The sequence below is a fragment of the Alexandromys fortis genome, unplaced genomic scaffold (genome assembly GCF_014885135.2).
Source record: "Alexandromys fortis isolate MF-2015 unplaced genomic scaffold, M_Fortis_MF-2015_v1.1 scaffold_29, whole genome shotgun sequence".
NCBI lineage: Eukaryota > Metazoa > Chordata > Mammalia > Rodentia > Cricetidae > Alexandromys > Alexandromys fortis.
The window spans coordinates 12,228,128-12,370,369 of NW_026067891.1; the positions used below are offsets into that span (position 1 = coordinate 12,228,128).

The 142,242-nt window shown below is 48.5% G+C and overlaps 4 protein-coding genes and 2 long non-coding RNA genes across 8 annotated transcripts in view; 4 read left to right on the top strand and 2 right to left on the bottom strand.

The window, feature by feature from the left end:
• Positions 1 to 8,169: 8,169 nt before the first annotated feature.
• LOC126498581 (uncharacterized) lies at positions 8,170 to 13,554 on the top strand. Its single transcript, XR_007590847.1, has 3 exons — positions 8,170 to 8,401; positions 9,018 to 10,079; positions 13,419 to 13,554. It is a non-coding gene; the product is annotated as an uncharacterized lncRNA (long non-coding RNA).
• Tekt5 (tektin 5) lies at positions 13,440 to 47,311 on the bottom strand. Its single transcript, XM_050137348.1, has 7 exons — positions 46,745 to 47,311; positions 38,655 to 38,738; positions 37,430 to 37,500; positions 34,440 to 34,583; positions 29,628 to 29,850; positions 16,668 to 16,822; positions 13,440 to 13,875 (listed from the first exon to the last, which is right to left on the bottom strand). The coding sequence occupies exons 1-7, from the start codon at positions 47,309 to 47,311 to the stop codon at positions 13,440 to 13,442; spliced, it is 1,680 nt and encodes a 559-aa protein (XP_049993305.1).
• On the top strand, positions 13,599 to 14,569 carry LOC126498584 (uncharacterized). Its single transcript, XR_007590849.1, has 2 exons — positions 13,599 to 13,737; positions 13,821 to 14,569. It is a non-coding gene; the product is annotated as an uncharacterized lncRNA (long non-coding RNA).
• Positions 47,312 to 57,805: 10,494 nt separating the features above from the next.
• Nubp1 (NUBP iron-sulfur cluster assembly factor 1, cytosolic) lies at positions 57,806 to 70,518 on the top strand. Its single transcript, XM_050134442.1, has 11 exons — positions 57,806 to 57,964; positions 58,041 to 58,145; positions 60,164 to 60,297; positions 63,703 to 63,771; positions 65,706 to 65,738; positions 66,282 to 66,372; positions 66,985 to 67,139; positions 67,278 to 67,388; positions 67,615 to 67,717; positions 68,849 to 68,932; positions 69,204 to 70,518. The coding sequence occupies exons 1-11, from the start codon at positions 57,946 to 57,948 to the stop codon at positions 69,260 to 69,262; spliced, it is 963 nt and encodes a 320-aa protein (XP_049990399.1). The 5' UTR covers positions 57,806 to 57,945; the 3' UTR covers positions 69,263 to 70,518.
• A 138-nt stretch (positions 70,519 to 70,656) lies between these two features.
• Tvp23a (trans-golgi network vesicle protein 23 homolog A) lies at positions 70,657 to 99,462 on the bottom strand. 2 transcript variants are annotated; one of them, XM_050134451.1, is made up of 5 exons: positions 99,325 to 99,462; positions 98,998 to 99,077; positions 73,173 to 73,262; positions 72,767 to 72,895; positions 70,657 to 71,652 (listed from the first exon to the last, which is right to left on the bottom strand). In XM_050134451.1, exons 3-5 carry the CDS (start codon positions 73,242 to 73,244, stop codon positions 71,500 to 71,502), a joined length of 354 nt encoding a protein of 117 aa, XP_049990408.1. In that variant the 5' UTR covers positions 73,245 to 73,262; positions 98,998 to 99,077; positions 99,325 to 99,462; the 3' UTR covers positions 70,657 to 71,499. The 2 variants fall into 2 exon arrangements, with proteins under 2 accessions (XP_049990408.1, XP_049990415.1); XM_050134458.1 differs by lacking the exons at positions 98,998 to 99,077; positions 99,325 to 99,462 and adding an exon at positions 74,446 to 75,955.
• A 40,272-nt stretch (positions 99,463 to 139,734) lies between these two features.
• The window catches only part of Ciita (class II major histocompatibility complex transactivator), a 47,236-nt gene continuing 44,728 nt past the window's right edge, over positions 139,735 to 142,242 (top strand). For both annotated transcript variants that reach the window (XM_050137129.1, XM_050137138.1), the window contains exon 1: positions 139,735 to 140,093. In XM_050137129.1, the coding sequence (XP_049993086.1) occupies positions 139,811 to 140,093 (283 nt within the window). In that variant the 5' untranslated portion in view covers positions 139,735 to 139,810. The remainder of the gene's footprint in view (positions 140,094 to 142,242) is intronic.

The window sequence follows — 142,242 nt, forward strand, 5'->3', positions numbered from 1 at the left end:
TGAAAGAAAATGGTCCCCAAAGGGAAAGACACTCTTAGGAAGTGTGGCCTTATTGGAGGAAGTGTTTCACTGTGAGGGTGGGCTCCCAGGTCTCATATATGCTCAAGCCGTGCCCAGGGTCCTACACCACTTCCTGTTGCCTGAGGATCAAGATGTAGCTCCTTCTCCAGCACATGTCTGCCTGCATGCCACTACATCGCACCATGATGACAATGTGCTAAACCTCTGAACTGTAAGCCAGCCCCAATTAAATGTTTTCCTTTATAAAAGTTGCTGTGGTCATGAGGTCTCTTCAACAGCAATAGACCTTAACTAAGACAAAAATCTTTAACTTTAAGCTTTATGTAAAGAGCCTGGAGGTGCTGGTATACTATATTAATTTATATAATATATAATAAGTATATATGACGTATCTTAATTTGCATATGTGTGACTGTGCATGTGAGTTCAGGTTACCACAGAGGTCAGAAGGCTCAGATCTCCTGGAACTAGAGTTATAAGTGGTTGTGAGCTGTTGAAAGTGGGTGCCAGAAATGAAACCCCAGGCCTCTGGCAGAGCCATGGGCATTCTAAACAATGATCCAAACCCAGACCTCACATCCTTACGAGGTGACTGACTCAGACCTGATGGGGTGACTACCTCCAAACGCAGGGAGGTTCCCTTTGCTCCTCCTTGACACGCTCCCTTGGCTTCTGAGGAGTTGGACCGTGACTCGGGTAAGTGACTCAGACATTTGGAGCCTTATTTCCTCATCTGTAAAAGAGAAGTAGTAATTCCGACCTTAAAGGGCTGCTATGAAGACTGAGTTGAGAACTAAAGAGACAATTTAGCCGGTAGAGTGTTTGCCAGACAAACATGGGGGCCTGGTGTGGGAAGTCCTTCTATGTGTTGCTTTTATTGGTTAATGAATAAACCTGTTTCAGCCGGTGGCTTAGCAGAGTAGGGAAAGGTGGGAGTTCTAAACAGATAGAGGAGGAGAGAGGAGGCGGGGTTAGGAAGAAGTCATGTAGCCATCACCGCAGACAGGCAGACAGATGCACTGGAACCTTGCCGGCAAGCCACAGCCACATGACAATACACAGATTAATAGAAATGGGTTAACCAAAGATATAAGAGCTAGCTAGCAATATACTTAAGTGATTGGCCAAGCGGTGTTTTAAATAATACAGTTTCAATGTGGTTATTTTGAGAGTCTGGGTGGCTGGGAAATGAACAAGCAGCCTCCAGCTACAGGGGCCTGAGTTCAGATCACCAGCACCTACTTTAAAAACGCACGTGACTACATACACCTATAATCACAGCACTGGTGGGTAGAGACAGGGGGATTCCTAGGGATCACTAGCCAGTCAGCCTAGCTGACCCAGAGACAGACAAGGTGAAGAGTGATTGAAGTGGAATATTCTATACTGTTATGATTTATGGCAGCGCGAATGACCCTGGAGGGTCCCATGGTGGGTGGGAGACTGTGGTATGTGGGAAGCAGACAGATACATCAGACAGAGAGAGCCTGGTTGGGTATGGAGAGTTTATTTAACGGGTGTGGGAGGGTATAGGAGGGTAGGAGGTATGGAGAGATAGGACGGGGAAGAGAGGCAGAGACTGCCTGTTCAGAAGAAGAATGGACAGAGAGAGAGAAAGGAAGAGAGGAGGCACTTTAAGATTGGGAGTGGGCAGAGCTTGTCTCTTAAAGGGACAGGGTACCCAGGTGGCAGGGCAGGCCAGCACAATTATAATACACATAAGATACATTCAGTGCAGTCCCTTTGAGTCCCTTGTGCCCCTCTTTCTGTACTCCAGGTCTCCCCTCCCTCTGCAGGCTCAGTCAGAGGCGACTTCAGCCCTCCAGCAAATGGGTTCAGCCAGGCCTGGTCCTGCACTGCTCTGCTGGGTTCACAATCCTCATGCAGTCACAGCATCCTGCTCTTGGTGTGGCCAGGATGCAGCCTTCGCAAAACTCAGCTCCACACCACATGAGTTCCAGACCCACATTTGCCCCAGCAATTGTTCCAAGCTAAGAGTCCTAAGGTCAAAGGGTTCAGGGTCTCTACTGAACAATAGATGGGGGGAGGGGAAGGCTTCCCAAGGAAGGGGAAGAAAGGGCCCTGGGTAAGTTGGAGGTATGGCAGAGACTGACAGCAAGCTGGTTGGACACCAGCCTTCCAGTGGCCCACCCCACCCCGATAGGTCAGCTCTCCTCACAGTAAATCTCAGGGCTTTTCTTGGTCACCATCCTCTCACTCCATTGGATGAAAGGAGGCTCTCCTGAGCTTCCTGGGCGCCTCTGCCAAGACAGTGCCTGGAGCTGCCTTCAAGAGAAACTGTCTCATCTCCAGCCACCTAACCCTCATCTGCTACTCTCTCTGCATGGCGCCCTCCTGCCCATCCTGGGGCTGCAGTGACACTTCAGTCGGCAAATATGAGGACTTTAGTTAGGTCCCCTGTGTGCTCTACTGCACCTCTTCAAAGACTACCTAGTGCTGTATTTATCTGAAAGCAGCCCAGCAGACTTGGGGGTGCTGCCTTGCTTTGGGGCCTGGGGACCCTTGCCCAGGTTGCTTTGTTCTACCAAAGGGGACAGAATTCAAGAGGGTGGGAGAAGGGAAGTGTGTCAACAGTGAGGGGACATTGTTTATAGACAGCAGACAGTGACTCCCAGTGTGGAGGGTTGTCTTGCGGTGCTCCTGCCAGGAGGGTCTCCAGAACACTGTACTGGACTCCCATCAAAGACCCACGGCCAAGCCCTGGGCCACTAGGGCATCCTGACGATGCAGAGGGTTTGAAGCTCAGGCCAATGGCATTTCTCAGAAACCTGGCCTGGCAGAGCAGATTTCTGCCCTCAGCCTGTCATACTACTAGGTGGGCACTGTGGGTCCTCCTGGAAAGCGAACAATGGATTAGGAGGGAAGTAGTGGACAGGTCAGAACCCCAACAGTTTCTGTAGTGTGCCTCATCTCCATCCGACTCCAGGAAGACCCCCACACACAGTAAATAAAAGCACCATATAAAGTCAGACTAAGCCAAGCATGGTGGGCCACGCGTGCAATCTGAGTGCTCAAGAGGCTGGGGCAACAGAATTACCATGAGTTCAAAGCTAGATTGGACTGTACAGTGAGACCCTGTCTCAAAGTAGTAAAAAACAAGGGCTGGGAATGTAACACAGTTGGTAGGACGCTTGCCTATCAGGCACAAGACTCTATCTTATGCCCAGAATACCACAACCAGCATGGTGGTTCATACCTGTAAACCAGCATGGTGGTTCACACCCATAATCCAGCATGGTGGTTCATACCCGTAATCCAGCATGGTGGTTCACACCCATAATCCAGCATGGTGGTTCACACCCGTAATCCAGCATGGTGGTTCATACCAGTAAACCAGCATGGTGGTTCACACCCATAATCCAGCATGGTGGTTCAAACCCGTAATCCAGCATGGTGGTTCACACCCATAATCCAGCATGGTGGTTCAAACCTGTAATCCAGCATGGTGGTTCACACCCATAATCCAGCATGGTGGTTCACACCCATAATCCAGCATGGTGGTCACACCTGTAATTCAGCATGGTGGTTCACACCTTTAATCCAGCATGGTGGTATGCACTTACAATCTAGCATGTTTGGACATGCCTCTAAACCAGCATGGTGGTGCACACTTGTAATCCAGCATGTTTGATATGCCTCAGAACATGGTGGTATACACCTGTGATCTAGCATGTTTGGACACACTTGTAATCTATCACGTTGGAACATATTTATAATCCTGAATGGTGGTACATCCTTATAAACCAGCATTATGGTACACACCTGTAATCCAGCATGACAGTTCACACCTGTAATCCAGCATGTTTGGACAACATGGCTGAGGGCAGTCCCAGCTCACACAACCCTAATCGTTGGGGAAAGAATGGCCACAATGAGTAAACAGTATCTGCACCAGTGTGATGTGCTGGTGTGTGGGCAGCACCCGGCTGTGCCAAACAGAGCAGCAGAAGAACCCCACCTGCTGACTGCTGCCCACCACCTGCTTTCTCTTGGTCTTGGAGCAGATTTTCCAGAACCTCTCAGAAGCAGAATGGACTGAGAACTTCTGCACTCTCGGAGGATATGTTTGGGCCTGCCCATACCCTCATCCCCTTGCCACCTCAAGTCACCCACTTGGCCAGCACCCTGCTTCTAGGGGGTGGGTCTGGCAGAGCCTCAGCCTTCCTTACCTTGAAGGCACTCTATTTACCAGGCCTGGCAAAGTCCAGGCATTCTAGTTCTTGCTGATCCCTCCCCACCTGCCCCTAAAGGTCACTACCCAGGGACACATTTCCTTGGGGGCATGCGTACAGTGGCCACAGGGATGTGCGGGGAGGTGCCCGGCATAGGCATTTGCGTAAGGGAGTAGCCTCAGGGTGCTCAGCGGCCCAGGCCCGTGGGTGTCAAACAAACCATCAGTGTCCAGGGCAGCCCACCCAGCAGAAAACAGTCCTTTCTGTCCCCTGGGGGTGGAGCCTGACAGTAACCCTGTGGTAATGGGGCAAGGGACACAGGGCCATCCTCCCACCCTAGCCCTCCTTGTAAACCTAGCCCCCTACACCCCAGGATGAGGAACCCTGGTGGCTCCAAGTGTCTGAGTGTTGGCTGGATGGCTTTCGATGACAAAGACAGTATCCACTCAGGCAGGCAGGGCACCGGGAACCCTTGGTCTTTCTCTCCCTCTCTGTCCATTCCTGACCCCTGCATAGTAAACTCCAGGAAGGCGAGCAGGCAGGCTTGCAGCCAAGATCCAAAGAGGCAAGCAGCACTCTTGTCGGTGCCAAGCCTGGGGGAAAGGTGTCAGGGGAGAGGAGAGCTAGGTTAGAGGCCTGTGTTCCCTTTGTTGCCCCCTCCCCTTGCTTGTGCCCTCTATAGAGTAGCAGAGGAGTCTCTGCCACTCCACTCCTGACTTCCAGGGCATTTACAGTGTTTGCAGAAGTCTGGGGTGGGGAAGTGCCTCTGTGGAGAGGTGAGCTGTTAGCAAACCATAGGGCTGGAAAGAGCCAGAGCACCCTGCTGTACACACCCAGAGCAGCTAGGGGAGGGCAGGGGTGCAGACAGAGGGTGGGTTATGCGGGAGGGAAGTGCTCAGGGCTACTGTTTGCTGCACTAATGTATACAGGCTTCCAGTGGTACCTAGGATGATGGGATGTCTCCATAGTGAACAGAGGGGGATGAGGAGGGTGTTCACTTTGGTCTCTGTGAGCTTGGTTCCTCTGACTGTAAGTAGTCTCCCACCCTCCACAGAATTGGGGGCTATTTGTTTTTCTAGGAGAGGAGGCCCATTTGGATTTAATACAGTGCCCACCACCTAAGGACCTTTGCCTCTAGCCTCAGGTTGGGTTTTGTTAATGTTATGGTACCTCTCCCAGCTTCAGTTCTCTCCATCCCGCATTCTTGTGGGATGCTTGTCTCCTGTGGGCAAGGCAATTAACCCACCCGGAACTACTGTTAAATCACCTAGCACATGTCATTCACCCTGGACATCCTTCATCGAACAAGAATGTCCTTGACTACCTGGCTGGAGTACATGGCTGTAATGCCAGCATGTGGAACTTGAGGCAGGAGGATTGCTCCAAGTCCAAGGCTATCCTGGGCTATATAGTGAGTTCAAGTTTTGCCTGAGCTACAAAGTGCATGAAGGACAGCCTAGGTTTTGGGCTGTAGGGTGAGACCCATCTCCTTTCCCCTTGCAGATCCGCACTGTGTACCAGAAGTTGTATAGGAGGTGAGGTTGCAAAGTGAAAGAAAAAGATGGTCCGGTCTCAAGGCATTTCAGGGCAGATTAACTCAGTCTGGCCTCTGTCCTGGAGTTTCTGACTCTACAGATGAGGAAAGCTCAGGAACTTTGCCTGTGTTTGAGTCTGGCCAGGTTGGCCTCAAGCTCACTATGTAGCCGAGGCAGGTCATATATGTATTTCAAGTATTTCACATGATTCTATTGTCAAGGCAGCTGCAAAAAAAAAAAAAAATGGCCATAAGGAATTATACTAGGGTGCACACTGGGAAGGAAAGGACGTGGAGGAGACTCCAGAGTTAGAACAGGTAACGTGGTGCTGGAGTGCCTGGCCGGGAGCTACCAGGCAGCTGTGGGCAGGCCTGAAGAAAAGAGCATGCGCAGAGGGTGTGGGCAAGGTAGAGCCCAAACACTGGAGTCAAAGGAGCCTTCAGAACTAAAGCCTGCTGCACAAGAAATCGCTGTGACTGCCATGTGAAAGGGTCTTACGTTGAGCACAGACCAGCTTTGAACCTCAGGCTCCTGACCAGGTTGGGCAGACTCAAGCCTCTCTCCCAACTCCCCGCTCCAGCTCTGGGCCCAGACACTTGGGAGGGGAATTCCGTGACAGGCTTGCGTCTGCCCAACTTCATCTGCTGGGAAGCTTTACCATGCCTATGGCTTCTACCTGCTGTGTATCTCAGCTTCCCATAGCTCCTGGTCGTCAGTGGGAACCTGTTATCAGATGCCATGACCAAGACGCATCTGCTAGCAGGCAGAATCCGAACCTCAGGTGCCCTCCGCAAACCCCCTCTCACTCAGGCTTTGTTTGCCCAGACGCTGACAGAGAAAGCACGGGTTTTGAGAGCCTAAGAGTCACAGGTCCTCTACCCATCCAATTACGTGGCTCAGCCAAGATCCCCATCCCTACCACCTCACACACCCTGCAGCTTCCTCCTCCTGAGGCTGGAGTGCAGTAAGAGGCCGCACAGGGATCCATGCCCAGTGCCCATGGGGCTGGGTTTGGTTGGCATGGTGCTGGCAAGTGCTTAAGTCCTACTCTAGGACATGTCAGGGTGTGTGTGGTGCAGGGGCCACAGGAAGAGGGCACAGGAAGAGGAGGACCTAGAGACTGATATCATTCTTTTTTAAGGTGGTATATTTGTGTGTGTGTGTGTGTGTGTGTGTGTGTGTGTGTGAGAGAGAGAGAGAGAGAGAGAGAGAGAGAGAGAGAGAGAGAGAAGGTCCTCTCTTTAAACCTTTATGTAGGATCCAGGGATTGAACTCAGGTCTCCAGGCTTTCTCGGCACGCACCTCTACCTGCTGATCTATTCCACCAACCCCAAAAGAACCATTTAAAAGTGTGTTGTTCAGCACTCGGGAGGCAGAGGCAGGCAGATCTCTGTGAGTTCGAGGCCAGCCTGATCTACAGACTGAGTTCCTGCATAGCCAGGGCTACACAGTGAAACCCTGTCTTGAAAAACAAAAAACAAACAAAAAAGTGCATTGTTGAGTCACACCTACAATGTCATGTGAGCCTCACCACGAGCTAGCAGCAAACCACTCATCACCCAAATATGACCCGGTACGTGTACCTGGGAGGCAGCTGCCTCCACCTCCCCAGAGAAGTTTAAGAGCACATGAGGTTTGGGCCACCAAGTTGGAGTGTCTGCTACAGAAGCAGTGATCTGAGTTCAGTTCCCAGAGCCTGTGTAAAGATGGAGAGACGCTCCACAGCGCTGTCCTCTGACCTCCACAAGGAGGCCACGAACTTGCGTTCTCCCCATTAGTAAATAAAACAAACATTTAAAAATGAGCTGGGTGAACCTGACCCTATGGACAGCAAGGTTCATTGTGTGAACTAACCTCCCTACCTAGTTGTACCAGGTCTGTTCCTCCATGGTAGGCAAGGACAACCCCAAATGTGGAAAAGGGACCATCACTCAAGACAGTAATTTTCTCTCACCCGTATTCTCAGCTAATGGGGTCTCCATCATTAGACGTCACCAAACCCAAGCCCAGTAAGGACGTATGTGACATCCTGTGAAAACATACATGCCACCAGCTGCAACCCCACTAGCTGTATGGTGATGAAGGGATGGGGCCAGCAGCTCCTTGCATGCCCATCTCAGCTGTCCTGGGTACCCACACCCCAAGCTTGCCCTCGGAGGAGTGCCAAGAATGCCAAGTAGTACTACTGGGTGGGGAGGAGGGAGAGTTGGCCATATCTCAGGGACACAGAGAATTCCATCCCTGGGCACGTCCGTCTGAGGTCACATGGTATCAAGAAGGTGCAACCAGAGACTGGAAACCCAGCCCCCTCCCATATCAGACTAGGAATGTTCTGTATGTCTTCAGGGGAGGAACCGGAGTCTGCAGCAGTCTTAGGAATTTCAATTGTGTTCTGAACCCTCCACCCAGCCTGCATGAGGGGGGCACTTGTCTAGAGCACTTTTGGACCAGCAGGAGCGAACAGCTGAGACTTTGTATGATGGTGACTCACTGACATTTCTGGGCCAGGCTAAACAACGCAGACACTTTACTCTAAGCTGGAAGCGGGGTGGATATGTGGAGTACCAAGGGGAGCCAAGGGCCATCATCCTCACTGTTGCAGTGAGCAAGTAGCCTCACCTCCCTGTGCCTGTTTTCTCAACTGTAAAGCGGGTGAGTGTGGGGTTACCTGGCCGAGTCCAGCCCTTGGCATCCTCCTCACAGTCTGGATGTTAGCACTGCTCCTGACTAACGCCGGGTGGGGGTGGGGGGGGGATGGAGAACCACTTTCTCAGGTCAGTGGGTAGATAGGCCTGTGGTACCTGATCCTTCACAGAGCCTAAGTATAGGTTGTAACTGTGTAACAAACTGTAACTAAAACCCAGCCACTGGCTTGCAAAGGTTGTAACTGTGTAACAAACTCTAACTACAACCCTGCCACTGGCCTGGCAAACAATAGCCTTCTTTTATTTGGGAAGCTGAAGTCTGCGGTTTATACTCTGGACAGGTGAATCTAAGCTGAACTCTTATCTCGCTCATCTGTTTATTGTGACTATTGGTGCTATTTCTGTACTTTAATTTCTGTAGTTTTGTTTCTTAATCACATTTATCAATGTGCTTGTGTGCGTGTATCTGTGCGTGACAGAGCACACATGTGTGGTGGTCAGAGGGCAACTGCTACCAGGTGGGTCCAGGAATTGAACTTGGGTCATCAGGCTTGGCAGCAAGCACCTCTGCCAGCTTAACCATTTTGCCAGCCCTCATTTTTTTTTTTCTGTTTTACAACCAGCCTTACCAGTGTTCACTGACTCTCTTCCATGGTACTACCGAGAGGTCAGCTCTTCCTGCAGGTCCAAGAGCCAGGGCTTTAAGAAGAGCACAAACGCCTTCTGTCGACAGAATCTCCGCCCACTGATTTCCTTCTCATGGCTTAATTGTCCCAGGAACTTGTTTTGCTTTTAGACTTCAGGTTCTTGATATGGCTGTGTGAAATACTGGACTTGGGCCCTCTTAATCTGTCTTTGGCCATTGATGAAAGGACACCTACATACACACAGTTCCACAGAGGCACACCTTGTTGGCATGCTGGAGGCCACAGTCGGATTGGCTCACTTTCCCCCTTCATGCCCATCGACCCAGTGAGAGAGAACGAGTGTTTGTCTAGATGGGCAATGGAAGAGAGAGTGTGGCCAAGTCCAGGAAAGACAAGAAGGGGACACCGATGGGACTTGTGACTGATTCCACTCGGGATGAGAGAGAACCACAGAGCTCCCCAGCACTGGATAGAGCGACCAGGCTGTGGTGGGTTATTGTCACTGCTGGGATAGTTTCAGTCTGAAGTGTCCCCTCCAGGCTCAGGTTTTGAATGCTTGATTCCCCAGTTGGTGACAATATCTTGGGAGGCTCTAAAACTGTGGGAAGTGACACCTGGTTGGCAGAAGTCAGGATGAGGCCTTCCAATCTGGCTGGCTCCCTCTTCCCAGGTCCACCATGACGTGCTCCACACGTTCCAGACAGAGCCACTCCGCCATCTCTTCCCTGCTACAATGGATATGTCCTCCCTTGAGTCACCTTCTCAGGTGTTTTAGTCACGATGACGTAAAGGAACTGATGCACGATGCACAGGAGGGGACTTTGGCTCGGTGACCAGACATGAGGGCTGAGGCCTTGTTCACACTGGGTCTGCTGAGGCTTCCCTGGAGAAGAGCAGGCTGCATAGTGAGTTTCAGATCTGATGTCTCTCCTCTGACTCAGTCATCGGTAGAAGAAAACCCACATCTTCAGGAAGTGTGTGACACTCACCTGCCAGGAGAGCCAGGGCTGGAGAGGGAGCTCAGCACATCCTCAGGAGGTATGTATGTGACTCCCATCTGCCAGGAGAGCCAGTGCTGGAGAGGGGGCTCAGCAGGTAATGGCACTTGCTGCCTAGTCTGACTACTTCTAAGTTTGAGTCCCAGGACATACGTGCTAGAAGGAGAGAACTGACATGCTGTGCCATGTGTGCCCATGTGCGTGCACACGCATGCAAACACACACACGTAAAAAAAAATATGCTTTTGTAAAAGAGCCACTGGACTCCGCAGCTACACAGAGCTGATTTGCTCCTCAGGAGGGGAAGGCCTGTGAAAATACAGCAATCACATTTGGAGTCCGGCACAGAAAACACCATGAGCAGCTCACACGGGGAAGTGTGGTGCCATTGGAGAGCCAGCATGCCTGTTCTCCACCCAAGTCCTGAGTCTCTCCAGCTCAGAGCCCTTGGCACTCGCCCTTTGCATAATGACCCACCCAGTGGGCCAGGGAACCAGTGTTGTAATCTGAAAAAAGTGATGCATGACAGAAAGACGCCATGCAACAGAGCTCAGGTGGAGGTTTGTTTTTTTTTCTCCCCCAGGTGGAAGGAAAGTGAAGAGGAGAGGAGAGGAGAGGAGGGGAGGGGAGAGGAGAGGAGGGGAGGGGAGGGGAGGGGAGGGGAGGGGAGAAGAGAGGAGAGGAGAGGAGAGGAGAGGAGAGGAGAGAGAGGGGGGGAAGTGGGCAGGGTCCTTTTAAAGGGGAATGCAATGAAGGTGCACAGGTGGTACTCTTCCTGGCTACAGCAGAGGTCAAACACCCCGAGGTCAGGCCAGTACAGATGCCCTAATACTAACACCGAGGGCACTACATTTAAGTCCCTTCTTTAAAAACAAATGTGGTGCATGTATGTGCACCACATGTGTGCCTGGTGCCTGATGAACAGGGCATCAGCTCCCCTAGAACTGGAGTTATAAATGGTTGTGAACCACCACATGGATGCTGGGAATCAAACCCAGGTCCTCTGGGAAGACAAGTGCTCTTGTCTGCCAGGCAGTCCCTTCAAGCCCCTTAAAGTGTTTTCTGTCTCAGCCTTCAGGACTTGAATTTTCCAGAGGCACCAGGCTTTTTCCCATGCTTCTTCTCCCTGCCCCTCTTTAAGACAAGAGCTCATATAAACCAAGCTGGTGCCAGATGCCATGTGAGGTGATGACTTTGAACTTCTGATCACCCTGCTCCTGAGGGCTGGGATTGAAGCGTGCTTCCCCACACCAGGCCACTTTGTGTTTCTTTTTGTTTGTTTGTTTGTTTGTTTGTTTCTGTGCGTGCTTTTGCTTGCAGGAGTTGATGAACACCGCATGCCCTCAGGCAGAAGAGGAGACCTCCACTCCCTTGGACCTGGAGTGGCAGGCCCTTGAAGCCCTGTGCTCTGCAAGAGCAGTATGCTCCCCTAACTGCTGAGCCATCTCTCCAGGCCCACCGTACCCAGTTCCGTGTGGTGCTGGAGGGTGGAGCCCAGGGCTTCATGCATGGTGCGAAGGCATGTCAGCCAGTGAGACCTTTGAAACAGTACAAGAAGAAGGCAGGCCTGTGGCAAGAGCAATACCCAACTCTGTGTCATCCGTACCAAAGAGTATGGGTGGAAGGTAGACATATAAACCGTTTCTGCCCTTGAGGCAGGACTGTCCAGCCCTGGGTAGCCTGGAATTTGCTCTGTAAACCAGGCTGACCTCAAACTCACAAAAACCTACCTGCCTACCTCTGCCTTCTGAGATTAAAAAGTGTGGGTCACCACAACCAGCTCTCCCGCTTTTTTACAAAGTCAAATGTGCATATATGCATATAAATTCAGCCTTCATTTTCAAATGCCAGCAAGGGGTGCTATGGATTCTTAAAAGCTTCTAGATATAGGGCCTGGGCCCATACCCCTCAGCCACCTCAGTCCCCATACCATGGACTTCATCTCTTTCCTCATGGCTCTTTACTTTTCTCTCTCTCTCCAAGATCTCCTAGAGTTATAACACCAGTTCTTGTCTTCAAGAAAATGCTAAAATGCTGGGCTCAGGCGCGCACGCACACGCGCGCGCGCGCGCGCGCGCACACACACACACACACACGTGTACTTCCTAGCACTCAGATGGCAGAGACTAGATCAACAAAGTTTGAGTCTAGCAAGGGCCACTTATCAAGACCCCTGTCTTAAAGAACAAAATAATAAAAAATGTGTAAAGATCATGAAAAACAAGGGAAGAAAAGATACTAGCAGATAGATAAATAAACAGACAAATGAGATTCATTCTAACCCAGTAGAATGTGCATCGGATTCTGGACCAGAAGGAGGAAGTGGATGAAGAAACCAGTGTGATCTAATAAACTCTGGAATTTAGTAGACTGAAATGTGTAGATATTAACTTCTGAGTTTGGTAGACTCTCTATAACATCTAAGATGCCAGTCATCAGAGGTTGAATGTGGTGACAAAGCCTTTAATCTCAGCACTGGGAGGCACAGGCAGGAGAGTCTGAGTTAAAGAACAGCCTGGGCTACACAGTGACACTCTGTAGCAAGAAGACAGACAGACAGACAGACAGATGACAGACAGACGACCGACAGACAGACAGACGGAAGGAAGGAAGGAAGGAAGGAAGGAAAGAAAGAAAGAAAGAAAGAAAGAAAGAAAGAAAGAAAGAAAGAAAGAAAATTCAGGTACACTGGGTGAAATTCGGAGTTATGGGTGGAGCCACCACATGGACGCTGGGAATCCAACCGGGATCCTCTACAAGAACAAAAAGTGCTCTTCTCTGCTGAGACAGCTCTTCAGTCCTGAGTCTTTGTTCCACCGCACAGCCTACTCCAGGCTAGCTGGCCAGGGCACTTCCTGGCAGCAGTCCGGTTTCTGCCTCCCTTCCAGCTGTGAGAGGCTGGTTATAGACATGCGTACCACCTCACCTAGCTTGTTGAAGTAGGTCCTGGCTATTTTGCTTGTGCAGCAAGGGCTCATCATCTGAACCACCTCCTCTGCCCAGTTCTGTTACTGTTGCACTTATCTATATAATCTGAAACTACTGGGAAAGGAACCCGGTATCTTAAGCATGCTGGGCAAGTAAGTCATCAAGTCTGATCGATCCCCAGATGATATTCTGAATATTTAAATAGTGAGGAGAGGAAGGACAGAGAAGAGAACATAGGCGAGAAGAGGCGGGAGGAAGAAAGCCTCTGGCATCCCTGGGGATGCCCCAGGGCTCCAGGCTCCGCCCATGAGTAAACCCGTCTCAGGACCTCCCACCGATCCATCAGCCCCAGGAACTAGCTCAAAGAGCTGTGATTTACTTCGGTTCTGTAGCTTCACATTTTCATGAAGATAGGAAAGGGAGAAAATGACTCTTTTATTTTCTTTTTCAGCTTTTTCCAGCGTTATGCCATTTAGCAAACCGGCGCAAAGCAGGAGCCTGAGCAGGAACAAGACGCAGAGCCAGCACAGCCCGAAGAGTTTCCACAAGGGGCGGATCCCCCACAAGGGGCGGAACCCCCGCAAGGGGCGGGGCCTCCACAAAGTGAGGAGCCTCCGCCAGGGGGCCTGCCGCAGGGGGCGGGGCTGACACAAGGGACGAGGCTGGCGCAATGGCCTGGGCAGACCCCAGAGCTGGTATAACCCACCAGGCGGGGCGTGCTGGGGAAGACCTTGCGCATGCGCATGCACTTCTCCTTGTCGATGCATAAGGTATTGGCTTTGATGGCCAGCTCGTGCTCCAGCCGAGACTTGGTCATCACCAGCATCTGTAGCGTGTCTTGTGTCTCCCGCAGCCTCAGCCTGAGCGTCTGTAGGGTGTCGTCTATAGTGAAAACTTCGTTCACGAGCCTGCGGTGGGGCGGAGAGAAACCTCAGAGACATTCCTTTCAGCACAGCCACCCCGTGTGCAGCAGGGAAGGTGCCTCGGGTGGCCACAGCACTGCAGTCCTCAGCCCTGGAAGGAAGGACAGGTGGACGCGCCCCTCTGGGAGGGTCACCCAGGCTGACAAAGCACTGAGGCAACAGATGGGACAAAGGGCAGAATCTGACAATAATTTAAACATAGGTTTGCCCCCAGAACCTGCAATCCGTCTCTTGCTTCTCCAACCTAAACTGAAGACAGATCTTCACACCAAGTGTCCACAGCAGCGCTGTCCACCATGGCCCAGAAGAGGGAAAGACAAACGGTGGTATGGCCACACTGTGAAACTATTCAGTGTAACAGAAGCCACGGTTCACTCTGTTTTTGTCTCTGAGAAGGTGTCATTGTGCTGGCCATAGTGACATTGTCTCCAACTCCAGTGCTCAAGCTGCCCTCCTGTCTAAGCCACTCAAGCATACCTGACCTATTATGTGACTTGTTTTGCCTTGCTTTTGCCCCCTCCCCCCACCTTCTCCTTCCCTTTCCTGTCCTGGTCTCACATAGTCCAGGCTGACCTCAGATTCTCTACACAGCTAAAGGGTGACCACCTGGAACACCTCCTCCTTTTTCCTTCACCTCCCAAGAGTTGAGATTATAGGCATGAGTCCTTTTTTGAATGTGTATTGTTTTTGTTTTGTGTTTTCAAGAAAGGGTTTCTATGGGTAGTCCAGGCTATCCTGGAACTTGCTCTGTAGACCAGGCTGGCCTTGAACTCAGAGATCTGCCTACTTCCTCCTGCTTCTGCCTCCCAAATGCTAGGATTAAAGGCATGTGCCACCATCACCTGACCATGTCAGGTATATTTTAAATAAGGACTGGCTACTTGGAAAACATGGTCTCTGCCAGTAAAACACAAGGGCTAGCCTCATTTACATATGAGACCAGGTGCATGGTGGCTTCTGCTCAGGTCCCTTTTCCAGCTGGAACACACATCCATGCTGCCTTAATTCCTCTTGGATCATAGGTTCACATCTCAGAGAATTGTGGCTCCTAACCAGTGGGAGCCACTGCCCTGGAATAGAGCCCCTCCCAGCAACCCACAGACATGGGCCAACTGACTCAGCTCAGGCACAGTGAAAAGACCCCTAGAGACACGGGGGAGGTGGTCAGAGGCCAGTCCCCACGTTGTCTCATGCCTCTCCCCGTCTCCCCAGGCTCTCTGAAAGTACTGACAAGACCCTGAAGAGGGAGTTCAGATTACAGAGGGGGAAAAGATGAGAATGAATGGGCGTGTGGGGGCCGAAGAGGAGCGGCTCCATAACGGTACTGCCATAGGGACTATGGGTTGGTCATGCTGTCCATGCGTGACAAGCCCAGGAGCCATATGGGCTGAAGAACACCTGAAACATGACTTCCTGATTCAGAAGCTGATAAAAAATAATAAATAAAATAAGCCCTCTATTCATTCAATTCATAGTCTACATCTTAAATTAAGCTTTAAAAACTTTTAAAGACAAGATCTCATGTAGCCTAGGCTGGCCTCAACTCTATGTAGCTAAGGTCCTCCTGCCTCAGCCTCCTGAGCATTCTGTGCATAGTTTCTGCGGTGCTGGGGACCAAACTCAGTGTCTCATGCATGCTAGGCAAGCGCTCTACCCATTGGACTACATCTTCAGCCCATTTCATTTCAAATAAGTTCAATTTAGGGGGATGGGGTTCCGTTGGCAGAGTGCTTGCCTGGCATGTGTAAGGTCCTGAGTTCAATCCCCCATTCCACATAAAAAGAAAAGCAAGCAACCAACCAAGCAAGCAGGAAACAAGAAGAGACCAACAATAGGCTCCAGGAGTGTGGCAGCCACCAGAAGACAGAGGGAGGCTTGACACCCCTCCTGATGCTCCTGAGCCCCCTTTCTGGAGACTCGCGCCCCTCTCCTGTTGTCCACGGAAGCAAGTCACTTAGCTAGCAGGTAGGTGGGATCTAGCCACGCAGAAAGGACTTGTGCTCTTTGCAAAGGAGGGGTTGGAGATAAAGAGGGCTGCAAGCAGGCACCTCTCCCATCACATGTTAGAGATGCCAGAGCTGTCTGTCTCTGCTGCCAATGTCTTCTTGGCCTCACAGAGGAAGCAGGAGGGTTTCCTGAGCAGAGAAGCAGTGCTGGCGGTTGAGGGAGCTTCAGAGAGAGACTGCCAGGGTGCAACTCAGAATGCAGACCTCCATCCAGCTCACAGCTGAGATCTGAGACTGGGAGTCCTGATTCCTGCAGGGTCTGTTCCCAGCCCCGGGGTTAGTACCTTCTGCAGCCGTCCAGGCAGGACTGAAGATAGTTCAAGGAGAGGCTGCACCTCTCACTTTGGAAAGCATGATTGAAGCTATAGTTCCCAAGAAACTGAGGTTCCCTCCCCCCAGGAGTTCAGACAGAGAAGGAGCACAGGAGATTTTACACAGCTCTAATAATCTTATCAGACCATTAGCCAGAGAGACAGGGGCTCCATGATGGGTGAGACCTCGCCGTGACTAGGGCTGCTATACAGTCCTCTTTCCTCTGTTTAAACCTGAGCTCATTTCAGGACAATGAAGATGGGCTGGGGTGGGGGATGGAAATGGGCCACACCTTATAAATCTCCCATCTAACTGGCCTGTTAGATGAGCAGATAAACCCAGCATGTTAGAACTGTCGGGGAGAGCCCAGGCTCTGATGCTTTCAACAGTAACAGTGCCATCTCTGCGACCCCACTCTTCTCTTCCTGGACCCCAGGAGCCCCACCCACCTCCACTCACTTGAACTGTGGGATGTCCCTGCAGAGCTCCACGTTAGGCCGTCGGGTCCTGCACGCCAGCCTGGTCTGCGCCACCTTCAGTGGGCACTCCTTGGCCATGATGGCCCTCTCCAGCAACATGATGGTGTTCTCTGCCTGGAAGATCTCCTGTAGTGTCTGTGGGGACCAGGAGACTGTCACACACCCCTCAGAATTCTCTCACCTCCTCCTCTTGGGGAAGGCAGGGAGCTGAGGTCACTTCAGGGGCCTCTAAGCCTTTAAAATCCTCCTTCCCAAACCTGAACCCCTTAGGGACAGGGACTGTGACTGGGATGACCTTGAGAAGTTGTTGCCACTACTGTAGGTCACTGGATGCTGGTCAGTACCAAGACAAATTTTGGTTTTAAAACTCTGCTGGAGTGAACCACTGTGGGAAGAGAGGGAGGGGAAATGACAGCAGGAAGAAGGGAGGCGTGGGAGGCCCTTCTGTCTATGTGTTGCTTTTATTGGTTAATGAATAAAGCTGTTTCAGCCAGTGGCTTAGCAGAATAGGACAAGGCAGGAGTTCCAAGCAGATAGAGGAGAGAGTAGGCAGAGTCAGGAAGAAGCCATGCAGCTCTGCCAAAGACAGATGCTGGATGGAACTTTACCCAGTAAGCCACAGCCACGTGGCAATATACAGATTAATAATAAAAATGGGTTAATTTAAGATACAAGAGTAAGCTAGAAATACGCTTAAGCTATTGGTCAAGCAGTAATGCAAATAATATAGTTTCTGTGTGAGTATTTCATGGTCTGTGCAGGTGGGAACAAACAAGTGGCCTCCTACTACAGCCTGATTTCAAGATGACCACACCTCCTGTCCTTCCTCAGTTCTAGAATGGAGCCCATGGTTACTCATTTCTCCACATGCTTCCCCACCCCCACCCCAACTGCCTGTCTTGAACAGACCTGTCTGTGGGTTTTCCAGAACACTGGGGTTTTCCAGAAACTTCTGCTACGGCTCACTGATGATTCATGCCCAGGGCACATCTGCCCAGGCCCAGGTGGGTGCTCCTGCTGCCAAAAATTGTTTTCACAGCCTCTTATCTAGCCTGCTACTCAGCCGGACTGTCTTCATCCAAAGGGAGAATAAAAGTCCCACAAGTTCCACTGAGGTGCAACTCCTGCCCAAGCTCTGGAAGCCTGTGTGCCTCCAAAAGTCTGTGGAAGACTGTGACCACCACCCCCCCGCAAAGGCTGGAGGGTAGCAGCAATGTGGGCTGGCCAGTGGCTGGACTTTTCTGCTGAAGGGGAAGCCATCAGGGCCCTCAGGGAGGGCAGGAGAGAGTCCTGATGTGGCCTTCCTAGTGAGCGAGCTACTTCTGCCAGGCAGTTGTCAAAGGTGATGAATGACAACAGCACAATCCTGCTTTGAGACCATCTCTGATCCAAGCATGTAAATACCACATATATTTGTAATGACACATTAAATGAAGACTCGATATCTATATCTAATCAAAATGGGCCTCCTGGAACGTAGAGAGAGCAGCTAGTGCTACAACAAAGTCAGCGAAGAAGTGAGCAAGGCACTTCACATGAGCAAGGCATGCCAAGAGCACGTGCAAATAATAAACACACCAGGAGAGGAAGGAGGAGGGGGAGGGGAGGAGGAGAAGAAGAAGGAGGAGAAGGAGGAGGGGGAGGGGAGGAGGAGGGGGAGCAGGAGAGGGGAAGAGGGAGGAGGGGGAGGGGATTAGGAGAAGAAGGAGGAGAAGGAGAAGGAGAAGGAGAAGGAGAAGGAGAAGGAGAAGGAGAAGGAGAAGGAGAAGAAGAAGAAGAAGAAGAAGAAGAAGAAGAAGAAGAAGAAGAAGAAGAAGAAGAAGAAGAAGAAGAAGAAGAGGGGGAGGAGGAGAAGGAGAGGAGGAGAAGGGGGGAGGAGGAGGAACAGCTCCCACAGTCTCAAGAGTAAGCTAAGGGGCCCAGCAGGCTAAGGGCTGTGTTAATTGCTTGCTGCAGGTGGGGATGTGGTAGTTAGGTGTTTGTCCCAGCAAGGAGTCCCAAGCAGGGTAGAGTGAGCCATGGTTTGTTTCTTTGTTTTTAGATTTTTGAATGGAGATCAAGAGGGGGTCCTACAAGAGAACCAGCCCAAGGGAGCTAGCCCTACCCAGGGCTTGCAGATTTCTGGGAGAAATGTACAGACAACTTTGGAAACGGATGTCCAGCGTTGGGCTCTTTCTCCAATGGCTCAGACTCTGCAGACACCCCAGGCACCCACGGGAATCCAGGAGGCCTCTAGAGAGGAGAGCCTGGGCAAGTTGGCACATGCTCCCCAGTGCAGAGCCTCAAATCCCAGGTACTTACCAAACATATGTAACGTGCACACGTACACATAGAGTGTCTCAAAACCTACGTCCTCTGAAGCCACCCACCCACCTGTCCCCAGAGCTGTTACATCCCCCACATTCATAGCAAACGCAGCAGGCTGCAAAACATGGATTGCCCATCTATAGCCCCAGCATTCCAGAGCCCTGCCTGGGCTGTTCTGAAAGCTGGTCTCGGCAGGAACAAAGAAGAAAACTCTAGGCATTCATCACAGGGCTTTGCTGGAGCTGTCCCTTCAGCCTGAGGGAGTGCTCTCAGATACACACATGCTCACCTCATCACCCCCTTCAGACTGTGGCTGATATGCCCAGGAGACTTCCTCTGCACCCCTTAAACAAAGCATCAGAATTTTAACAAATGTGTCAGTTCCTTTCTTTCAAACACAGATGCGGCAAGGCCCACTCAAGTTTACAGTCACACTCAGAGCAGAGGAGGACGCCCAGCAGTTCCCACCCCGACCTGGTTACACTACACTACACACACACACACACACACACACACACACACACACGCTTGGTTGCCTGGCATCTTGGCCCCACGGCTGGTATACACACACACACACACACACACACACACACACACACACACGCACGCGCGCGCGCCTGGTTGTCTGGCATCTTAGCCCCAGGCTCTGAGGGGCTTCCCTGGAATGTTCATCTTTCTGTTCCCACAAAGCTGGGGAAAAAGCCTCCAGGGCACAGTTTGACTCATCCCAGAGACTGGGCGGGGCCTCTGGGGATTGGGCCCAGGGGGTCACCCCATGGGAGGAGTCTTGGCTTACTGGGTCAGGCAGCTGCTTGGCCTTGCTGACTATGGCTGGGAGCGGGAATTCAGTTGGGAAAGGGTGTGAGGGAAAAAGGGCCCCTGCTTCACTCCTCTGCATCCCCGCAAGGCAGGGTGCCTGCGATGCCAAACAAGGAGGCCAGGAAAGGAGTCTCCTGAGCCGTAGCAAAGGGCGGATCACTCCGTCCCAACACACAGCTTTTAGCCCAGACGCTGTTCTTACTTGCTGTGTGACCCTGTGAGGTTCACAGCCTCTCTGAGCCTAATGCGACCTGCACACAACATCTGGCAACATCTGCAGAGTCCTTCCTAGTTGCCAGATCCTTCAGGGCACGGTTTCTTTTGTACTCTGGCAGAATTACAACCCACTCAGGTTAGTGGGCTAAATGAGATAGTTTGTGGGGTGGTTAATCCTTTTGTTGATGGATCTGGACTGAGGGTGCTCAGAGAGCTGGTAAAAACATCAATGGATATATCTGTGAGTGAGCCCTAAAAGACCGTTCTGTCAGGCTCAGTGGGTCCAGTGGGCATGCCCATCCAAACCTAAACTGCATAAAAGTACAAAGAAAGGAGGGGTTCTTCCTCCTCTTGAGCTCCGAGGCCAGTGCCTGCCTGCACCACAGGACCTTGCCTTGAGACTCCTATTTCTTACTTGTAGGGGAATAAGAGATGGTTTACTCTGAGGTAAGTATCAAAGCTGCTGTCTCTTACGCTTCTGAGATTCAGAGAACAGTTGTTCTAGACCAGTGGTTCTCAACCTTTGTAATGCAGCCCTTAACACAGTTCCTCATGTTGTGGTGACCCCAACCATAGAATTATTTTCGCTGCTACTTCCTAACTGTAGTTTTGCTGCTATTACAAATTGTAATGTAAATATTTTTGGAGATAAAGGTTTGCCAGAGGGGTCACGACCCACAGGTTGAGAACTGCTGCTCTAGATCGTTGTAACTCAGAGTGAGGGCCAGTGACCACTGAACTCTGAAAGCTTGCTGGAGAGGACACATCTGGCCCCAGCCTAGACCTGCTGCCAGGATCCGCACACTAACAAGGCCCTAAGGTGATTTGCCTGCATGTTCAAGGACACAGCTTGGTCTGGCGTGTGTGGTTTGAGGTAGCACATCTGCTATGTGTGGTCTTGGCGAAACCTGAATTTCTCCTAGCCTCAGTTTCTCCGTTTGCACCATGGCAACAGTAACAAGGCTGGGAGGGGGTCTTTGTTTTCTCCCCATTCACAACAGGACCCTCTAGGAGACCAGCTGTTGGCAAGCTCCACCCAAGTGGGATTGGTGGAATAGAAAGCTGTAGTTCAAGGCAGAGTGCTTGAGGAGCGCACACCAGGCAGAGCGCACACCAGGCAGAGCGCACACCAGGCAGAGCGCACATCAGGCAGAGTGCACACAAGGCAGAGCACACACCAGGCAGAGTGCACACCAGGCTCCAGGTTCTCTCTTGGCACTGGGAACACTGTCGGGCCCTGTGCAGCGTGGAAGGTAGAAATCCTGACAGCCTTAGATGAAGCCGACCTTGCGGGGCAGAAAAGTGTGCTGCTCTTCCCGCTGGAATCTAAACCACGTGCTGGCTGGGATGGGTGTGGGGTGCATGTGGCAGAGCTGCTGCCTCGTAGAGCTCTCTGTCTGCATCTTGTCTTGTGACAGCAGAACAAGCCTCCAAGGCTAGGCACTGAGTTTTAAAGTGGAGAGAGAGCTGGGTTTAGCTCCAGCTGGCTTTTGACCCGCGCCAGCTTTGTGCAACCTTGCAAAAGTATTGTTTGCCAATTTGCATGAAGTCAGGGGTTCCCAGGGAGATGCCTGGCTTGACCCAGACAGACTCCCCAGCTTCAGAAAGGGGAAAGAAACCTGGCAGAGTGGGGGGGGGGTCAAATAGTGGGACATTTATAAGTTCACCCAAGCCTGGGAGCAAAAAGTAGAGAGAGAAAAGGGCTCAGGAACACTGCCAGGAACTCATGGCATGGATGGTCCTGTACCAGGGTCCTCCAACTTGAGTTCTTAAGTGTGAGCGTCCAGGGGCGGGGACGAAGGTGCTCAGTGGCACCTGCTGCATGAGCCCAAGGACCTGAGTTCAGATCTTCAACGCCCCCAGAAAATCGTGTATCCTATGCCTCCTGTAACCCTGTGCTGAGGGGCAGAGGCAGGAGGATCTGTGGGGCTTTCTGGCTGGCATCCCAGTGTCACGTTCAGTGGGAGACTGTCTCAGGGGAATAAGGCAGACAGTGATAGAGCAGGATGTGACGGCAGTTGTGACTAGACAAATGTATGCAAACTTTGACAGACACTATCAGGAGTAAATTTGGGTTTTAAATGACTGGTCAAGTGGGCACATCCGAGAAAGCCCTGATCACAGCAATGCCAGAGAAGCACAAATGCCCGCTGTTACAGACAGTCTCCGGTAGGAGTCCTGAAATTCCTGGTGGATTTGGAAAATGAATTGGGGTGGGGCCTACAAGACAGTTTAGCAGGTAAAGGTGCTTGTAGCCAAGCCTGGGGGCCTGTGTAATGGGGGGAGGGCGCTGATTCCCACAGCTTTTCTCTGCCCTCCATAGACGTGCTGTGGTCTGCTCTCCAATAAACAAATAGAAAACCAAAAAGAAATCGGGTGGGGGTACTCTCTACTGCTCTGGAGAAAATTCATGGAAACCCACCATCTCAAGCCTTTGAGAGAATCTCCTTAACACAACTTTCCTTCTCTCTCATCTCTCTCCCTCCTCTCTGACACTCTCTCTCATCTATCTTCAGAATGTCCGTCCGTCAGTCCGTCGGTCCGCCCATCCATCCATCCATCCATCCATCCATCCATCCATCCATCATCTATTTCTCCAGGGTCCCACACAACCTAAGATGGTCTCAAACTTATACAAAATGGAGAATGACCTTGATCCTCCCAAGTGCTGGGATTACAGGTATGGAAACGCCACCACCACCCCCCCCCCCCCCCCACACACACACACACTTGTCTAAGTTATTTGTAGCACTGAGAATCAAACCCAGGGTTTCATGCACACTAGGCAAACATGCTACCAACTGAGCTACATCCCTGGAAATGTTTGAAAGGACTGTAGCAGGCCACACCTGCCAGCTGTGGAGGTTTGAATGAGAAAGGCCTCCATAGGCTCATATTAGAATGTTTGGTTCCCAGCTGGTGTACTGTTCAGGAAGGATTAAGTAGGGCCTTGTTGGAGGAGGTGTGTCACTGAAAAGTTCCTGCCAGGTCCAACCCTGTCCTCTCTTCCTCTCCCTTTCCCTCCCCGCCCCCTCCACCTCCAACTTGCAGATCAGGATGTAAGCTCTTAGCTACTGTTCCAGAGCCATGTCTACCCGCTGCCACCGTGCTCTCCGCCCAATTAAATGCCTTCGTATAAGTTGCCTTAGTTACAGTGTCTCTTCACAGACTAGAAAGGTAACTAAGACGCCAACTCAAAGAGACTCCTGGATGTATGGCTGGCCATTTTTATTCTTCCAACATACAGCTAGGAGGACACATGCCGTCTGTCACCTGCCTGCTTGTCATCTGCCTCCTGAATCTTCTCTTGCCTTCCTATTCTGCACAGTGGTAAGATTATTCCTTCCTTCTCAGCCTCCACCTCTCCCTCCTATATATGTGCCTATAGAGTGTGCTTACATGTATGGACGCTCATTCGCATCTGTGGGGCATGTGGGTGTGTGGTGCATGTGTGAAGTTCATGCTAGGTGCCTTCCTTGATTGCTCTGCACTTCATTCATCCAAGTGGGGTCTCTTATGAAAGCCGGGTTCTCCAGCTCCAGCTCGTCTAGACAGCCAGCTTGCTTTGGTGATCCTGTCTCTGATTACAGGGGTCCACCATGCCTGCCACACCGTTCTGTGGTGCTGCAGATCCAGACTAGTCCTCATGCTTGTCCAGTAAAATTTATCCTCTGAGCCACCTCCCCAGTCCTGCAATTCACAGGAACTGATTTCCAAAACTCCCCTAGCTGGACCCAGATGGAGGCAAATGCTGCCTGCTTTAGTCATTCTGCTTGTCCCCTCACAGGTTTGCTTTGCTATGCTTTTATTTATTTTTTTAAACTGTGTGTGCACTGGTATTTTGCCTGAACAGATGTCTGTGCACCACGTGTGCAGTGCCTGAAGAAGTCAGAAGAGGGCACCATGATTCGTTAAGACTGGGGGTACAGATGTTTGTGAACCTCCAGTGCGGGTGCTGGGACTTGAACCCAAGTTCTCTACCATTCAGCACCTCTCCAGTCCCTTCCCACAGTGTTTAGAGACTCTTATCTCATATTGAGTGTGGTGTTTAGAGGCCAGGCAGGGCCAGCCCAGCAGCTCTGCTTCCCGGGATGTGGCCAGATTTAGAAACCAGCCCTCAGTAGCTTGGCCCTTCCCTGCAGCGCTGGAAGGGATCCAGCTGCTTGTGGAGCTGGGCCTTAGCTCCCTACTGTCAGCCCTCAGACTCCCCACTTCCCAACCCAGTCCCCCCCCCCCCCCCCCCCCCCCCCCCCCCCCCCCCCCCCCCCCCCCCCGCAAAGAGGTTTTGCTGATGCTAATAGCAGTTTGAAAGTCAAAATGCCAAGGACTTCAACGGAAAGGAAGCCTTTTAGGGTTTAAACTCACAACTCTCTGCGGTCTGGTTAAACTCTTTCCATGACTAGTAACTTTCATTTCATTTCCCTCTGGCCCTCCCTCCCTTCTACCTTGTGAGTGCTGGAATTATGCCACTGTGCCCAGTTTATACAGTGCTGGTGACTGAACCCAGAACTTCACACACAGTAGGCAGGCCTTGCACCAACTGAACTACACCCCCAGTCCTCCCTCAGAATCTAGCACAGCTGAACATTCTCTCTCTGCTATTATAGCCATCTACTCAAGGCTCCAAACTAGTGGCCAATCAATCAGTGGACTTTAAGGTTTGAAACACAAAGGGGGCGATCTCAGAGGTACACAGAGGAGGTATGAGAGCACAGCAACAACCCAAACAACTCAAGAGGTGGTCCTCTCTGTCGGGGTGGGGCGAGAGGACTGTGTGAGCCAGAGAGAGGTGGGGTCTGGCAGTGGAGAGCACGTAGGGTGGGAGACAGAGGCATCCAGGAGGCCTCTAAAGTTTGCAACTGAGCCCTTGGAAGTTGAAGGCCCAGGAAATTCCTGGAACCGTCTGGAAGTTAGAGCTACTCCACTGAGATAGGGAAGGCTCTCAGTGGAGCAAGCGAGAGAGTGAACGTCCTGGACATGGGTTTGGATATTGTTAGATAGAAAAGGCCTCTTAGAAATCCAAGTGAGGCTTGGGGTGGCCTGATGGGTAAGGTGCTTGCCCACAAGCTTGAGGACCTGGGTTTGGACCCCCAGCACCTAAGCAAAAAGATAGAAATGACCGTAATCCCAGCGCTGGGGAAACAGAGAGGGAGGACCCCCAGGGCTAGCTAACTGGTCTACAGAAATAAGGGAGCTCCAGGTTTGACGCCTCAAACGATAAGGTGGAGAGTGATCAAGGAAGACAGCTGACAATGACCCGCAGCTTACACATGCATGCATGCATGTTCATATGCACACACACATGCATGCACACACATACAGATATCACACAAACACATGGTCACACTATACACTACACACACATACACATATCACACAAACACATGCAGACTACACACTACACACACACACCACACAGACACATGCACACACACCACACAAACACGTAAGACACTGCACACACAAGCCATTAAGATACCCATATTCACATACACATGCATGTACACACAATATACATACATATACATACCACACACACTACATACACACTACACAGACACACCACACACACACAAGTCACATAGACACACACATGCTCACAGCACACACATTACCATACACACATACACACACACACACACATAGAAAAAGGACATCCATGTGTAGGTGTGGGCATGCAGCTGTGTGTGGGGCTGTGCAAAGCAAGGTGGCTGGAGCAGGGACTCAGCAGCCAGGGCTGTAATGGCTATGGAAAATAATCACCTTAGGGAGGGGAGAGAAAGATACAGAATGCTTAGATTGAAATTCTCAAAAATAAAGGAAAAAGGAAAGAATCAGGCAAGCCTGTCTGTGGTGTATGTCTGGAATTCTAGATTTTGGGAATCTGAAACAGGAAGATCATAGTTTTAAAGCCAGCCTGGGCTACATAGCAAGTTCTAGGCAGTCTGGGCTATACAATGTATCTCAAAAAGAAAAGAAAAAAATCATTTCCCTTTCCCCTGCCATCACAGTGCTCCCCTCGCTAATGGTCACACCCATCTGTGTCTCCCCTGTCCCCTGACTATAGGCAGTCCACAGCGTTGTCTGCAGGGAGGGAGCCTTACGAGCCAGCAGAGAAACAGCCTGTTCTCGGGCAGCTCGATGGTGGCTGAGCTGCTGGCGTGCCTGCATCTTTGTGCCCACCTCCCGATGCCAAGCCTCTGACCACAGCGAGGGGGAAGTGATGTTCAGATCTAAAGGCTGCAATGTTCCCGGGCAGCAGAACCCCACAGTCTGTGTGACGGGATGGCCTGGCCTGGTCCCTCAAGGAAGAGAGAAGGTAAAGGAGGGAGGAAGACAGCAGCTTTGAGTTCATCCAGGTCAGCACGCATTGCTCTTGGTCCTCCCAGCCAGAGCAGCTCCAGCTCACGTGGGACCTGGAGAGGGAACTTGGGTCAGCAGGCTAGATGGCCTTTACTCGCTGGCCATTTCCTTAGCCCGAGTGTTCTGGTTTTTGTGGGTTTTGTTGTTTTGAAAAAGGGTCTCATGCTGTATCCCAAGCTGAGTTTGAACTCACAGCAATCCACCTGCCTCAGCCTCCTGTGCACTGGGGTTACAGGTGTGAGTCTCCACATCCAGCTCAATTCACTTTAGAAAGGAAAAAAACTTTATTTTAAACTGAAACTTCCTATCGCTATCCTTGGTATAAATCAAACGATGTTGATGAATGTAGAAAGAATATTAACAATGCGTAAAATGAGACAAAGGCTGTGTGCTACTGGAACTCTAGTTGGGTGCTGCAGCCCACCTGCACCCAGACAGGGCTACTGATAATAATGGTCCCTTGGCAGAACACATCAAAGGTCATCCCGCTTGCCAGAATCTGCCTCCCACGCCTTCAAAATAAGTACTCTTTGTTTTTGTTGTGAAGACAGAGCCTCATTAGCCCAGGCTAGCCTCCAACTTCCTGTGTTACCCAGGAATGACCTTGAATCTTTGATACAGTGACTCCACTGCCTGAGTGCTGGGATCACTCATACATCACAATGGAGTGTGCCATCATGCCCGGTTTCAGGCAGGCACTTTTGATAACAGGGTCCCTGCCCCCAAACATCCTCCTCGTGGGGAGATGTTCTGTGAGACTGGACAGTGGGGCTGTGCCAACTCTGCCTTCTCAAGCATCTGAGCCTCCCCTTCCCCAGTTGTCTCCCATGTCACCCTTGTGTGTGGACAGTCATTCTCTCTCACCAATGCCTTCCAGAGTCTCCTGATCCTCCTATGTCCGTTCTTGATTTCCTCTGCCAGAGCGAGTCTGCACCCAACATCTTCCCCTCAATGCCCCCTGCAGGCTCCCTCTGCCTCAGGGGGAAGCCACAGCCTTACTTGGGTCCTTCTAGGACTTGAGTGCTCCAAGTCTATTCCTCCAACATTACCCCATGCATCTTCTGAAATTCTTTCTTCTCACCTGTCCAGCCTTGGCCTGCCTGACTCCGTGTGTGTGTGTGTGTGTGTGTGTGTGTGTGTGTGTGTGTGTGTGTGTGTGACGTGTTTGCAGGCAGGGAACTGGGTGTCCTGTTCCATCACTCTCAACTTTATCCCCCGAAACAGTCTCCGCTGAACCCGGCACTAGGGTGACAGACAGAAAACCAGACTAGGAGAATTCTGGAAAGAGGAAAGTCAGAGATGCAGTCACCAGCCAGATGCAGTGGAAGCCTGATACGAATGCCTCACTGATAAAAGGTACCAGGCCATAAGGGTAAACATAGACAAGAATTATGGATTAATTTAAGTTGTAAGAGCTAGTTAGTAATAAGCCTGAACAATAGATCAAACAGTTTATAATTAATATAAACCTCTGTGTGTTTCTGGGGGACTGAATGGTTGTGGGACTGGGCAGGACAGGAACTTCTGTCTACACCCCTCAGCATGGGGTTAGAGCAGGGAGCGACTTGTATGACTTGGGATATTCAGGGTAGGCTTTGATGATAAGTGATATTTGAAGCAAGAGTTAAAGGACATTTTAAGCTGTTGGTCAAGAGGATTCCTGAGGAAGAGTACTCCTGGCAGAGGAGAGAACATGCAAAGGTCCTGATGCAGGCGGTGAGCAGATGCATCTGGGGACACTGGGGACATGGGGGGGGGGCTAAGTAGACAACAGCAGAGATTGAGGCCAGAGAGGTGATGAGAGCCAGAATGTGGCATCTCATCTGTGCTATCGTCCAGATTTTACTCAGCAACACAGAGCCATGCAGTGTCAGGACAGTGGAGGGCCTAGATCCTTCCCAAGTGAGCACAAATCCGAAACCAGTGACTTCCCTTTTACAATGTCCTGTCTAAGGCAGCCACATGTGGAGGCCAAAATAGATGTCAGGTCTCGTCCCCAATTGCTCCCCACCTTAACTTTTGAGGCAGGGTCTCTCGCTTAATCTAGAACTCAGCAATTTGGCTACACTGGCTGGTATGAGACCCCAGATCCCCTGCCACTGCTTTCCTAGTGTTCGTGTTGCAGGTACTCACTGTTGAATCTGTCTCTTCACGTGGAGATTAAACTCCGACCTTCACATATACAGCAAATGCTTTGCTGACTAAACCATCCCCCAGACCCATCCCTTGTTCTGTTTTTGCTGTAAACACCCATATCTGTCTGTTGCATCCATGGAGGGCCCCACTTCTGACTCATTCCCTGATGCTTCCCTCATTACAACTTGCAATTATTTTCTAGAAACTTGTTTTGTCTGCACACCTGGGCCGAATGCACTCAGACGTGGGTGGCGTAAATTGCGCCAGTAGCTCCCATCAGCCCGTCTGCAGCCCACTACACCACCAGCTAAGAGGAACACAGCAAAGGGGCTGCTTTGCAAACAGAAACTTAGGGCTCGTCCCTCCAACTTCCTCACACCCTACAATAAAGTGTGTACCTCTAAGTCACTCAGTGTAAATTCCATACCCACCACTGCTCCCCAAACTGACTGTAAGCTACCTGCAGATACGCAGCATGTTTGAAAGCCAGCACACACACACACACACACACACACACACACACACACACACACTTTACTCCTAATGCCCAGTGTGGCCTCCAGCAGCCAGGGTGCAATCTACATTTGTGTTGAGCAAGGGAAATCAAGTCCATGCAGGAAGGATACCCCAGAGGTGTGAACTGATATGTTTTGCCCCAGTTAGAGTAAAGAGAGGGTGTGTTGTCTTGGAAGAAAAGGAGGTAGTGGACAAAACTGAGCAATCCTCTAACTCAGAAAGCATCCCACCCTTCTACAGGGGAGCACCATGCTACAGAAAGCCTTTGAAAGCCAGAAGTTTTCTTTTCAAAGGTGCCACTATGGCCAACAGGGTGTGCTGGGCCTCTCAGGCAAAGTGGTCAAACTCAGCTATGTGGCCTTCAGACAGAGAAGGAAGGATGCCAGGAGCCATAGCGGTGTCCTGGGTACTGTGTCAACTGCCAAGTCAAACTCCGGTTTTCACCATCAGTGACCAAGGATGCTACAATCACCTAAAAAGCCCTCCGCTCACTCCTGGATTAGACAGGCCGCAGCCCACAAGAGGGATCGGACCATTTCAGCACTGTGAGTGGACAGTGCACCCGAATACAGCATCTGCTCACCTTAGCCAGCTGCGTCTGGAGTTTGTTCTTCACATCTGTCTCCTCCGAGATGCGAGCACTGAAGGCTAGGTTGGTGTTGGTGAATTGCTTCCACATCTGGTCTGACAAGGTCTCGAACAGGTGTTCTGCCTCCTCTCGCAGCCGGATAGAGTTGGCCCGCATGTTCTGAGAGTGTCTAATGTTGTCATTACTGAACTTGGCCCAGGTTTCAGGAACAGAGACCCTGAAAAGTCCAAAGGCAGCTGAAGTCAGGTGGGGAACTGGGGAGCTGATATCAGGCAGGTCTTGGAGACCTCAGCATTCAGGGGATCCCCAGCCTTGGCGTGTGGGTCTTTGTTTTTCCTATGCACTGAGGGTAAACCTAACACTGACTCTTACCCTTCCAGGAGCCCCCACACACAGCCTCAATGACCACAAATGGCCCCAAGGCCAGAGGAACACGTCTATTTCCTGTTGAGGACAGCTGCCCAAATCCATCCCTCATTTTACAGGGACACCAATAGGAGCCAGGAGGGGTTCCAGCATTTTCAATAAGGCACTCAAAAGTGGATGGGACAGGTGGTGGTCCTGTTAGGAGCTTTTGCCCTCCTGCCTCCACTAAAGAAGTAACCAGGCCAAGAAGCAGTCAGTAGAGCCCAGACTGGCTCAGGGGTCCCCAGCTCAATGATAGGCCACTAACTCACCTGTTCACTCAACATGCGTGGGGTTTAGCTGGTGGGTTTTTTGTTTTGTTTATTTGTGTTGCTTTCTGGTTTTTGTTTTAGCAGTAGCAGTACAGAGTACAGAGCATCACACATGCTAGGCAGGCATTTTGCTGCTGAGTCACACCCCTGTCCTAAGCATCATGCTGTTAGAGTCCACCATGGGCCACACCTTATTCTAAGTACCAGCAGTGAAGCTCTAAGAATGAGAGCATCCAGGTCCTTGGGGCAACTCCTAGGGGCGCTCACACACTCAGGTGTGAGCCTGGGAGGAAGTTAGAACCAGTTGATAGTGAGACAGCCAGGTCTGAATCAGCTACTGAGATATAAAACATCACATAAAAACTTCAAGAAATAAGCAATTCCTAAATTTTATTTTATTTATAAACACTTTTTAATTGCATTCCATTTGTGGGTTGGTTCAGTGTGGGCATGTGCGTGTGGTCAGAGGACAGTCCGCAGACACTGGTTCTCTCCTTCCACAGTGGGATCCCAGAGCTCAGATTCAGGTCATCGAGCTTACTGGCAGGAGTGTCACCTCAGTGGCCCCAATTCATAAGCTTTAAGTGACTTTCACTACAAAATATTGTGATTATTCTATTCTATTAGTGGGTGTTGCTAACCTTTGCCTGTGCCTCGCTTACACGCCAACACTTATCATAAGTATGTATGAATGTATTGAAAAACAGCTGTTTAGCCGGGTGTGCTGGTGCACACCTTTGACCCCAGTACTTCAGAGGCAGAAGCAGGCAGATCTCTGTGAATTCAAGGCCAGCCAGGTCTACAAAGTGAGTTCCAGGACATTGGGGCTGTTACAGAAAAAAATACTGTTTTGGAAAAACAAAAGAAAAAAGAAAGAAAAACAGCCGTCGTGGTGGTACATCTGGAATCCTAAGAGGCTGTGAAGGAAAAATTGTGAGTTGTCTCAAAAAGACCAAAATCAAAAACTGAACAAGAACCTATCATACGTAGCACGTGGTCTCCCTGCATTTCCAGGTGTGAGGAGGTGTGTGAGAGAACATGACCCATGACTCTTTGAGGGCTGGACTGGGAGACCCCGTCTCCATAAACCAACCAAACTACAAAACTCCCCATGAGCATTTGCTAAGAGAATGCCCTCCTGCCCAATGAGACTGAATCACTGTCTCCACCAGCAGATGCTATGCCCCTGCCTTCCCCTGGAGCAGGCAGTTAAGAGATCCCCAAAGAAAACAGTAGCCTCATCTCCCTCTCCCTGGGGTAAGCCATCAAACGTGACTTGTCTCCCCATAGGTGGTGCACCTCACTATCAGGGGTGTACTTCCCTGGGGCCCATTTCTCTTAGGGCAGAAGGGAGGGCAGGCTTCGATGCAGAGGCAGGAAATTGTCATTGGCAAAACACCTAGACTCCGTGTCCAGTGTAGACTTACAGCTCAGGTGTGCCGACTGCTGTGTGAGTTTAGGCCAATTGCTTTATTGCTCTGGGCGCTGGTTTCATAAAATGGGGACAATTATAGCACCTGTGCCTAGACACACACCTTGTCAAGTGATTGTTATTCATAAGATGCTGCATGCTAAGTTCTAAACACAAAGTCTAACATAGCAACTGTCACCATCACCGTCCCCACCAGCAGCACTGTGATTATCACCACCGTCATCATCATAACCGTCGTCATCACCTCTGTTAACCCAAACTGCTGAGAGCTGCACTGACCCTACAATTCATCAGTCACTGGATGCCCTCTCTTTACTTGGCCTCAAGCCTGGAAAACAGAGTCCCGAGTTCGCACATTGGGGAGTAATTGTCGGCCACAAAGAGCAACTCTTGAGAGTGCAGTAGGACGAAGGTAAAGCAGCCGTTCCCAGTATGAGCGGATTGACAGCCAGGCTTAGGGGAGGCGTTTGTAGGGGTGCAGGGACCCCTTGGTGTCCCTGTGCAGATGGGCAACTGTGCCTACAGGAGCAAAGCCAAAATTCCTGCCTCACTATCCCAAGGCCTCAACCCAGCTGGAAAGAGGAGGGAAGTCCCCAGAAAGTGGCATTCCAGAAATCCCAAAACGGTTCCTTACTATTTGACTAAAATCCAGCTGATGACGCTAGGCATAGTCCACAGAGCCTATCCAGGGGCTTCTTCCCTTCCTCTCTTTCTTTTCTCTTCCTTCCCTCCCTTCCCCCCTCCCCTTTGTTCTTTCATTCCGTAAATACCTATGGTGAACATAATGCCCAATACAATTCTGTCTGCTAGAGATGAAACACAGTGTAAAGCAGAAACCAGGATGGACCCCACCCTCTTGCCTGCACCCAGAGCATCTCTCTCCCACCCTTTCTCCTCAGACCACAGCCCGTGGACAAAGAAAGCATGTATCATTCCATCTGACCTTCCATGATATGGTGGCATGCCCTCCAGAGTGCCATGCATACAAGAGGCCTCGGTGCTACTCACAGCTGCCAGGGTGAAAAAATTATGCTGCACAATTGCACGCAATCAGCATCAGGCATTCCTGTCGAATGCTGTGTTCTGTGTCCCCACATCCTGTGTCCATCTTTTCTTCCTCACAGTAACCCAAGAAAGTACACACTATTTCCCCCCGTGGTGCTGATACAGAAATGTGGCCCCAGAGAGTTTAACCTGCTTTAACTCACCCACAGTGTGCACACAGAGGCTGGAACACAGCAAGCCCAGGCAGCCTGGCTGTACATGCATGTGTGTGTGTGTGTAGTGCAGAGAACTAAAGTTGGGTTTTATACCTGCTAGGCAAGTTCTGAGACTTATTTCCAGCCCTGAAGAACCTATTCTCTCCCGCAAACCCAAGTGCTGGTGGACCCTGCTGTGTTGGGAGCTATTTGGCCTAGTTTCAGGCTGGTATATGACTGCTGTTCTAACAGGTATCCAGATGAGGCAAAGCTCACAGGACAGTCTCACTCGGTGAGGACCAGCAGACGTCAGGACAGCGCAGGAGACCGCTGGGACCGCGTGGCCTGCGCGCTCTCTTGTCTCCCACCATCGTGATGATTCTCTTGGTGATTTTAGTGTTATTTTGTCAATCATGCATGGGACAGGCATGCTCATTCCTGGAAATCCCATTTTTCCTTGAATACTTCCCCCTAAAATTCTTTGGGGGCTGATGCTTCTCAGTTTTCTCGTCTGGGGATGTCAGCCGCCACTGCAGCCCCCAGGAACTGTTCTGATTCGGCGCTGACAAAATGAAAGGCAGATCACCCCTATTTCTATGTTTTGGACGAGATCATTGGTCTTGAAAATATGTGCTTAATATATCACCTCTAGTTTTGTAAAGACAGGATGGATCCGGCTCGGTATGTGGCCTACCTAGCATGATGATAAGTGTTGTTTTGGACTTAAAGATGTTTCTATGTAGAAGTTGGGGAAAAACATATTTGACTTTTTTTGTTGTTTGCTGCGGTTAACGTTGGAGAAAGAAAAACTTGTTTGTTAGTATGGAAAAACGTGTTTGTTTTGATGTATCAGTAAAGACAGCTGGAGCAATTCGGGGACAGTCGCTTGTGTGAAACTCATCTGGTGGTCGACACTTCACTTCTTCATGCTGAGGCCCCTTTCCCATCTCAAGTCCTGCAGCTGGACCGTGGCACTACTGAACGGAACTCCTGCTCCTACTGGTGACAGCTATTACATTTTACGCTTTGGCGTAACTGCCAATGGAAGCATTTCCAGCATGCCCTACCACTGTGGCAGTGGCCCTGCGACTCTCAGCTGAGCCAATCACATGATTTGTACCTTAGGAAGGGTGGAACAAGGATGCAAAGATGGCAATGTAGACGTGTACCCAGTGCCTCCCACCCAAGGCCACACACACAGCAAGTGGGTGCAGAGCCAGGGCCGCAGGGCAGGCACACAGATCCCCAGGACACACACCCGGATCTCCCCTCCCTTGTTCCTTCTGACTGCCAGAACCTTCCCCTGCAGCCTTCTGCTTGACTCTGGTGCTCCCTTACAGACTTCCAGTAAATTCTTATCTTAACCACTAGCCAGACTAAGATCCCGCCCCTTGCAACAGAGGATTCCATTGAAAGGCCACTTGACTGGCACGCAACACCCTTCCCTTAACTCCCATTGGACCTGGTCAGAGACAAGGAGAGAGAGCTGGGTACGTACGTTCCGTCAAACTTCTCCATGCCATGGAAGAAGCTGATGGCGTCGGATGTGTTTCTCAGGTTAAAACACCCCTCATCAATACACTGGGCCGAGGTCTTGTCCTCGATGTCCCGCTCTAGGGCATGCTGAGCATCCCGGTTATCTCTGTAAGAAGAAGCACTGTGTGGTCACCCAGCATCCTCCATCCACAGCCGCCATCGTGCATCAGGTGCAAACCCAGTCCTCGGACTCGCAGGAAAGAGCTGCCCAGAGGCTGCTCAGCTCTGTTCCCCCTTGGTGTCAACACCTCCTACTCAGAGCCACTAGGGCTCGCTCCAGGACGAACACACCTGCTGCCTGAAAACAGAGATGGCCAGACCCACAGGACGGCTCCGGAGGAAAAAGAGCTGCTACTCAAGCATGTTGGCCTAAGTCTGATCCGCGAAGTCACAATGGAAGAGAGAACTGATTCCTGAAGCTGTCCTCTGGTTTCCAAATGACACGCAAGTATATGAGTGTACACACACACACACACAAATAAAATACAAATTGGGGGGGGGGGGAATGAGCCAGCATTTACTATAAATGGCCAGGCAATGTGGTGCATGCCTTTAATCCCAGCGCTGGGGAGGCAGAGGCAGGAGGATCTCTGTGAGTTCAAGGCCAGTCTGGTCAACAGAGCAAGTTCCAGGACAACTGGGGCTACCCAGAGAAATCCTGTCTTGGAAAACAAAAACAAACAGAAAGGCCAAGTAGTCAATGCCTCAGGCTCTGAGTGGTGTGGTATCTCAGTTGCATCCACTCAACCAGCCACAAAGAATATGTAGGTTCCTGGCATGGCTTTGTTTTGGTAGTAAAAACACTCACCAGAGAACGTGAGTTCAGTTCCCAGCACCCACAGGCAGCTCACATCATCTGTAGCTCCAGTTCCATGAGATCCGATGCCTTCTCGGGCCTCTGAAGACACCAGGCACACACCTGGTGCACATATGTACACACAGGCAAACACTCATGCACACAGAATAAAAATTAGTCTTAAAACATCCCTGTATTTCTAAGAACAGATGGCAGGCCAGATTTAGTAGATTCCGAGCCATCTTTGGACAAAGTCTGTGTGGAGCCACTTCTATCACAAACATACCACTGTGAAATGGAAGACGGTTCTGAACACCAGCGTTAGTGCGTAGAGAAAGCCCTGCCTTCAAGTTGCTCGAATTGTATAACTAAATGTAGCCATCATGGTAAAGGGAACTGTGGGGACTCTAAAAAGACAGGACACAGTACAGTGGAGGAGTCATCAACGCAGGCAGAGGGAGCAAAACCTGAGGCTGCCCGAGTCTGAGCTGCTGTCTGAGCCAGGCGCTCATATCAAGCAGGAATCGGCACTACGGACAAAGCTGCGCAGATGGGCTCCAGTTAACACGAAAGAAAAGCTAGAAATAACCAGGTGTTCAGGGACTGGGACCAGCTGAGATCAGGGCCGGGGGGGGGGGGGGGGGGGGGGGGGGGGGGGGGGGGGGGGGGGGGGGGGGGGGGGGGGGGGGGGGGGGGGGGGGGGGGGGGGAGGAGGGGCTGCTGGGTGTAGAGGGGTGGGGGCAGGGACTTGAGCCTGGACTGTTGGAATCGGAGCTAAGCTTGGCCAAGGCTCCAAACTGCCGGCAACCACTTTCACAATTCTCACCAAGTACCAAGTACCTGCTCCTTTGCTTACTCTTTCCGTCTTTTCAAATGACATATAAAATAGCAATGAATGCATTTGAAAGGGGAATTCAGATTCGGGTCCTTAAAGGAAAACAGTAACTCTCGGCTATTAATAGAAGGTTGTTTCAGACCTAAATAAACCAAGTAGATACTCCTAGCTCGCATCTAAGAAACCTCTAAACCTGAACCTCTCCCTGTGTTCTGTGTTGAGAGAAGGTGAGTTCTTGCTAATAACATGCAGACACCCACCAAGACCCACCCTGGGACCTTGCATATTGAGCCAGGATAGCGAAGTAGGGCTTGTCTTAGCTGGTGAACTGTGGTGTAACAAAAGCCAGAAGGTAACAGGGCAGAGCACGGAGGTCAGCGGAACCTCAGAGCAGCTGGTACCAGTGCTTGCTGCTGCCGAGGACGAGGGAGCGGCCTCTGTTGGCCTTTATGGCAAACCTCACCCTGCTGTCAGCCCACCAGAAAGGGCCTAAGCTTGGCTCCTCCCCAGTCAAGAGGAACCTTTTCTATTCTTTTGGGGTGCCCATACCATGAGAACACCCCTCTTCCTGGAAGCAAATCTCAGTCCTGGCCCAGAAAGTCACAAGCCCTCATCTGTGACCACCTGAGCAGGTCAACGTTGGAGCCTCTCAGCAAGCTAGGTCTGAGTATCCCCACGCCATAGGCTACCCTGCTGGCCATCTCAAGAAGGGCAGCCCTGGCTGTGCCTTCTGCGACAAGAACAAGCAAAGAAGAAAAACCAGCCGAGCGGCGTGCCCCTGGACAGGGAAGGGTAAATGCCAAGCGCCAGCACCATGGGAAGAAGCCGTCTCATCGGAGCCGAGGGGCCCCAAACCTGGCAAAGCGCAGAGCTCCCTTTAATTACACAAGAGGCCCCTGGCTTGGCACGATGCCAGTTTACATCATGATCTAAGAACAAAAGCTGGTGCCTTTTGAAGACTCCCTGCTCAAGCGTCCACCAACACCCTTCCAGAGCTGTCCCATTCCCTTGCCCTATTGCCTAATGTCACCAGGTGCTTCTCGTCCCAAGTTCAGACCTGGCCTGGGGAAGCCAAAGCTAAGTCAGGTGTTGGGAGGTTGGTGCCTTCTGTCGGGCCAACACAGTTGGGGGATGAGCTAGCTCGGCGAGCAGATGAGCGTCCCAGGACACACCCCCACTCTTCCCAGCCCACAGAGCTGGTGTTAAACATCTGACAGAATGCAAGGACCTCAATAGTTACTCAGAGACACGTGGATCCATCTGGCTGTTCCCCAGAAATCTGGGGAACCCACAAGCGATTCTGAAGGAGAGAATCTCTTACCGCATCTGGAAATCGACTCGTTTAGCTAATTTTCTCATCTGATCTTGGCAACATTTTAGTAAATCTACTTCCTGAAATAAAAAAAGGAATGTCAGAAAGACCTGGCATGGTTGGAAATTCACCGGTCCGAGCTCTCATGCAGGAGCCCCGTGGCGGGAAACACCAGAGTGGGGATCCCAGGACCACTGAAGCTAAGAGTGGATGGCAGTGGCCTTGAGTTCAAAATCTTCCTGCCTCAACCTCCCTAGTGTTGGGGTTGTAGGCATGTGCCACCATACCTAGGTTTCTTAGTTTTCCTTCTCCTTTCCTCCCTTCCCCCTCCCTCCCTTCCTTCCTTCAATCCTTCCTTCCTTCCTTTTTCTTTTCTTTCCTTTCTCCCCCTCCATTCCTCTTTCCTTCCTCTCTCTTTTCTCTCTTCCACTCCCCTCTCTCGTGAGCTAGGCAGGCAATTCTACCACTGAGCTATCTTATCCCCTCTTCTTATTTTGAAACAGGAGCTCAGTGATTTGCCCAGTCTAGCCTTAAAGTCATGTTATAGCCCATGTAGGCCTTGGCTTAGTGATCCTCCAGCCTCAACTGCCTGAGTAGCTGATATTACAGGCATGTGACACTATATCTGGCTTATTTTTTATATACTTAAAAATTAAAATAAAATTTAGCACCAACTATGTGTAGAGTGCTCACAGATTATTTTTCATTAAATTAAAATCACATATCTGAATTGGTATACATTTACAGTATACAGTATATGCTTAATAAATACTATCTTTATGAGTACCATTTGTCTAGCATATATGAAGCCTTCAGTTATATTCCCAGCACTATATAAATTAGATGTGATTGTACATGTATGTAATCTCAGCACTCAGAAGGTGGAAGCAGGAGGATCAAGGGTTCAAGGTCATTTTCAGCTACACAGTGAACTTGAGGATAGCCTGGGGTACCTGAGACCCTGCTTAAATGAGCAAAAATAAATATACATGGGTCTTCACTATCATTATCATGGTGCCGTCCTCATGTCACTTTGAGAATAATAAGATTGAAATCAAATACTCCCAATCTAGTTCTGCTTCTCCCCATCCTACACGAGGACACCAGTGCCCACTAGTGTTCTCTGAGCTGTAACTCCATGGGGACATCACATGTGACTTCTGCTCCAGACAGGCCACTCAGAACCTTTTGACTAGCCAGCTGTCATCTCACCCACTCCCAGGTGGCACCTTACCCGGATAAGGTTTTTCTCAACGTTGTCGTGGACAAGGTCTATTCCGATCCTTTTCTCCCGATTGTACAGACATTCCAGGGCTACCTATTAAAGCAATGGGAAAGAGTGTGTCCTGTGGAGGCCTGAATAGAACCTGAGTGTAGGTGAGTCAGAACCTATGCCTTGTCTGCTCTGTTCTGTGAGGTACCTGGGTGTCCCATGGGGCCTCATCATTGTGTTTGTGTGCCAGGACCACTGAGAGCCCATGTATTCAAATCAGGACAAGGATGTGTCCTAGGAATCGGTATAATTGGGAGAGAGCCTATGATGCTTCACCTTGAACTCACCCTGATAGAGCTAAGAAACACCTAAAAATCAGGTGTGGTGTCATAGATAGATAGATAGATAGATAGATAGATAGATAGATAGATAGAGGATAGATGATAGATTATAGATAAATGATAGATGTATAAGATAGATATTGATGATGTAGATAGATAGATAATAGATAAATGATAGACATATAAGATAGATATTGATGATGAAGATAGATAGATAGATAGATAGATAGATAGATAGATAGATAGATAGAGGATAGATGATAGATTATAGATAAATGATAGACATATAAGATAGATATTGATGATGAAGATAGATAGATAGATAGATAGATAGATAGATAGATAGATAGATAGACAGACAGACAAACAGAGGAGATCACCTCTCGATGTGCCCATGAAGATAATTCCAAAGGTGACTGGCTCAAGAGGACATGGATCATCAATGGATTCAGGTCAGATGTGAGGTCTAGGGGGAGGAAGTAGGTCACGGGGAGTGTCTTAGGGTTTCTATTGCTGAAAAGAGACACCATGACCACAGCAACTTTTATAAAGGAAAACATTTAATTGAGGCAGCAACTTACAATTTCAGAGGTTAAGTCCATTATCATCGTGGCAGGGAGAATGGTGACTGGGAGTATAGCAGCGTGCAATCAGCCGTGGTGCTGGAGAAGGAGCTGAGAGTTCTACGTCTTTCACAGGCAACAGGAAGTGAGCTCAGACACTGTATGGTATCTTGAGCATATATAAGACCTCAGAGCCCACCTCCACAGTGACACACTTCCTCCAACAAGATTACACCTGCTCCAACAAGGCCATACCTCCTAAAGTGCCACTCCCTTTGAGGGCCATTTTCTTTCATACCACCACAAGGAATACCTCTCACAAGCCCTTGTCTCTTCCTGTGTTTTGTCTTTGCTTCCTGTCGGCCAGGAAGTGACCAACCTCTGCCATACATTCCCAGTGCCATGGTATTTGGACCAGGTGCACAGGGTCAATCAATCATGATTAAAACCCTCTGACATTGTGAGCTGTTACTGATGGGTCTTTGATCACAGGGATAACACCCCTTCCCATTCTCTGCAAGTTGTCCCTAAGCTTTCCCAAACCACGATAAAGCCAAGCTATCATTTCAGATAGCTGCGGTCCTCCTGTTTCTTGGGTTCAAACTCAGGCTTAGCCACTTCCTACTGTGTGCACTTGGACACGTTGGGTGACCTCTCAGCCCCACTATGTCTTCATCCATACACAGGCTCAGGGTTGGAGCACTATCTCACCAGTCAGGTTTGTGAGCAGATTATGTCCACCTACACGAGTGAAGACCTCATGTAGAACCCTGTCTGGGATGGGACATCTTCACTGGTACCATCTCCTGAGCACCAGCACTGTTCTCTCTGCTTCCTGGCTGCAGACACCGTGTGACCAGCTGCCTCACACTCCTGCCACCATGCCCTCCCCACCATGATGGACCATTCCCTCAAACTGTGAGTCAAAATAAACCCTTTCCTCAGCTGCTCTTGAAGGAATTTGTTATAGCTTGAGAAAAGTCAATGGATCCTGTGGTGGTGGTTTGAATGAGAATGCCCCCCCACCCATAAATTCATATACATGAATTTACACACACACATACACACACACACACACACACACACACACACACACACACGCACACACACGCTTAGTCCCCAGTTGGTAAATTAGGAAGTGTGGCCTTGGTGGAGAGCCACTGGGGGTGTTTCTCCCTGCCTGCTGCCTGTGGTCCGGATGTGCAGCCCTCAGTAACTGCTCTAGTGCCATGCCTGTCTGCTTCTCACCATGATGATCAGGCACTACTCCTGTAAACCTGTAAGCAAGCTCCCAATTAAATTCTTCCTTTTATAAGAGTTGCCTTGGTCATGGTGTCTGTACACAACAGTAACTAAGACAGTCTCTATGGCTATCCTTGTACACCTTTTTTTTGGTGCTGTTCAAGTAGAAGGCAAGCTACGGAAAGGGGGCAGGGCCCTGTGAGACCAAGGCAGCATTGCCACAGTCCCTGAACTCCACTCCAGGGGTCTTGGGGACCTGAGCACAGCTGCAGGTCAGACAATGAGCTGTTTGTCTAAGGAAGTTCTCAAGGGACTGAGGAACAATGGTGATCAGCCACTTGCCTGTCTGTGACATCATAAAGGCAAACAGGCCCAAGAAGGGAGCAGAGGGTTCTAGGAGCAAAGGCACCAAAGAGCTCAGAAAGGAGGGGGATCCAGTGACTTGCTGTCCAGGAGCTTGGAGGGCCTGCTCTGAGCTCTGCTCGATCGAGAGGCTGGAGAAGAACACGTGACCACACAGACAGCCCTGCTTCAACAGGCTGCGTTCCATAGAGCAAAGAGAATACCTTGAGAAATTAGAGATGGGTCGTCAGGTAAAGGCAGTTACTGCCAAGCCTAATGACCAGATTTAGTCCCCAGGAACTATGTCATGGAGAAAGAGAGGCCACCTTGCAAGTTGTCCTTTGACCTCCACATGTTTATCATGGTGCACATTCATGAACACACACACACACTAAAATACTTAAAAGATGATAAGATTTTGATAAGGGATGCAATGAAAATAAGGTGACATTGTGGGTAGGGAGTACCCAGTGGTGGTCAAGAAGGAAAAGATTGGTACTGACACGAGACATGAGAAGAACAGGCAAAGGCGAACAGGAATGAGGACGAGGCTGCTGCAGGCACAAAGGCCCTGAGGTCAGAGGAACAAGAAAATTGGAGCGGAATGGAGAGGGGCAGACCAGAGCTTTAGTACAGGTTATGGAGGAAGGGGATTCAGGAGTTAAGATGTTAAAATGGGTCTGGGGCTATAGCTTCATTGGTAGAGTGCTTATTTCACAGTTCCCAAGTACAGATAGACCCAGTATGGTGGTAAATATAATCCCAGTGCCTGAGAGGCAGAGGCAGGAGAACCAAGAGTTCAAGGTCATCCTGGGATACAAAGTAATTTTGAGGTCAGCCTAGGCTACATGAAGTAACACCTGTTGTGCTTTGAATAGGAATGACCTCCATAGACTCATGTGTTTGAATGCTTGGTTTATAGGAAGTGACAAAATTAGGAGGTGTGGCCTTGTTGGAGGAAGTGTGTCACTGTGGGGGTGGGCTTTAAAGGTTTCAGATGCTCAAGTCCAAGATCAGTGACTTGCTGTGGAATATTATTTTAAAATGTATTACAATTGTTTATGCTGTGAAACATTTGTTTAATGATGCAAAGATGTGTTGCATTCTTTTATGCTGCATTTGTTTTACTCTGAAAAGATGTGTTACTTTGGCTGTCTGAAACACCAGATGGTCTAATAAGGAGCTGACCAACCAATAGTGAAGCAGGAGAAAGAATAGGTGGGGCTGGCAGGCAGAGAGAATACAGAGAAGGAGAAATCTAGGAGGAGGAATAGGAGCAATATAGAACAAGGAGAGGAGGACACCAGGGGTCAGCCACCCAACTACACAGCAAGCCACCGAGAAAGAAGAAAGGTACACAGAAATAGAGAAAGATAAAAGCTCAGAGGCAAAAGATAGGTGAGATAATTAAAGATAAGAAAATCTGGTTACAAACAAGCCAAGCTAAGGCTTATTTATAAGAAACAATAAGACTCCATGTGGGATTTGTTTGGGAGGTGGGTGGCGGGCCCCCAAAGGGTAAAGAATTAAAAACAACCAACTACAGTGACTGACAGCTCTTTTCCCGCTGCCCACAGATCTAGATGACAGCTCTCAGCTCCTTCCTCAGCACCGTGTCTGCCTGCATGCTGCCGTGCTTCCTGCCATGGTGATCACGGGGACTAAACTCTGAACTATAAGCTGGCCTAATTAAATGTTTTCCTTTATAAGAGTTTCTGTGGTCATGATTCTTGTCACAGCAATAGAACACTAAGACAGAAGTTGGCACCAGGGACTGGGGTATTGCTGTGAGAGGCCTGACCATGCTTTTGTTTGAAGGAATATAGACCTTGGGACTGTGGATTAGAAAAGCAGTTCAATGTTTTAAGTCCTACTTAATGGGCCACCCTGGTAGGATCATAGAAGACAGGGGTGCTGAGGGTGATTCGGCCTGTGTGGGGCCTGACTCAGTTCCAAAGGAGAAGAATATTAGTATGTAGCCTAGAGACTGATCTTGTGATATTTTGGTTAAGAATGTGGCTGCTTTCTGCCCTTGTTCAAAAGAGTCTGCCCGAGGCTAAATTTAAGGATTAATTGCTTTGGCAGAGGAAATCTCCAAACAGCCTAGTATAGACTCTGTCGTGGGGTTATTAGTGTTAACTCTAATGAAGATCTTTAATGAAAAGGAGCAAACTGAGACAGTAAAAATACAAAATGTACAAGATGAGGAGAAAAGGGAAGTGGACTAGAAGTACGTCCTGTATTCAAGGAAATAAATGGATATTTTTTTTAAAAAAAATCCTATGTTAAATGAAATAAAGGGAGTGGTGACCTCAGGGCAAGACCCCACCCAGCAAAACTTCCAACCTGTGAAAAGGGATTAAAGAGTGGTTTAGGTCCAAGCGTGGTGGCGCTGCCTTTAATCCCAGCACTCTGGAGACAGAGGCAGGCGGATCTCTGAGTTAAAGACCAGCCTGGTCTACAGAGCAAGAGCAGACTTAGGTGGTGATGAAAAACAGAAAGCTGATGAAGATGTAAGTGAACAAGGGAGCGATGTTCCAGCCCCAGCAAGAAGCAGAACTTGGCAGCTTCGGCCTTAGGGTCCTGGCTTTGGAGTCAAGGACAAAAGAAAGGGATTATGTATGGGATCTTCCTCTGTGACTAAGGAAAGCTGCTGAGGCCAGGCTTGTGTCAGGAGTGGCCCTGAATAGAGGCCTAAAAAGCCAATGCATGAAGCTATGAAAAAAGGTGAAGCCTGGGTTGCCTTGGAGACCCCAAGATGTTGGCAATGTCAGAGTCATGGGATTCCTGCCAAGGAAAGATGCTAACAGGGAGTGGAGCCAACCCAAGAGAAGTGTGTTGCACTAACAGCTGAAAGAGGTCGGGATCTGAAGAGCGCTGTGACAGCAGACATGGAGACGCAGAGTGTGGAGTTTGCACAGCTGGTTTCAGTCTTGCTTTGGTCCAGTATTTCCTCCTGTTTGGAACAATAGTGTATTGTATGTTGAAAGTATATGATCTGATTTTTTATTTTGTTTTTATAGGGGATTACAGTTAAGAGATTGCCATGAGTCTCAGGAGAGACTTTGGACTTTTAAATATGGTTGAGACTGTGGTAGTTGGACTGAATGCATTTTTGCTTTATGATATGACTACAAGCCTTTGGGGGCCAGGGAGTGGAATGTGGTGGTTTGAATAGGAATGGCCCTCCTACACTCACACACTATTGGGAGGTGTGGACTTGTGGGAGGAAGTGTGTCGCTGTGGGGTTGGGCTTTGAGGGCTCAGTGGCCAACAGCTCTCTTCCTGCTGCCTGTGGATAAAGGTACAGCACTCTCAGCTCTTTCTCCAGCACGGTGTCTGCCTGCACTCTACCACACTTCCCACCATGGTGACAATGGAGTAAATCTCTGAACTGTAAGCCGGCCCTAAGGTTTCCCTTATAAGAGTTGCCATGGTCATGTTGTCTCTTCACAGTTATAGAAAATCTAACTAAACAACACCCCACAAAACACTTCCCCTCCAAAAGACATTAAATTTAAGGAAGCCTTCTAGGAGCCAGTGGGAGAAGGGTGCAATCTAGTTTGATATTTGGTTCCTGGGGTGGAGCCTGGAAAAAGATCATTGTTCCTGCTGCTGAGAAGCATCCTGGACTGTGGTAGCCAGGAGACAGGGAGAAGCAGATAGAATTCAGGTGTGTCTGGTTCCTGCCCCACCTGTGCACAGGCAGAGCCGGGCTTCCAGACCATTGGAGAGAATAAAGAGGGGAAGAGAGAACAATAGACTTCCCTCAGCTGCCAGTCTCTGTCCAGCTCCTTGGTAAGGAACAAGCCAGGGGAGGGAGGGAACAGCAGAGCACTCCCCAGATGGATTTGGGAGTTCCAGAGTGTTAAAGCTTTGCTGTGAGCGTTCCTGCCACTGTCCCAGCCTGGTGCAGACACAACTGTCAGGTGTGGCGGGTTTCCAGGTGGCAGGCCCTGTATGCTCTAGTGAGCCCCAGGACTAATTTCCACAGCAGGAAGCAGACACTGTCCCTACCCAACAACCTCTTAATCCCTTCTGAACTTTCTCCTGGGTGTAGAGAAAAACATTCCCTTACCCAGACTCCTCTGTAGCCAGGAGGCCCCTATGAGTTCTCTCAAATAGGCTAACAGGAAGACATGATTCTGGAAATACGGCTATTCCTTGCTAGTGTGAGACAGAGCCGACTGTCCTTTGCCCTAGCCCCACTTCCTGCCTCCAATGAAAATATCAAATACTCCTTCCTTTTAGTATTAGGGCAAAAGCCACATGCTGAGAGAGAGAGAGAGAGAGAGAGAGAGAGAGAGAGAGAAGCCTTGTCCTGGCAGAGCATTGGGTCTACATTTGACTCTGAAATCCTCATCATGACAGAAACAAACTGTGTGGCTAAGTCACATGCAGCCCAAAGGCATCCTAACTGACTCAGGGGTAGGAGTCTCGGAGGCCAAGGGAGGGTCAGGAATGTCCACGTGAAGATATATATTCACTTATTCAAAAGTGTTCATTGACTCCTGCGGCCACCATGGAAAGCTGTATTCTCTCACCCTTTCTCCCCCCCCCCACAGCATAAAAACAAAAAACAAAACAAAAACCTGGAAATGGAACTAGCTTATGATCCAACTATACCACACATAGTATGTACTTGAAGGACTTTATAGCTATATTATTCACAAGAGCTAAGAAATGGAGCCAGCCTAGATAAAGCATCTTGCTGGGGCCCCTCACTCGATGGCTGAGGCTGGTTGTCAGCTGCTCTGGCATCAGCACAGAGGCTCTGGGAAGGTCTGTGAGAATACTGACTGGAAGAGGAAGCTCCCCAAGAATGGGCAGCACCTGCTGAAAGCCCACATACGCAGAGGGTTGGAAAGAAACAGGGCAGCTTTTGCCTGCCTTCCTTCGTTCCTTGCTGGTGAATCCATCTACATCATCACAGCTGCTGTTGCTCAGCTTCTTCAGCTTTCCAACATGGAGGCCCGCAACTCTCCAGAACCCCGCCGGCCAGGCACCCATCACCAGACCGGGAACGATAAGGTATCGAACCTATTGCACAAAGCAGCTGCAGGGCTCTAAGCACCTTCAGGCGGCCATTGCTTCAGTACCCAGCATGAATTGCCCAAGTCAATCCCATAAATTCCTCCGTGGTCTATATTCATCCTACTGGCTCCGCTCCACTAGAGAACCCTGACGAACACGCCAAAGAAAAAGAGAAATTGAACCACTATGGAAAACTCCCGTCTGACTGAGGCTATTCTGAGTTGGCTGAGGTTTTTTTTTTTTTTTAAAGATTTATTTCTATTATGTGTGTGTATTTTGCTTGCTTCCATGTCTGTATGCCACGTGCATGCAGTGCCCTAGGAGGCCAGAAGAGGGTGTCTGATCCCCTGGAACTAGTTACAAGTCACTGCCACTGTGAGTTGCTGCCATGTGGGTGCTAGGAACTGAAGCCATAGGTCCTCTACAGGAATAACCAATGCTCTTGAGCCACCTCTCTCTCCAGGTTCCGATCATTTTCACCTTAAAATGTGATCATAAAAGACAAGGCAGTTCAACCCACCTGCAAGGTGCCTGTCACCTTGACTCAACAACAGCAGAGGCAGCAGCAGTGTCTCCTTCCCCTACTCACCTGCAGAGGACAGTTCACCTCCTGGGCTGCGCACTCCAAGCGCCTCTTGATGGTGTCCATGCTGTTGTTCTCTGTCCGAAGCCTGTCCAGCTCATAGCACAACTCGGACTTCCAGAAGCCGATGTCGGATAGCCTCTGGCCCAGGTTCCGGGAGGTCCCTTCCTGCATCTGGCGCGTTAGCTGGTCCTTATCCTGCATGATCCGCAGGGAGTCGCCAGTCAGCCGGCTGGCCCAGAGTCGTGAGGCTTCTGCGCCCCTGATCTGCAGCTCGTTGGAGCGGTCCCAGTCGCGTGGGGTGTAGCGACAGAAGAGCGCGGAGCGGAGTGAGGGCAGGATGGTGGGCGGACGCCGGGCGCCTTGGCATTCCTCTGGGCATGACTGGGTGGTGGCAATCTTGTAGAAGACGCTGGGTTTCCACGCATTCAGGTAGCGGTAACCGGGCAAATGATAGGGTTGGTAGCACTCCTGTATTATAGGGCCCTGCCCAGCAGGGGGCAGCATCTGCATGCCACAGTCTTTCTTGGGGCCACAGTAACTGGCTGTCTGAGTGGTTCCTAGAAACTCCATCTTTCCCCATCAGCCCCACGCGGGCAAAATTCTGCCCTAAGAGCCAGGGCATCCCAGGAACCAGGAGCCGCAGCGCCTCTGTGAGTCAGCGCTGGTGTCATAAAGCGCGGAGAGGGTCTCTGTGCTAAATCCTGTTCCCCAAGTTATTGGAGGCCCTATGAGCCAAATAATAAGCAATCAAAAAGCCAGGCGGTGGTGGTGCACACCTTTAAACCCAGCATTCGGAAGGCAGAAGCAGACAGATCTCTGAGAGTTCGAGGTCAGCCTGGTCTACAAGAGCTAGTTCCAGGGCAGGCTCCAAAAAGGCAATCAATAAAGAGAAGTGCGCTTAGTGGCTAAAGAGACTGGGTGATTGTTAAGAGCAAAGGACCCGAGTTCCCAGTACCCACATCACAACTTCCTGATTCCTCTGGCCGCATGCACAAATGCACATAATGTAAAAGAAAATAAAAATAAGGTTTTTAATTCTTTCTTTCTTTCTTTCTTTCTTTCTTTCTTTCTTCTTTTCTTTTTTCCAGTTTGACAACCCATGGGTTTGGGGCTGAAAGAAACAACAGGTGTCTGTCATTCTGAAACAACAAAGTCTGCCTTTCTAGAGCTGAATCAGCAGTGTGTGTGTGTGTGTGTGTGTGTGTGTGTGTGTGTGTGTGATCTAATGTGGTCCACATTTCTCCCCTTGGGATCGGCTGAACTGCATAAGCTGCCTGTCTTTCCTTGTGCCTGCAATTTCAGCACTTGGGGAGGTGGAGGCAGGAAGGAGGTGAATGCAAAGCCATCCTCAGCTATATGTGTTTTTGTTTGGTTTTGAGACAAGGTTCCATGTACCTGGGCTAGCCTCAAACTGGCCACGTGTCTGAGGATGACCTTGAACTTCTGATTCTCCTCTGTGACTGTTCTAATGTTGACATTACAAGTCTTACCAGCCTATGCCACTGCTCAGTTGGAGCCTGGGGCTTCATGCATGCTAGGCAAACATTCTACCAAGCTCTTGGTTCATGGGTTTAAGGATAGCCTGGGTTACTTGTGACTGATTTCAAACATCAGCTATTTTAAAATGACCCTCGCACAGCACAGAGTGGCGTTCAGCGGTAGTGTTCGCACCAGCAGGAAGTGTCTTGGTGATCCTAGACTAAGGGTGAACATTTAGATTGCAAAGCCTAACAACGCAGAGTCACTGCTTTTGCATGACATTCCAGGCAAGTAAAATGGGTCACCAAAGACAAATCAGTTTGGGGAATGCAAAACCGGCCCTTTGATCAGTCTTCCTGGCATAGTGAATGGGTGAAGGAAAGTTAAGAATTTGGGAGAGGGTGGGAAAGTGGAGATGGAGCGACTCTGTTTCTGATCATGGAGGAGAGCACACAGCTGTTTATACTTGTCAAACCCCAGAGAACGTTCTAGTAAAGCTGAATCAGGGCCAGTGAGGTGGCTCAGTGGATAAAGACACCAAGCCTAACGACCCAGTTTCCGTTCCTGGGGCCCATGCCATGGAAAGTGGGAAGCAACTTCTGCAAGTTGTCCTCTGACCTCTGCACAAGTTTTGTGACATGTGTACGCATTCCCTACACACACACACTATACATAAATTATACTTCAATGCCCTTGAATTTTAAATATGGAGGGAGGACTTTGAGCCCTGAGAGGCTGAAGCTATGCTTGCTTTCTTTATAATTAAATCCCAGCATCCTGCATGCTATCAAACATCTAAAACAAAGACCCTCACTTCTCTGGGAATTTTGTCACACTAAGGACCCTCCTCCATGCTTAACTGTTGCATTGAACCTAGAATGGGAAGATGCTGGCGGGTGGGCCTTACCCTCTCTGGGAATGTAGAAGAGGACCATGGACCCTGTGGTCGACGGGTGTATCACTCAGCTTCCAGGGACTACACCAAAACACCCGAGACTGCGAACGGATCATAAAAGGCTTTTTTTGGGCGCACAGCTCTGTGGCTGCCAGTAGATAATTAAGTAATTGCTTTTGGCCCCTGACAAATGGTCCCCCAAGAAGACCACACACCCTGGCTACAGTGAGTGGAGAGAGAAGGAATACTGCCTATACCAAGAGCAGGGGATCAAAGAGGAAGAAGATGGCAGGAGCACGTAACCCTCTTCAGGTACAGCCCCTGTCCCTAGGTACCTTTCGTTAGGCTCCACCTCCATCTCTAACAGTGACATGGGGGACACTCAATATCTGAAATACAGCAAGAGTGTTGGGAGCTTGATGGTGCTTTTCTCCCCAGTTCCCTACAAGGAGTGCACGTGAGCAGCCAGGGGTGTAGGAGATGACATTTATGAGGCACTTGGGGTGGAGTGCTGTTTTACATTTGCCAATATATCCTTTCCTTGGTTAACTACAAGGAATGCTCAATAGGATGGGCCAGCAAGGGCTGGCCTGCAGCATCTACAGTGTGGGATCCCCTCAGGCAATTGTTTTCAACCTATGGGTCATGACCCCTTTGAGGGATCTAACAACCCTTTCCCAGGGGTCACCTAAGACCACCAGAAAACAAAAACATTTGCATTATGATTCACAACAGTAGCAAAGTGACAATTATGAAGTAGCAATGGAATTTATGGTTGGGTCAGCACAGCAGGAGCATCAGGAGGTTGAGAACCACTGCTCTAAGGGGAGATGCCACTTATGATAGGTGCCTCGCAAGGGCCAGGAGCCCAACAAATACACTGCAAAGATTCTGTGCATCTGTGCACAGTGTGAGCCCAGGCCTGGGGGGACACTAGGGACAGAGACAGAAGAGGCACTTTGTGGCCTCCACGGAGCAGCAGGGCCAGATTCCCAGAGCTGAGGCCGACGACCCTTCCAGAGTGGGGCAGGGTTTTCTGTCACCCTGGGCTGCCGTGGTTCTTAGCATTGTGCGGGCACTTCCAGGGATCAGCACAGAGTGGGCAGTGACTGCAGCGACCACTGTAGCTTGACCTCTGCAAACCTGTCCTGGAGGCACCTGAGGGATAATATGAGATCAAAGCAAGGAGAGCCACGCTAGCCGATCAGGACCTGGGAAAGGTGCCACAGCTGTGTGCTGTCTGCTCAGAAGCTGGAAATGTTAACACACTGAGAGCACTTTTTCTTTTCAAAATCCAAAAGGAAAGGATAGAAAATTCTCTACCCACTTTGATTCTGTTTTCTGATTACTTTGATGATAGGCTGGGAAGCATCTCCACCTACTGGCTGATTTTAGTATTCTCTCCTCTCTCTCTCTCTCTCTCTCTCTCTCTCTCTCTCTCTCTCTCTCTCTCTTTTCTTCTTTTAATGTATACACACACCGGCTCTTCTCCTTCCTCCCCCTACCATATCGCCTTTCTCTTTCATTTCTTCTTCTTTTTGAAAAAAGATTTATATATTTTTATTCTGTGTCTGACTGTTTCACCTGCATGTATGTCTGTCTGCTGCCCTTGGAGGCCAGAAGAGGCTGTTGGGTCCCCTGCAACTAGAGTTACAGAGGGTTGCGAGCTGCCACGTGGGTGCTGGGAATCAAACCCGGGTCCTCTGCAAGAGAAGCCGGTGCTCTTGGGTGTGGAACCATCTCTCCAGCCCCAAGAGCAGCGCTTCTTAGCCACGCCTGCCCTGCTGAACGAGGAGCTGAGCTTGCTTCTCTCTGCCGGCTTCTAGCCTCGTTTCGTCCACTCATTCACCGTGTGACGGGTGTAGCTCTCCTGTTACTGTCCCAGTCTCCCGTCCGTAAATCAGACTTCAGGACTTGATCTCTCCACAGCTCTCCTTACAAGCTCTGGCTTGATGTCCTTTTAAATTTTTAAAATAATTTATTTATTTTTATTTTATGTGCATTGGTGTTTTGCCTGCATGTATGTCTCTATGTGTGAGGGTGTCAGATCTTGGAGTTACAGACAGTTGTGAGCTGCCATGTGGCTTCTGAGAATTGAATCTTGGTCCTCTGGAAGAGCAATCAATACTCAACTGCTGAACCATCTCTCCAGTCCTCCTTTTAAATCTTAAAATAATAAAAATACAAATAAAAGTTCTTAAGTTGTATTTACTGAGTGTCTGGGGGCATGGTGGCTCTTTTCCTTCCACCATGCTCGTCCCAGGGACAGAGCTCAGGGCACGACACTAGGTGGCAAGCACCTTTATCCAAACTTTATCCATCTTGCCAAACAAACCCCCAGGGTCTGATAATCCCTGGCTGACTTCCAAAGCAAAAACCTTTATTCTTCCCATTTTGCAGATGAGAAAACTGAGACTTAGGGACGGGAAGTCATTTATGCTATTCCACCTTAGAGAGTTGGGAGTCAGTCTTGTATATATGTCTGACACCTAGCGAGAACCCACAACCCTGAATAATCTTCCTTCATCCTCTTAACCTATCTTCACCCAGAAGTCTTCAATGTCACTGCCCCAAACCCTTAAAAGTTTTGTGGTTATGCCCAGACTCTACCCCAAGACTCTGGCTGACAGGTTATCCAGGAGGAAGACCCAGGGCTTAGCAGAGAACTTGTACTATTACCCAAGGGACTAGAGTGTCTGTCTGGGTGGGGAAGCCCTGCCTACAGATGGTAGACCCAGGTCTTCTAAACCCTTGAACACAAATGAAAGCCTTAGCAATTTCAAAACATAGGGCTGGGGCATAGCTCAGAGGTAGAATCCTTGCCTAGCGTGCAGGAAGCCCTGGATTCAATCCCCTGCACCACAACCAAATGTGGTTGTACATGTCTGAATCCCAACATTGGGCTGGTGGAGGCAGGAGGATCAGGGGTTTAAGGTCATCCTTGGCTGCATCCTTGGCTCAAGGACATCTGAGAGAGCCTATCTCCAAACGAAACTACCTATCAGGTTAATTTGTTACATAGCACCTGGTGACAGCTACCTTGGAGAAACAGAAATCAGCTGCTCAGATCGACAATCGGCTTGCCATCCTAGTACAGGAGTGCCGTTTTCAGAGATAAGAATCCAGGAGCAGGATGCAGCTTGAGAGTCTGTGAGCACTGGTTATGCTTGCAGGTCACAAAACAAAGGATGCACAGCGGGGAGATGAATGGAGCTGGAGCCGAGGCCAAGACACATTCCACCAAGGACACACAGGCTCACCCAAACAGGACAGGACAAGTGCCTAGCAGTGACCCAAGAACAGAGCCTCCAGTGGGCACAGGCCTTTGGACAGCCCTGTGGATCTGGGAGGATGGTTCAGTTGGCGAGGAGGTTGCTACCTGAGCAGAGGGAACTGAGTTAGAATAACCACATTCGCCTGTAATCCCAGCCCTACGGTGGGTAGAGACAGGATCTCCCGGGCTTACTAGTCAGCAATCCAGCCAGTCCAGTGAGAGACTCTGCTTTAAAAAATAAGATGACAGGCTAGTGAGGTGGCTCAGAGAGTAAGGGTGCCTGCCACCAAACCTGACAGCCTGAGCTCAATCCCGGGAATTGTGGAGGAAGAAGAACATTCATTTCTGAGAGCTGTGCTCTGAATATGCAGCACACACCAAATAAATAAACACAAAACCTTGAAATAAAACAAGGTGGAATGTGAGTGACAGCACCTGATGTCGACCTCAGGTCCACACACACACACACACACACACACACACACACACACACACTCAACTCTACCCTGCCTAATAGAGTAAGATGATGGGGGATTTCCTCTGTATGCTGTGAATACCATTGGTTAATAAAGAAACTGGCTTGGCCTGATAGGGTAGAACAGAACTAGGGAGGAAAAACTAAACTGGATGCTGGGAGAAAGGAGTCAGAGTCAGAGAGAAGCCTTGGAGCCCCACCAGAGACAAATGCTGAATGAACTTTATTCGGTAAGCCACAGCCACGTGGTGATACACAGATTAATAGAGATGGGTTAAATTAAATATAAGAACTAGCCAGAAATACACTTAAGTTATTGGCCAAACAGTATTGCAAATAATATGGTTTCTGAATAGCCGGGAACAAGCAAGCAGCCTCCTACAGCAGTAAGACACAGACTTGGCTCCTCCACTTACTTTTTTTGACTTGCACAATCTGCTTTGAAACCTAGGTTCTGTCTGCCCTTCTGCTTAAGTAAGAAAGAATGGAAAATTCCATCTCGGAAATCACTTGTATTCGGTGGGAAGAGGAAACTTTATTTTCTGCTACTTTCTAGTGTATCACGCTTGCTCACTTTTCCAGTCTTCTAGGATTCGCTGATTGTTGAATTTGATGGAACATGATGTGTCCTTTGACTTCACTGAAAACAGCCAGTTAGGCAGAGCCCTGCTGGTCTGGTGCCCAGGGACATCAGTGAGGAACAACCCAAGGGGGCCTGTGTCTGGGCTCTGCAGTGTGGCGGAGTGAAAATCATCCCATGGTCTGGAAAGTTCCAGAAGAACCTGCTGTGTGACAAGCCACTGAACCTTTCCAAGTCTTGTAGTAAAGAGAGAACAGTTTGCTTCTTGCTCTGCAATAAAGCAGAGTTAAGAGCTCACAGCCTCTGTCAGATGTAATCAGAATCCTGGGGTCTTGTCACTTCTCTTGATGACAGATGAGTCCCTCTCTGGCCTCCTATCTGTCCCTACTGGCGCCTGTTGTTCATTTTGAGAAGCCACTGTCTCTTGCTTGTCCCATGCAGAGAATGATCTGAGACAGCTATGCCTTTGGTTTTGAGTGAGTTTACTAAGTATACAGCAACAGGAGTTAAAGAACAAAGCAACAACCAGCACGAAGATAAGAAAGCATGGGATCAGACCTGGCAGCAGATGCCACTGGAGAGGCCCTGTAAACCGAGGCAGTCAGCTGGAATTTACAGTCCTGGTTGACAAAGAGGGTCCCAGGCAGAAGGTCTTCTCTTGAGTGAGATTTCCAATCAGCAGTGTCCCCATGCAGGGGAATGTTTACAGCTGTGGAGTTGCAGAGATATCCTGACTACAGCCAGCTCTGCAGGGCTGGAGCTGCAACAAAATAGCCAGCTCTGCAGGAGTGGAGCCTCAATAGGACAGCCAGCTCTGCAGGGGTGGAGCCGCAATAGGACAGCTCAGCCCTGGAGGGAAGGTGTCCTGACTTATGGGGAAGCCAGGCTACCTAAAGCTGACTTGTGGTGGCGGGGGATGATCTCCCCGCAGGATGTAGCAATCCTGCTCTTCTCCCGGAGAGCGGCCAAAGCTGAAATCTGCTCTGTTCTCCTAAGGGGACATCCCAGAAGTGCTCCCTACTTCTCCAGCCCAAGATGTTACTTCTTTTGCTAAAAAGGAAGCCCCTGCAGAAATGTAGCAGCTGCTGCAGATCTGGCTTCTGCTCCAGCTAAAAGTTGTTACTTCTTTGCTCAGCCACCCTTTGGGAGTGGCCAAGTAAAGTTCTCCCATTCTGTTCTGCTCCACCTTGCTCAGCCCCCCCCCCAAGGGAATGTCTCAACAAGTTTTTTGTTTTTTGTTTTTTTTTTTTAGCTCAGTACCCTAAGAGTTGTCCCAGCTAGGTTCTTTTATTCTGCACAGGGAAAAGAAGATAGTTACCCAAGACTCTTGAGAAAGATTTATTTGGGAAAGAGGAGTCCAGGAGAGTTGGCTGCCCTACCAGGGAGAGATAAATGGACAGACAGCAACCTCTAGTGAAATAGGCAGAGAGGCTTATATAGGGCTTCTTAGGGGTGGAGTTTTCCCAGGGAGAAAAGGGATTGGTTAGTTTTCCCTGCTCAGGGATTGATTAGTTTAGTTGGTCAGGGACAGAGATGGCTCTGATTTCATGGCCAAACTGTGTTTCTTTCACTGGTTCTTCTTAGCTTTTTGACTCTTATTTTAGGACCAGGGCGTGTTTCTTTCACTGGTTCTATTTCTAGGGACAAAGTGTGTTTCTTTGACACTGGTTTCAAAGTCAGGGAGTATTTCTTTGGCCCTGGGTTCAGGGATAAAGATGTTTCTTTTCCTGGGTCAGGTCTTAGATCCAGGGTATGTTTCTTCCACTGGCTCTGGGTTCAGAGTCAGGGTGCTCAGTGATTGGTTGGTTTCCTGCTCCAGTTGTCCCTTTTACCCTGCACCCCACAGATATGTTTGTTAATGTCATACAGCTGAGTCAAGAAGGCACTGGGAATGATTTGCTGTGTTTTTACACTATTTTTTGTTTTGTTTTTCGAGACAGGGTTTCTCTGTGTAGTTCTAGCTGTCCTGGAACTTGCTCTATAGACCATGCTGGTCTCAAACTCACAGAGATATGTCTGCCTCTGCCTCCTGAATGCTAGGATTAAAGGCGCCTGCCACCACCCCCACAGTGACCTACTCCAACAAGGCCACACCTTCTGATAGTGCCACTCCCTTTGGGGGCCATTTTCTTTCAAACTACCACACAGATGGAACAGGTTGTGTGTGTAACATATATATGTGTGTGTATATGCAGATATAGATAAAATATGTAATAACGGTGAAAAACGGTGTCATAACTTTGACAGCAAGGAGAGATAAATGGGAAAATTCGGAGGGAGGAAAGGGAAGGGAGAAATGATGTAATTATTGAATATCTTCAGTGGCACAACCTTGGTAAGTCCCCTGGCAGGTGGGAGACAGACAGATACACCCTATGTAGAGAGCTTGGGTAAAGTGTTTATTTAGTGAGTACTGGGAATGGCATAAGAGTAAGGGGTTATGAAGGAGAGGGAAGGAGGGGGAACAGAGAGAGGGGAGAGTGGGGAAAGAGAAAAAAGAAGGGGGAAGGGGAGAAGGGAGAGAGGCAGTGGTTATCTCTTCAGAAGAAGGATGAGCAAAGAGAGAGTTTGGAGGAGAGAAAGCCCGAGATCAGCTTGCCTTGGCGGGAAGGGGGTGGTGTCAGCAAAATGATAACATTTATAACTTCAAAGATAAATGAGAGTTTAGAATTCCTCAACTAAAACAACAAACTGCATATAGTAGTGCCCCCATGGGCACCCATGGCTGTGAAGCAGCCAGGCTCCCAGAGAGAGGGCTGCAGCAACAGCAGTGGGGGCGTGGGCATGAGAGAAAGCTGGAGAAAGCTCCCAGAAACTGGGTTAGCAACCAAAGGACACAGGAGTGGGTCTGAAGAGGTTCCACTGAACAAATTTGAAGAGAAAGTAACTAAACACTGAACAAATTATTATTAACAGCATAGAGATTTTAAGAGTGTCTTTTTATTTTTTTAGCCTAGGAGCCAGGAGTGGTGGTGTTGGACCCTGGTGTCTAATCACCAAGGAGAAGGAGTTGCCCCAAGAGACCATCTCTCATATCACAGCTGATGTAAAAGCATGAGGATTTTATTAATTCTGTCATGTCAGGGTCTTCCAGCAGTCGGGAGGCTAGAAGACCCTGAATGTCTGGTACAGGCTATTTTTAAAGGGAAAAACCACAGAAGGAAGGGGTGTCTGGGGGTTGGTCTTTAACTATTATGATTGGCTTATTCAAAAAGGCTATTACCAATAATTGGCTGGAAAGTGGTTGCCAGATCAGATGAGGTAAGGGGAAACTTCTGAGGGTCACTTTGCCCCTTCCCAGGGACTAAGTCAAAACATCAGTCACCGAGTCAACACCTAAGGGTTATCTTGCCCCTATTCAGGCAGATGGAAAGTTCCCAACATCTCAGTACATGCATGCATAGTTGTTGCGTCCTTGGTTCCCAGGGGAGGTGGGGAAGTACTGCGAGTTGTCAGAAATGGCTTCAGAATTGTCTTAAAGTTCTACAGTGGTGCACATCTGTAACCCCAGCAGCTAGTAGAGGCAGGAGGATGGATGAGACCTTGCCCTGCTGAGGATGAGACCTTGCCCTGCTTCTCACTTGCTAGACAGGTTCTCTACCACTGCGCTATACTGCTTTGTAAATAAAGTCTCGCCTCTTGACCAAGAGTGGCAAGAAAATCTTTAATTCAAAGTCAGCCTGGGCTACAAAGGAGAGAAAGAGAGGGATGAGGAGGAGGAAGTGTTTTGTTTTTATAGAGCTGGAGACGGAATAAAGGCTCTCAAGTATGATAGATTAAGCACTCTGGCGATTGAGCCACGGTCCCAGCCTGCCTGCAAGGGAATCTAGGAAGGGCAGATTATTTGAAAATAAATATCGAGACGTAATTGTAGTGGTTTTTGTTTGTTTGTTTTAAAGATTTATTATGTATACAGTATTCTACCTGTACGCCAGAAGAGGGCACCAGATCTCATTATAGATGGCTGCGAGCCACCATGCAATTGTTGGGAATTGTACTTTGGACCTCTGGAAGAGCAAGCAACCAATGTTCTTAACCTCTGAACCATCGATCCAGCCTTTTTTTTTTTTTTAAAGATTTATAGATTGTACTTTTACTAGCCTCAACACTGAGGTCATAGAGCGTAAGATTCTTTGACAGAAGACATTTTAAAAAAACAACTTATTTTTGTGCATTTGTCAGAGGACCGCTTTCAAGAGCCCATTCCCTGTCCACCACGTGAGTTCTGGGAAGCGAACGCAGGCCGTCAGACTTGCTCCACAAGCGTCTTTACTCGTAGAGCCACCTCACCTGCTCAGACCCCTTACTATTCGTACGACCTTCTCAGCTCAGCTTTGAAGGAAACCGAAATCGGAGCCCCACCCACTGCGCAGAGGGGTTTGCGCGTGCGCAGTCCCAGTCTGGCGAGACAGTTCACGCGGCCGAAGGGTCAGATTGGACCCGAGAGGCGGAAGCACGCTCCTGGACTTCCGGCGAGCGCAGCCCCGGCAAGAGTGGCAGCATGGAGGAAGCGCCCCACGGTGAGCTAGCGCGGGACGCGTGGGCGGCGGGCCGCTGGGACCGAGCCGCTCTGACTGTGCCCTTGTCCCCGCGCAGGCTGCCCCGGAGCCGACAGCGCCCAGGCGGGCCGAGGAGCCTCGTGCCAGGGATGCCCCAACCAGAGGCTCTGTGCGTCGGGCGCCGGCGCCGCTCCGGACCCGGGTGAGGAGGCGGACGGAGCAGGAAGTGGAAGGGGCGGGACTTGAAGGATAAATGACAGAGACTAGTTGACCGAATTGTCTGTGGTGGGGGCGGGAGGGGGCTTAGCATGGTAGGCGGAGCTTGAGGAGCGAGGGGCGGCTTTAACAGTCAAATTGCGGAGGAAAGTGGTGGAAGTGGAGGCTGAGTCTGATCTGTGATAGTCAGGGGACCAAACGGGGCCTCAAGTCAGCTCGGTTCCTCCGGCTTTTCCCCCAGCACCCTGGGGGAAGAAGCAGAATGGCCACAAGTTAGAAGCAAGCCTGGGCTACACAGTAAGACCCTGAGTGAACATTAGGCCGAGGGTGTTGGCACATGCTTGTTAACCACTTTAACATGTTTTCTCTATTAGAAGAGGATCAGGCGTTCAAAATCACTCTTGATGAGGGGCGCGGAGAAAAATATATGGCTCAATAAAAACAAAAAGATAGTTTATTTCGGCACAGTGTATACGAAAAACAAAGTCACCCTCGATTATCTAGCGAGTTAGAGGCTAGCCTGTGCTTAGATGAGACCCTATCTCAGAAAAACAAAACCCAGTAACTAAATAGGACTTTAAGGAAGGATAGACTAGAAAAAAGTGATATAGGACAGGGCAAGGGTTTGAGTGACAGCCACTGACCTCAGTATACACAAGGCCAGGCACAGAGGGAGAGTGGATAAATGTTGGAGTCTTTCGAGGCTACGTCCTGGCACGTGTCTGTCACAAGTCTCTGTGCGGAGATGAGTCCACCCCTCAGCAGAAATGAATGTGCAATGTCTGAGTGGAGGGGCAGCTGTGAGAATGAGACCACAGACGGGGAGAGAAGCGGGAGCAGACAGATTAAACCCTTCAGGGATAAGTGCCCGGCAGGACCCGCTCCAGGCCGAGGAGGACTGAGGTCCTGCCTAGAAGGGGCCCAGAAAACAGGAAGCTGGGAGAAGGCAAACTGACCTTGAGCAAGATTTCTGATTGCCTTATCGTGAAGAGTAGGTAGCCCACCTGTAGTTTTTAAGGGTTTGGAAAAGATGAGGTGTTGGAAGCACAGTGAGGTGTTGGGATGGCTCCAACGGTGAGCCTGTCGGTCAGGATTTCTCGTCCTTGGCACTGGTGACGTCTGGGCTGTCCTGTGCTTCAGACACCCAGCATCATCCTACAAGCCACCAGTAGTCCCTCCTTGTGACATCCAGAGAATTTCTGCAGATGGTGACAGATGCTCCCTTGATGGTTGTTTTTGCTCGTTAGCTCTTTAGACTCTGTGGGTTCGCCACCCAGCTCCCGAATGAATCACATACGGAGGCTTATTCTTAGATATGAATGTCTGACCTTAGCTTGGCTTGATTCTTGCCAGATTTTCTTAAACTAAATTATCCCATCTATCTTTGGCCTTGGGGCTTTTATCTTTCTCTATTCTTGTATACCTTTTCTTTCCTTCTTACTTCATTTCTGGCTGTGTGGCTGGGTGACTAGCCCCTGAAGAAATTCTCTTCCTTCCTCTTTCATTCCCAGACTCTCTTTCTCCCAGATTTCTCCTCATATTTATCCTTTCTGCCTGCCAGCCCCACCCATTTCTCTCTCCGGCCTCGCTATTGGCCGTTCGTCTCTTTATTAGACCATCAGGTGTTTTAGACAGGCAAAGAATCACAGCTTCACAGAGTTAAACAAATGCAACATAAACAAAAGTAACACACCTTAAAATAATATTCCCCAACATCTCCTAGGTTGTCTCTCTGCAAGGTTGTGCTCAGGAGCTGGGAGTTTGGACACCATACCCTCCTGGGAGCCCATGTTCTAGTAGATGAGGCAATGCATAAATGAAACAAGACCATTTCAGATGTGGTAGTGGCCATATTTTCTTCCCAACATTTATTAGTATTTTGCTGAAGTGATATCTCACAAGGAGCCTTAGAAACGGCTTAAAGAGTGTGATTCTTCCAGCCTTTGGAAGATGGACACTCAGAACCAAGGCAGGGATGGCATTACCTCATCTGCTTCTTTGCAGCCGTGGAGGAGATCAAAGAGAAAATGAAGACGGTGAAACACAGAATCTTGGTGCTGTCTGGGAAAGGTGGTGTTGGGAAAAGCACGTTCAGCGCCCACCTCGCCCACGGCCTGGCAGAGGATGGAGACACACAGGTGGGACCCTGGGCTGTGCTGGGAGTATGCTTGTGCCAGAGGTCCTGATAGCTTTAGGGGGTGATTCTCAGTCTCCAGGGAGCCAACCTTTCTGACTGTCTTGACCCAGCCGAGAGATTGAGGACTTGCCTGACCACTGCAGGTGTTTCACTGGGTGCTCTAACCCAGAGGCAACTGGCAGCATGGCTTCTCACATTCCGGTCATGTCACACTGGGCCCTTGTACACCTGCCCCTCTGAAGCTCCTTCTGTGCCCTTCAAGTCCAGATGCTGAGCTGTAGTTTGGTTCATCCCCTGTGAGCTAAGAGTGGTATTTACATATTTAGATGGGTACTTCTCAAGTCACGTAAGCACCTAAATATTACTCTTGTTTTTGTCCATAAAGCAGAAAACATTTTTTGTTTGCTTCTTGTAAAAATGACCCTTGTGCTCGGTCCCTCGTCTCAAGTGTACAGACAGGCATGGAATTGGAGTCACCTCACCACCCATGTGACACACGCTTGTAAGTCCCACCATTTTGGAGCCTGGGGCAGGAGAATTTTGAATTCAAGGCTAGTCATGGTTACAGAGTGAGACCCTGTCTCAAAACAGACAACTAACTCAAATCCCCAGTACCTTGCTGGATGCTGGCTTTAATAAAGGGTGCTCACTCTGCCTCCATTTTCCCTTCTGTGAGACAGGCACAGAGGCCTGGGTGAGAGGTTGCACCAGTCCTCCCAGAGTCAGTGTCCTGGAAATGTCCCACAGCATCCTCGTCATCGCACACCTGGCTGCCATCCAGGGCAGGTTGAATGTTCTGTTAGGGGATAGTCTCTTGCCACCAAAGGGTCAGATTTTCTTGACCTGTACAGGGCACTCTTTCGATCCCATTGTTGGTGTTTTCCACAAGGGGCTGGGGCTGGAGCACAGTGATGGAGTGTTTGTCTGAGAGGCAGAAAGGGTTCTAACGACCACAGGAATTGAGGTGTATTGGCCGGATAGGCTTCGGCTCTTGAGCTGTTGAAATGTTCTCAGGCCACTGTGTGTTCTCACTACATCCTGGTCAAGACTTCAGTCTGAGGCCCAGTGTGGAGACAGAACTGGCAAGCTGGATTTCTTTATGCTGTTATAGTTATTAAAAAAGATGGTGATCTGGGCACGCTGGCTCACACCTGTAATCTTGGCACTTGAGAGGATTGTCAAGAGTTCCAGGCCAGCCTGTGCTACAAAGTGAGACTGTCTCAAAACTGAAGGCAGCTGGTGGGAAAGCCTGCGTTCTCTGGGCAGCGTCATGGCAGTGACCACAGGGCACGTGTAGATGTGGTCAGCACTGGATGGAGCTGCTGGTGAGCATCAGCAGTGCAGTTTCTCCAGCCGTCAGGTTGCCTCTGTGGCCCAGTCTGCTCCAAGCTGCTGTTCGCCATCTTGTTTGGGAAAGACCCAGGGTAAAGACAACAGAAGTGGAGTTGAGCCCTGACGTGTATGAGTGCTTCTATGCCGAATGCACACACTGCCCCCAGGCAGAGGAAAGAAGGTGTATGTAAATTAGGGAGGGGCCTCCAGGATCACAGGCTACCTTCCTTTGCCTGTGCTCAACTCCTGTAAAGTCCCGTGGATGAACTTGAGCACCATGGACAAAGGTGAGCAGCATCAGTGCTGCCAGCTCGGAGTGTGTCGAGGAAGCACCTGAGGCCCCTCCCTGAGGTTATAGCTCCCGGCCAGAGGTGCCTTGACTCTCAACCTCTTCATCTCCCAGGCCAGAAGCTCTGGCGGGCAAGACTGTAGGAAAGCCTTCTTGTGAAGTGAGCCGGGACCCTGTGAGGGATGAAAGTTGACATTTTAAGGGGGGCAGAGTTGACACTGCACAGCACCTCCACTCCACACTTATTGTGGGAGGGACTCCTGGGAGGTCCTGAGTGGGGAGAGAGCCCTCGTTTTCAGCAGGCACTCACTAGCCTGACCTAGGCAGGAGAGGGATGGTGACTCAGGTACCATCTACCATAAGGAGCACCCTAGGGAGACCTGGACACAGAGCTTGTCACAGCCTTCCTGGACAATGGGGTGACCGTCAGTCTGGGAATTGCATCCTGGTGTCTCTTGGCTGAGTTCCTTCTCTTGACTTGTGGGGCAATTCTTTCCTCAGAAGGAGCAGGTGAGACAGGTAGCTGGAGGCCTGCTAGGGCGGCGGAGGTTCTCTGCTTTCCATGTCCTTTCTCATGTCACACACCCAGGTCCCATCCTCGGTGGCAGATGTCCCTCTGCTGCACTTTTGGGCAGGGATCTTAGTGGTGAGGCTCTCTTCCTCCTCTCCATCACCAGCACCACAGTTAGCCAGCTGCAGAGGAAGTAGGACTGGAGAAGGAAGAAAGAAGCAAGCACGGGGCAAATTCCAAAGTTCCCAGACCACCAGTTCTCAAGATGAACGGCCGCCCTTCACAGGGTCAGCGAGTGATGCCACAGGCCAGTTGTCAGACTTAGGGACAGTCTCTTCTGAGATTCCCTAAGTCCCCATCAAGAACTTCCTAGATTCCTTTCATATCTTTTAAAGATTATTCTTGTGTGTATGTGTATCTGTGTCAGTGCCATGTGTGCATGTGCCTAGAGAGGCCAGGAAAAGGTGTTGGATAGCCTTGGAACTGGAGTGACAGGCTGCCCAGTGTGGGTTCAATTCTCATCTCCCATATGGCAACTCACAACCATCTATAACTCCAGCCCCAGGGGATCTGATGCCCTCTTTGGCCTGCATGGATCAGGCATGCATGTGGTGCACAGACATACACAAAGGCAAGATACCCACACAAAATAAAAGGATGTGTTTAGAGGTGTGTACATGAGTGCAGTACCTGTGGAGGCCAGAAGGGGACTCCAGATCTCCCTGAAACTGGAGTTGGAGATCTTGAGCCACTCGGCATGGATGCTCTGTTGAAGACCAGCTGGTCTCTCAGTGTCCAAGCTATCTCCCCAGGATCTCTCTTCTCATTTTAAGGCTCTTTGGAAAGTTTGTTTTCTGCTTGGTCCCAGGAAAACAGGGCTTGCCTAGAGATCAGCCAGAATCCACTCAGTCCTCCTCTTGTCCTCTGTAGGCCTGAGAGTCACGGGAAGAGCACTGGCTTTGGAAACTTTGATTCTGTCCAGTCTCTGTTCCTTACTCATTGAACAAGTTCCCAGACCTCTCTGAATCTCAGCGTCATCTGAGTGGCTTAATGACCTGCTGTGAGATCACCCTGTTCCACACTGGGGACTGCATGGATGCCGTACCCTGGGAGTTATACTGCATCAGTGGCCTGGAAGTCCACGTTATACCTTTCCCATGAGAGAGTGGGCACTCGGCCATCTGTTTTGGTGTGTCGCCCATGTCTGTGTCCTGTGTGGTATACATAACTCCAGGGTCTAAGCAGTCAGTGATGCTGTCTCTTCTCATTCCCAGGTCGCCCTGCTGGACATCGATATCTGTGGGCCATCAATTCCCAAGATCATGGGCTTAGAAGGAGAGCAGGTGATGGCTGTCAGAGAACCAGACTGGTTCTCTTTGGACGAGCATGTGCAGTAGCCCCTCTGTTCTTCCTCAGTAGCTGTGGATTTGGGGGTTTGGGATTACATACAAAGTACATCCACATATATGAGAAGCCTTGGTTTTTGAGCCTTTCATGAAAGGCAGAAGTGAGAGGTGGAAATTCAGCTCTGAGCAGGAACTAGGGGCTAGTGTTTGCTTGGGTTCACTCTGGAAGCTAGAGAATCTCTCAGAGCCATGGTCTCCTCTTGGGAGCTCAGACCCTGATTGCGAGATTGGTGAGAAACATGCCAGTAGGGATGCCTGCTGCTGCCCTCGTTCAGGAAGGACCCTGGTGGTGTGCAGAGCCAGGCCCTGCAGGGCTCAGGCTGCAGTGCTGTTCCCTCAACTGCAGGTTCTCTATTCTAGACATACAGTGTCAGGCAAGGCAAACAATGCACATGGGGGAGGGCAGAGGACAGGGGGCTAAAGCAGGAGAGGGGTTGGCTTCAGCAGAGAGGGGAGGGGTTCCCAGTGTGGAGAGCTAGAGGGGCAAGAACAGGAGCCTTGAGCCTCAGTAAATAGGAAGCTTACCCGGACTAGGCTTGGTCGCGCTGCCAAGGCCTTGGCTGTGCATCTGAAGACTGCATATGTGCAGTGTCAGCCATGCTGAAGTAAAAGCAGGATTCTTCCCTAGTCAGTGAGCCCTTGAACGGTACATATCCCAGCCTGGGTCTGACCTGGGCTACTTAGAGTACAAGCATGACTTACAAAGTAGAGATCCAGCCAGGCATGGTGCTACACATGTAGTCCAGTTACTTGGGAGGGTGAGTCAGAGGGGTCACTCAGTTTATGGGGCCAGGGGTGTGGCAAGATCCTGTCTGGAAAATGGAAAGAGTTCACAGTCTGATGTGGAGGTGGAAGTTGCTTATGTTCCAGTTTCATAATAAATAGGGCAGAGTACAGCCCTTGGGGTCCAGGCCTAGAAGTAGCCCCATGGGACTTCCTGGGGACTCTGGGCCCTTGCCCTCTGCCAGTAGCATTCTGGAGTCAGGGCTCGGGCCACTGACTGGGCCAGGTTTTCTTTTAAACAAACTCTCACTGCGTAGCCCTGGCTGACCTGGAACTCACAAAGATCCACTTGTCACTACCTCCTAAGTCCTAGGATTAAAGGTCTGCACCACTGTGCCTGCCCTATAGGCAGCTTTAAAAATTGTATTTCATTTTATGTGTGTGGGTGTTTTGCCTGCATGTGTGTCTGTACATCACATGATCACATTGTCCAAAGAGTCCAGAAGAGGCTGTCAGATTGCCAGGAACTGGACTTACAGACAGATGTGAGTCACCAACATTTGGGTGCTGGGAATTGAACCCAGGTCCTTTGGAATCCTAGCCAGTGCTTTTAACTGCTGAGCCATCACTGCTGCCCCCTTAGGGTAGCCTTGATCAGCTGTCACTAAAGTTCACAGTAGTAGAGTCTCTTCTGTACATAGTGACCTGGCTGCCTTACATGTGCCTGCAGAAGCAGCAGCTGGCCAGCTTCTCTCATTCTTTCTAATACCTCAGAATTGTGCCTGAACTTGGATAGTTTTGGTTCCTTGACAGGGACAGGGAGAGAGAGTTTGTACCAAATAAGGTCTTCATCTCTCAACTCTCCACTAAGAGCTAACCGAGCAGCCAGCAGGTAAAAGTGCTTATTGCCAAACCTGATGACTGAATTCTATTCCTGGGATCCACATATTGGAAGGAGATTCCTGAAGGATGTTCTTTGACCTCTGCATGTGCAGTCATGAAACACAGGCACACACACACACTAAATAAATGTAATTACAAAACCTTTTTTTATTGAGTGGTGGAGTACAAGGTGGTGGACTCACTGTGTGAAACCATCCTCTTTGGACCAGAGTGTAGTGGTAAGAATGACTGCCATGTTCCCACAGGTTCACCAGAGTGGCTCCGGCTGGTCTCCAGTGGTGAGTTAGTCTTCCTGGGGAGGCGGATTGTGTGAGTGAGGTATATCTGATGGGCTGGTGGAGATGGGGCTGGTAAAATATTGCTCAACTTGCATGTTTACTGAGGCTGTTTTCCAAGCATGCAGGTAAGATCAAGGACTGCTGGACTCTGTCTATAATGGGCCCGATGGACCGGTGCCTCTGGTTCCATGGCTCTGAAGTGGTATTGTGCACTGAATGATAGTGTGTCCCAGTCAAACCTCACCTCCAAGACCAGATTGTGAGGTCTCTACTCATTCAGTTAGACACCTGAGGAGATGGTGTTTGTTTTGGTTTCATTGGCCTTTCGTTGAGGCACAGGCCATACATGGCCTCTTGTGGATCTCACCATGGCTTACCTAGGCTGCAAAGAGCAAGTGTAGGTGTGAGACACATGACACCTTTACTCTTTGTTCTTTTCAACCAGATTCCCTGGGAAGTACCGACATATGGTTTATGTAGATGTGTTGTGCTCTTGTTCCCCACATGCAAATGTTTCTTCCCATTATCCCCATTCCTCTGCAGTACGTGGAGGACAACCTGGGGGTGATGTCTGTGGGTTTCCTGCTCAGCAGCCCTGATGATGCTGTCATCTGGAGGGGACCAAAAAAAAATGGTTTGTCACTCTGCTCTTGTGGCTCAAAATCTTGGTTCTGTCTTTAGCCAGACTATCAGGGAGACTGCAGCACCTGATGCATGGGCTTTTTGGTGTTTGATGCTATTACTTTGATAGTGGGGCTGGAACTCAGGACATCTTACTTATGAGTGCTCTGATCAGGTATGAGAAATACCAGTTTTTAGTGTAGACACTGTAGTACCTACTACGAGTTTTTCTGCTCTTGAGACTTGCAGGACCCTGAAGTTATTTGTAGTGTGGTATCACGTGGCTGCTTTGTGTCAAGGAGGAAAATGTGAAGAAAACCCTTGGTGGATCAGTGTGGGGGAAACAAGGTCATGCAGAAAGCATGGCTGGGGGATAAGCACCTTCTCTCACTATTGACACATCAGTCACACGAGTCTGTTGGGGCAGCGTATCTGTGCCATACGTAATGATAGTAGCACCCCTGACTTCATCATTTCCATCCAACATGTCCTCAGAGCTCACCTCCTGCCTGGGGACAACAGTATCACTTGTTGAGGGCCCCTGCTATGGAGTGTAGGAATGCTCATGCAGACTGATAGATACTTCTGGAGATGTGTGCATACACTCAGCCCTGCTCCCTTCCAGGCATGATCAAGCAGTTCCTCCGAGATGTAGACTGGGGAGATGTTGACTACCTCATCGTAGACACTCCACCGGGCACATCCGATGAACACCTCTCTGTCGTCCAGTATCTGGCTGCGGCGCACATTGATGGGGCCGTGATCCTCACCACCCCTCAGGTGAGTGAGCACCAAGCCATGGTCATGCTCCCCAGCACTCTAGTGGTGTACCTACAGCATCCCGGCCATCCCCTGGACCACACACGTGTCTTTCAGTGCCCTGAGGCCGTGGGATAACTTGTCTGTGAACTTTGTCAGGAGGTGGCCCTCCAGGATGTCCGGAAAGAGATCAGCTTCTGCCACAAGGTGAAGCTGCCCGTTATCGGTGTGGTGGAGAACATGAGTGGCTTCATCTGCCCCAGATGCAAGGTGAGGCCCAGGGGCCCGCGCATACCCTTGGCCTAGTCGGGAAACAGCAGGGGTGGGCTCTAGGTTTCGGCTTTCTCTGCTGTGTCACGAAGGGAGGGGTCTCCATCAAGCCCTTGTCTGCCTGAGTTTCACATCCAAAATAAACCACTCTTTTGCAACATCTGGAAACTAGAGTGTCCTAGGAGACAGAAGCAGAATAACACCGTGTCCTCTTTCTGCCTCACAGAAGGAGTCTCAGATCTTCCCTCCCACAACCGGGGGTGCAGAGGCCATGTGCCAGGATCTGAAGATCCCTCTCCTGGGCAAGGTGCCGCTGGATCCACTCATAGGTGAGTCTGGGACCCACGCTGCTTGTGCAGCCGTCTTAGCAGCTTGAAGTGTGGTTTGCAGGAGCAGGAGTGGTGGCTCAGAGCTGGACCCGCAGAAGAGAAGCAGTGAGGCCTGGGGCAGGTTCCTCAGATCCACCTCCATGAAATCCCAGCCACAGGCCCCTAGGACTGCAGGGTGCAAGCGCACCGAGACAGCCCTCTCTGCGCCACTTCAGTGGGCACTGACATGCTATTGGGGACCATGCTGAGTATTTTGGATCCTGATATTTGCACTCTGAGAACTGAGGAAGAGGTGTACACCTGTCTCCATCCCAGGCTCACCCAGGATATCAGCTTGTGTGGGCAAGAGGAGACAGTCAGGGGCTCAGCTTCCCCAAGGTCAGAGTTGAGCTTGTCTGAGTGGTGTGTGCCTATGAAGACTCACCTGTCAGTGGAGCAGTGTGGGGTGCCTGAGTCTGAGAGGGAGGAGCCGGACCAGATTGGGCTCAGCTGCAGGTGGCTATGCACCCAAGTTTGGGAGCTGTCTTTCCTGTCAGGGAAGATGGGACTGGGATGTTTGAGCAGGGCCTGGTGTATGCCAGGTAGCAACATGGGAACCTGGGCACAAGGGAGGTTCACAGCCAGAGAGCCATATCTCCCTTGGGTTACATATGGTCCTGGGATGGTGTGTGTGTGCATGCGCACATGCCTGCCTGCATATACATGGGAAGGACCAGCCGACTGATGCACCCCAGTGTGGGTGGCCATAAAGATGAGATGATATGGGGAGAGAGCAGAGGGCAGGGTGTGTACACTGCCAGCATTTCCTTCTTAGTCCTTGAGGTTTTGCCCACACACTCGCTGTCTCTATTGAAAGCCCTCATTCCCTTCCCTGTATTCTCATTTTCCTGGACTGCTCGTTAGTGGATCTCCTATGCAGACGACTGGCCCACCCAGAGCAGCAGAGATAGTTCTTCGGGCCTGGAATCTGCCTTTGCCACATGCAGCAACAAAGAGAAGCAGGGTTTCTGGGGGTGGGGACAAGCTGAGGCCTCCGTTGTGTTCCCCAGCGTTGTTCTCCTTGGGTGGGGAGCCACAGCCAGCATAAAGAGTGAGGCTTTCACAGGGTCTCATTTTCTCTGTCTCTTTAAGGTAAGAGCTGTGACAAAGGCCAGTCTTTTTTCATTGAAGCCCCAGATTCACCAGCCACAGCAGCCTACAAAAGTATAATTCAAAGTAAGTGTTTGGGACATCTGCTGACAGGAAGTCACCTAGAGGAGAAGTGGGCAGGTTACTGGCAACAGCAGGGGTGCTGGTGACCTGAATGGTCAGCATAGCTCCTCAGGAGACTCCACCCGTGTGTCCATGTTGTGAGCTAATGCTTAGTTTGAGAAACAGGGAGGGTGAAGTTCATAGCATGGGAAATACAAGCCATAAAGGCCAGTAAAACGGATTGAAATCCTGGGTCCTGCAGAGGTGACAGGCTCACTGCTCACTTGTTTTCTAGGGATCCAAGAGTTTTGTAGTTCTCGTCAGTCACATAATGAGAACCTCATCAGTTCCTGAAGGGGACAGAGCCAATGCCACCTGCTCCTAGCCACAGAACCTGCAGGCACAGGTCCAGCCACATCTGGTCAGCGGGGGACAGACAGGATTTGAAGTCACATCCATAGGACCCTTTGATCACCTGTCTGCCCGTTTCCTCCAGGTCAGAGGTACAGGTGCTCTGCGTACAGACGCACTCATCGCAAAATAAAACTCTCCCTGAACCCGTCCCTAGGGCCTGCTCTCTGGAGTCCACCGGACTGGCAGTCTTCTGGGTCACAGGACTCCCAGGAGCTGCTTTTGACTCAGAATACAAGCCTAGGGAGGGACAGAGGGAGGACTGGAAGTGACAGCAGCCTCAGCCCACACTGGAGTCTCCAGCCTGGGATCCTGCTTTGGCTAGGGGCCATCAACATCCCCCAGAAAAGCCCATAAGTCATCCACAGGGTAATAGGTACCCTCAGGACATCAATAATCTTCAGGGTCCCAGGAAAACTGTTTCCTAGTGCTTTTGAGAGACTGATGTGACTATCCTCGTGACCGGAGACTAAGACACAGGAACTGAGAGCTGCTGAGGGAAGGTATTCCAATTTCTACACCATTGTGGTGTGACAGTGGAAGGTGGCAGCCCCCTCCCCTGTCCTTCCTGTCCTCTCCTTCCCCTTTACACACGTACTCTTGGAATGTGCTGGAGTCCCTGTGGGGAAGATGTGACCTTTCTGAAGGTCGACGGTTCTGGTCAGGCCCTAAACTTGGGCACTCCATCTTGGACCTACTCAGGTCAGCTTGGAGGACCTGGGAGAGTCTGCCAAGACCTCAGGCACAGCTGCTCAGGAGCTGCATGCCTCACCTAACGCTGGTGGATGTCCAGTCCTTCAAGCCTGGGCTGCTCAAAGTCACCTGGGGAAGCCTGCAAGGCAAGAAGAACCATGACTATCCCAGCAAAGAGCAGCGCATTGCCAGAGACCCAGTGCCCCAGCAGCAGCATTTGACCTCTGCACAATGAACCTGTCAGACCAAAAACTCCTTCATCCTTCACTTCAAGAAATATTTCCATGGCTAGAGAGATGGCTCAGCAGTTAGGAGCACTGACTGCTCTTCCTGGTAACCTGGGTTCAATTCCCAGGTCCCACATGGCAGCTCACAACTGTCTGACACCCTCACACAGACATACATGCAGGTGAAACACCAATGGACATAAAATAAAAATAACTTATTTTTTAAAAAGGAAATGTTTCCTGGCTTCAAAATAAAACAGAAGACTTTGTCATTCTTAATTCTGTGTGGTTTTTGTTTTGTTTTGGTATGTGCGTCTGTTATGTAGTTATGTGCAGGCATGCACATTCCATGATACACCTGTGGAGTTAGTTTTCTCTGTCCACCTTGTTTTTGAGGCAGGGTCTCTCACCTGTCTGCAGTATGTACTCCAGGCTAGTTGCCCATGACCTTCTGTATCTCCTTTTCGTCTGACTCCGTGGTAATAGATGCACACCACCACACCTGGCTTATGTGGATTCTTGGGATTGAATTTAGGTAGTCAGGTCTACACATTCAGTTCTTTCATCCACTGAGCCATCTCCCTGGCCAATTCTGTAGGTTTAGTTTAATTTTATGGGTATGGGTGTGAGTGTTTTTTTTTTTAATGAATGCATGCATATTGTTAATGTGTGTGCTGGGAACCCAGTCTGGGTCCTCTGCAGAAACTTTATGCTTGGAACTGAGCCATCTCTAGCCCCCAATTCTGAAGTTTTAAATATCACTTAAAACTACACAGTAGTCACACAGTGTCAAACCCTGACTCTGCTGATAGAAGCTGTCAGTCCCTTACAGACAGGATGGTGGGTGCCAGCAGCTGGGGACGATGGGGAGCTGGTGTCTAAAGGACAGGGCTACTGTGGGAGCTAGACTGTGGCATCTGCACAGTGCTGTCCCTAGAACTAATTAACCCAATGTGCTTTTTATTTCTTTACTTACCTATTGAGACAGGATCTCACTATGATCTCACAGCCCTGGCTGTGCTGGAACTCATGTAGACTAGGCTGGCCTCAAACTCAGAGATTCATTTTCCTCTGCTTCCAGAGTACTATGATTAAAGGTGTGCACCATCATGCCCAGTTATAACTACACTGGAAATAGTCAACATGGTAGATTTTAGATATACACGATAGAAAATAATGGTTAGCCTACTGGTAGGAAGACTGTTAGGAACTGAAGTTGTCAACCAGTGCCCTTTACTCTGAGCACCTGGGAGGAAGGATTCAGGGAGGAACTTGGCCACTCACCGTCTGGAACACTGTCTGGGACAGAAAGCTGGCTGCAACTGTGCTGATGTCACCCTCGCCCCCCATCTTACAAAGGATGTAGCCGTAGAGGTTGGCACCTTGGAGGGAAATCCCAGCGATCACGAGAGCCTGCATTGGGCAAAGGAAAGGGAAGCCTTTGGAGGGTGCAGACTGAGTGGGACTTTGTGGACTGCCCCAAGCAAACACTCATGGACACCTAAGCAACCCAGAGGCTGGAACCTCTGGCTCACACAGAGGAGACAAGCTGAGGCAGAAGCTGCCCAAAGCCATGGAGCTGCTGAGGGAGAGGCAGAAGCCAAACTGTGAAGCCCACAGCAGTTGCTCTACTGTGTCCTGTGTCCCTGTTGAATGGACAGCCCTCCCAAATAAAACCTGAGTACTGTCAGCCTTCCCACCCAAGAAAGATGGTCTGTTAACGAATACCATACTTTTTAATGAATCTCCTCCCTGGGGGCTGAGGATGTAGCTCAATGGAGCGCTTGCCTAGCATGTACACAGCCCCGGGTTCCCTCCCCAGTACCTCAGAAACAAATAATTTCATATCAGCATCAGTCCCTATCTGCTAATGAATGAACCTGAATGTGGGATCGTCATACCATGGAATAGTATTTAACCATGCAAAGAAACGGTGTGCTGATAAACACTAGAGTATGGTTGGACCTGAACGTGTGCTAAGTCAAAGATGCCACTTTGGAAAAGAACAAATATTGTGTGATCTCACAGGCAAGTCTACTTAGGAAGGTGGGTGCCAGGGGTGGGAAATGGCACAGAGGACAATATCTGCCAAGTGTAGATATCCTTTGAGTGGGGGTGATGAACATTCTAAAATGGGCTGGAGAGCTGGCTCATCGACTTAGAGAACTTACTGTTCTCACAGATGACCAGGGTTTGGTGCCCAGCACTCCAGCCCGCAGCTTACAACAATTTGTAGCTGTAGCTCCGGGGAACCCAGGCCAACTTCGGGCCTCCAAGGAAATGTGCATTTGCTGCGCATACCTCATGCAGTCACATACACACACAGTCATAAAATCTCTTCTAAAAATCCTATGATTGGTCATGATACTTATATAAATGCAAAAATGACAGCAGCCAGAATATACCCTTGGAATGGTGACCGTGTCCATTGCGTGGTCACCTCCAGCTAGCTGTTAGAGTGACCGCTGAGTCAGACCCTTCTAGCCCCTGGTTTGTCACAGCAGCAGGGGGTCAAGGTGCATCTTACCAGCCACTTGAGCTTCAAGGAGAACAAGGTGCTGAAGAAGAACACGGTCCAGACCACGGGGCAGATGATGAGGCCGAGCCAGAAGATGCGTGCCTCTGCTTCAGTGGCCGCCATGTGGTTTGGAGAGGCCTGTTGGGGGATAGCTACTGTACTTTCTCAAGCAACAACTTGTTTCTGCTTGTTTACTGCATACTGCTGCCTTGTGAGTTTTACTGCATACTGCTGCCTTGTGAGTTTTACTGCATACTGCTGCCTTGTGAGTTTTACTGCATACTGCTGCCGTGTGAGTTTTACTGCAGAGGATTTGGTAGGGCAGGGTCTGGTCTGGCACACACACACTCAGGGAACCTGTGTAAACGTCACACAGCCTTACCCCAGTTCTTGTCCATCTTGTCTCAGAGCGTACCTTTCTGGCTTCAAATATCCAGTGGCTTTTTCCGTCCTCATCGATCTGGTTCCACCATCGAAGACCCACCATGAGTCTTCCAGTCACATTCTGAGGAAAGAGGGCAAAAGGGCTGTGAGCACGTAAGAAACAAGAGAGCTCGTTGTTTCTGTAATGTTCTCCCTATGTAGCCCAGGCTAGCTTTGAACTCTCAAACCTCCTGCCTCAGCTTCCTGAGCGGTGAGTATTGGGTGTGTGCCAGTGCACCCGACTAATGCTTGTTGTAAACTGCAGAAGGCGTAAGAGGAGGGTGTGGGGTTGGTAAGATGATGGTGATGCTTCTGCCAAGCCCGATGACCCGAGTTCAATTCCCAGGGACCTATATGGTGGAAGGAGTCTTCTGACCACATGTACATTATAACATATGTGTGCATGCTCGCATGAAAAAGAAAGTGGGAAAAGGGTGGATGTTGTATTGTAATTGTTCCTCCAGAGAGCTTTCCAGACTTCTTGTCTTTGAGCTTACTTTTTTGTTTTTGAGACAGGATCTCACTGGTTGGTCCAGAACTTAGTAGGTAGACCAGGCTGACCTCACAGAGATTCACCTGCCTCTGCCCACCCACCCCCTGCCCTCCCACCCACTGAGTGCTGGTATTAAAGATGTGTGCCACTATACTGGCCCTTATCATTTTGAAAAGTGGGATTCTGACAAGGTATGGTAGACAGTGCAGGCCTTGAACCCCAGTCCTCGGGAGGCAGAGGCAGGCAGATCTCTGTGAGTTGGATTTAGCCAGGGTTACATAGTGAGATGTTGCCTCAAAAAAAAAAAAAAAAGAAGACTCTGCCTCAAAATAACATAGGTGGTCATATTATATGTTTTAATGTGTGTGTATATATTATATACAAAGCTATATGGGGTTGTCACCCCCATGGTGCATCTGTGCACCTGTGACATCTGATCCTGGAAGCTGCTTTCTGAAGCATTTTTGCTGTCTATTGTAAGTGACATGGGCCAGTAATCCTTAGAAATTTTAAACATGAATTTTGTGTGGAGGAGAAGGGCTCTCATGTGCCACAGCAAACGTGGAAGTCAAAGAACAACTTTTGGGGATCGGTTCTTCCCTTGAACCGTGTGGGTCCCAAGGATCATACGTGGAGCCAAGCTTGACAACAAGCTCCCTTTACCTGCTGTGCCATCTTGCTGGCCCCTCGGCGGTCTTCAATATGTAGCAACAATTTAAATCAAAGCACCCCTGGGAGCAAAGCCCACGTGTCCCTGGAGAAGGAGCCTTACCTTCACAGACCAGAAGTCAAAGGACAGTAGGAGAAGCACAGTGACAAAGCAGCCAACGAAGCTCCTGCTGAACCAGTCACAGCACACATAGGTGATGATGGCACTCACGCGGAAGAACAGGTGGAAGAAGGTGGCCAAGGGGTGCCTGAGAAGACCCCAGGAGGTGCCCGACTCAGAACCAAGGACAAGGTCATTAAGCTCACTTTGGCACTACCAGTATGGCATTCGCCCCTGTGTGGTTCACCTCAAAACTCAGGCAGTAGTACTGTTAACACACCTTACATTGCCCAAAGTGACAAAGTCTCATGCATCCCAGGCTGCCCTCAATGATGACAGTGCTGTCCCCGAACGTCTGGTAATCTTCCCTACACTGTCAGTGTGCACTGCCACGCCTGGTCCATGTGGTGCTGGGGACCAAACCTGGGACGTGTACGTGTTATGCAAGCACTTGGCACCTGAGCCACACCCCAGCCCCTGAAACATGTGTGTGTTGCGACACTACTGTGTTCTCCCTCGAAGAACCCAGGACTTTCCCATAATCTGACTCCAAACGTCATTTGCCCTCTTTGAAACAAGGTCACCTTTGAAGTGAAGTGAGGCTGATTTCTGTCTTTCCACCCAGTGGCAACGATAGTTCCCTAAAAGTAAAGATTGGGTCATCCCACCAGCATGGGTGAGCTCACAGGGCAGAGCTCTCAGGCCACCGGGCAAAGCGTGTTCCTAGAGAGTTCATCCCAGGAGTGGTGATGAAACTAATGGGGCCCAGCTCATGCCAGCTGCCTGGCAATGAGAGGCGATTACATGCTAGAGTTTCCCCAGAAGTTGCTTACTGAGCACTATGCCTTCAGATGCCAGCCTGCCTATACCTACCAATGCCCGAGCCATGGGAGGCCCTCCGCCTGCAGCAGCTGCTTTTAGAGAACTGGGACAGACGGTTAAAAAGGACCACCAAGCTGTCGGGACAGACCCATCTGGAGAGAGAGCAATAACTACAGAGGACACACGGATGGCAATGGCTGACCCTGAGAGGGCGAGCTCAGGTGCACAGGAGGCTTCCTGCTGTGGTGTCCCAGTTTCCGAAAGCAGACAGATAGAGCACACGTCACAGGGACAGAGCAACAACCAGTTTCCAAAAGCACACAGAGTGCATGTCAGCAGGACGGTGGGAAAACCAGTTTCCAAAAGCACACAGACAGAGTGCATGTCAGCTGGACGGACGACAACTGCCACATCAGCTATGTGACGGCATTGAGATGCACTTTGAGGGGCTGGGATGTGGCTTGGTTGACAAGAGTGCTCACGTCGCCTGCACAAGGCACTGGGTGTGACCCCAGCACTTCACAGACCAGGTGTGGTGGTGCACACCTGGAACACCCACATCTGGGAGGTAGAGGCAAAAGGACTACAGGTTCAAGGCCATCAGTAACGTGGGGATGAGGAGGCTAGCTATATATATTTTAAAATGGACCAACTAATTCTTTAAAACATCACAGACTATGCTCCTCGCTAGCCTGTGGTCTGTCCACATACCACTTCTGGGTTAGTTATAAAACACACTTCTGGGTTAGTTATAAAACATGGATTTTAAAGAAATCTCGGGGGCTAAAGCACCTCCGGCTCCTCCAGAGGACCAGAGCTCTATTCCTAGTACCCGTGTCTGGCAGCTCACCCCAACCCCAACATACACAGTTCCAGGCTTCTACACACACAATTATGTGAACTCGCATTTTCCCTCATGTACATACACATACCATGAAAAAATATTTTAGTAGTCTCTGAAAACATTTTAGTAGTCCTGGAATTTAATATATTTGTTGTGTTAAATGTTGTGATTGAGTCGATTGAGATCACTAGAAAGGGCTGCAGAAATGACCTGGTGGTCAAGACCACTGGCTGCTCTCCCGGAGGACCTGGGTTGGATTCTCAGTACCCATGTGGCAGCTCACAACCACCTGTAACTCCAGTTCTGGGGATTCAGTGCCCTCTTCTGGCCTCTTCAGGAACTGCATGCATGTGATACACATACATGCAGGCAAAACACGTGAACACATAAAATAGATGAAATCTTGTTAGTTATTATTATTTTATTCTTCTCTCATATATTATATCCTGACGGACTGCCATTTCCCCTCCCTCCTCTCCTCCCATCTCTTCTCTCCACCTTCCTTTTCCCGCAGATCCACTCCTCCTCTGTTTTCCTTCAGAAAGAGCAGGCCTCCCAGGGTTATCAGCAAACATGGCATAACAAGTTACAGCAAGACTGGGCACCGCCCTCATATCAAAGCGAGGTGAGGCAACCCAGTAGGAAGAAAAGGGTCCCAAAAGCAGGTGAAAGAGTCAGAGACAGCCCCCATTCCTACCATAAGGAGTCCCACAAGCACACCAAGCTACACAACCATAACACACACAGAGGATTTAGCGCAGACCCATGCAGGCTCCCTCATTGCTGGCAGAATCTCTGTGAGCCCTATGAGCCTGGCTTAATTGATTCTGTGGGCCCTGTTCTCATGGTATCCTCAACCCCTCTGGCTCCTACAACCCTTTCTCCCCGCTTTCCAAAGGATTCCTGAGCTCCAGCTAACATTTGGCTGTGGGACTCTGCATTGCTCCCATCAGCTGCTGGAGGAAGTCTCTCTGTTGATGGTTACACTAGACAGCTAAGAGCTCTTTTTTTTTTTTTTTTTGGTTTTTTGAGACAGAGTTTCTCTGTAGCTTTGGTGCCTGTCCCGGAACTGGCTCTTGTAGACCAGGCTGGTCTCGAACTCCCAGAGATCCACCTGCCTCTGCCTCCCGAGTGCTTGGATTAAAGGCGTGCGCCACCACCGCCCGGCCCAGCTAAGAGCTCTTAACACCCTCCGGGAGCAATGCGTATGGGAGTCTGAGGACAACTTTTCAGAGTCAGCTCTCTTCTCCCACTGGGGCTCCTAAGGTTAAAACTCAGGCTGTCGGCCTGCAGTTTTACTCCGAGTCATCTTGTCCACCCTGCTTCCTTAATTCTTGTTTCCATTATCCAAGCAGAGCTGATACATGTCAAACCATGGCTTAAGTCCTGTTTCGTGCAGGCTGCCCTCTCCACTCCTCCAGGGCCTCATTTATTCTGCATCTGGAGTTGGCCCAGCTTGCCAATGCCAGGCTAATGCTCAGGTGGTCCAAGACTAGCTTCTACGTTCTGAAGACTGTGGCTCAAGCCCTGAAAGTATAGGTTACTCAGGCCAGCAGCCTTCCTGATCCATCCCTTGAGATGCAAATGGCAGGATGATCCTGAGCTCTGCCTGGGGTCAGTCTTCCAAGTCCTAATTTTCCTTGTAGCTCCATTGCCTTTCCAATGCTGTCCAACTTCTCAAGGCCTCAGGCTTAGGCTGGGAAGATGGCTCACTGGGTAAAATACTTGCTGTGCAATGGTGAGGGCCTGAATTTGGTTCCCTAGAACCCAAGCAAAGCAGGACATATATCAGGAATGTCTGCGGTTCAGTCATTCTTATGGATGAGGGAGGCAGAGACACCAGGATTCCCAGAAGCTCTCAGGCTGCTTAGGCAGGCGTGTCTATAGTGAAAACAACATGGAGACTCCCCAAATAGGGTGGGCACCAAAGACCAACCCCCAACGTTGTCCTCTGACTACATCTGCACTCTGACATGGGAACACACTCATTCACACACGAGTGAGCACAGGTGCACAGAGAGGCCTCATTCTTCCCGCAGTGCAGTGTCTCTTTTGGACCCTGAAGAGATGGTATGGGAGGTGACCGACGCGAGATTCTGAAAGCCACACTGCTCTGTGATTGGGCACAGCTGTTATCTCAGCCCAGGTCTCCCAGGAGTCCCACCACCAAGGAGCCACAGCAAAATTCCCCTCTGACCTCAACTTTCTCTTTGTCATGCTGTGGGGGGGCATTTTTGAGGGATCTTCCAGGACTCCTAATCCCCCCACAATCTGCAAAGGGTCCATCATCATGCTCAACAGATAGTCTTTTCTACTCAGTATCCAACCCCCCTCAAGAAGACATCAAGAAGCCTATTATCTCAAGGGCAAGGGTAGATGTCTTTTTACTCTTTGGGGGCCCACCACCAAGTTCCCAAATAAATACACAGAGACTTATTTTTACTATGAATACTTGGCTTTAGCTTGTCTTGTTTCTAGCCAGCTTTTCTAACTTAAACCATCCCATTTCTCTAACCACGTTTTGCCTCTGGGCTCTTTACCTTTCTATTCTATGTATCTTTCTTTCCTTCTTACTCCGTGGCTGGCTGGCTGGCTGGGTGGCTGGCCCCTGGTGTCCTCCTCTCCTTTCCCCACTTCTCACCCTTTCCCCTAGATTTCTCCTCCTATTTATTCTCTCTGCCTGCCAACCCCACTTATTTCTCTCTCCTATTGGCCATTCAGCTCCTTACTAGACGTGTTTTAGGCAGGCAAAGTAACGCAGCTCCACAGAGTTAAACAAATGCAACATAAAATAATGCAACACATCTTAGCATCATTAAATAAATGTTCCACAGCATAAATAAATATAATGCATCTTAAGCTAATATTCCACCACAGGCAAGAGAAGAAAAATGATCTCAGTGAGGAAAGGGGCAGATCCCTGAGAGGGTTTGTTCAAGTCTCCTTTATTCATAAACCCATTCTGGTTTATGTGTCACCCTCCTGGAGAGACACAAGGTAGGTTCTCAACCTGCGAGGGATATGGGTCTCACTGGAGGTCTTAACCTGCGCCTGGTAGAGGAATGCACAGGCTGTGCCACAGCAGTGGTACAGAAATGTACTATTCTGACACCAGGACACAGGAGGCCTGAGAAACACACACTGCTCAGTAAAATCAGCTTTGCAAAGAGGCTGTGTCAGCTGATCACAAAATGGCAATGTTCCGGAAGACACAAAACTACAGAGATGGTGAAAAGGCCGCTCTCTTGGGGGACACAGGGGACTTTGGGTCAGTGAAGCTATTCTTTGTGATATAGAATGGGGGGTACAAGTCACCACACATTCATCAAATCCCACAGAATGCATGTCCAGAAAGGAGAAAGAAGCCCTATGGGAAGGCTGGATTTGGACTAGTAAGTGTTCAGCAGCTGTGGCAGGTGTGCTGTATTATGGGATGGCAGCTGTGGCAGGTGTGCCGTACTGTGGATGGCAGCTGTGGTGGGTGTGCCGTGGCTGTGGATGGCAGCTGTGGCGGGTGTGCCGTGGCTGTGGATGGCAGCTGTGGCGGGGGTGCCGTGACTGTGGATGGTAGCTGTGGCGGGTGTGCCGTGGCTGTGGATGGCAGCTGTGGCGGGGGTGCCGTGACTGTGGATGGCAGCTGTGGCAGGTGTGCCTTGGCTGTGGGATGGCAGCTGTGGTGGGTGTGCCGTGGCTGTGGGATGGTAGCTGTGGCGGGTGTGCCTTGGCTGTGGATGGCAGCTGTGGCAGGTGTGCCGTGGCTGTGGATGGTAGCTGTGGCGGGTGTGCCGTGACTGTGGATGGTAGCTGTGGCGGGTGTGCCTTGGCTGTGGGGTGGGAATCGAAGGGGAACTGTGGAAACTGTAGCTTCTGCTTCTTTTTCCTTTTCCGAGGCAGGGTTTTGTCTATCCCAGCCTGGCCTCCATTCGTCTCCACTTCCTGTGTTTTGGTACCCACCCTCATTTCTGGTTTCTGGAGTGCTGGGATTAGACCCAGGGCTTTCACATGCCCAGTAAGTGCTGGGCCAACTAAGCCCCACCCCCAGCTAGACCTAAATTCAATCTAAAGAATAGGATATGGGCTGTATAATAAGGGGGATGGGCATCTGGATGTGGGCTTGGTATGTGTACACACAGGGAGGAGCCTTTAAACCCAGCCAAGTGGCAGCCTGAGCACTACTCAAAACAGCTAAGAAAGTGGTCAGTGCAGAAGGCGGCTGGACCATTTTCAGCTTGGCACACACAACCCCTTCTCACCCTTTCACAGAAGCCCTAAACCAGGGGTAAGTGCCACTGCCCTAAACGCAGCCGGGATCTAACAAGTGTCCTTAAAGACTGTTCATGGGCTGGCAAGATGGCTCAGGTGACAACCCGAGTATCATCCCCAGGATCCACATGGTAAAAAGAAAACCAATCCTTGCAAGTTGTCTTCTGACTGTCACACATGTTGGCACTCTCCCTTGCACACATCAAGGAAGGAAGGGACGGAGGGAGGGAGGGAGGGACGGAGGGAGGGAGGGAGGGAGGGAGGGAGGGAGGGAGGGAGGGAGGGAGGGAGGGAGGGAGGGAGGGAGGGGAACTTCCTTGTAATATTTGTACAATTTGGGGGTTGATGGAAAAATGTATGAATCACTTACGCTTTCTCCCGGGAATACAGCTTCTAATACCACACACCCCACTGTTAGGGAGATATCCTTATCTACTTTAAGGTCTTTCTTACGCCTTGTAGGTTGTAACACACATAAAGAAGCCAGAGGTCTCTTTATGAGGCTATGAGACATTCTTAAAACATCTGTCCCGGTACTTACTCAGGAACAAGATAATCAAAGCAAAGTCAGCTTTAAAAGATCAACAAGATTCAGCGGGCTGGAAAAATTGGCCGCAGATCAGATTGCAAGCCTCTTCGCACCATACACCCAGGCATAGACAGCACCATAGCTAGATTAGCTGAAGTTACCTCTGCTCTGCACAGAGACTTCCACGGATGACCAAAGTGTGGAGTAGAAAGATGATAAAAGAACGAGATGGCAGGACCTCCCTTTCTTAGAAAAGTTAGCACATGCGGAGTCACTGTTTCTATGGTCATCGGACCAAAGAACAGCAGAATGCCAGGATCAGACATATAGACAAATTCTATAAAGAAAAAATATAAATACTGCCATAATTTGAATAATAACTGCAGAATCTTTGGCCTGAGGGTATTTCTTGGACATTCTCATCATTAAGAGTTAATAATATACTGCTTGGGACAGGACAATCTGCCTGGGCTGGCTTGGGGTTTGTTTTGGTTTAGTGTCCTTAAAGCACAAAAGCTACTAGACTAAGAACAGGCTCTCATATGCCTCTAGGTTTTTAAAAATTGGATTATGGAGTTGATGAGTAAAACTGGTTATAAAAATAACCATTAAACTTGAGGGAAATGACAGTAACTCTGTTATGGTTTATCAGTGATGACTAGAGGATGTATAGAAGGAAGTAAGACACGTTTCTAAAACCAAAATGATATGATCTGTGTTTGGAACGACATGAATCTATTCCTGATTACTGAATTCTGTAAAAATAAAGAAGGACTCAGGCTGCAGTATTCTCCCTACCATTATGCCTGGCTCACCCTTCTTACATCCTCTCTCAGACCTGCCAACCGCCGGGGCTGGCTCCTGGTGATGCACCACCATGCCTGTCTTTTCCATGAATGCTGGCATCAGAACTCAGTTACTCCTGCTGAACAGCAAACATTTTACCCGCTGAGCTGTCACCTCTCCCCCAGGAGCTCAAACTGGCTTAGAACTTGTAGTCCTCCTGACACCGACTGTCTCCAAGTTCTGTGATTAATAGCATTGAAGCGGGACACCTAGTTTACACTAGGGAGTGTGCCTGTGTGTGTGTGTGAGCGCGCGTGTGTGTGTCTATGAATGTGTAGGCCAGATACCAGCTTCTGAAGTGTTCCTGAGAATCTGTCCACTTTGTTTCCAGAGAAAAGGTCTCTCCCTGGCTTGGAAATCACCTGCTGAGCTAGGCTGGCTGGCCAGTGATCCCCAGCCTATTGCTACCTCCACCGCATTCACCAGCAAATCCTGGCTTTTTCTATGTCTCCCCAAACCTCCACATGGGATCTCTGGCACGAATTCCACACCATACTTACTATTTTAGTTTCTGACAGCCCTTAGGCGTTCTGGAATGTTCTGCTCTCTAGAGTGGCACAGGTATAAATGAAGAAGGGCACTGGGCCCTGGCGTGATTCCATCTCGTCCCTTCCCAGCCCTACTTCTCCAGTCACCCTGGGCTTCAGGAACTGACCCTGTGACAAGTGACTCAAAGCTATGCCCAGCTAAGGTGAGCCTGCGCAACAGGCCATGTCCACATTCACCTGTCCTTGTGAGGCCACTTGTGGAGCAGAAGTGAGACTGTAGCCCTGACTGCTCCTTGCCTGGTCATGACAATAGCGACGTCAGACCGACTTTCCCAAAGGTCATAAAGACTGTCTCAAACGATACCTTCACTAGAAGTACCTAACCATGCCGACCCCCTGCCTGAGCCGCGTCCATTCTTTCTCCAGTTAAACCCATGTTCCTGCGAAAGCCCTGAAGACAGACTTCGGGCACCTGGACCCATCTATCTGGTCCTTTCCTAAATGTGGCCAAAGTGGAAGACATCCCTCTTTCTTGTCTTTTTTAGCTGCCATGTGGGGACAGGTGGCCCAGTTCAGGGGCTGAGACTGCTGGCTCAGGCATTATGATCTTCCTTTCTCGGCCATCTTCCCGCTAACAGCAGTCTTTGAGCAGATGCAGGAATCGGTCTCAAATCAGCCCAGGAGCAGCGACTGGGGGACAAGACAGCTCAGCCACACTGACAAAGACCCCAGCGAGGAGGGCACTAGCTCCTCTGTTCCCTGTTCTTTTCTGTAAATTGAATGAAACAGTAGAAGAAGAATGACCACCGGAAGTTGGTCTGGATTTTTCATGGAGACACAAGTGCCTTCCAGGACAGACCGACTCACAGGGTGATGTCCTGGTGCCTTGTGTGGCCTGTCTGTGGTTTAAACACACACACACACACACACACACACACACACACACACCTAAAAATCCCCAACTGATAGTTGGTCATTGCAGCTGGATGACTGAGGAAAATTCCAGAACACAAGTCCTTTTTTCTGGGTTTATCAGTTCCTCTTTAAAAGAGGGGGTGGGATGGGGTGGGACATTACTGTGGAGCACAAATGTCAGCTTCCCAATGACAGTGGTACAGTGACAGGCAGAGCCCAGATGTTCAACCCTGCCCTGGAGGAGACGAAAGTGTGTGTGTGTGTAGGCAGAGGACAACTCCAGCGGGCATCCTCTAGAAGTCATGTACCTCATTTTTTTTGTGAAACAAGGTCTTTCACTGGGATCTGGGGCCTCCGAGGAAGCTGGCTGGCTGGCCAGAAGCTTCAAGGACCTATCTGTTTACCCGGTGCTGGGTAGATTTTCCCGTGGGTTCTGGGGATTGAACTTAGTTGTTAGACTTCCAAGACAAGCACTTTGTAGAAGTGCTCTGGTCCCTGGGCTCATTCATCCCTTCTCCTGCTCACTCTTCCTGGTCTCTGGGGAGCCTGCTGGGATTGCAGCGCCCACACCACCTCGGCTTGCTGTCCACAGCCCTCTTCTACTTCATTTCCAATGTCACCTCAGGGTCAAGAGCAAGAGTAAAGCAATGGGGGGGGGGGACAGAAGGCACTCAAGTCTGGGGAAGCAGAAATGTCTCTCACCCTTCAGGAGCACGGTGGTTGTGCATACTCAGGACCTGCCACCGAGGCTCCTGCATCTCATTCTTCTCTAGAATGATCCAAGGGCAATGCTATCTCCATCATAACAGATGACAGCATGGCCTTCTGCTCCCGTCAGAGCCTGGGCGCTGGATTCTGAGGCCATCAGGATGTTGGATGCTGGTTGCCTAGAACTCACAGTTCCCACTAGAAGTCTGCACAGCCGAGGTTTGCATGTGGAAGTGAAGAACAGAGGAGACTTCCCTCTGACTGCCACAGTTTTCTCCGCTTGTTTCTGTTCTTTATTTTTTCTTAAAGACACAGACCAGCTTTAGAAGCTGGCTGGCTCAGTATCAAATACAGGGAACTCATGGGGATGACTCAGCAGGCCCTGTTTGCTCAGGCTGCAGGGAGTCACCTGGCACCAACACAGTCCGATCTACTCTCTACTGATGCTGGAGCTCTGGCCCCCTCCTTTAGCCAAGGCTCTGGAGTTTTCTAAAAACATAGACCCCAAAGAACTGAAATCAGGGACTCAAAGAAAACTATGTACTATATACAACAGTATTAATCATAATGAGCCAAACTGGAAAGACCCCAAATATCCACCAATAGGTCAATGGATAAGCAAAATGTGATCTAAGCACACGGTGGAGCATCACCAGCTACAGTAACGTCTGGCACATGTTCTAGGCGGGCCACCCTCGAAAACCTGATGCTAAGTGGAAGAAGGCAGGCAGAAGAGGACAGGTGTCACACAGTTCTGTTTGTATGTGGTGCTGGAGCAGTCCTAGAGAAAGAGGCAGGAAGTAGGGTTGGCGCTGGCTAGGAGTGCTGCCTGTTGGCTCCCAGCATCCATGACAGGAGGCTCACAATTGTCTAACACCATCACCAGGGAGTTGGACACCCTCTTCTGGCACCTGAGAACACCAGCACGCATGTGACACACACACACACACACACACACACACACACAAGCACACATGTGGCATACACACACATGTGCGCACACAGGCATGCTCTAAGGAAGGAAAAGATAGAGGTTACTAAGAGCTGGGGCAGGAGCAGTAGGGACTGTTTTCTGAGTTACAGTTGGAAAGAAGAGAGAATTCCTGGACATGGGTGATGGTGTTGCATAAAATGTGTGACATTACTTCCACAGAACTATGCACATGAAAAAAATTAAAATGTCAGCTAGACTATTCAGTGGGTAAAGGTGTTTACTATCAAGCCTCACAACCCATGTTCAATCCCTGGGATACACACAGAAGAAGGAGAGAATCAACTGTTTACTCTATTTTTTGAGCATGTGTGTGTGTGTGTGTGTGTGTGTGTGTGTGTGCGTGCAGTGTGTATGTGCGTGTGCATGTATGCCACAGTACAGGTAGAGGTCAGAGGACAACTTTCGGGAGCCCTTGCCTTCCACCACATGGATCCCAGGGCTCCAACTCTGGTTGTCAGGCTGGGCATTAAAGTCATAACTCACTAAGCCATTTCATTAGCCCAATAAATATAATTTTTTAAAAAAAATCTTTAAAAAGAGAAAATGGTTAAAATGGTCAATTTATCACAATAAAAATAGGAAGGAAAGCAGTGAAGTACTTCTGCATAAGTGCCAGTGTCCACCCTCAACTGCAACCCAAACACATTCAAGCATGAGGACCCGAGTTCAGATCTCCAGGATCAGAATACAAAGCTGGGCATGGTGGTTTGCACCTAGAATCCCAGAACTAAGGAGGCAGAGACAGGCATTTCTCAGGGGCTTGCAGGCCAGCCAACCTAACTCAATCAGCTCCAAGTTCATGGAAAGACCCCATCTCAAAAAGCAAAGTGGAGGATGATGGTCCCCTTCCAACCTGAGTCCATGTCAGATATCCACATGAATACCCATCCCCAGCCCCACACACCCGAAACTTACATGCAAAAATATTTGAGGGGTAAAAACCCTTCACACTCTATGTAAAGGCCTTAAAATCATCATCTTCTAAGCAATACGGCCTAACACCTGTGTAGGTGGCACTGCCTTTGGATTAGATGTTGCAAGTCCTCTAGACGTGGCCCATGATGTTTGGAAAGGCGTCAAAACTATGTCCTTTTATATGAGGATGTGACCATCCTTAGGATTTGGTACCCAAGAAGAGTGCTGGAAGCAGCCTCCTTGGTGCTGAAGGATAACTATCCAGCTACGTGGATGAGCCTTGAAAACGCCTGTCACATTTCAAAGCTAGACACAAAGGGTCACATGTGATACTTAATTTCTGTGGACTATGTAGAATGGGCAGGTGTCACCAAGGTGTGTCAGTGGTTGCCAGGAGCTATGGGGAAGGGGACTCAGGTCTCTGGTGGGGTTTCCCTTGGGGTGATAAAAATATCCTGGAATTAGTGGGGGGAGTGTGTGTGGCACTGTGAATGCACTGCTGAAAGGAAGGAAGGAGGAAGAGAGGGGAGAAAGGGAGGGAGGGCCCTGATGCCATTGGGCCTTCTTCAGAAGGAAGGCAGCAGAGTGGGCAGTGCCGTGAGAGTCCTCGGTACAAGCTCAAACTCTGAACTTGGTAGTTGCCCTGGTTCGGGTCCTGGCTCCTCCACTGAGGACTTGTGTGATCTCAGACAGGTGAATCTGGGACCATGCACCAGTCTCCTGTCCCCCTGTGAAGCAGGATGAGTCACAACTGCCACGATGCACAGCCACAGTCTGTGGAAGTTGCACTCTGGGAGTAGTGGAAGGTGTGTAAGGGTAGCCACAGCAGTGCCAGCTTCGTGGAGTTTCTAGGACAATTACATGGGAAATATGACCCACTCGAGTGCCTGGTGAGTAGTGACCAGCGATAACAATGCACTGGTACCGGGAAGGGAAGATCTGCCATCTTCCCTTGCTTGAGCTTAGGACTTCTCCAGGTAGGAATGACCAGGGTCATGGCTGTGACTGAGAGGTGCGGGCCAGAGACACAGTTCCACAATACTGCCTCAGCAGCCTGTGCAGTTCTGAAATGCTGACCCTCCTGCCACTATCTGCAAGTGCTAGCATTAGGCATGCCATGCTGGGGACAGACACGGGGCATCACGCATGCTGGGCAAGCACTATACAGCTGTGCTCCACCCCGGCACCAGAGCTGATGTTCATTAAGGAAAGATTTAAAGCATATACTGAAGAATGAATGGACACTAGAAGGGGGCTGTGGGAAAAGAGGATCCACACTCAAGCATACATGTGGGCCCTAAGGGAAAGCCATACCCTCGAGTTTTAGCATAGAAGCCAGGTATACCATTTTGGTGGTCTCTGGAGAAATGTGTTAAAGGGCTTGTAAAGTCCTCCCTCCTCCTTCTGTGTCTGATAAAGGAATGTGTTCACACCTATTTATTCTTTAAACATGGCATTGCTGATTGAACATGCATACCTCTGAGTGTGTGTGTGTGTGTGTGTTGTGTAATGTGTGTGGTGTGTGGTATATGTGGGGGGATGTGTGTGGTGTTTGTAGTGTGTATGGTGTGTGTTTATGTGTGGTGTGTTTGTGAGAGAGAGAGAGAGAGAGAGAGAGAGAGAGAGAGAGAGAGAGCCAGAGGTCAACATCTGGTTCTTCCTCATTTCTGTACTGTATTTTTGAAACAAGATCTCTCACTAAACCTGAAACGCTCTATTTTAGCTAGAGTAGCTGTCAAGAGAGCCCCCTGGGATCCTCTCGCTTCTACCACCCACGCCCGCTCCATATACCTCCTCAACAGAGCGGTCTTCCGCTGCCTAGCACTGGGGTCACAGAAGGGGGCCATTATGCCTGGCTTTTACATGGACGCTGGGCATTTGAGCTCAAGTCCTCATGCTTGTACAACACCAAATGTCCCCACGGAACTGTTCCCAGCCCTCGTAACCTTATTTGAAATGTCCCTATAGAGAAGGAAGACTGTCCACGTAGGCAACCTTCACAGTAAATTTTGTTAATTGTGCTGTAATTCTTGGGTCTCAGTTGGCTCGGGGGTGAGGGATTCCCAAAAATTTGTTTCAGCACAGACATTATTCAACCCACAGCACGTATCATGAACCCACAGAAAGTCTGTGAAGAAGGGACAATAAGTCTTCATAGACAAGGCCCCTAGTACTCACCCGGAGTGTGAATTGTCCAGATTCAAAGTAAAAGAACAACTGTGTTCACAGGTAACATGCCGCAGAGGGCTCAGGTGGGGGTCGGGTAGCACCACAGTGCTAAATCCACTACCTAGTTACGCTGGGCAGGCCTCCATGTCTTCTGAGATTCTGCCCTTGGTTTGTTCAGATAGTGCCATAGGCCAGCAGCTGTCTGGAGCTGGAGGAACAATGGTCCACTCAGACAACTGCCTCCAAGTTCCCCAGACCATCAAGATTAACCTACAGGCCAGATCTCACAGCACACGGTCTTCATGTTCGGGGAGGGGGGGGAATGGAGACAAGGACACGATGAGGCTGGCGTTTGGGATATTCTAGGAACAGAGACATGGCTACACTGTGAGTGTCGGCTTGTAAAGACAGAGGCGCACGGGAAGGTGGCTGAGCAAGGATGCCTGCTGCCACCTGACCACCAGAGCCCTCAAGCTGGGAAGAGAGAACTGACTCTCACAGGTTATCTGACCATGGAGCCAGCTGCGGCACGTGTGTGCTGCACCAACAAACCAACAACAAATACATTAAAAATGGAATCTTGTCTTTGTCTCTGAGTTCACAGGATATATTTTAAAATCAGTCACTGGTCACCTGGAGGATGCAAGGAACTGGCTCATGACTTAAACGAACTTTGGAGATGAACTGCCTGATACAGGGATGCATTTGTATTTCCAGTAACCAATTGTCTATGGGAGACTAAGTTAGCGGCTCTCACATCGCTATGACCACAGGGCATGCCAGAGAATGGGTGAGGAGATGGTTACTTTGGCTTCAGTCCATGATGGTGGACAGGGCCTGGTGGCAGGGGCATGTGAGTGGACACTGTTCATGGCAGACCAGGAAAAGAGCGGGAAAACAAACGCATGGCTTCTGTAAGAGTGGGTGCTGTTGGCTGCAGCCCTCTCTCTAACCCACTTCAGTCATTTCAGGGTTTCTGGGATCAGAATGCTTCACCAAGGCTACAGCCTTCCACCTCATCTTCAGTGCTCAGCTCTGTCTCCCCAAAACAAAAGAAGGGCACAGCTGCCCGAGGGGGGCATCAGAGACAAAGGCCGTCTCTGGGCAGGAGGTTACATGATGGGAGAACTGAGTGGCAAACTGTCCGCTCAGGCAGCACTGCTCCCCACCTCTACCAGCTGTGGGAGTCCCCACAGGATGGCTTTTTTAAATTTAAATTTAATTTAATTTTAAATGCCACATGGCGATTTTCAAAGTATCCCTACTTCCTACCATTGAAGATCCAGTCGGACTGGTTTCTATCTCAAGTTTTGAAGTCTTCCTAGACATGCCACCAGGAAGCCAGCCTGGAATCTCCGGGGGCCTAAGCAGTTCAAGGCCACCTGGGCAACTTGGTGAGTCTGTATCTGAAAATAAAAAGTTGAAAAAGAAAGCTGGAGATAGATAATAGTTTATCCTGCACACACAAGGCCCAGGAGGCAAGCCCCAGTCCTGGGGTGGGGGGAGGGAGAAAAGATCTGAAATCCACTTTCTTCTCTTGAAAGAATCCTGGGTCTTTTGAGTGGCAAAGATAACTCCATATCTGGGAGCCTAAGCCAGGGGAATTGTGAGTTCCAGACCAGCCTGGGCTACATAGCAAGACTTTGCTTCACAAAAACAAACAAACAAAACCAGGTAAACCGAGTCAGAGGGGAAGAGTGGGCTGTCTGGTGGTAGTGACCAGGTTCAAGAATAGAAATATACTTTTAAAGGCAGCCCTGAGCAGCGTCCCTACCAGGCAACATTGCCAGGACCGACTCCTGAGGGCACAAAAATTGTAAAGGACCCGTGGAAATGAAATGCAGATTTTTTTTTTAACATACAGTGAAGTTCTTTGGGGTGAGTGAGTACGGTAAGGGTATATGTTAGCTATTTGTGTCCTTTTGTTTATGTATTTGACTGATGGATGTACTTTGAGATAGGGTCTCATGAAGCCCAGGCTAGCCTTGAACTCCCTATATAGATGAAAATGACATGGCCACCTGCTTCTGCCTCCCACGTGCTGGGGTCACAGGAGTGATCACAGAGGGCCATGCCTGGCTTCGTAGTGCTTGTCTATAAACAGCGCTTTGAAAATCCCTCTGAGGGACTGGAGCGATGGCTTGTCGGTAAGAGCGCTTACTACTCTCCAGGGAACCCGGGCTCACTTCCGAGCACCCACTTTGGCAGCTCATACAGCGTGTAACCCCAGTCTCATGGGATCCGATCCCCTCTTCTAACCTCCACGAGTACCAGGCACACACATGGTACATATATATGCACAGCCAAAACACTTTATACTTAAAAATAATTTAAATTTCTAAAAGAAAATCCTTTAAAATGATATTAAAATTTTTTTTCATGGATATTAATTCAAAGCTTTATTTTTCAAGTTAAAATATCTAGTGGCCATATTTTGCAGGGCCTTTATTTGGAGTTCCAATCAAGCATTAAAATGTCCCGCCATACTGAAAATAGTACACATTGTATTTGGGGTCTATGCGTATTTTTGTTTGCAGGTTAATTTGGCATTCAAAGTAACTATAGATAGGTCAGCAAGACATTTCAGCGTGTAATGGTGCCTGCTGCCAAGACTGGTGACCTGGGTTTAGCCCCCTGGGACCTATATGATGGAGGGAGAGACTCCTCCAAGTTGTCCTCTGACCTTCGACACACATACACCCACCTCTACAATATAACTCTTTTAAAAAAGAAATACAAAGCAATCACTGGTGCCCATCTGACCTGGTTTAAATTGCCTAAAGACAGAACTAACTTTACAATAAAACATTTTTCAATTTTCCTTCAACACCATTCCAGAAATACCCTTAAATAAATTGAACTTCAAACAATAGCCCATAATCAGGTGCCTGCTGTTTGCCAGGCATAGGCTGGGGCAGGGTGCACGGAACAAAATGGAGCACTGCCTCCTTCTACGGTGAGTCGTATGGATGCCAATGTGGGATTCCTACATAATGTGGGCAGGGCCATCAAAACATTACAGAACCTCCACTGTCCATCAGAGTGGACAGCGGGCACAGCGCCACCAGCTAGCCCTGACTGCAGACCTCCACTGTCCATCAGGGTGGACAGCGGGCACAGCGCCACCAGCTAGCCCTGACTGCAGACCTCCACTGTCCATCAGGGTGGACACTGTGCACAGCGCCACCAGCTAGCCCTGACTGTGGAACCTCCACTGTCCATCAGGGTGGACAGCGGGCACAGCGCCACCAGCTAGCCCTGACTGCAGACCACTGCCTCCTTTAGTCATAGAGGCTTGTTTCAGGACAGAGGATGCTGCTCAGTGACATTTTAATAAATGTGGGGCTCAAGATGTGGACACAGCTTCTGACCAGTGAACCAGGATCAGACAGGGGTTATAAGGAACCTGGGTTTCAACTTGAAGTTCCTAAATTGATCTTTACTAAGACAATGTCGCCAGCATGTATGACTGAGCTCTATACTAGTATTTCAACATTTACCCCTCCTAATCAAAAACAAAGTCCCATGGACCCTGACCGATGCCCACCCTGCATCTCCAAACACTCTCCAGACATGGAGGTCAAGGTTCGGTGCAGTTAATTCGGCCTTTGATGGCCTTCCTGCTGACACAGCTCACACAGCAAGTTCATGTGAACAAGACACACACAAGACATGTAAGGGGAAGTGGAGCCGTCAGAGATGTGAGGAGATCATTTCAAAATAAGTAAGGATCCGCCTGATCAAAGAGAACCGAAATCTCACTAGTTCCCTGATTTGGAGGGTTATTTTTCTTGGTGTTCCGGAACCTTCCCCAAAATTAAACGATCCACTATTGATGGAACTAAATAGCTTCTGTGTCTGGCTCTTTTTTGGTCTGTTTGATTTTGTTTTGTTGTTGTTGTTGCTGATTTGAGGGGACTGATAGGGTCTGTAGGTGAGACTAGCTTCAAAATTTACAAACTTGTTCTGCTGCCCAGGTTTGCTTCAAACTTATAGAGATCCCTCTGCCTCTGCCTCCTGAGTGCTGGGATGAAAGGCATGCTCTGCAATGCAGGGTTTAAATTTTTTATTTATGTGTTTATTTCTATATTTTTCTAAATTGATTTTAGAGCATTAGAGACAATATGACTTGTTCCCCAAAGGCACATGGGAGTCTTGGTGAGGGTCCTCATCAGCTGAATAGACAGACATTTTGGGTTTTAAGAAAATCAAAATTATCATTTCCTTAGTATTCTGGAGCAAGGTGTGTGTGTGTGTGTGTGTGTGTGTGTGTGTGTATGCATGTGTGTGTGTGTGCCTGTATGTGTACTTGTGCATATGTGATATATATATGATATATATGTGGATACCCATATATTAAATAGAGGTGTATTTATATTGTTGTGAAGAATGACTGGCCACCAAGTCATTCCAAGTCATTCCAAGTGCTGCCACCCCCCCCTTTTCCTTATATCCAGCTTCTTTTGGTTCAATGTCATACAAAGAAGTAAAGAAACAGCTCCAAGTTCCCTTAAATGCCAGACTCTAGATAAAAGCTGGGCCTAGCGGCACATGGCTACAATCTCAGTACTAAGGAGCTGCCCAGGGGATCAGGAGGACAACGCCATTTTGGCTGAATAGGGAACTGAGACCAACCTAGCCTCTGACCAATTAACTCAGGAACAAAACCCCTAAACTCCCAATAGAGAATATTCTAACTCCAAATTGGTGATTTTGTACATGGAGACATGCACAGCATCTGAAGACATTTTTGGTTGCTACTGAGTGATGGTTTCGATGCTCTTGGTGCCTAGAGGACAGAGGGCTCTGCCAATGCCCTGCAGCACACAGGCTGCCCCACCACTAATAGTGATGTGGTCATAGCAATAGTGTACACTTGTAATCACACTGGAGAGGTGGACATCAGAGAGAGGATCAGGAGCTCAAAGTTATCATTGCTACAATGGGAGTTCCAGGCCAATCCAAACAAAAAAAAAAAAAAAGAAAACAAGAAGGAGAAGGAGGAAGAAGAGGAGGAGGAAGAGGAGGAAGAGGAGGAGGAGGAAGAAGAGGAGGAGGAGGAGGAAGAGGAGGAAGACTGGCCAGAAGGAGAAACTGTGAAGAGAAAGAAGAGGCAATTCCATGGTATCTATATTGACACCGAGAACATAGAAGTCTTGCCCAGGGAACAAAGATGGGTGCTCTTAATGCAGAGTCTCCCCGAGCCAAGCTCATCCCCATGCTCCCACTAATGAAGTAAAATATAACATAAAACATGGGCTTGAGAGCTGATCAGGTTCAGATCCTGGAACTTAATACCATTGTGATGTTAAGCAACTCACTCAGCTCTCTCCCTCAGTTTCCTGATCTGACCATATGTTAGCACCCACAGCACAGGATGACCATGCAAAGACAATGGACCTTTATGTACAGACCAAGGAGTGGTACCAGCACGTAGGATGTGCTGATAACCTGTGCCTGAAGTCACTCCACATGGCTTCACCATGAAAGCAGCAACGCCATCCATGAGAACAGTTTCTGTAGGCAACATAAGGATATCAACCTACTGTGGATAGTTTTCAGTCGTGGGATGCTTGCCTGCATATCTGCAAGCCACTAACATGCGACCTATCTAAGAGCAGGGGCCGAGTTCTCAGTTTCATATTCATGAGACGGGCATGTCTCTCAATCTACAGACTGCCTGCCTAGCATTCGTGAAACTCTGGGTTTGGTTCCCAGCACCACATAAACTGGGCATGGCGGCACACTGCTGTGGTACCATTGCATAAGAGGATCGGCATTGCAAGGCTGCTGTCGGCTACACAATGAGTCAAGGCCAGCCTGGGCTACATAAAAAAACCACAGTGGGCTGGAGAGATGGCTCAGGGGTTAAAGTACTTATTGTTCTTGCAGAGGACCCAGGTTTGATTCCCAGTGCCCATACGGCTGCTCACGACCATCTGTAATTCCAGTTACAGGGGATCTCATGCCCTTCTCTGATCTTCATGGGTACCAGGCACACACAAGGTACACATGCATACATATATACAGGTAAAACAATCATACACATAAACTAAAATAAACAAATATTTTAAAAACTCACACGCATCCCCCAGACTGAAGCAATTGAGAAACTTTGATCATGCTCTGCAGACAAAGTGGCATTGACACCCGGGATGCAGGTCAGCCCCCCAAGTCAGCATGGGGAGAAGAGATTGTTCCACTGCAGAGGACAGTGCCAGAGAGCCACAGCATCTGGATTCGCTGGGACTTCATGCAGACAGTGCCTTGAAAGTACAAACATGCTGGGTACACGCACGTGCACACTCACGCACACACATACATTAAAAAAAATAAAAAGAAATGTCTTAAAAAGCAGAATATTGCCAGGTGGTGGTGACACACGCCTTTAATCTTAGCACTCAGGAGGCAGATGCAGGTGGATCTCTGTGAGTTGGAGGCCAGTCTGGTCTACAAAATGAGTTTCAGGACAGCTAGGGCTACATAGAGAAACCCTGCCTTGAAAAACCAATAAATAAATAAATATAAATAAAATAAAACAAAAAGCAGAATGTTTAAAATAAAAGATTTGAGAAAGAGTGAGCATAGCTTTCCATGGAGAGACAGCAGCCAGCTCCAGGAAGATCCTCTGCACATCTCACTCCCACCCAGGACCTGCTTGCACACCCGTGCTGGACCCAGAAGGGACAAGATCAATAAAATAATAAACATGTTTATGCAGCCTTGAGTGGTGCCTTGGAACCCAATGCCTCTTTACATACACCACAGCAAAACACAGCCCAGAGGAACGGCAGAGGCCAAGGGGAGAGGGGCTAGGTCTCCTGGTGAGACGCAGGTGCGTGGCCTCTGCCCTGTGTCCTTCCACGGAGCGCAGGAGACAACTTTGCGCAAAAGCCATCCATGCCTCCACAGTCATCTGTGACTCAATGGTGGTGCTGAATTGAGATCCAAATCTAGATCTCCCTGACCAGAAGCCCTGGATACCATGCAATCGCCAAGCTGGCTAAAAGTCCCCCCAAGTGCAGTATAGCTGAGCTAACCCAGCCTCTGGGACTTCACTTCTAGGTGAGTACCCAAGAGAACTGGAGCACATACCCACCACCAAACACGGACACGAATGCTTAGTAACTATTTCTGAGAACTGAAAAGCAGAAACAGCGCAAATACCCTGCATCTTATGAATGGTTAAACAAAATGTGGTACATACACAGAATGGTATCTGGCCATAAAGAGGAATTAAATGTGGCTAAATACCCAGATAGAGACAAACCCGGAATCCATGAAGGCTAAACTGGCAAAGACGAACCTGGAATCGGTGATGGCTCAGTCGGTAAAGTGCTTGCTGTACAAGCGTAAAGACCCAAGTTCAATCCCAGCAACCATGAAAAAATTCAGGTGTGGCGGTTCCTGCTTGTGACAGCAGTGCTTGAAGAGACAGACAGGCAGCTCTCGGGGGCTCAGTGGCCAGAAAGCCCAGCCTAAGATGCAGGTCCCATGTCTCAGGGAGAGACCCTGTCTCAAAATACAAGGTGGGTGGGTGGGTCCTGAAAAATGAGAGCCAAGGTTGACTTCTGGCATCCACACATATGCACACACATGCACACATACCTGTGCACACTCGTGCACACATACGCCCCCACCCACCAATTTCATATGCTAATTTCACTGGGCTAAGGGGTACCTAGCAGGCTGATAAGACACTGTTTGTGGGTATGTCTCTGAGGATGTTTCCAGAAGGGACTGGAATTTGAATGGGGGACCATGAAAAGGAGTCCGCCAGTAGGTGGGGTGCAGACCTCTACCAGGGCCTGAGCACAGAGCAACAGGGTAGAGGAAGAAGAGTTCACTCTCAGGCTGAGCTGGGACACTAATCTCCTCTACCCTCAGACATCAGAGCACCCAGCCCAGACTCAACACAGACTGAGCTGTGTGCAGTAGGAGCCCTGGGATTCAGACTGGGCCTCATGTCACGGGCCTCAGGTCTCCAAAGACTTTGGACTGGGACCCTTACCAACTTAACAGGAGCTCCAATTTGTTAATAGACTCTAAGATTTCTCAGACTCATAAATCAAGTGTACCAAGTACTCATTATGTATGCATATATATATACCTATATATAATGTACAAATATTGATTCCATATATATACACACAGACGCACACATACATACACATAACACATTACACAAACACATATACACATTTATACACATACACTCACTCACAGACACCTGTAACATTCCCACATATATACAAATATACATGCACACATACACATGTACATATACATACAGGCTATTTCTATATTTCTGGAAAATCCTGACATTTATATCAAATTCCCAGAATAAGCAGATTATGAAGTATATTGGTGGCAGCTGGGAGCTTGTGGGAAAGAGAAATGGGAAGTGATTGCCTCATGGGCACAGGGCTTCCATCTGGGATGGTGAAATCATTATGGAATGAGGTCATGGTAATAGTTGTACATCTCTGTGAATGAACCCAAAGCCACACTGAGCTTCAGACTGTCAGTGAGTTGACAGTGTGCCAGCAGCGTTTAGATTGAACATACACATGATATGACTCCTTGTTATGTGAGTATGAGGCCCATGTGGTCTACATAATGAGATCCTGTTTCAATAGACGAAAACATCTCTTAAACTGGGGCTATAGCATGAAGTCTTAGGCCCAGTTCCAACACCGCAGAGAGCGGATATGGACGCATGGTCCTGGAGTCCCAGCACTAGACAGGAAAACCAGAAACCCCATGTCCTCCTTGGTGACCAAGGGAGCTCAAGGCCAGTCTGGGCTACATGACACCCTGCCTCAAAAGCCAAAAACACAGCAACCCAAAGCAAACAAAAAGCCCTCCAGAAAACGCTGCGTTAGCAAGGGCGTGGAGAGTCCACCAACTGTAAAGTGCTGTGGCTGCTCTGGGAAACGCTCACAAGTTCCTTAAATCATAAAAAGAGAACTTTCGTCCAGCCCACAGCCCTGCTGCTGGGACTACATGTAAAAAAAAAATCTGAGGCACGGTCTCAAAGGTGGGGTGTGCAAACCCATTTGTAGGGCAGTGTTAGTCTCAAGGGCCGAGAAGTGGAAGCTGTGTCTGTAAGTGAGTGTGTCAGACTCACACAATGGACTAATATTCAGTCTTAAAAGGAGGAGAAACTTCAGGGAAAAGCCTTGAAAACATTATAGTGAGTAAAAGAGGTGGCCATAAAGGGCAAACTCCGTGATTCCGCTTTTATGAAATGGCCCTTCAGCTTCACGAAGACAGGAAGTAGATCGGCGGCGAGCAGGTGGTTAATGGGATGGAGGATGCTTTAACGGGCACCAAGTTTCACTTTTGCAGGATTAAAAAGTTCTGATTTGCAGCGATGTGAACTTACCCAGCACCACTGCCCTGCACAACGGAAAAGAGAGATCGGACACAGTGTTGTCTTTTTAAAAATCACGGTAAAATAAAACAAACAGACCGGGTATGATAGCTCAATCCTGTAATATCAGTATACAGAGGTTAGCCTGGGCTACATATGAGGACCCTGCCTCAAAACTCTCTCTCTCTTTCTCTCTCTCACACACACACACACATTCTCTCTCTCTCACACACACACACTCTCTCTCTCACACACACACACACTCTCTCTCTCTTACACACACACACTCTCTCTCACACACACACATTCTCTCTCTCTCACACACTCTCTCTCACACACACATTCTCTCTCACACACACACTCTCTCTCACACACACACGCATGCACACACACCTTCTCTCTCTCTCACACACACACATTCTCTCTCTCTCTCTCACACACACACATTCTCTCTCACACACACGCACGCACACACTCATACACGCTCACACTCACACGCATGCACAGGCTGGCAGGTATGCCCTCTTCAGCTATGTTGTGGAATTACACCTTCCATGGGTGTCCAAGGAACCCCAACCTCAGCACTGTACCTCCCTGACCTGGAACCACAGGCAGTAACTACAGGGCATACATTGGGATCTGATCACTGAATAGTTACTGAGTAAGCTGTTTGGCAGTCACATGCCCGGTCAAGCTGGTCAAACCTTTGTATGTTACAGACTGGTCAGTGGAAGCAAGGCATGGTGACCTGTCCACAGTCCCAAAGCCATTGAGAGATAAGGAAAGATGTGAACTCCGGCTGTAGCTCTTCTATGAGAGTATCTGACTTCAACATGCAATCAACACATAGTCAACATGGGATCAGGAATTCCCTACTGCAAATGAGAAATAAACAAGAAATTCCCCACAGTGGTCTTCAAGTTATACTAGTGATTCAGAATTTGGCGGACCTTGGCCTCTTTAATAACTCATAGAATGACCTATGTGAAACCCAGATAAGAGTTTTCAAAGGTTCATGGACACCCCCCCCAATTTTACCCAGATACCTCAGTTAAGAATTCCCTTAAATGCTTGTGTAGGTCCTGAGTTCAAGTGCTATGCACTTAGTTTTATGTCGACTTACATAAGCAAGAGTCACTTGGCAAGCAGGACACTCAACTGAGAAAATGCTTCCATAACATAGGCAAGGTTGGAGGGTCATTTGTTGATTGATGGTCCATGTTGAAGGGCCCAGCTCAGTGGGGATGGTACACCCTGGGTAGGTGGTCCTGAACGCTGTAGGAAAGCAGGCTGGGCAAACCATGCAGAGAAAGCCAGTAAGCAGCCTAGGTCCTGCTGCCTCCTGGCTGCTGAAGGTGCCAAATAGGTTTGTGAGCTGACTTTGGATGGGGCAAGCACTTTCTCATCTTCCCAGCGGCCCACTGACTCCCCTCCTACACAGCGCTGCTAAGGCTGCCTGCTTTTCAGTCACTCAAAGAAACATGGCGCGGTTGGGTGAAGGCGTGAGTGAGGGCATCTCTTGGAACCTTCTCTTGGCTCACCATGCTAGATTTTTCCTACCCCTATAAATTTTTTATCTCATAAGTTAGCAGCAGGGTTTGTGTAACTGCACACGGTAGTTGCTCCGTGTATTTTAATAAAGGAACTGGAGAATGAATGCAGTTTGGGACCACTGGCCAAACATACCTGATCTTGGCCTTCCTAAAAGCCAGCTCCTCTTCATTGCCGAAGTCTAGGGACACATCCTCAGTATCGTCCACGAGGGCCTGGGGGACACCAGGAACGGATGGCAGGCCCCACTGACACACACCCTGCCTCCACTGCAGAGTGCCCTTTCCTCCTAGACGGTCTGAGCTTCTTTTAGTCTTAGCCCCTTACCGCTCCAGGCTTTCCCCCACCCTCTTTACACTGGGGCCCAGTTCAGCCTTAGGCTCCAAGGCCAGCGCATCTATTTTCCTCCCTCAGGCTCTTTGCCATCATCCTCCTCACGACACGGCATCCCCGCAGCCCTACCTGTTTCATTCTCCTGGGTACCAGTTGACCCTACAGCGCAGGCTCCAGCTTCACCCTTCACCGCCTAAAGTTAAGGAAGCCCAGCAAGCAGCCGGCCTGAGGGATGCTAAGAGCTCAGGCTCCACAGCTTTGCTTTGCTTGTCTGTAGGGGGAGGGGCTCTGCGCAGTGCGCAGTCTCCGGCTAGGGCGGTTCCAGAAAGGATCCCCCAGGGAAGCTGTGACAGACGCTGAGCCTGGAGCTGCTGGCAGGAAAACGGACAGCCCTGCAGGACCCTGGACAGTGAGGGGATGGTGGCAGGGTGTGTGTGTGTGTGTGTGTGTGTGTGTGTGTGTGTGTGTGTGTGTGTGTGTTGTGGAGATTCCAGAGGGTTGAATGAATGTCTGTTCATTAGTATTCAGAAGCAACATTAAGGTTGGAAGAAAAGTTTTCAGGTTCTATGAAAAGCAGATTTTTCTGAGCCAGGCATAGTAGTACAGACCTGTGACCCCAACATCTGGAAATCTGAGGCAGAAAATTGTCTGGCTGCATAGAAAAACAAACACACAAACCAGGTGTGATCAGGATCATGTTGCTTGGCTTGGGGACTTTTGTCTTAGAAATGGGCACACTGGGGAGGTAGCTATTGACATGTGAAGACCTTATTGCCTCTCCTGGCCCAGGACAGGGTCACTCCACTTCCCCTAGGGCCTGCCCATCTCTTTCCAATTCCTACCTCACTAACTCTACAATTTTCCTCCCCCTGCACATCCCCGCCCTACTAGCCAAGCCTGTTGTTTCTGCTTTGCTGGTTTATGTTACTCCCTGCCCACAAGCAGGTGTTATCTGGTGACCCCACGGGGGACACTGGGCCATGAGACTCATGGCAGTTCCTTCCCTGCTGGCCCTGGTTGGGGTACAGTGAGGAGCTGCCTTACCTCCGATCCTCTGGCCATAGAGATGCTGTCTGGCGGAGAGGTGGAGGGGACTTCTCCTAGGACAGAAGGTCACCCTCAGGGGTCAAGTCTTTAGAATTGTTTTCCAAACCATGCCTGACATGGTAATGTTGGCTTGTAATCACAGTACTTAGGAAGGTGGGAGCAGGAGGGTCACGAGTTCTAGGCTAGCCTAAAGTACAGAACAATCTCAAGGCCAGCCTGGGCAACTTCATAAGACCCTATCTTAAAAGTTTATTTTAAAAAGAAAGTAGGGTGTGTGTGTGTGTATGTGTGTTTGATAGAGTTCTAGAGTATTTGCCTTGCATATAAGAGGCCTTTGGTTCAGTCACCAGTACCATGTGTGTTTGTGGTGTGTTAGGGAATATTATGGTGGTTCCAGAGGGTTGAGTGAATGAATGTGTGTGTGGGGGGGGATGTTGTGGAGAATATAGATATATATATCCATGTCCAGCATCCAGCATCAGTTCTAGAAGCTTCTAAATCCTCTACTTCTCAACCGCCACCATAGTACACTGGAATCAGTCCAGTGGATTGCCAAAGCTCCCAGGGGTCAGACCCAGTGCCTTCTCTCCAGCTTCCCAGGTGGCAGTGTCTGTGGAAGGGCCTGGGAATGGAGTCTGCCTCCGCTAAAGTGATATTAAGGCCGGGATTGGCCTCGAGGCATCAGGATCTATGACTATGGAGGTTGTGCTTTCTGGAAAGTTCGGTTGCCTCTTCCCCACCCACAGCTGGCTCCAGGCACAGATATGACACTGAGAAGCCAACAGGAGTGGACTGGGGGAAGCGTTCACAGTGGAGACCAGGTGGGCGTGAGCATTTAGGGGCTTTTCCTCTGACTCTGAGCACCTGAGCAGTTGGGAAAACCCCCTTGGAAGCCCCATCAGGGTTAACGGACACCACTCTCAGGTGATCCTCAGAAATGACCACTGCTAAGGTTACCACATGAATATGAGGTGACTGTTCTCCCCCTGACCTGGCCTGTCCTCACAGGGCAGAGGATGGGAGGGCAAAGACCAAGCACTTTGCAGGGAGTTTATCGTCAGCCTTGAAGTTGGCTCCAGCCACCTTGTAAGTGGGGTTTGAGGGCAGAAGCCAGGGCTCTGGCAGGATCGATAAGCCAGGCTCAGCTACTCGCCCCATACTCCAACAGGAGAGATGAGGGAGAGGGAGACAGGAGAGACTAGATAACACACTGGGAAGAAACAGATGGCAGGGCCTGCTGACCCCGTCTTCAGGGCACAGATACAAACTTAGTTTAGAAGAGGGGACAGGAGCGAGAGGAGTTATATACGCCGAGTGAGGTGGTCCTGGCTAAGGTATAGTCCTGCCCCCCTCTGTTCAGCTTGGCTGTACCCCCTGGTTTGAAATATTGTTACTCTTGTATCTCTGATATGAATGGGGGAGTAACCTGCTCTTCCCAGGTGATCTGCTCCAGGAGCTGCTGCACCATGAGGGCTGACAGCGTCTGCAATCGGTTCGCCAGGGAAGTCTGCTGTTCTGGAGTCGTGGGCGACTGCAGGTCCTACATACTATCCCGTCTCTTCAGTCTTGAGGGGAAATGAAGGTAAACAGACAAGTCTTAGTAAGTCCCATGGCTATACCTAGAATTAGGCAGGAGTCCAAAATAAACACAAGGAGAGACAAAGTAAAGGGAGAGATGCCAGGTTCCTCCCGGCTTTTAGTTAGCGAGGAAGTCACCTTTCACTAGGTAGCTTTGAGGATTCTGGTCCAGGCCTTTGGAGTCTCCAGGGAGGGGTTTGGGAACCTACTTCTCATAAGGAAAATACTAGTATTTGGAATATGGGGAGTACTTAGAGCAGAAACTTGTGGAAAATCCCTTTTCTTCCATGCTCTCTGCTCCTCTTAGCCTACTTGGGGCAGGGAGCAGAAACTCAAGGTTCAGTCTTATCCCAGATCCTGTAGCTGAGCCGTGGGGCCAGACCGGTCCCTGTAGGGGCCCCAGGCTATGTAGCCCAGGCTCTGGAGACCATCAGAGCTCATTGTCTGGTGGTCAACAGGCCTGAATGGGTGGCCTGTGCGGGAGACACCATCTCTAAAGTGACCACACTTCTGCCATCCTGGATGGCAAGAACTGGAACACAGTTCATATAAAATGCCCTTCCCAGAGTACAAGCTTAAAAAACTATGCCCTGGGGACAGTCATCCACATAGGAGCCGGGATCTGAGGAACCCGTGGGCCCACAGCACAAGGTCTAACTCACCCTTCCATGAGGTGCCTGTCTTTGCAGCAGAACCAGTGAGTGACAGACTTCAAAGAGGTGAGCTTAAGGAATCTAAGTTAGATGATTTTTTTTTAAAGATGAAGTCTTGTGGGTTCCAAGCTGATGTCAAACTCACTCTGTAGCTAAGAATAGCCTTCTGCCGGATCCTCCCAGTTCTGCACCCCGACTGCTGGGATCACCGTTGTGTATCACCATGTTTGAAACTGGGACTTGGTGAATGCCAGGCAAATGGTCTACCAACCGAGTGACAGTCTAGCCCTCACCTTGTGTGTGTGTGTGTGTACAGCCACATATGTGTTTGGTATATGTGTGTGCAAGTGCACGCACACACACACACACACACACACGTATGTGGCGGAACAGGCCTTCTGCAATTGGTTGAGAGAGTGGAGCCTGTCACCCCAGAAATAGGTGCTTCCTGGACCTCTGGTTTCCTCTGAGTAGCTGAGGTCCAGCACCTTCTCTATAGCTCCTGTGCTGGAGAATGCATAAGAGCCACCCACCCTTCCCCTAGAAGCTAGAGATGCAGTTATGTTAGCCCCATAGAGAGGGTGACCTGCCTAGTTAGAACCTTTGACCTTCCTTCCCTGACGTGGGCCTAACTCTTGCGGATACTCTGTTAACACCCGCCAGGCTAAGATTCCTAGAAAGTCCCAAACTCCTTGCTACCTCAGGGTTCCTGTACCTGCTGCTTCCCAGTTCCACATCCTTCCTTTCCCGAATTCCCCAGGGCCAAAAGTAGGAAGGCCCTTCTCAGGAGTGTCCCTCATCTGGCTCACTCCCTACCCACAGGCTAAGTCCTCTCTAGTTTTAGGATCTAAACTGCAGCTGGACTTGTTTCCTTCCTTAGCACTTTCTGATAAGCTTCAGTCTTCTTGTCTTAATGGCCTGCTGGGCTGTCACCTACCCACACTCTATCTAGGACTTACCTCTAGATCAGTGGTTCTCAACCTGTGCCTCGCAACCCCTTTGAAGGTGTTGAATCATCTTTTCACAGTGGTCATCTAAGACTATTGGAAAATGCAGATATTTACATTTTGATTCATAACAGTAGCAAAATTGCAGTATGAAGTAGTAATGACATAATTTTATGGTTGGGTCACCACAACATGAGGAACTGTTTTAAAGAGTTGCAGCCTTAGGAAGGTTGGGAATCACGGCTCTAAAAGAATAAATGAACTTTAGACAGATGAAGGAAGCTCCCTGAACGTTCTGGGCACCGGGTGTGTGTTAGTGAGGAAAAGGTGAATAACCCCATGCAGTATGCCCGACAGTGTCTCCACCCAGCCTGGAGAGCTAGAAATGGTGAGGCTCTAGAACCAGGGAGCAAAGAGAGGCGTGGATACCCATGCACGTCCTGTCTGGAGCTCCGAGTCCCCACTCACACACACACTGCTAGCCCAGGGCCCCTGTTTCCCTGCCGGCCCAGCTCTCAAACACCCACTCTGTATATCTAGGACACGTTTCTGCCCTCAGGTTCTGAGCCTGACGCAGTGGAGGCGGCTGACCCAGGCTGAACTGGGAGTCCTGTTCTGGGGACTTTTCAAGATTGTTGTTTCTATTTGGAAACAGTTCAAAGGCCTTGGCCAGCAGGCACAAGACTCTGCTGTCCTTGACAAAAGGAGACTGGTGAGCCTTAGAGCCAGCAGGCAGAATCACCACTTACGGGAAATGCACCCGCTGAGGAGAAAGACCCTGGCACCTATCCAAACTGGATGAGGAAGCCTTGTGAGCCACACCACACACTCTCTCTGGATGGGTGGCATGACTGAGCTCTGCGAAATGGCCCAGGGGTATGTGCCCTGCCCCCTTTCACTAAACACAAAAACAAAACAGAAGCAGGCAGCCACTTGAGTTGCCTGAGTGCTCACACCCTCTTCAGCTGGGTTCAGCTGGGTTTGCCTCCTATCAGCTGGGCTATCTCTGGCAAGCTGCTAAACCTTCTGAGTCTCAAGTTGGTCGTGCAATAGGTGAGACTGATGGTGGCTACTGCTGGGGGCAGCTGGATGGAATAAGAGACCCTCGTTGCCATCTGTTAAGAAGGGAGATTACATATACCATGCCTTTGCTAAGTGTCTTGGTTAGGGTTTCTATTGTGCAATAGAACATGTGACCAAAAGCAAAATGGGAAGGAAACTGTTCATTCCATCTTATAAATCTTCAAATCCCAGACCATCATTAAAGGCTGTCAGGTCAAGAGCTCAGGGTCTGAACTGGAAGCAGGAATAAAGCAAAGGCCATGGAGGGGTGCTGCTTACTGGCTTGCTCACTCCTGACTTGCTCAGGACACCTTGTCCAGCAGTGGTACCACCCACAATGGCTGAGTCCTCCATTATCAATCACTAGCCAAGGAAATGTCCTACAGACTTGCCTACAGGCCAGTCCTATGGAGCCATGTCCGCAACTGGTATTGCTTCTTCCCAGATAACTCCAACGAGGACAGTAACAGACAGTGGCTGCTTTGTCAATTCTGGAAGATTAGAAAGGGGGACAGGCAGTGTCCACTGTGTAGCCCAGAGACTGTGGGGTTGAGAGTTCAGAAGCCAGGGAAGCCACCGGGTAGCAGGGGACTTGGGTCTGTTGCCTTCTGCTCCTGGATTTTCCCCCCAAGAGGGAATGCAGAGAGGAGGTCTCTGCAAAAACTGTCGTGCAGTTGAAACCCAGAGCCACGATGACCTTCAGGCATGTTTGAAGTGAACTGGAAAGTTTAAGCCATCAAGTAAAGTGAAGTTTCTGGCCAATATCCAAGTCAGATGTCACCGTGGTGATATTCCCATTCCTGGTATCTTGTAGAGACTGGAAATGGAACCTGTCCTGCAGACTGAGTGGCCCAAACAACAGACTTTTGTCTCCCAGTTTTGGGGGCTGAAAGCCTGAAGTCCCGGTGTCAGTGAAGCCTTCCCCCTTCAGCCTGTCCCAGGCCTTCCCCTGTTTTCTACATTGCTTCCTTTTTTTATGGCTGCCTGTGCTAGCTCACAAAAACTCTGACTGGTGCTGGACACACAGATAGTGTAGAGGTCACTGGGCTGTTAGCTACCTCTGGTCCTGGCTGAGGGAGCTTGATATGGCCTGGCCCAACAGATAACACAGGTCACAGGTTATTAATCTCCTCCAATTCTCAGATTTCTGGATAGAAGGGCAGGTTTTTTCTTTTTCTTTTCTTCTTCTTTTTTTTTTTTTTTTTGCTATTGTTGTTTTATTATGTCTTTCCCACTGGAAAGACAATTCTGCATGTGTAACATTCCTGGCTTCTGTGAAGATCTCTGGGCACCAGGGACTTCATGCTGTGCTCCCAATACTCAGCTACTTCAGACAGCTCAGGACCATCTGTCTAAGGTTATGGAGTTTGAATCCACCAGGAAAAGACTAAAGACTCAATCTAAATTATAATTAAATTAATTTGTTATTACTGCTAGCAGGACAACAAAAACTGTGCCTTTTGCTGTTTTATGTCCCCTGTGTGTCCCCATCAGGGTCCCTTGTTGTCCAATGTCCCCTGTGTGGCCCCCATCAGGGTCCCTTATTGTCCCATGTCCCCTGTGTGGTCCCTATCAGGGTTCCTTGTTGTCCCATGTCCCCTGTGTGGCCTCCATCGAGAGCTTGGACAGAATCTAGTTCTTTTGGCCATCACAAAGGAGCCATGTGAAAGTTGTCACACAAACCAGGCTACTTTAGGAAAAGGAAAGAAGTGACATTAATGACTGGACTAGAGTGGGGTCTTCCTGGGCAAGCAATAGTGCAGTGTCACCAGCTTAGGGCTGACTATCACAAAAACACCACTTGTGTTGAACTGGGCCCTCCCATGTCAATATCAATCAAGAAAATCTCTTACAGATCTACCCACCAGTCAATCAGATCTGGGCAATTCCCCCAAGTGAGACTCTCTTCCCAAATAATTCTCAGTTGTATCAAACTGACAATAAAAACAGACCATCATAGATGAAGAGAAAGAGAAAGGTGTTTTTTGGATGACGAGAAGAGAGCCTTAGGGACATAGTGAGAACAGAGAAAGAAAACAAAGCAAAACAAAAAAGCCTTACAGACTTAAGAGAAGTTGAGCCGGCTCCAAGGTCAGCATGGGATACTGCCAGAGTTTGAAGAGGACTTCCAGAAACAGGGAAATCGCCATTTTTGAGGCTTTTTTCTTGATAATTGGAAGATGGTAAGGCAGGCCCTGGTTCTTAGTCCCTTATGGGATTAACAGTTTATAAAGTAACCCAGCATGCTTTTTGCTTTTGGCAAAATTTGCTAGATGTATAATAATTGAATCTTTGGCTGATGAGAATGCCAACATAGAATGCAAAAGGATCCTTGACCCTTTAAAGATCAGATAACCACACATGGATAAATGGGTGTTGCATACAATGAATGTCAAGACGCTTGACTATGGTACTGAAGCTTTGGTAGGAGAAACAATTTCCAACTGTTTCAAATGTTTTAATTGTGGTAGAATGGGACATCTGAGAAGGGATTGTAGACAAGGGATTCCCAGGAATAATGTCTCCCCTGAGAATGGCAGAAATAGGAGGACTCAGCCTTCAAGTATATGTAGGAGGTGTGGCAAAGGTCAACATTGGACCAATGAATGTAGGTCAATGACAGATAGACAATGCAACCCTTTATCATTGAGAAACATCATGGGGGTCCTCTTGTAGGCCCCCATGATGAATGTAGTTCAGCCATTCCCAGTTACTATGGAGAACATGTCTCACCAGGAAAATTAAAAAATCCAATTTCTGCTGTTAACAATACTGGTCTGAATGTGGAGGATGAGTCAAAAACTCCAGTAGGACATAGGAAATGTATATTCTGGCAGACTTCTATAAATGATCAGAGACCAAAGCTAAGAGTGTATATAAATGGCATTTTTATTGAAGGCTTATTAGACACGAGTGTGAATGTAAGTATCATTACTTCAGAATCTTGGCATTTGAATTAACCTCTTCAAGAGGCAGATGTTAAGTTCCTGGGAATTGGAGCCCTATCTTGGGTAAAATAAAGCATGAGATGGGTTGAATGAATAGGGCCAGAAGGGCAAATAGGAAGATTGTGGCCATATATAGCCATATTGCAGTGAATTTATTGGGTCATGACCTATTGCAGCAATGGAATACCGATATTAACATTCCTGCAGCCCCAAAAACTTATGCTTCTGAGGAAAATATTAGAATATATTATAGATGATAGACACCAGCAATTCAGGCTGTATAAGAAAGCAAAACAATTGATAAACCTTCAGAGGTACCAATAGCCCTATCTTTAAAATGGTTAACCGAGAAACCAATATGGGTTAACCAGTGGCCTCTAGCTGAGGAAAATTTGAAGGCTTTAGAACAGCTGGTACAAAAGCAACTAGGTGCTTGACATATAGAAGAATCTACCAGACCTTGAAATTTTCCTGCGTTTATTGTTAAAAAGAAATCTGGAAAATGGAGAATGGTGACAGATCTAAGAGCTGTAAATAAGGTTATTCAACCTATGGGCCCTCTATAATCTGGAATTCCTCTGTCCTCTCTATTACCAAAGGGATGGCCTCTCATAGTTATTGATTTAAAGGACTGTTTCTTCACTATACCTTTACAAGAAAAGGATAGAGAAAAGTTTGCCTTCACAGTGTCTACTTATAATAATTCTCAGCCTACTAGAAGATATCAATGGATTATCCTCCCACAGGGAATCCTCAATAGCCCCACTCTGTGCCAATACTTTGTCAGTCAGCCATTGGAAATAATATGTAAACAATTTCCTAAGTCTATAATCTACCATTACATGGATGACATTTTGTTATCTGATTCAAATACAGATACTTTAGAAAAGATGTTTGAAAAAGTAAAGAAAGTCTTGCCTTAATGGGGATTACAAATTGCTCCTGAAATGATTCAAAGAGGAGATTCTGTTAGTTGCCTAGGTTACAGAATAGGCTTACAAAATTTAAACCTCAAAAGGCACAAATTAGGAGAGACCAGTTTCGGACTCTTAATGACTTTCAAAGATTATTAGGAAACATTTCCAGTCTACAACTGGCTTTTGGGAATAACACCCCATCTAAAAATTCATTTAAACTAAACCTTAGACGGTGATAAGGATTTAAATAGCCTCAGATAATTAACAGCTAAAGCAGAAAAGGAATTGACAATTGTTGAGGAGAAATTACAGGAGGCACATGTGGATAGGGTAAATCCAAATCTTAACTGTATTCTAGTCGTATTGCTTTCCAGAATTTCTCCTACAGGAATTTTAATGCAGAGGGATGATGTCATCTTAGAATGAATTTTTTCTACCACATAAACCATGTAAAAAATTAAAAACTTATGTGAAAAAGGTCTCTGAATTAATTATAAAAGGTAAATTGAGACTTTGTCAGTTAGCAGGTATAGACCCAGCAGAGATTATAGTGCCTTTTACTGCTGAAGAAATAAAAAAGTTATGGGAAGACAATGAACCCTGGCAAAGGGCTTGTGCTAATTTTTTGGGAGAAATTAATAAGCAATTATCCCAAAAGCAATAGACTTAACCTTATAAAGAGAACTTCTTGGATTCTTCCCCAAATTGTACATGATGCACCAATAACTGGAGCCAATACATTTTATACTGATGCTAATAAATCACAGAAGGCAGGTTACAAATCAGAATAATTAAGTAAGGTGGAACAAAGCCCTTATAGTTCTGTCCAGAAGGCAGAATTATATGCCATTCTTATGGTGCTAAGGGATTTTAAAGAACCTCTCAATATAGTTACTGCTTCATAATATGCAGAAGGAGTTGTCTTGCATATTGAAACTGCTAAATTTATACCAGATGATATGAAATTAACTTCATTATTTATCCATGAGCAAGATATAATCAGGAATAGGCTTTGTCCTATATACATAACACATATCTGATCCCATATGGGTCTGCCAGGTCCTCCAGTACAAGGTAATGCAGAAATTGATCAATTATTGATAAGATGTGTATTGAAGGCCTCTGAATTTCATAAAAAAATCATGTCAACAGCAAAGGTTTAAAGAAAGAGTTTTCTATTACATGGCAACAAGCTAAGAAGATTATAAAGAGATGTCCTACTTGCTCTTCCTATAATTAAACACTGTTGCCTGCAGGGAGTAACCCTAAGGGTACTCAAAGGGATGAAACATGACAGATGGATATGTTTCACTTTGCAGAATTTGGTAAATTAAAATATGGACACCATACTATAGACATGTACTCAGGTTTTCAATGGGCAATTGCCTTGAGCTTGGAAAATGCTGATTCAGTAATCACACATTTATTAGAAGTTATGGCCATCATGGACATTCCTGCACAAATAAAGACAGACAATGGTCCAGTGTATGTATCTAAAAAAAATGAAACGTTTTTTTGCCTATTACAATATAAAGCACATTATAGGTATACCAAATAATCCTACAGGTCAGGCAGTTATAGAAAGGTCAAATCATACTATAAAGGATTTGAACAACAGAAAGGGATAGAAAATACCTCCAGAAATAGATTGTATATTGCTTTATTAACCTTGAATTTTCTTAACATTAATGAGAAAGAAACAACAGCAGCAGTAAGGCATTGGATAATGGAAAAAATTCCGAATTGAATCAACCAGTATACTTCAAGGATGTGTTGACCTCACAATAGAACCAGGAGATGTGTTACATTGGGGAAGGGGTTTCACTCTTGTTTCCATAGGAGAAGAAAATTATGGATGCCATCAAAATTAATAAAGTTCACTTTGAAAAGGAGAAGCCTATTTAAACAGAGAAATGACAGCTCATCCACAATGGTGAAAACCATACAAGTGGTAAGGAAAGTAATAGAGGGTTGGGGCAGGGTTCTGCTCTTATCTTTACAGAAAAATACACATCATCAAAAATTCAAGTAACCCTGGATGTTTGAATGCTGACAGAAGGAAAAATAACTATCCACTAAGAATCATCTAGAAAATGGAATATGGATTATAAATCCAGATATGGGTTACACTTACATTTACACACACACACACACACATTAATAAATTCAGCTGGTTTTGGAGTTGGACAATGATTCTGTACTTCTCTAAATCCAAGTGTGGTGTTAAAAGGAGCATTCAAAGTTTTTGTCTCATATCGGGAGCCATTTGATATGGAACAGAAGGAAGACTTTAGGAAAAATTTTACTTTCTCCATGCCTATTTAGTCTATATTGTATTCTTCATTGAATGTATGCTTATATGAATGATGTTTAAGTTTTCCATGATGAAAAATAGATTTTCCTACAGATCCTTTTCCTGCAGCAATCTTTGAAGTTTCCAGGAAGAAGATGGGGCCCCACAGCAACAACTCCACATAGTTGAGATGACATTGTGGTACTGACAGTGCTACTATAAGACCACTTTTTTGGGTACCAGCTGCTGAATGGTTCACCTCATGTCATTCTAGCCAGAACTCCAAATAAGAACTTTGAAGAAAAAAAAAAAAAGAAAGAAAGAAACCCTATCGACTGCTTGGAAATTGTTTGCAACTATACTAGACAGTAATTTTGAAATTTAACCATCACTTTACTTCTGCAGGATCCCATTAAGAGAACATTGCCCCCATGACAGCAGGAAGCAATTCTAGAGGATGACACCACCATCCCCAAAACATTTGTCCTTAGAGTTGAGAACACTGTTTAGGGGTTGTTGATAATTGTACTAGATAGAGGGTTGGGGTGAAAATTATGTTTGTTCAAAAAATGGGGGATAATAATAGTGGGGTAATAAGGTGAATACTTGTGAATTATTATTTGTGGATAGTTTATATTACATTGGTATAGTTTTTGTATATTGATATAAGTTCAAATTATATTTGTTATTTTTGTTTACATTATTTGTACACCTATGCGATGTTATTCTGTCAGATTATATATATGCATGTTTCTACCTCTGTTGGGGACATTTTGTATATTGATACTACTTTTTAAAATTTTTTTTGTATTTATTTATTTTATTATGTTTACAATGTTCTGTCTGCATGTATGCCTGCAGGCCAGAAGAGGCACCAGACCTCATTACAGATGGTTGTGAGTCACCATGTGGTTGCTGGGAATTGAACTCAGGACCTTTGGAAGAGCAGGCAATGCTCTTAGCCGCTGAGCCATCTCTCCAGCCCCTATTGATACTACTTTTAGGATATATTTTCATATTGCATTATATATTACTCTTACCTCTGAACAAGATACTTATAGATTTTTTATATTTTAAGGTCATTGTCCTCATTTGTTGCACATTTGTTTACAGATTATTTAATATTCTGACATGAAGTTTTAGTCTTTAAGTTATACAGGTATTAAACATTATAGGTCAATAGTTGTTCATGTTTGTTGTACATACAGTCAGATCAATTAGGTTCTTTAGATACAGAGAGACTGTATTCTGCCTAGATAGGTAATCTTCAACCACTTCAAGGATCTGTGGAACATAGCATTTAAATAACTTAGGGTTCTGTTGACATGAGACATGATTGCTCCTGACAGCACCAATCTATTCCAGAGAGAATATTGAGCACTGAAGATATTCTAGTCAGTGTTTGTTTTCTTGTTGGCACAATTGGTCTTTGGGCAAGAAACTTCCCATACCTTAACCCCTGACAAAGTACATGGTATCCAGAAATGGATAAGCAGGACACAAGGAAAAAGACTGTCAAATCTTGCCAAGACAGGGTAAGACGGTTCTGAAAATTTTCCTGCCTTTGAAAATGGTCTGTCAATTACACTAGGCCTTAGCCAAAGTTGCTTGCTTCAACATTGTAAAATGAGACTCTGGGTGATTGCTCAGGTAGCTAATTGTCTCTGTCAAATATTGCTTGCTTTGGAAGCAACTCTTATACAGGAAAATATTTAATTGTGATAGCTTTCTTACAGTTCAGAGGTTTAGTCTATTATCGGCATGGTATGACATGGTAGAGTTCAGGCAATCATGGTGCTAGAGAAGTAGCTAAGTATCCATCTTGCAGGCAACAGGAAGTGGTATATCTTACAGAGGGCAAACTTGTACAGCCACTATGAAATCAATCTACCTCAAGACCTGGCTACACCACTCTTGGACATATACCCAAAAGATGATCCATCCTACTGCAAGGGCATTTGCTCAAACACATTATGTTTATGTGACTTTATTCATAATAGCCAAATTGGAAGTGACATGGATATCCCTCAACTAAAGAATGGATAAATAAAACATGATGCATTTATACAATGGACTATTCATAATAGCCAAACTGGAAATAACATAGATATCCCTCAACTAAAGAATGGATAAATAAAACATGATGCATTTATACAATGAACTATCACTCAGCTGTTAAAAAAATGGCATCATGAAATTACAGGCAAATGGATGTAACTAGAAAAAAATTCATCCTGAGTTTGGTAACCCAGACTCAGAAAGACAAATACAGCATGGGTTCACTTCTAAGTGGATATTAGCTGGTAAGTAATTAATTAAGCTGCAGTCCACAGATCCAGACAGGTTAGGTAAAGAGAAGGGCTCTAGGTGGGAGAAGGCATGGGTCTCCTGGGACTGTGGATTAGAAAAGCAGTGAAGTGCTTTAAGTGTTGCTTAATGGGCCATACCAGTAGGAGCATGGAAGACAGCGGTGTTGAATGCGACTTGATGAACTAGAGGGCTGACTCAAGAGGTTAAAGAGGAGAAGAATTTTAGTATGTTGCCTAGAGATCATTCTTTTGATTTTGGTGAAAAAAAGTGGCTGTCTTTTGCCCTTGTCCAAAGTCTGTCTGAGGCTAAAGTGAAGAGTATTGGATTAATTCCACTAGCAGAGGAAATCTCAAAACAGCCTCATATAGACTTCATTTTGTGGTTAATAGTGTTAATTCTAATGAAGATATATAATGAAAATGAGCAAGCTGAGCAAGGAAAAATATTTGAGGAGAAAAGGAGCACAGGGAGTGAAATGGAGCTAAGTCCTATGTTCAAGGAGACAACGATTAAGAAATGGAATAAATGGAGTGACCTCAGGGCAAGATCCCATCCAGCTAAGTTTCTCATTTTTAAAAAGGAATTAAAGAAAAGTTTAGAGCCAATTGTGGTACACACCTTTAATTCCAGGACTCAGAAGGCAGACACTGGTGGATCTCTGAGTTTGAGGCCAATCTGGTCTAGATCCTATTTCAGGACAGCTAAGCTTAGGCAGTGAAGGACAGAAAGCTGGCAAAGATGTAACTGAACAAGGGAACCATGTTCCTGCCCCAGCAAGCAGCAGAACTTGGCAGCTTCAGCTCTATGGTTCTGGAGTTAAGGACAGAAGAAAGGTGCTATGGAATTTACCCCTAAGGAAAGTCAGTCAGGCCAGGTGTGTGTCAGGGGTATCCCTGAATGGAGGCCATTGCATGAAGCTATGAAATTGAAGCCTGGATTGCCTTGGAGACCACAAGATATTAGAGATACCAGATCTGTTGGGATTCCTATCAAGGAAAGCTACTAACAGTGAGTGGAGCCAGAGAAAGAAGCGTGCTGCAGTCAACAAAGTCTTTTTGTGTTTCTTAATCTTTTTCTTTTGCAGTTTTTAAACATTTTTCTTTGTTCTGTACATTGAGAGTTTTGATTATTATGCTGAAAGGGAACTTCCTTTTCGGGTCCAATCTATTTAGTGTTCTGTATGATTCTTGTACAGGCATCTCTTTCTTTGGGTTAGCATTCCTCTATGATTTTGTTGAAAATATTTCGGAGGTCTTTGAGCTGGGATTCTTTTCCTTCTTCTATTCCTATTATTATTATATTTAGTCTTTTCATAGTGTCCCAGAGTTCCTGGATGTGTTGTATCAGAGATTTTTTTAGACTCAACATTTTCTTTGACCAATGTATCCATTTTTTCTATTACTTCTTTCTCATCTATCTCTTGAGTTCTGTTGGTGACACTTGTCTGTGTAGTTCCTGTTTGCATTCCTAAATGTTTCACTTCCAGAATTCCCTGTTTGTGTTTCCTTTATTGCTTCTAGTTCCATTTTCAGATCTTGAACAGTTTTATTCATTTCCTTCAACTGCTTGTTTTTGTTTTGGCTTTCGTTAAGGCAGTGGTTCTCAACCTAACCCTTTAATACAATCCTCATTCTGTAGTGACCCCCAACTATAAAATTATTTTGCTACTTCATAACTGTAATTTTGCTAGTTATGGGCAACCCCTGTGAAAGGGGTCATGACATGCAGGTTGAGAACTGCTGCTTTAAGGGGTTTATTCAGTTCCTCCAATTGTTTGTTTGTATTTTCCTGACTTTCTTTGAGGGATTTAATTTTTTATCTTTAGGAACTTCTTTTATCTTCATATAGTTGGTTTTAAGGTCTTTTTCTAGTGTTTCAACTATGTTGGAATATTCAGGACCTGCTGTGGTAATAGCTGAGCTCTGGTGGTGGCTTATTGCCCTGAATGTTATTGATCGTATTTTCTTTTTCTCTTTCTTTCTTTTTCTTTTTCTTTTTTTCTTTTTGGTTTTTCGAGACAGGGTTTCTCTGTAGCTTTGGAGCCTGTCGTCCTGGAACTAGCTCTGTAGACCAGGCTGGCCCCAAACTCACAGAGATCCACCTGTCTCTGCCTCCCGTGTGCTAGGATTAAAGGCGTGTGCCACCACTGCCCAGCTATTGCTCGTATTTTCACATTGGTGTCTAGGCATCTGTTTTAGAGGTGACTATAGGTGCTAATTTCTGGGTTTGTCTTTGTCCGGTGGGTGTTTGTTCCTTGGTTTCTGTTTCCTCTCTGGATTTCTAGAGAATGTGTTGACTGTGTGTTGCTGACTTTTCTGGCTCATTCATGGGGAATTCTTGCTGGTGTTGGAGGCATGGGGGGTGTAGAGTTGGGTGGGGAATGGTGTGTTGCAGCACTAGAGGCGATCCTGAGGATCAGGTCTGGGGGAACAGAGAGAAGGCAGAAGGTCCACACAGCCTACCGGGTCTTCTGGCAGGCATTGCCTGTAGTTGAGTCCACCTGAATTGGGGACTGGGATATAAGGATGAGGTAGGAAGGGAAAGCAAGTGAGAGGAGGGGTCTTGTGGGATCTACAGGAGGCTACAGCTGTGTTCTGTTGTAATGCTAGGGGTGACCCTGAGGATTGGGTCTAGGGGAACAGAGGGGATTGTAATTTTTGTTTTGTCTTTTGACACAGCATAGTCTGGAACTCATAATATAGACCAGGCTGTCCTTGAACTCACAAAGATCTTCCTGCTCCTGCTTCCAAAGTACTGGAATTAAAGATGTGCCCCACAATGCACAGCTCAACTTCTAGCTTCTGGTCCTTGCTCCTCCACTTTCTGAATGCTGAGGATTATAGGCATGCATCCCCATTTGAGGCTTTATGTCGCGCTGAGGATAAACCTGCACTTCCTGTATGCTAGGCAAGCATGCTACCCATTAAGTTACATCCCTAACCAAGAACTTCATTCGTTTTTATAGCTGAGCAAGGTTCTGTTAAGTGTGTGTGTAGTGTATGTGAGTGCGTGTGTTTATGTGTGTATACCGAATTTTATTTATCCATCCATTCATTGATGGACACCTTGTTTTATTTTTCTTGGCTAAACAGTCTTATTTTCTTTTTTTAAAAAAAAATTTTGTACGTGTGTGCATGTTCACACGAATGTGGGCACATGTGTATGAATGCATGTGTGTGAGCATGTGCCGGGAGGCCAGAGTTGGTGCCAGATGTATTATTCCATCACTCTCCATCTTATATTTTGAGGCAGGCTCTCTCTTGCACCCAGAGCTCACTGATTTTTCTAACCAGCTAGGTTTTTTTTTTTGTTTGCTACTTTTTTTTTTTTTTTTTTGCAGGGATTCCCTGTCTCTGCCTTCTGTGTTCTGGCATCCAAGACAGACTTCAACAACCACTCAGCATATGTAAAGGTCTGGGGACCTGAACTCCAACCTCACCCTTGCAGCACAAATGGTTTACCCACTGAACCATCTCCACAGCGCCCAGTTCTATTTTTCACAGAGGACAGAGATCACGGACCAGTGGCTCCCTGTCACCATCTTCCACAAAGTGTCACATCTCAGAGGCCTCCATAACTCACATGGGAGTGCTGCCAGGACCAGTCCACTCCTATTGGCACAGAGCATGACAGACACGAACCCCGATAAGCCAGCATCCATTTGTCATTGGGTTTCTGTGATTACCCTTGGGACTTGGGGCTGTATCTGGGGAGGAGACCGTGAACAAGGCTGGACAGGACACACTGAGATTTGAGACCAAACTCTGATCCCACCTGGGGAAACCCAAGATCTGTATTCACACAGCTTTCTCAGAATTCAGATCAACTTTGCTTCACTACAAAGGGTGAGTCAATGCCATGATGCCGACCACAGAGACTCAGTAGCTATACTGTCTGCCCCAGGTCTTTCATCCCGGCCCCAGGGCTAGGTGCACACTGCCAAGCACTTCCAGGTTGAGTTTTCATTTCTCAGAACCATGATGCACAGGATTCTTCATTTTAATTCTTTTGGGAAAACTCCAACTGCACAGCGAGAGTTTGAGAGATGGAGCCAGGCACAGCCACTTCTGAAGAAGGCTACCACATCCAAGGACCTTCCCATCTGTAGTCTAGGGACTTCCACTCATGGAAGTCCAGCAGAAACCAAGCATCCTTTAGAAGTTCATGAGGCAGGGCTTTCCAGCCCCATGTGGGAAGCTGAACCACAGAAGGGAAGGAGAGGCTGGGAGAGAGGGACTCACTCTCAGGGCAGCTCGTGCTTCCTTCCCAGCTGCCCGTTCTCCAGTTCACACCTGAGGTGAAGTGGATCTGGTAGCAGACGGCACTATCAGCATGAATGAACCCTCACTCTCCAGGACTCAGCCTGGAATCCAACCTAGTTGTGTGACTGAAATGTCCTTCACAGGCTCAGAAGTTAAAAACTATTTTCCAGTCGATGATGCTGCCTTAGGAAGCTATGGAATCCTTAGGAACTGGGGTCCTACTAACAAAAATAGGTAACTGTGAGCCTGTGAAGGTTACACCTACCCTCGCTTCCTGTCTGTCTGTCTGTCTGATTCATGATCTACCATGATGAGAACATCCTCCTTCACATGTTCCCACTGCTGGGAGCTGAGCTTCCCTGCATATTCCCACCACGATGGACTGAAACCACATCAGAATGAATTCTTTCTCCTTTTAAGGCATTGCTGGCAGATGTGTTGTCATGGCAACACAAAAGCAACCAATACAGGCCTCCTACATAATGAACTCCAGGCACAATTCATCTTTAGTGGCTGTCCCTGAGATTTATCAAGCCTTGTTCCGGCCTATAGACTTTGCCTGGTGTGCCTGTCACGTGCCCTGGAAGGCTCCGTACATGCTGGCTCTTTCATACCCCTCAGATGGCAGCTGTGATGACATCTTCTAGAGTACACAGTTGGTGCCCTTCCAAGACCTCCTAGCTCTCAGAATTCTCATGTCCACAGGTGTCTTAGACTCAAAGAACTTTCTGTACCCTCCAGATGCTAGCAGACTTGGCAGCAGTGTCCAGGGGCACCATGGTGGTATGGCCCCAGGAACATTCCATCAACTCACAGGAGCTAGTGTTCACATTATGGGTCCCCTCAACTTTTGGCAGGTGGGGGACATTCTGAGGCTCATGTTCTACAACCTCCCTTAGGTCCGTGGGAGGCTGTGTTCTCACCATGGACATGCTCAATGTATGTTCCAGTGCCTCCTTCCCTGCCCCGCATTCCATCTCCCTCCCAGAGCTTCCTATGATGCTTACATCCTGGCCCAACAGTTGCTTCTACAATAATCTTCATCAAGACATGTCCTTAGAGGTCTGTCCTGCCTACCACCTCTGCGGCATGATGAAGCGTGGTCCCTGAACATGAGATGTTCATATCCTAACATTGCAGAATGTGGCTTTACTTTGAAAAGGGATCTTTCCAGATGTATTTGAAAACCTGTTTGCAGGTGCACACAATGTGTGGCTGCAGCTGCACATGTCCCAGAGCACTAAGAATGAGACCATCACATGTGTAGATCTCCACTGCAATGTTGAAAGTTCTCCTGGCGGGACATGGTGGTGCGTACTGTGATCCCAGCACCCAGGAAGTGGAGGCTGGAGGACCAGGAGTTCAAAAAAGTCATTCAGAGCAGGAGTCTGGGTAATTTCCACTCTGGGGCTATTATGAGTAATTCTGCTTGGAACGTTCCCTAACCCTAACCCTAACCCTAACCCTAACCCTAACCCTAACCCTAACCCTAACCCTAACCCTAACCCTAACCCTAACCCATCCCCCTTTCAGGAGAGAGACAGAATCTCAGATAGCCCAGAACTTCTTTGAACTCATGTTGCTCAGGCTGTCCTAAACCTCTGATTGCCCCGGGTCATGTGTGAAGGGCGTGAGGACACTGTTGAGGCCTGACAACAACTTCGTGGAGCCCTTTCTCTCTTCTACCTTTATGTGAACCCCAGGGATTGAACTCAGGTCGTCAGGCTTGTAGGACTGTCGCTTTTCCAAAGCCCACTTTGTATTTTTCTTTCTCAGTGCAGTGGACTGAACCCAGGGCCTCGCACATGCTATGCCAACACTCTGTTACTGAGCAATAGCCTTGCCTTTTGGTATAGTTTTCAAAAATTTACAAAATATGTTTTCCAAAGCCTTTCTGAATTTTCTAGATTCATACTTCCTATGTAGCTGAGGACGTCCTTGAATTCCTGATCCTCCTGCCTCTACCTTCCCAAGTAAGAACTTTAAAGGCATACAGCACCATGCCTAGGGCTGAATTCAGGGTTTCATTCATAATTGCTAATCACTGTCAACTGAGTTACATCCCAGCCCCAACTAATTTGTGTGCGTACATGGTGTGTGTGTGTGTGTGTGTGTGTGTGTGTGTGTGTGTGTGTGTGTGAATTCATTCCCTGGCTGTTTACACATACAAATAATTTATATGCACATGCATACCCAGTGAAGCCCCAGATCTCACTGCTGGTACATGGTGTGCTCCTAGCACTGGGAAGACTGAAGCAGACCAAGCCCAGCCTGAGCTAAGGGTAAAACGCAGAGTCATAGACCCAGTACCCAAAAAACAAACCAGGACGCTGCCAGCACCCAGAAGCTCCTGTGAGTGTCTGTCCTCTCCCCATCCCCCATGGCTGCCCCTATTCCAGGAGGACCAGAGTCCTGCCTCCCAGAAACTCCTGTGAGTGTCTGTCCTCTTCCATCTCCCACAGCTGCCCCTATTCCAGGAGGACCAGAGTCCTGCCTCCCAGAAACTCCTGTGAGTGTCTGTCCTCTCCCCATCCCCCCATGGCCACCCCTATTCTAGGAGAACCAGAGTCCTGCCTTCCAACAGCATAGTCTCGGTTTTTTTCTTCCAGAAATTGAGTATCTCACATCCCCATCATCCACAGCTGACTTGCAACCTCCCAGTACTGGGTTCCATCAGTGGTTGGGGTTCAGAGAATGTCTGCCACAGCTTCGGGTGTGAACCCTGCTTCCCACTGGCTCTCCGTTTCTCTCCAATTTGTATAGCAGGACTAACCAGAGAAGCCTCCAAAATGAAATGAAACTCCTTCTGGCCCTCATGATCTTTTCTTCTCTCTCTGCCCTGTGGGAGGAGGCAGGTAGGCCAAGGAGGCTGCGCAGACAGCTGCCAGAGAGAAGTGGGGCCTGGACTGGAGCCAGGAACTCTCAGAGTCCTAGGGTTTCCTCTCGCAGCTCCTTGAGGCTTTCCACCTGTGGGGGCTTTCCAGAGGTGCTCGACCAGGAAAGAAGTGTTTTTCAGCTCTGACTTTGAGCTCCTGCTCTCACCTCGAAATCTAGAGCAGGACCGCTAGTCTAGGCAGTGGCTTTCCTCACAGGTATTTGGGCCAGGGTGCTCACAGTGACTACAGTCCCATGGCCCTGAAGATTGCCAGGCCTGCCCATGTGGAGGAATCCTAATGACTTAAGTATAGCCTGAGGCATGACAGAGTGCCTTCTCAGGACAACTTTAGGACACAGGGGGGCATGGACTAGCCTTCTTGTCCTCCAGAGGAGATCATTCCCTTCTCCAAACTCTTTTCCTTACATAATGTCCTCAAGAGAGCAGGACTAGTGGGTGCCCCATGTTCACCATCCAGAGCACCTATTAGCCAATAAAAGGCCCCAGAAGGAGACTAGTGGATTGAGGACAGTAGACAGTGGTGAGTACACTGACGCTTCTGGTTTCCCCATCAAAGAGGGTGGGGGACTGACAGATAGAAGTTGATATCAATTCACTAATTACTGCCACCCAGAAAAGAGTCCAGTGTGTCTCAGTGCAATTTCTTTGAAGAAGAAGCTGAGCCATAACTGGTGGCCATGCCTATAATCCAGTCTACTTATCCATGAGGCCAGAACTGGTGCCTGCACCAGGCTATTCATGAGACTGAGATCAGTATTAGTCAGGATTCCCTAAAGGAACAGGACTTGTAGAATGGCTTTATCTCTAAGATAAGAGAGAAGGGGGATTTATTATATTTACTGCGATGGCTTGCAGGCTGTGGTCCAGCTAGTCCAACAGTGACTACCAACAGATGGTTCAAGAACTCATTAGTTCAGGCCATGAGGCTGGATATCTCGGCTGGTCTTCAGTGGACACTGGAATGCTGAAGAAGCATGCTCTAATGCCAGGGAAGGAAGACTTGCCAGGGAGAGCGAGTAGCAGACAAAGAGAGCAAGCTTCCTTCTTCCATGTCTTCATATAGGCTGCCAGCAGAGGTGTGGCTCAGATTATGGGTGGATCTTCCCACCTCTAATGGTCTGTATTAAAAGTGGGTCTTTGGAAGGTGGGAGGGGAGAAAGGAGGAAGGAAGGGGAGTAGGAAAAAATATATAGCTCAATAAAAACAATTAATTTTTTTTTAAAAAGTGGGTCTTCCCACTTCAAATGATTTAATTAAGAAAAATCTGTCATATGTGTGCCTGATCATCTGATTTTTAGTTAATTCCAGATGTAATCAGGTTGACAATCAAGAAGAGCCATCTCAGGAAGATCATAGTTTCATGGCCTACCTGGACTCCTGAGAGTTTGAGGTTAGCCTAGGCCTTGAGGAACTGTCTCAAAACCTAAAACAAAGAGGGAGGGTGAATGACATGTCAGAGGTGGAGTGCTTGCTCGCATACGAAAAGCCTTAGTTCGGTCCCCAGCACTGCCTTTCCTAACATTAATAATGATAGCAATAATGATTAGATAATAATGATAATAATAATATCAACAAAAGGCTCCAGGAAAAGCAGTAGTGATAAGAGGCTTTGACTACCCTCCAGACAAGTCCGACCTACAGCCCAAATGCTGTGTGCACCCTGGGATAACCATGAATGCAACCCAATAAAAAATATAGACTTAATTAAAAATGTGTCCACCTGGATCTGTTAACTGTCACATAGCTAGAGAGGTAGAGAGAGTTCCCTGTGTTCAGTACAGGAGGCAGCAGTTCAAGCTGAAACAAGATGACCATCTGTTGCCACGGGGCCTCTCACCCACACAGTCCGGGGCTCGGTGAATTCTCTGTGCATGTTTGCATCCAAGGGAGACGCTCTCAGGGCTTGGAGGCAAGTGTTTGGGTAGCAGACTCACACCTCAGTGAGAGAGGAGGGGTTAGGAGTGCAAGATGTTTCAGTGTATCTGTGAGTGGACATGTGTGTTTTCATGTATGTGGAGGCCCAAAGACAACCTTGGGTTTATTCTTCAGAAACCCTACATTTTTAAAAACAATTACTACATTCATTTACTTATTTGCCTCTTTATCTCTCTCTTTCTTTCTTTCCTTCTTTCTTTCTGTGCGTATATATGTATCTCTCTGTGTCTCTGTCTCTGTGTTTATCTGTGCCTCTGTCTCTCTGTCTCTGTCTCTCTCTATGCCTCCCCCCCTGTGTGTAAGTGTGTGTTGCCCTGGTGAGTGTGTAAAAGTCAGGGCACTACTTTCAGGAGTTGGTCCTTGCCTTTCACCCTGTAGGTTCCAGGAACTGAACTAAGGTCAATTAGGTTCCACAGCAAGCACCTCTATCTTCTGAGCCATCTTCCTGCCCACCTGCGGGAAGGACTGAACTGAGACCTGCCGTGTAGGTCTTTCACTCTTGCACATTGTCTAGTTGTGGGTCTCTGTACTGGCTCCCACCTACTAAAGGAGGAAGCTTCCTTGGTGGTGGCTGAGCAAGGCACCCATCTATGAGTACAGCAGAGTGTCGCTAGGAATTGTTTTATTGTTATATTTTTTTCATGGCTCCAATTTTATTCCTAAGTTTATCTGTGTGCCATGGATTTCAGTATCATTTGAGGATGATTGAAAACTAGAAGAGAGTGAAAAGTGAAACAATATTAACATCTCCAATAACAACAAATAATTGTGGGAAAGGTGAGTTTACTCTTTCAAATGTGGATGCCTGAGGAAATACTGACTGGATTCTTCTTTGACTTCTGAACCCTGACTGCATGGTTTGCCATATTGTTGCCATCCCTTCTGTTGGCCCCCAGTCATCTTCACTGGGACCCCATATTTTGTGATTTTCTTTTTTTTTTTTACTTTCTTTTTTAAATTATTCTTTGTGTTTTTCACATCGCACATTCTGATCCCACCATCTCCTGTCCCCTTGCTTCTGCCCTTTGTCCCTGCAACCTCTCTCGATCAAATAAAACAAAAATTAGGATAAAAATAGAAGAAGAAAAGGGAGAAAGGGAAACTCTCCTCATGGAAGCTGCAGTGTGGCATGGTGAGTCCTGCAGTAAGCCCCTCTATCCACGCAGGCGTTCATCGAAAAGAATTGTTGGTCTGGTTTGAGGCCTCTGGTCTCTGCTACACTATCGACACTGGGCCCTCCCTGGGTCTCTTTCTGGACATCTCATTGCCTCTCTGTGTTGTAGAGATCCTGCAGCCCTGGGTCTGCAGGACACCCCCCCACACACACACACTCACACACCTGTGCTCCAGGAGACTGTACAGATGGGGTGGATGTTGGGGTGGGCCAACACTAACCCAGGTTGTAGGTCTGGGTAGTTGCAGGGTTGGGTAGCTTGCCAGCTCCCTTCCATCTTCACCACCAGGGTCTAGCATTGCCCCTCTTTCCCTGGCTAGTCCACCCCTTGTAGCAATGAGCAGAGAGTGGGCTCAGTTCTCCTGTTTTCACGTTCTCAGGCTTGGCTCTCCCACACCTACAACTCTGTTGTCAAGTCATGGCGTAGGGATCACTCTCCCCAGTGCTGTAGCTGATAAGGACAGGGCCAGCTCTCCCACCTAAAGTGTGTGTGTAGGGACTCTCTCCCCCGCCTATGCCACCACATGGCAGATCATGGGGATAGCTCTCCCATCTGCCTCAGGTGTTTATGGGGTGGGGAATCTCTCCCCCATCCATGCCATCACGTTACAGGCCAGTACTGGGGGCTCTTACTACATTTCTTTAGCAGAGCAGTAGTCTTTGGTTTTCCTCTAGGTCCATGGCCTATCTAGTCTCAGGTTCTTGGCTATGCAAATAGTGTCAGGCATGGGTTTCATCTCATGGAGTGGGCCCTAAGTCAAATGACATAGTGGGCGGTGACTCTCACCCCATTGGTGCTATGATTGTACCAGTGTGTCACATAAGAAGGTCACCACTGTAGACAGAAGGAGCCTGCAGTTGAGCTGGTGCTCACGTCTCCTCTATTAACGCACAGAGGACCTTACGTGGACACCAGTCAGTAGGGTGAAAGCTCTAGGTACTAGCCTGACTTCTCCAGTTCAGTGAGATATATAAATGTTTTCTTCAGCAAGAGGGCCTTACCACCAGTTTATGGAGAGCAACCAATAGCTTGAGTTGGGGATCCACTTGGAAGATTTTTAAAGATAAAAATGTGTTGCAGATGATTGACCAATACCATGGATGGTGACTTAATTGCTTTGGGGTGGGGCTTCTAGATTTACCAAATAAGAACACAAATGCCTTTTGCTGGCATGGTACACGCCTGTACTAGATAATTCTTAATTCTTCTCTGTGACATTCAAAATCAGATGTAACTGGCCATCCTGAATCAGATTTGACCTCCTCAGTCCCAAGTGTCTGGAGTATGTAAGTCAAGGCAACGGACACTGGCACCACCATCCAGCCTTAAGGACCCTCCCACTTGTGTGTCTGGAAGTTTCCACTGATCTGGGGTGATGGCTGAGTTTGGTCATTAACTTGACTATATCTGGAATTAACCAAAACCCAAAATGCTTGGTATGCCTGTGAGGGATTTTTCTGGATTGTATCTTTTAAGGTAGGAAGACCCAACCTAAATCCAGATCATTTGAGATGGGAAGATCCATGTTTAATCTGGGCCACACCTCGCTGGCAGCCTATATGAATTCATGGAAGAAGGAAGCTTTGATCTTTGCCTGTTTGTCCTCACTCCATTCCTTCACTGCCATTAGAGCATGCTTCTTCAGGATTCTGACATCTACTGAAGACCAACTGAGACATCTAGCCTTGTGAACCAAACAACTAGTGGATTCTTGGTCTTTCCATCGGGAGACAATCATTGCTGTCTCCTGTACAATCAGATCACTGGCCATAAACCACTCCAATTAATCCTCCTACTAGTTCTGTTTCCCTAGAAACCCTGACTGATACGTCTGGATTATGCATACTCCTACAGTAAAAATAGAGGTTCTATGTGACCCAGCCTTGTGAAAGAAGCATCCACGCAATGAATATGACAGTAATTCTGGTCTCAATAACAGCTCTCAGAGGGTATCCAGTGAGACTCAGAGGACCCAAGATAGCCCCAGCTCTCCCCAGTGACCTGTGCCTGCAACACACCAAGTTATGAGCGTCTCAGAGGTGGCATCTCTGTCACTTTCCAGGGCCCACTCCACTGGAGTCAGTGGTGGTGTGAAGGGGTGATCAATGCATGAACAGAAATACCCACAGTTCTCTGGGCCAATCTTGGTTGCTCACTGGACTAACCCAGCTCCTGAGCTTCTACCCCAGTCTGTTGAGGTGTTTTGGCTTGAATCTGAAAGGTTGGCCAGGTTTATATTTTGAGTACTCATTCCTTAGCTAGTAGTGTTTCAGGAGGATGTGGATCTGATTGGTGGAAATAGGGCATGAGGGGGTGAGAGTCTTGGATCCATGCTTGTTTGCTTGTAGGCCATGGTATGATAAGCCACTATGGCATGCCCTGCAGCTGCAGACGAAGCCTGGACTTCCCCACCAGGCTGGATTGAGACCCTCCGAAATGAAGAACCAAATAAAGCTACTTCCCATACATCATTTCCCTTGAGCTTCCTCTTACAGTAACACAAAAGTAACTAATGCAGGCGAGGTGCGGGCTGGGCAACAGGCCTTGCACAACTTCCCAGAAGACCCTTTACGTGGGCATGTGCAGACTTCAGTCCATTTTTAAGCCTGTTTTCCAGCTTTTGTGCTTTCCCATGTCTGAATCAAATGCTACCTCATTATAAGGAATATCTTGTATACCAAGGATACAGCTAAGGATGTATCCTTGGCCTCGCCTGCTGGGGCCTCCCCACTCTCAGCGATATTAACTGACAGTGTCTCCAGCCAGGTTCAGTGTCCCCCAGGACGCAAAGTCACTGTGATTGATCCACTATTCTAGTAGAGCACTTGCCTAGTATGCACAAAACCCTGGCTTCAATTCCCAGCGTTAGATAAACCAGACACGATGACTTAACCCTGTAATCCAGCACTTGTAAGACAGGCAAGATTGTTAAAAATTTGAAGCTACCATAGGCTGCAGAGTGAGTTCTAGGCCAGTCTGTGCTACAGTGTCTCAAAAAAAAAAATCCTATTTCATGGCAGCAGGAACTGAAAGATTGAGGACATGGACATGGTGTCATGAATTTAACCCAGCTGTGAATATCCTCAGGGCCGTGGTCTGCCAGACACAATGCCCCAAAAAGCCTGAAAGGGAGGATGATCCCTGGCCTGTAAAGCTGCAGGTTTGTATCCCTGTTACTCAGTATGTTGATACAGGACTCCCAGCTGGCTTCTGCCTTCACATGGCCTCCTCTTCCATCCCCACTGGTCTGTGTCTTAAACCTCTGCCATATTTAGAGACAACATTGGAGTTACAGCCCAACAAACTTTCCACATGCTTCAATAAATCTGCACAATTTAGTTGGGTGTGGTGACTCTAATCCCAGAACCCTGGCTGCTAAGTTCAAGTCTAGTCACAAACAAGACCTTGTTTTATCAATCAGCCACATAACAATTTGATTCCTGTGCAACCCTACTTGCTCCCCAGAAAGCAAATTTGCAGGCTCTCTTGCTGTTTGTTGATTGAAAAGCTGCTGTCAGTGAAGAAGCCAGCACCTAGCTGGGCTCCACACATTTCCTGCTCTGCTCAGATTCAGAGAAGTGGATGAACGCGTTTATTTGGAAAGGAGAACTTACTCCTGTGGTTTCTCCATCTTGGGAGGAAGTTCTGTGAAAAACAGAAAAAAAAAAAACCTTTTGAAGAACTTTTTTCCAAAATATTTTGGATACTTAGAATTGACCTCAATGGTACCTAAGATGGGGACAGTGGGGAGCTGAGTCAGCTCGAGCAGCAGCTGGCCCGCCCACTGGTCTTCCTCTGTGGTTCTGGAGATGATGGCCACACATGTTCATCCTCAACCTCTCCAGGCATGGCAACTTCAGATGAGCACCGATGAAGTGGCCACTGAATATTTGGTGCTTAGCTGTGGGACGGACTGACCAGCAGGCTCCCCAGTAGGTGGGCCAGCTCAAGGCTTTGAAATGAAGTATATTGACAGAGGGTGCTTGACTCTAGATGGGTCAGTTCAGCGGCAGAGATGGATGTAAGGGACGAGGCAGGACAGTGGTCCTAAGTCAGATTCCAGAAACTGCAGGACTTCCTGTCCAGGAGACCATGCACACAGTGCCATTTATCCTTTCCCTCAGTAAACTTTTCAACTTTGGGGACACTTAAATTTTAACCTATACATATTCTTTTTTTAATTGGTATTTACTGAGCTCTACATTTTTCTCTGCTCCCCTGCCTCTCCCATCCCCCTTCAATCCTCCCGCAAGGTCCCCATGCTCCCAATTTACTCAGGAGATCTTGTCTTTTTCTACTTTCTACTTCCAATGTAGATTAGATCTATGTAAGTCTCTCTTAGTGTCCGAATTGTTGTCTAAATTCTCTGGGATTGTGGTTTGTAGCCTGGCTTTCTTTGCTTTATGTTTAAAAACCACCTATGAGTGAGTACATGTGATCTTGTCTTTCTGTGTCTGGGTTACGTCACTCAAAATGATGTTTTCTAGCTCCATCCATTTTCCTGCAAAATTTAAGATATGGTTATTTTTTTCTGCTGTGTGGTACTCCATTGTGTAAATGTACCACAATGTCCTTATCCATTCTTTAATCGAGGAGCATTTAGGTTGTTTCCAGGTTCTGGCTATGACAAACAAAGCTGCTATGAACATAATTTAGCATATGTCCTTGTGGCATGATTGAGCATCCTTTGGATATATACCCCAAAGTGCTATTACTGGGTCTTGAAGAAAGCTGTTTCCTAATTTTCTGAGAAATTGTCACACTGACATCCAAAGGGGTTGTACCAGCTTGCATTCCCACCAGCAATGCAGAAGTGTTCCTTTTTCCCCACAACCTCTCCAGCATAAGTTGTCATGAGTGTTTTTGATCTTGGCCATTCTTACAGGTGTAAGATAGAATCTCAGAGTTGTTTTGATTTGTATTTCTCTGATGACTAAGGATGTTGAACATTTCCTTAAGTGTCTTTCAGCCATCTTAGATTCCTCTGTTGAGAGTTCTCTGTTTAGATCTTTACTCCATTTTTGTATTGGATTATGTGATCTTTTGATGTCCAATTTCTTGAGTTCTTTGTATATTTTAGAGATCAGACCTCTGTCTGATATGGGGTTGGTAAAGATCTTTTCTCATTCTGTAGACTGTCGTTTTGTCTTGTTGACCATGCCCTTTGCTTTACGGAAGCTTTTTAGTTTCAGGAGGTCCCATTTATTAATTGTTTCTCTCAGTTTCTGTGTTGCTGGGGTTATATTTAGGAAGTGGTTCCCTGTGCCAATGCGTTCAAGTGTATTTCCCACTTTCTCTTCTATAAGGTTCAGTGTGACTGGCTTTATTTTGAGGTCTTTGATCCATTTGGACTTGAGTTTTGTGCATGGTGATAGATACGGGTCTATTTTCATTCTTCTACATGTTGATATCCAGTTATGCCAGCACCACTTGTTACATATGCTTTCTTTTTCCCATTTAATATTTTTTTCTTCTTTATCAAAGATCAGGTGTTCGAAGATGTGTGGATTGATATCTGGGTCTTCGATTTGGTTCCATTGGTCCTCCTGTCTGTTCTTATACCAATACCAGGCTGTTTTCAGTACTGTAGCTCTGTAGTAGAGTTTGAAGTCAGAGGTTGTGCCGCCTCCAGAAGTTCTTTTTTTGTACAGGATTGTTTTGGTTATCCTGGGTTTTTTGCTTTTCCAAATGAAATTGAGTACCGTTCATTAGAGGTCTTTGAAATGCTGGGTTAGCAAATGGCTTGTTTTATTTTGAAACAGGGTTTCTCATGTAGCCCATGATAACTTCAGACTTACTAGGATGACCTTGAATTCCTGATCTTCCTGCCTCTGCTCCCACAGTGCTGGATTATAGTCACAAGTACCACACTCATTTAGCACAAGCACTCTGATGGTGGCTTTTGCAACTGCCTGCTGGGGGATCCAGGAGCAATGAGTTTGTCATTAGGAGTTTTAGTTCTCTCTGGGAAATGACTGGAAATGCCTATGCCATGTTGTGGCATTGCTAAAAGGGTAGAAAAGTGAGAATGCCAACAGGGACTTATTTCCAGAAGCCTTGATGGCGCAAGGGTCATCACCATTGTGGGGAGGACTGAAATCTGAAGGAGTTGAATGCTAGTGACTGCTCTTTGAAATATCAGACTCAAAATTCCTCAATACATGAGGAACTAGAGAAGAGGCGAGGGAGGGAGGGAAGGAGGACTTTCCAAAGTCCAAAGCAGTTTGTGTTTGCTGCAAAGAGCTGCGAGGATTGCTCCATCTTGGCCAAGCGCACACATGCGTATCTGCACTTGGGAGAGGTTGAAGCAGGAGGATGGTGAGCTTGAGGCCAGCCTGCATGGTGACACCCTGTCTCAAAAAACAAACAAGTCCCTTACTGTGTGCTCTGAGTTCCTCACTGGTTACAGCAGATGTCACAGTAGCCTTGGAGACCATGAGGTTTTGAAGCCCATGTCCTATTTCCTTGGCATCTTCCGCTTTACCTCTCTGTAGAACTTAGTTACCCTACCGAAGGGTGGAGGCTATCTGGGTGGCCTTGATGAGGCCTGGTAAGGCAAGCTAGTTCTTATCAAAAGATCAGAATCTAAGTTCTTGATGGAGACCTGACCTGAGCTACCCAGACATCGCCCATGGTTGCCTCCTCTTTTGAAGAATTAATTCAGCTGGGCCTGTCTGACACCTAGTTAGGTGCTCACTTGCCTCAGGAAACCCAAATACCCCAAGACTGGAGAAAGAAAAGGAACAATCCCCTCAATGAGATAGCATCCTTTTTCTTCCTGGATGTCCCTCCTGGGGCAGTCACCTGTACAGCTAGCATCACACAGCACTTTGGAGTCCTGACTTCTCCTTTCCTGCTTGTTTTGTTTGGATACTTTCCCAATGCTGTGACAAGACATCATGCCCAGGAAATTTCTAGAAGAAAGGGTTTCAGTGTTTGGAGATGGCAGAGCAAAGGCATGGCATCAGGAGCAGCTGGAGAGCTCGCATATCCAGCTGCAAGCAGGAAGCAGAGAACATACTGGAAGTGGTATAAGTCTTTGAAACCTCAAAACCTGCCCATGTGACGCATCTCCTCCAGCAAGGCCGCACCTCCTAACCCTTCCCAAACCATCCACCAACTGGAAATGAAGCATTTAAACTTATGAGTCTGTGTGGTCATTCTCACTAAAACCTCCACAGCCTGGGCATGCTGTCCCTGAGGCTCCGAGCCTTCTCCCTCTTCTGGAAGCTCTCCTCACTCCCCATCCTTCCGCCTTTACTAGCCAGCCTCCATCACGAAGGCAGAACTCTCTCTCCCTTCCCTTCCTCCTTCTCTCTATCCTGGGCCACTGCTAGAATACATGGATGGAATTCTCCTCAGGCTTCCATTCAAGTCTGTGTCTAGCTTATTTTATTAACAAGACTAAGAACCCATGAAAGGGAAACCCCCCCCCATTTCCTCGGGAGCTAAAGATTGGAATATCTACTGTGGGGATGGAGACGGCTCAGGTGGAACACTTGGTTGCATCACCGACTCTGAACAAAGCCATACACACGCTAAATCCTGACATTTAGGAGGTGGAGACAGGAAGATCTGGAAGTCTGCTCATCCTCATCTACACAGTGAATTCAAGGCCAGTGTGCAATACACATGCGGAGAATCCCCCACTGTAAGTGTGTAATGTATGCGATGTAGCACATAGCAGTGGTAGATTCCCAAACAGATCTGGACCCAAAGGAGTACACCTTGTCCTTGGGATGCATGAAGTCAGTCCACTTATCTCAGACTTAGGGTTAGCCGTAGTGATGTAGAAGAAGCTCAGAGTAATGGAGTGGATGTTAAAAGGGGGTAGCTGATAGATTTTCTTAGAAGACATTAAATCATACCAAGTAGAATTTAGCTAAGGGAATACTGCCTCCAAAATACCCAAAGATAAGTACCATGCTAGCCTATTAGAGATACAACATTCACAATGCTAGGCTCATCAAGACTGGCCAGACATTAGGCCCATCCCCAAGGAACATGTCTCCAAGTGCCAGCTCAAGGGAGAAGCACCAGCCCACAGCCACCCTTAAGTCCTGGTTTGCCTTTGAGTCTCCTCACACTCTTATCAGGAAATGTACAATTCTGCCAGGTAGGCAAGATGAACCTGGGTAATAACTGTTTGAAAAAAAACAACGCTGGTGTTGGTAAAATAATTCTGGAAATATGCAATATCTTTGCTGTGTAAATATCCCATCTGCCCAAGTGGCCAGATTTGCAGTCTCCTATCTCTGTCTAAATTGTTCAAAATGTAACCTGGGGCCAGGACCTAAAGAGATTTAAGGATGACATCGTATGTGGAAAGTGTAAATCTAGGGCTTATGTAAGTTAGGGAATCTCCATGTAAGGCTGGTTCTTCCTTGGACATCAGCCTCACCAACTGCCCACCCCACTTTTCAGTGAAGAACTTTTCCTTTACAGCCCCTAAGTGTGTGGAGCGATTTCTCACCAGCAAAGGGTATCACTTCTATTAGAGTTGGAGAAGGAAACCATGTTGCCTGAGAATCTACCACCACGTGCAGATGGTCATTCTGGTTTGTGGCTGGAATTCACAGCACCTATGTAGACAAAGAAAACCGCATGCACATCATTTAAAAATGTTACAAGTCGGAAATAAGTATCTGAGAGCTGACAGGGTGATGTCAACTGCTCTCTGACGTCTTAAGGGTGCCAACTTGCACAGTCTCAGAAACCCAGAGACGGATGCAGAAGGGCAGTCTAAGGTCGGCCTGGCTACTCTACCTCAAAAACAGTGAACAAATAAGAAGAAAGACAAAGAAACAAACAGAGATAAGAGGGAGAAGAAAAGGCACTGCCAATGCAGTTAACAGAGAGACACAGCTGAAGATGACCGTGAACTCCCAGGTGCCGTGGCTACAGGCATGTGCCACCATTCCTGGGTTATAGCATTCTGGGGATTCAACCCAAGGCTTCACAAATGCTACCAAGTGCTCTACCAACTAAACCACATTCCCAGCCTGGTCCACCAACTCTAAAAATACGAAAGATAGAAAATATGAAAGGTGTAGACAGGTAGGTGAGACAACATACTCCGGAAACTCTGGTATGATACTATATGGTGTGATATAATACAGTGTGGTGTGGTGTGATGTGCAGTGTGGTGCAGTGCAGTGAGGTGTGGTGTGGTGAGGTATGGCATGTGTGATGTGGTGTGGTGTGTGTGGTGAGGTGTGGTGTAGTATGGTGTGGTGTGTGTGGTGTGGTGTTGTGTGGTGTATGTGGTATAGTATGGTATGGTGTGTGTGGTGTGATGTGGTGTGATGTGTGTGGTGTGGTGTAGTGTGGTGTGGTGTGGTATAGTATGGTATGGTGTGTGTGGTGTGGTGAGGTGTGGTATGGTGTGGTGTGGTGTATGTAGTGTCTTATGGTGTGGTGTAGTATGGTGTGGTGAGGTGTGAGATTACACGAAATGTGAATGGCATTCCTACGCATTTAACACTCATTTACCTCTCTAGATTATGAAATGAAAGAGCTTCACAGGAAAAGGGAAAAGTGCCTCAGCTGGAAACACTGACCTTCCCTCTCTTCCCCCTCTCTTCCGCAGTCCACACTAGCTGCTTTGATTGTTTAACCTAGGCCCCATTAGCGTTCCTGGGCGGAGAGTCGCTGGAGCTGGGGACAAGCACTCTCACTGAGTCCCTGGTTCACCTTTAACTGGAGCTCCTGTTGTCTAGGGGCCACTTGTGCATGGCTCTGGTCACCTATATTCCCCGGGCTCAAAGGACTCTTAGCTTGTTTGATTTGCCTCCGGTTGGTCGGAAATGTTCAAGGATTGCAGCTTTAGCTAACAGGGTAGTCTCCACATGGGCAGGGACTTCACCTTCTGTTTACACATACTCCCCCTCCCCCACCCTGCCTCCCCACCCCAAGTGCACCCAAAGCCAGCACACTTGAATTAGACACTGAATAAAATAATAAATATTCCAATACTTACTCTGTGCTGAGTCTTGGGGACATAGTGTGTGTGTGTGTGTGTGTGTGTGTGTGTGAGAGAGAGAGAGAGAGAGAGAGAGAGAGAGAGACAAAGACAGAGACAGAGACAGAGAGAGACAGAGAGACAGAGAGAGAGACAGAGGGTGTGTATGTGTGTGTGGTGTATGTAGGTATGTGCAGGTGGGCACACCCATGGCGGCCATGGGGGACATGGTGCCCTGCTCTATCCCTCTCTACCTTATTCATTTGAGACAGGATCTCTCACTGAACCTGGAGCTAGGCTGGTGGGCAGCAAGCCCCAGTGGCCTCCTCTCCCCTCCAATAACACTGGTTGTAGGTATATGCTACCTCATCCAGCTTTTTACATAGGTTCTGGGGACTTGTGCGCAGACCCTCATGTGTGTCCAGCTAGCACTCCTACCACCAGGCCCACCTTCCTGGTTCCTGGTTATTAAATGAGCAACACTATTTCTTGGGTCCTGAGGTCCAGGGGTGTTCAAGGCACAGAAAAACTTGTTAATCATAAATCGGGGATTAAATCCATATGCATCAACAGAGTTCAGTGGCATGGGACTGTTAACCCAGGCCTTAGGAAGGCAGGAGGGTGGAAAGTTCAAGGCCTTGCTTTTTTGAAGAATGAGTTGAAGACCAGCCTGGACAACTGAGTGAAAGTCTGTCTCAAAACCAAAAGTAAAAAGAGGGTGGAGATGCAGGATGGGGTGGTGGAGCACAGCGGTGGAGCACAGCGGTGGAGCACAGAAGCAGAGCACAGCGGCAGAGCACAGGGACAGAGCACAGCAGTGGAGCCCACTGGCAGAGCATGGCAGCGGAGCACAGCGGTGGATCACACTGGCAGAGCATGGCAGCGGAGCACAGTGGTGGATCACACTGGCAGAGCACAGCGGCAGAACTCAGAGGCAGGCCACAGCGGTGAAGCACTTGCCTAACAGGCTGAGGCTCCCAGTTCTATCTTCAGTACTTTAAACAGTGAAAGGGGCACTGGGAGTTGGCTCAGTCTTATGGTCAAGCACTTACCTTGCGAGCGTGAGCACCTGAGTTTGCTCTCCTGAACCAGCACAGAAACCCTGTATGGTGGCACAGGTTTGTCATCCAGTGCTGGGGAACTGAGGGCAGACAGGTGCCTAGGCAAAAAGTGAGAACTCTTGTTTTAGACTGAAGAAGACATTCAAAGCTAACTTCTGGCCTACACACACAAACACCCCATGCACACGCACACCACACACACACTCCAAGCACACGCACACATGTACACACACCATGCACATGCACACACTACACAGTACACACGCACACACACATGTACACCACACATACACATACACCATGAACATGCACACATGCCCCCGCCACACACACACATGCACACACACCACACAACATGCACACACAAACCACACACATATGCACACTACATACACACACACACTTCACAGGTGCTAGAAACAAAACTCATCTCTCCCTCTCCATCCTGGCTGCTTTTTGGTGTGAGGCATTGACCTCTGTAGCCCACTTACAGTCGTTTATAGTTGCAACAGGGTACCAGTGTATTGCAGGATCACTTTGCAGAGCTGAGGAGAGTCTGGCAGAAGTCAACACAGGGGCCTAGGGAAAAGTCCCCTGGCTGTGATGTAAATTTACATCTTTGGGTCATTTGCCTCCAGGAAACAAACAACAAGACAGAATTGGGGTGCCAGAGGACTTCAGGCATAGAGCCTCTGAAAGACAGTGGGGATGGGGGACATTCCAAAACAGTGGGTAGGTCTGACATAGGGAAAGAGGAAAGGAAGGGGTTACAGGAAAAACTTTCAGTGGGGTTGGTCACAGAGGATGCCACACTGTTTAGACACGTCCAGAGCTGCCTGGAAAGCACCTGGTGTCTACTTACAAGCCGAGGAGGAGACCATGTGCTTCTGCAGGAGGCTGGAAGCTGACACCCATGGCATGTTCTCTCCGGGGGACCAGTGAGTTGCATTTCAAAGGCCTTGATTGTTTGGACACAGGTGTACTTGCTTTTGTATGTGGGATACCTATGCACAGGGACAAAGTCCAGAAATCAGCTTCAGGGATCAGTCTTCAGATGCCTTCAAGTATCTGAATTTTTACCCGGAGCTCACAGATTTGGCTAGGTTAGCCAGGCAACAAGCTCCAGCAATGTTTGTCTCTGTCTCTCCCTCCGCAGTGCTGTGATTAGTGTGTGCCACTACACTGAGATTGTTGTTGTTGTTGTTGCTGCTGCTGCTGTTATATCATGGGTTCTGAGAGTCCAGCTCAGGTCCTCATTGCTTGAGAAGCAAACATTTGCCATCTGCACCATCTCCCCAGCACACACAACCTTTATATTTCACAAAGGACCTGAAGTCCTAACAGGCCTTTATATTCATTCTCTGCGAGAATCCCAGCACTTGTAGGCTGTGTGGGCTTTCACAGGATGATTGACATCTCTGAACTTCAGGTTCCTGTAATGCCCAGGTTGCCTCCCTCTGTCTTGGTTTTTTGTAGAGAAAGCTAACTGGCCTCTCTGTGTCCCCAGACCTGAATCACACGTGAAAGTAGTAGTAAGCGGTCACCCATACTTGCATGTTAGGAGGTTTAGAGAAAACACATAGGTACGTTATGACCTTGAATCTTCTTCACATCCCTTATATCACAGTGGAAGCAGGACTACAAGATCTCTGGCTATGGTAGAGATTATCCCATAGAGGAACTGGGCCCAGAGGCCACTGGAGGGCTTGTGGTGGGACCAGTGTTGACCGTGATGGAGTATGGAGTTAGGGAGCGCATGGCCATCAAGAAGAGGAGATAGTTATGGAGGTAGTGCAATTGGCAAGACCATGAAGGGGCTAACAGCAATGACAGAAGCAGTAGGAATGGTGGTGCAGATGACAGAGGGGAGCCTTGGTAGAAACGATGGTGCCCAAAGACAAGAGCAGTGGCAGTGGGGATGGGGTGGGGATGGTGGAAGGGGTGAGGAGATGGTGATGCTAACAATGGCTGTGGTAATGGAGGTGCAGGGGATGAAGGCGGTAGCAGGGGAAGTGGTTGTGAAAATGGCAGTGGTGGCGATGGCCATAGCGGCAATGACGACGATGTCTATAGCAGCAGTGACAATGGCTAAAGCGGATGTGGAGATGATGGTGGTGACGGCAGGAGAGAGGAGCAGTGGTGGTGAGCTTGACTCTGACACCCCTTTGGCATCCTGTCTCCTAACTCTCACGGACCATGCTGTCTTTCTGGGGACCGCCAGTCTGTTCCACCCACTTGTCCTGTGCCTCATCAGTTCCAAGCGAGGAGTGCACTCCATGTGCCTTGGGTAGGGAAAATCCAAGAAGCAGAGGAAGCAACACGTATCCCCAAGCAGTGGCCAAGGTGACTCAGGCTGAGATGTTGTAAGGTATTGCCCTGGCCTGTGGGCAGACATGCAGGAGCCACAGGGACCTACCCAGCCACGCCTGTAGACCTGGAGAGCACGTCTCCTGACCTCTCACTCTGGTGAATGCTAAGTTCCTGGTCCTCTTCTCCTTTACAAACCCACAGCTGGCCTCCTCTAGAGGACCCTCTACCACTTGTTTCCCCAGCCACCAAGCTCCTCCTCTCTGAGACTCCTAAGATTCTATGGACCAAGACCCAGGTCTCACTTTATGACATAGTTATGAGTACAGGCACTACAGCAGTGTTTCTTCAAGCAGAGTTCTTGTGCCACCCTGCTAGTAGCCAACAAAAAAGAGAGCAAGTTCAAGTCACCATCATCATCACCATCACCATCGTCACCACCATCATCACCACCACCACCGTCATCACCACCACCACCACTATCATCAGCACCACCACAACCACTACTATTTGGGTCTCACAAAAATGGAAAAACAATTTTAAACAAATATTTTTTTAATTTCATTTAATGTCTATCTGTGGGTATGTGCAGGTGAGTGCAGGTGTCTGTAGAGGTCAGAAGGTGTCAGATCCCCAGGAACTGGAGTTACAGGCAACAGTGTGAGCTGCCTCCCCAGTATGGGTTCTGAAAACTGAACTCGGGTCTTCTGCAAGAGCAGAACATGCTCTTAACTCTTGAAGCATCCCTCCAACACCTGGAAACCCTTTCTTTTATATATATAAATCAAGATGAATATCAGCGACTTCATGTGACTCAGCTGGCTATGGCTTTAGACTGTGTGAAGTTATAATCAGCCAAGGACCCGCTCTAAAGTCTCAGCTAATGCAGTGAGGCTGAGCGCACTCTCCAGGCTCGGGAGCTCCCTTTCCCACGTGGACCGTACTATTTCAGTTTGCAGTCGACACCTTTCCCTGTCTGTACCTTTCAGCGGCTTGGCTGCTTTGTGTCTGTGTTAGTTGCCTTTTTAATGAAGCTGTAAAATACCAGACAAAAGCCATCTTTCAGGGAAGGATGAGGTGCATCGTGTGTGTGTGGGGGGGGCAGCTGGTGTTCAGCTCCCTTTTTCTTGTTTGTTTATTCAACCCAGGCCCCTGGCCCATGGGGTGGTGCTGTCCACATTCAGGGCAGCCCTTCCCTCCTCAGTTAAATCTCTCTGGAAGCATTTTGACTGAGGGTATTGGATACTGTTGTGCAATATACATGCTAGATGTCTGAGAAGTTTATCCACAAAACTTGGAGACATTCGTGTTGCTGTGCTCTGTGTCCACTCTACTTTCCAGCTACTTTTTTAAAGACGGAGTCTCATTCCAGGCTGGATGTGAACTTACTAGGTAGCTGAGGCTAGCCTTGATAGCCCTGTGTCCTTCTCCCCACTACTGAGATTTCAGATGTGCGCCACCATGATGGCTCCAACCTCAATTTTGTGTTTGGGTTCCATTTATTCAGAGTTTCAGAGAAATAGAATTTCCCTTTTTCTTTTTCTTTTCATTTTTCTGTCTTTTTGAGGCAGTCTCGTATAACTGAAGTCACCTAACCACCCCACTTCTACCTCCCTCATGGGTTGTACCACCACACCTAGTTTGTGTGGTGTTGGGGATTAAAACCAAGGTATTATAGAAACAAAGCCATCACTCTGACAAGTAAGCTACTTCTTCTTTTAATTTTAGGTGTCCTAGCTAACTTAGCTAGAATATTATATTAGCATATGGAGGGCCTGGGACTTGAGCCCTTGAAGCTTAGTTCTGAAGCCAACCTTGATGCCACAGGGCCCTCATTCCATGATGAGCCATGAGCAAGATCCATCACTGTAAGAGACATCACAGAGGCAGGTTCCTCTCCGTCTATCCTGGCTTGGCTCCCACAGAATCCCCAGGCATCTGCCCCCGGGTGGTAGGTACCCAGAGCTGAGTAGGAGTGTGACAGGGGCTGTGACAGGTTCAGGTAAGGTTAAACCAAAGAACTGGGGTCTCAGAAGCTCCAGTCACTCCAGCAGTGGCTTCTGCGTTGGTTGCCTCAGAATCTTGACTGAGTGACCACAGTAGAGAGCAAGGAGGCCTCACTGAGCTGGGAGCCAGCTCCCTGGAGGGGCCTCCCCTGGGCTCATTCTTAGGCCTGGTACTACAGCTCATTGACTAGAGCCTGTGTAACAGGATTGAGCTGAGGAGCTTCTGGGTGGCTGAACTGGATGGGTGTTGCATGAGAACTCGGAGAGGAGAAGGACTACTCAAAGTTTCAAAAGGGGGGGCTGGAGAGATGGCTCAGAGGTAAGAGCATTGCCTGCTCTTCCAAAGGTCCTGAGTTCAATTCCCAGCAACCACATGGTGGCTCACAACTACCTGTAATGAGGTGTAATGAGGTCTGGTGCCCTCTTCTGGCCTGCAGGCATACACACAGACAGAATATTGTATACATAATAAATAAACAAATATTAAAAAAAAAGTTTCAAAAGAGAGAGAGAATCAGGAAGAGAGGAGAGCGATGATTGAGACAAGGTGAGGCCTTTTACAGCTTGTGAGCTAAGCCAACGGAAAGAACTTGCCAAGCTGAAGCTAAGGTGCTCCCGTGCTCACGCTCAGAAGGGCTTTCTGAGCTGAGTGCAGTTTTGCAGTGTGCTGTCTCCACTCACTCTCGACAGAGACTCACTCTCGACAGAGTCTGTCAGGAAGCCTTATGCTGGTTTGCTGATAAACTTCAGACTTCTGCCTGCATGGCACTTACGGAGGGGTGCCCATCAGCAATAGTTTTTCCTACTCCTCAGGGGCTTCTTATCTAACTTTAAAAAAAGATAAAAATAACTTAGCTGGGAGGAGGTGGTTCACAACTTTAACCCCAGCACTAGAGAGACAAGAGTGGGTGGATCTCTGTGAGTTCAAGGCCAGTCTGGTCTACTGAGTGAGTTCCAGGATAGCCAGGGCTGTGCAGAGAAACCCTGTCTTGAAAAACTTGAACAACTTTTTAAAAAAGATTAATTTTAAAGGCAGAAAGAAAAGCAGAAATTCCCTTATCACTATCCGAATCACCCTGAACTCATTTCCGTTCGCCAGGCACCCTGGTCTGCACGCGAATGAGGAAATATTCCTAAGAAGGAATAGGCCGCACTGACAGCAGAGGTTCCCTCATCCTGGCTCTCACTTCACGTTTTGGATGCTGCAAGGCTGGGTGAGAGGAGACTCCAGGCAGCTGGGCTGCCCCGGGCACTGCCATGAACCACTTCCAGGCCATTCTGGCTCAGGTGCGGATGCTGCTCTCCAGCCAGCAGCCCAGGCAGGTTCAGGCCCTCCTGGACAGCCTGCTGGAAGAAGAGCTGCTCTCCCGGGAATACCACTGTGCCCTGCTCCGGGAGCCTGACGGCGAAGCTCTGGCCCGGAAGATTTCCCTGACCCTGCTGGAGAAAGGGGACTTAGGCTTGGCTTGCTCGAGCTGGGTCTGTAGCAGGCTGCAGGACCCAGTGTTAGAAAGGGCCACCAGCTACAGGGACCATGGAGGTAAGCCGGCATCCCTTGGAGTCAAGAGCAGTGATGTGTGGCCAGCCCTAAGGTGTCCTTTCCTCTCTGAAAGGGAAATCCGTGGACAGGATGCAGGGCGAGCTCTTGGAAACCCTGGGTGACTGAGTGCTGAGGGCATGTAGCATGCTTCCCACATAGAGCAGAGCATCCTCAGGGGATAACTGCTGACTACCTGCTTGGTCCATGCCTAAGAGCCATCAACACTGGACTGCAAGGTGCACGGTAGACAGAACTCCTGCTTCTAGCAGACACACCATCTAGTTGGAAGACAGAAAGGTATAATTAGTCACTTCAGGTCAAAAACAGAGAAACTGCATCTGGGGATGAAATTCAGTTGGTAGAGGGCTGGCCTAGCAAGCACAAAGTACTAAGTTTGATCCCAGCGTTGCTTAAAGGGGAAGTAATAGTGCACATTTGTAATTTCAGCACTCGGAAGATGTAATCAGGAGAATTAGAAGCTCATCCTTGGCTGTACAGTGAGAGCAGCCTGTGCCACATAAGAAAAACATAGGGAAAGGGAGGTCATGGAATAGGGGGCGAAAGAACTGGGGATCAGAGGGCAGTGTGTTTGTGTGTGTGTGTGTGTGTGTATGTGTGTGTGTGAGAGAGAGACAGAGACAGAGAGAGACACAGAGAGAGAGACAGACAGACACACACACACAGAGACAGAGACAGAGAGACAGAGACAGACAGACACACACACACAGAGACAGAGAGACAGAGACAGAGAGAGAAACAAAGAAAGAACTGACTGGCAAAGGGATAGAGAAAAAGAAAGCCAGAGATGCCCAGATGGACCAAGAGAGAAAAGGGAAGGAGACAGGAAATAAAAGAGAGCTGGAAGGAAAGGATTGAAAATCTGGCCGGAGACAGAGACATGGAGAAATAGAAGCCAGTTCAGGAGGAAAGAAAAGGGGTGTCTATTTTTTTTTAATTGCATTTATTTCTTTGTGAAGGAGGTCAGAGGACAACTTGTGGGAGTTTATTCTCTCCTTCCATGTGTGTTCCAGGGATTGAACTCAGGTTGTCAGTACCTTTACCCCCTGTCCTGGTGTCTTAGGGTACTGCTACAATTCCATGTGTGTTCCAGGGATTGAACTCAGGTTGTTAGTACCTTTACCCCCTGTCCTGGTGTCTTAGGGTACTGCTACAATTCCATGTGTGTTCCAGGGATTGAACTCAGGTTATCAGTACCTTTACCCCCTGTCCTGGTGTCTTAGGGTACTGCTACAATTCCATGTGTGTTCCAGGGATTGAACTCAGGTCATCAGTACCTTTACCACCTGTCCTGGTGTCTTAGGGTACCACTACAGTGTTCTTTCATTCACTTTCTTTGGTGCTGAGGATGGAACCCAGGTCTTTGTGTGTGCTGGCATGTACTCCATCACTGAGCTCCACTATAGCCTGCTCTTAAATCCAGAGAGAAGTGTCGCTGCCTCTGCTCCCATCCGTCCCTCCCTCAGCATGTCTGACTTCCTCCTCAGGAGCAAAGAGATGCTCACGGAGACAGCTTTATCTGTTCTCCATGTGTGCTGTTTGGTATCAGATTGGGGCCACAGATTCCAGCCTCTTTGGTCCCATCCTGCAATTGGTACCGATGGAGTCCTTGGAGTGTGTAGGGCACAGGTGAAACAATCCATACCCACTTCCCAGGTCTCCCACCCATCCCAGCCCTTTGAATGCATGTATCCCTCATCTAATGCACAAAGCAGAGACTAACTAGATGCCGCAAGGTAGGGAGTGGCAGAGGCTAGTTTAGAAGACAGACAAGTGCTCCTGAGTCTGACGGGGGTGGGAAGTGTTCAATGTTTTTTGATGACTATGAAACACTAGACAATGCCGTGTTTCTGCTATGGCATATGCATTATATATCAGTGGGGCTGGCTGTTCTTGTGTATAAATTCCCAAGTCGATGGTATCTTTCCTCTGCTGAATACAGCTCTCCTTCTCTCCCTTCTAACATGGACACGGTAGGAAACCTTTACTGTCTTTCATCTCTCTGGATTTCCAACAGGGTGAAAGTGGCCAGTGTCATCCTACTGGGGCAGCTCTCCACCTGGGGAAGCAGTGCAAGTCTTCCTCTTTCTCCTGACCGCCACCAAGGGCAGCTCCCTCCCTCCACTGATGC

What these genes read in the sequence shown, in the direction of transcription:
- Tekt5 (XM_050137348.1), bottom strand. Translation starts at nt 47,311, where the DNA reads ATGGAGTTTCTAGGAACCACTCAGACAGCCAGTTACTGTGGCCCCAAG. An exon ending in CGAGTCGATTTCCAGATGCG is followed by an intron (nt 34,584 to 37,429) that starts GTAAGAGATTCT and finishes TTCTTCTTACAG; the next exon opens with AGATAACCGGGATGCTCAGC. An exon ending in ATGGAGAAGTTTGACGGAAC is followed by an intron (nt 29,851 to 34,439) that starts GTACGTACCCAG and finishes TGGACTTTTCAG; the next exon opens with GGTCTCTGTTCCTGAAACCT.
- Nubp1 (XM_050134442.1), top strand. An exon ending in TGGGCTTAGAAGGAGAGCAG is followed by an intron (nt 63,772 to 65,705) that starts GTGATGGCTGTC and finishes ATGTTCCCACAG; the next exon opens with GTTCACCAGAGTGGCTCCGG. An exon ending in GAGGGGACCAAAAAAAAATG is followed by an intron (nt 66,373 to 66,984) that starts GTTTGTCACTCT and finishes GCTCCCTTCCAG; the next exon opens with GCATGATCAAGCAGTTCCTC.
- Tvp23a (XM_050134451.1), bottom strand. Translation starts at nt 73,244, where the DNA reads ATGGTGGGTCTTCGATGGTGGAACCAGATCGATGAGGACGGAAAAAGC. An exon ending in GGATATTTGAAGCCAGAAAG is followed by an intron (nt 72,896 to 73,172) that starts GTACGCTCTGAG and finishes ATCCCCCAACAG; the next exon opens with GCCTCTCCAAACCACATGGC. An exon ending in CCTTGAAGCTCAAGTGGCTG is followed by an intron (nt 71,653 to 72,766) that starts GTAAGATGCACC and finishes TGCCCAATGCAG; the next exon opens with GCTCTCGTGATCGCTGGGAT.